General features: G+C 48.2%; 13 protein-coding genes and 1 pseudogene across 43 annotated transcripts in view; 8 read left to right on the top strand and 6 right to left on the bottom strand.

Annotated features, from left to right (window-relative positions):
- The window catches only part of LOC100837192 (junctophilin-3), a 2,419-nt gene extending 374 nt beyond the window's left edge, over nt 1-2,045 (top strand). The window contains exons 1-3 of the mRNA XM_014901608.2: nt 1-828; nt 956-1,184; nt 1,260-2,045. The exon at nt 1-828 is cut by the window's left edge and continues 374 nt beyond it. Coding sequence (XP_014757094.1) covers nt 1-828; nt 956-1,184; nt 1,260-1,424 — 1,222 coding nt within the window. The 3' untranslated portion in view covers nt 1,425-2,045. The remainder of the gene's footprint in view (nt 829-955; nt 1,185-1,259) is intronic.
- A 5,650-nt stretch (nt 2,046-7,695) lies between these two features.
- On the bottom strand, nt 7,696-9,852 carry LOC100836885 (alpha carbonic anhydrase 7). The gene is made up of 6 exons (XM_003574582.4): nt 9,610-9,852; nt 9,299-9,516; nt 8,985-9,194; nt 8,615-8,782; nt 8,320-8,373; nt 7,696-7,977 (listed from the first exon to the last, which is right to left on the bottom strand). Exons 1-6 carry the CDS (start codon nt 9,701-9,703, stop codon nt 7,891-7,893), a joined length of 831 nt encoding a protein of 276 aa, XP_003574630.1. The 5' UTR covers nt 9,704-9,852; the 3' UTR covers nt 7,696-7,890.
- Nucleotides 9,853-23,172: 13,320 nt separating this feature from the next.
- On the top strand, nt 23,173-24,592 carry LOC100835736 (transcription factor HEC2). Its single transcript, XM_003572246.3, has one exon. It carries the CDS (start codon nt 23,342-23,344, stop codon nt 24,098-24,100), a length of 759 nt encoding a protein of 252 aa, XP_003572294.1. The 5' UTR covers nt 23,173-23,341; the 3' UTR covers nt 24,101-24,592.
- A 5,511-nt stretch (nt 24,593-30,103) lies between these two features.
- LOC104583724 (NF-kappa-B-activating protein-like) lies at nt 30,104-31,472 on the top strand. The gene is given in 3 exon segments (XM_010236912.3): nt 30,104-31,090; nt 31,093-31,164; nt 31,166-31,472. Coding segments are annotated over 3 exon segments (936 nt in total). The 5' UTR covers nt 30,104-30,367; the 3' UTR covers nt 31,307-31,472.
- Nucleotides 31,473-33,021: 1,549 nt separating this feature from the next.
- LOC106866412 lies at nt 33,022-34,003 on the bottom strand (annotated as a pseudogene).
- A 4,822-nt stretch (nt 34,004-38,825) lies between these two features.
- Nucleotides 38,826-44,223, top strand: LOC100834817. 3 transcript variants are annotated; one of them, XM_014901048.2, is made up of 9 exons: nt 38,826-39,258; nt 39,852-39,939; nt 40,090-40,215; nt 40,306-41,094; nt 41,376-41,733; nt 42,638-42,719; nt 42,934-43,160; nt 43,522-43,538; nt 43,630-44,223. In XM_014901048.2, the coding sequence occupies exons 1-7, from the start codon at nt 39,112-39,114 to the stop codon at nt 43,138-43,140; spliced, it is 1,797 nt and encodes a 598-aa protein (XP_014756534.1). In that variant the 5' UTR covers nt 38,826-39,111; the 3' UTR covers nt 43,141-43,160; nt 43,522-43,538; nt 43,630-44,223. The 3 variants fall into 3 exon arrangements, with proteins under 3 accessions (XP_014756534.1, XP_024316798.1, XP_014756533.1); XM_014901047.2 differs by lacking the exon at nt 43,522-43,538 and having other exon boundaries at nt 38,828-39,258; XM_024461030.1 differs by having other exon boundaries at nt 38,827-39,258; nt 42,934-44,223.
- A 242-nt stretch (nt 44,224-44,465) lies between these two features.
- On the bottom strand, nt 44,466-50,684 carry LOC100836574 (zinc finger protein ZPR1). The gene is made up of 16 exons (XM_003574581.4): nt 50,396-50,684; nt 50,222-50,266; nt 50,094-50,134; nt 49,879-49,960; nt 49,147-49,191; nt 49,020-49,076; nt 48,865-48,924; nt 48,651-48,778; nt 47,206-47,470; nt 47,061-47,127; nt 46,766-46,836; nt 46,564-46,653; nt 46,308-46,416; nt 45,488-45,579; nt 45,041-45,146; nt 44,466-44,785 (listed from the first exon to the last, which is right to left on the bottom strand). The coding sequence occupies exons 1-16, from the start codon at nt 50,525-50,527 to the stop codon at nt 44,685-44,687; spliced, it is 1,491 nt and encodes a 496-aa protein (XP_003574629.1). The 5' UTR covers nt 50,528-50,684; the 3' UTR covers nt 44,466-44,684.
- Nucleotides 50,685-52,359: 1,675 nt separating this feature from the next.
- Nucleotides 52,360-56,137, bottom strand: LOC100835749 (protein DJ-1 homolog C). Its single transcript, XM_024462300.1, has 8 exons — nt 55,846-56,137; nt 55,537-55,737; nt 55,033-55,182; nt 54,772-54,951; nt 54,414-54,491; nt 53,721-53,921; nt 53,007-53,144; nt 52,360-52,921 (listed from the first exon to the last, which is right to left on the bottom strand). Exons 1-8 carry the CDS (start codon nt 56,038-56,040, stop codon nt 52,709-52,711), a joined length of 1,356 nt encoding a protein of 451 aa, XP_024318068.1. The 5' UTR covers nt 56,041-56,137; the 3' UTR covers nt 52,360-52,708.
- Nucleotides 56,138-58,535: 2,398 nt separating this feature from the next.
- LOC100836269 (bZIP transcription factor TRAB1) lies at nt 58,536-63,816 on the top strand. 2 transcript variants are annotated; one of them, XR_731665.3, is made up of 4 exons: nt 58,536-59,872; nt 60,089-60,196; nt 60,305-60,376; nt 60,654-60,683. XR_731665.3 is itself a non-coding variant. In NM_001317878.1 (4 exon segments), coding segments are annotated over 4 exon segments (1,062 nt in total).
- Nucleotides 63,817-65,123: 1,307 nt separating this feature from the next.
- On the top strand, nt 65,124-71,535 carry LOC100835556. Of its 28 annotated transcripts, none has more exons than XM_024461671.1 (7): nt 65,124-66,011; nt 66,119-66,318; nt 66,412-66,597; nt 66,656-66,754; nt 67,245-67,316; nt 67,572-67,640; nt 68,540-71,535. In XM_024461671.1, exon 7 carries the CDS (start codon nt 70,078-70,080, stop codon nt 71,407-71,409), a length of 1,332 nt encoding a protein of 443 aa, XP_024317439.1. In that variant the 5' UTR covers nt 65,124-66,011; nt 66,119-66,318; nt 66,412-66,597; nt 66,656-66,754; nt 67,245-67,316; nt 67,572-67,640; nt 68,540-70,077; the 3' UTR covers nt 71,410-71,535. The 28 variants fall into 28 exon arrangements, with proteins under 28 accessions (XP_024317439.1, XP_024317440.1, XP_024317443.1 ...); XM_024461672.1 differs by having other exon boundaries at nt 67,238-67,316; XM_024461669.1 differs by having other exon boundaries at nt 65,126-66,011; nt 66,694-66,754; nt 67,238-67,316.
- A 15,002-nt stretch (nt 71,536-86,537) lies between these two features.
- LOC104584234 (translation initiation factor IF-2-like) lies at nt 86,538-87,176 on the top strand. The gene is made up of 2 exons (XM_010238427.1): nt 86,538-86,765; nt 86,913-87,176. The coding sequence occupies exons 1-2, from the start codon at nt 86,538-86,540 to the stop codon at nt 87,174-87,176; spliced, it is 492 nt and encodes a 163-aa protein (XP_010236729.1).
- Nucleotides 87,177-89,423: 2,247 nt separating this feature from the next.
- LOC100833903 (protein FAR1-RELATED SEQUENCE 5) lies at nt 89,424-92,120 on the top strand. Its single transcript, XM_010238426.1, has 2 exons — nt 89,424-91,596; nt 91,936-92,120. The coding sequence occupies exons 1-2, from the start codon at nt 89,424-89,426 to the stop codon at nt 92,118-92,120; spliced, it is 2,358 nt and encodes a 785-aa protein (XP_010236728.1).
- Nucleotides 92,121-92,511: 391 nt separating this feature from the next.
- LOC112271900 lies at nt 92,512-93,714 on the bottom strand. The gene is made up of 4 exons (XM_024462124.1): nt 93,403-93,714; nt 93,196-93,296; nt 92,923-93,106; nt 92,512-92,793 (listed from the first exon to the last, which is right to left on the bottom strand). Exons 1-4 carry the CDS (start codon nt 93,406-93,408, stop codon nt 92,770-92,772), a joined length of 315 nt encoding a protein of 104 aa, XP_024317892.1. The 5' UTR covers nt 93,409-93,714; the 3' UTR covers nt 92,512-92,769.
- A 34,027-nt stretch (nt 93,715-127,741) lies between these two features.
- On the bottom strand, nt 127,742-128,671 carry LOC104584232. The gene has a single exon (XM_010238424.1). The coding sequence runs from the start codon at nt 128,669-128,671 to the stop codon at nt 127,742-127,744; it is 930 nt and encodes a 309-aa protein (XP_010236726.1).
- Nucleotides 128,672-139,257: the final 10,586 nt, after the last annotated feature.

Here is a 139,257-nt window from a genome sequence, read left to right as displayed (position 1 = left end):
CCATGGCGGCGGCGGCGGAGGGGGGGCGTCTGCTAAGCTGACGCGGACGCCGTCGTGGCTGCTCCGGTCGCCGACGCGCGGCGCGTCGTCCTTCCAGGCGTTCGACGTTGACCCGGAGCCCGACGACAAGAAGGAGCAGGCCAAGCACAGGCCCTTGCTCCGCCCGGCGCACCACCGGCTGCGGCCCCGCCCGGCCCTGTCCCTGCTGCTACTGCTGCTGCTCCTCGTCGTCTCCATCCCGCTCCTCGCGCTCGTCGTGTTCGTCCTGCGCGAGGGCGGCAGCTACCTGCTCCTCCTCCTCGCCGCCGCCGCGGGGGCCGCGCTCGCCGCCGCAGCCGCCGTCGCGGGCCTCCGCCGCCGCCGCTCCTCGCCTTTCCCCGCCTCCGTGCAGTGGTTCATCGGCGAGGGCAAGGACCAACCGGGGAGGAAGAGCAAGGTCAAGTCGGACGGGCGCGTGGTGCGGGAGGGCGTGGAGTTCTACAGCAACGGCGATTGCTACGAGGGGGAGTTCCACATGGGCCGCTGCAGCGGCAGCGGCGTCTACAACTTCTTCGGCAAGGGCAAGTACGAGGGCGACTGGGTGGACGGCAAGTACGACGGCTACGGCGTCGAGAGCTGGGCGCGCGGCAGCCGCTACCGCGGTCAGTACAGGCAGGGCCTCCGCCATGGCCACGGAGTCTACCGCTTCTACAGCGGCGACTGCTACGCCGGCGAGTGGGCCGGCGGCCAGAGCCACGGCCTTGGCGCCCAAACCTGCTCCGATGGCAGCTCCTACGCTGGCGAATTCAAGGGTGGTGTCAAGCACGGCATCGGCTGCTACCATTTCAGGTAAGCGTCATTGCTTTGCAGAATTCCCATCTTTGGATGCCCCCAACACACAAGCGCCTTCTCATATTGCAAAACATGGACTGTTTGATTGCCAATTCGAGCTCTTGCTAATAAAACTCTGTTGCAGGAATGGTGATCGATACTCGGGGGAGTACTTCGCGGACAAGATCCATGGTTTCGGTGTGTACAGCTTCGCCAATGGCCACTGTTACACGGGATCTTGGCACGAAGGGAAGAAGCAGGGGTTTGGGATGTACACGTTCCGGAATGGCGATAAGCGTTCCGGGGAGTGGGATTCTGGGACTCTCAAGAACCCATTGCCCCTCTCCGATCCAGCTGTTCAGCGTGCTGTGCTGGTATGCCCTGATTTAACTCTGCACATTGCAATATGCTTATGTCCTCCAGCAATTCTAACTGTTTCAGTGGTCTAGTCTGCTCAAAGGGCTGCAGATAACGCCTTCGACCTCCCGAGAGTAGATGACCAGGTGAAAAGGACGGTCATGGCTGCGAACAGAGCCGCAACGGCTGCTCGGGTCGCTGCGATTAAGGCAGTGCAGAACAGAATAGATGGCAAACTCTTTATCACGGATTTGTGAAACACATTCTGCTATGGCGACCTTCACTTGTAAAATTGTACATTAGACTAGTGAAGAAGGGCAAGAACTCATTGCTGAGGTTCGCGACCGGAGCAGCACAACCGCTTGCTCTGTGTCGGAGAGGTCAGTTTAAACCGGCAGCCACCAAAGGCTGTGCTGCCGCTTGTTTTCATGAAGTGGTTTGAATTGTGCTAGATTCCAGTGGTCCTCTTTCTCCTTGCAGGCTGTAAAATAGTAGATGGTCCCTTGTGAATCAATGGAGGGAGTGACCTTTCAGTGTCATTCTTGTTACATGGCCCTACTTCTCCTACCGGCGCCTCTAAGGTGTGTGTGTGTGCATTGTGCATGTACTTGTGTGGTCTCTTCAAGTCTTTCTCGTATCATTTCTCCAAATCGAAATCTGGTCGGTTTGAACCGTGGCGCCCTGTGCTGTGATTCTCCATTTGTGGTCGTAGTTGGAGTATTCTCATGATTGACTGTAATTTCTTCTGGCCCTGCAACTTTGAGTTGTATGTACGATCTTTTGCTGCTACATCTTGCTGCCTTTGATAGTCTGACCCATTGATGCATCCTCTGTATCTTTTTTCTTTTGTTGCCATTTTCAAGATGTCAATGCAATTTATATCTTTGGGCCCACCTGCAATTTCAAGTTCTTGCTTGCTGTACGTTGGGTCCAGACAGGGCTATAAATTTCTTTACGTCAGGGTTCAAGGACAAGTGCAGGTTTGAGTTACACTGTTATGATGATAAACTGATCATCCAATTGTGTTACGTGTGAGTGCATCCGTTTCGGCTGTATCCTGATAGTCATGGGTCAGAAATCTCAATAATTCCATTTATTCATTTGGCTGCTTGTTCTTGTGGAGGTTCCTTTTGTATTGCGCTAACATGGCAAATTGGCTGTCATAAATTAATACGGATAATTGCTTTTGCTGCCAAATGCCAAGATTCTGAATTCGGTATGGTGCCTTAAAATTTCATGCATAATCATAAAGCTTATCTGTTACCTGAATTACAGGTACACACGGGAGTTGAGTCAGTTCTTGTACAGAGTTTCAACCATTTCCCCGAACCATGGTTAGTCCTTACAAATTTCAAAAGAACCCGAACCCCATATCCTAAAGCCGGGTTTGGATGCATCCAGTACGAGATGTTGAGATCTGAAGGGATCCATAGACCATAGCAAATCCGGTAACTACTAACAACAGTGCTTCATTTGGTTTGGATAAGCTAGTGCCACCATTAAGATCTGGAATTTTTAAAATCTTCAGCTTGTTGGGCAGGCACTCAAATTGTTCGGATACATTGGAGGGGGCAAACATATTACTGTGTCATACAAATCGATAATCATGTGCTCTGTGTTCTGAACCTTGACCTTATAACCTCTCACGGGTAAATACTACTGCTCCCTCCTATCCATATTACTGATCGAAATATTACGTATATCTAGACGTTTTTTAAACATAGATACATCCTTATTTGGGCAAATTTGAGACAAATAATATGGATCGGAGGGAGTGGTACTCAAGAGATTTATTTTCCATGGATTTCAAGCATTTCAGCAAGGGTAACTACCAATAGGGGGGATCTAATCTATAGGCCATAGAGAACCCCGGTAACTACCAATAACAGTGCTTCATTTGGTTTGGATAAGCTAGCGTCACACCATTAAGATGGTCTCTAATTTTTTAAATCTTCAGCTTGTTGGACAGGCACTCAAGTTGTCCGGATACAATGAAGGGGGACAAATATCTTGTGTCTTGCATAACCATGTGCTGTGTGCATTTTTCCTTTTAGATAAGGGAAGATCAGTAGCCGGCGAGCATGGTAAGCTTTCCCTTTTGCTGTTCTGCTTCCTGGAAAAGATGGCCGCACCGAGATGTTGCCGACTGCCTAGCTCAGGCACCATACCCGCTGCATGAGAAGAACCACTCCAAGTGTACCAGCTCATCACCAACCTATTCCAACAATCTGCTCTATTATAGTAGGACAGGATTATAGTACTAGTACTCAGTTGTTGCAATGATTGTTCCACATAAGCTAGTATTAGGTTTGACGAGTACTTTGGTTAATCTATTTGGAAAGTTTTGTACTTTGACGTGCTAGATATCACATATAGTAAGTACTTATCTAACATGGCGACATGTCAATGGGTCCCTGGGAGCGTGACATGTGGAAAGGAGATAAGCACCGGGAGCAAAGCGAACAATGTCACCGGCTCGTCTCAAGTCTCGACATGCGCCATGCGGCTTTCGTCGATGCGTCGCTTGCCGGAACTCTCGGTTTCATATGGCGCGCTTGCTCGAGAAGCTCTGTCCGTGCGTCGATCCTGGACTCGTTCTTTATCGGCTTGTTAGTCCCTGTCTCAGTGTCGCTGCTTCTTGCATTAGCCCTGTATTCAAAGCCGTTGCTGTCGAGCCAGATTGCGACGCAGATATGGAGCCACATTAGGATTGCTGCTAGTTGGCAAGCGTGTAGTATAACTGCCTATGGTCTATGGACGTGTCGTGCCGAAAGTCACATGAATGGATTGTTGGAAACAAAATGTGCCCAATTATTTTTAATTAAAGACTGATATTTGAATAATAACTTTTTTTTCCCGGGACGATCGATAGGGGACTAGTTTTCTTGTGGCCTGCAACCCTAATGAAGGCAGTCGACCGCAGTGCTGTTCACCCTTGGCCAGCACCCAAAGCTCGATAAGTTCAAGAAAAAAAAGTTTCAACCGAATATTGCACTACTTCTAACCCCGACAATCCAACTTTTGTCCTCACATACGGAACTACAGTAGTACAAACTTTCATCCGTACCAAAATTTAAACAAACCATGGATCAACTTCACAGCCCTATAATTTAGCTCCCAAATTGATGCACTACAACTTTCAAAGAAGCACCTGTAGCTTTCGACTTACGCCTCTGAATCCTTGGAATAATTCAGCCAGGCCGATGTTGTCAAATGGCATAGATGATTTTTTGGGGGGGCGGCTTTCCTTAAAATTAACAGAGTAGTCCTATACATATGCAATGATATCAGTGCACTTTTTCTTTTCTGACCACATGATACCAGTGCACTTTTCATTAAGAAGAGTGACACCAACCAATTCGTGTTTAGCTTGTTTTATGAAGGCGTCGGGCAATTTACAATCCGGACCGGTGTGGGCTTTCGTCTGCTTCTCCGTCAAGGTCCACGGTGCGGCCCAGCCGGAAGCCATATCCTATCCGGGACGCCAGATGCCAAATTTACGACGCAGGTCGCGCCAACGGCTCGTGTCGTGTTCGCTGTGACATGGGCTGTGGCAAGTTTCGCGGGCATTCGGCCGGTCGCATAATGGGCTGGTACGCATGAGTCAGTACGTCGTCAGTACGTCCGTGGGCTTTCAGTCCATTTTTTTTTCCATACTGTTGCAATCGGTTCCTTTGTACTTCCAGTGCTGGGCTTTGGTCCAATTATAGACCGGGCCATCGTCTATCTATCTACCAGGTAAAAAAAAATGCTGGATCGATAGTAGAGACTAAGGCCACCCAGCCCACCTACACAGTTCCGTCCCTTCCAGTTCCGCTATAACTAGCGGAGTGACCCGCGCAGATTGCGTGGCTAGATTTGTATATTAAAATGATATTTATATGCATCTATAAATAATATTTCTTATTATTTGATAGATTTATTCTGTATGCAATTTAAATTTAAAAAAATGCAATTTAAATATATTGTATCTTTCAATTACTTTTTGAATATTTGATTTATTTTTTACCTAACCAAAATATATAGGTTTGCGTTGATATAGATCTTTTGAATGCATATTATATTGTGGATTAGTTGGTCATTATATGTTTTAGCAAGAGAGTAGGCCCGCGCATCGGAGTCCGATATGATTGCTCCACACTGGCGGTACGCATCCTCACCTAGTGTTGCAGCGTTAGTCGTCACCTCCGCTGCAGCGGTTCTCACCCCCTCCTGGCAGCTCCGGCCTCCCTTCGCATTAGCCCACTTAATAGTTGGTCTAAATTTTATGATGCTATTAGAGGTTTTATGATCGGTCGGGTCAAGAATTATCAATGACTAATCTGATTTTATGGAGCTATTAGAGTTTTTTATTACACGAAACGTTTCATATTACCTAAGTAGCCGGATTAAGTAAGAACGGTTATTTCATATTATTTTCTCTCTTGTCATCATGAGTTGCTACTGAAATTAAGGGTTGGACTTAGCTAATACTCCTATATGAAGTATCCATCAACCATTTTGTATCCATAAACCATTTTTCCCACATGAAGTGCTACTCATAGTTAATTATATATAAATTTTAAAAAGTTTGTTACTAGGATTTATGTGTCTCGGAAAAGATGTTGTTAATTAAAGAGCTGAATATGTTTAGTTCAGGGTAGCAGATTGTATCACTTAAATATGATTTTAGTTAAGATTTCTGTTAGAAAAAATTTAATCCGTTAGAACACGGTTTCATCTTAGACTGATATACCGGATTTTATTTTATTGGTACTCCCTCCGATTCCTAAAAAATGTCGGCCTATTTTGTACCAGGTTAGTACTAATTTTAAATGCTCATATGCATGGAATTTGTGTCAATTTTAAATACTTTACTTTCATTATTTTTGAAATTAATTAATTAGCACATAACGCGTGTGGTGAGCCTAGTCTCCTTAAATACTTTACTTTCATTATTTTTGACATTAATTAATTAGCACATAACGCGTGTAGTGAGCCTAGTCTTCGTAACATGTATGGACTCCTACGTGCAATGCATCTATCCGATCCTGATTAGAATCAGAACCTATCTATGCATGGCCAACGATGAGTGTATCGGAGTTTGAACACACCCTGTGTCCTCCAAATAAAACACGGGTTGAAAGATTTCTGGTCAGATCATATTGATTAGTTTTAGATGGATTTGATTTATTCTCAGCCATACGATAACTTTGAAACAATCTACACCATAGAATTTCTGCTACTTTAATTACATATTAGATTCTGAAAACAGTTTCAGAGATAGTGGGAACTCGACACGTTTGGTCTGTTCGAAGAATTTTAGGGTACGCGTTTGGTTCTTTCCCACTGGCATGGCTTCACATCAAATCAAACGCCTTCGTTCGCCAGAGGAAGCGCGGCTCGCCAGACTTCCACACAAGTTTTGATCAGTAGTGCTTGGTTGCCAAGCAAATACTAAGATTTTAGCAACTCATGACTTTTAACACCTTCTCAAACCCGTCTGCGTTGAAGCCAAGATCGGTGTCGGTTTGAACCCCTTCAGGCTTCAGCGCTGCGCACGTTCCATACCTCAGTTAGCGGTCTTCAACACCAAACGGTTAGTGGTCTGACACAACACGGTATTACTGTACTACATACTGAAACGAACATGAAGAGAAACTTCTGCAGAGAGACAGAGAGAGAAAGTTGCTACTACGTTTCCAACATCTTCACCTTAGCATTTCACACTGATTTTCAACTGAATTTTTTCCTCTTTTCTGTTCATATGGTTAAGACTACTCAGACGTGACGATGTCTGACTAAAAAGGTCAATCGGCGTCACTGACTACCCTAGGCAGGTCTCTCAAGCTGTCAATCATCATCCTCACCAACCCCCAAGTATCTGCAAGACTCACATTTTTCACGGAAAGTGCAGTCCACTCTTTGCTGTTTCCAGAAGCAGGGCATTCTTTCAACTGCTTTGAACAAGTTCAGGATCTGTGTTCTGTTCGTCCCAAACTGAAAAGGAGCAACTGCTGAGATGTATATGAAGAAGGGCCAGCGCCACATTGGATGCTCTTCCTGTGCATATTCTTTAAGGAGATTGAACTTTTCAGAAAGCTGAATCCATTGCCGGCGTCCATGGCACATGGCGCACATTTCTGAATGCGTGCTCTCACATTATTATCGTATCAGAGACAGTAACTGGTGAGGTTGACAGGTTGTCCCATACTCGGCCATATTCTTTGTTTAAGAGCTACAGTATAGTGAACCAGTCCTCATCCTTGAGGAAATTAATAACAAAAGTTTATGGGGACCCGGGACAAATTAAGATTCAGGGATATTCAACTTAGCCTTTCTTGTGTTGAGCTACAAGAGAGGGATTCTATCATAACTTGATAGTTAAGGAGACAGCACCAGGCCACCAACTCTATGGTCTTATTTCAGTCCTCAGCTCTCGACAATGAATAATCATATCTTGCAAAGTTCTTCATATTTTTAAGTGAGTGCCAGTTGGATGAGTAATCGAATACCTAACAATTATTAGATCGAAGATAGCTCCCAATATCAACACGGATATGAACTAGTCGTCTTCCTTTATTCATCAATCGTATAAAAGACACAGAAATGGATAGAAAGAATTACAAAAATCGTATAGCCATGTACAAATACAATATGCTATCTCATCGATCTCTCCCAGGCTGCCCCATTTGCCCAAGATCCAAACTAACAGGGAACAGACCCTGATTAATAAACTATCAGTCAATGTTTGCTCGGCTTATAAGGCCGGAACATGCTGATAACCCTGTTGTTGGTCTCCTGACGGGGCCTCGCGTTCTTCTCCATGTCCTGCACAATACAACACACACGCGGTAGAAGTAAGTCCAAGTTTCTCTTTCTGCTGACCCAGATTAGTCCAGGCCAGCTTTCACATCGCTTTGGAATTTTAGGCATGTCTTTGCCTATATATGGTTCCCAAGCTTCTTCTAGACGGCTGCGATTAGTTTACGGAACGACAACGAGTCTTGGAGAAGACTCTTTTGGCGGTCGCGTTCGGCTGAACGACATGGGTTGAATTAACCAGGAGAATGGTATTAATCGGCAAGTCGATTTCACATCGTTTTCTTGCATGGAAAGGAGCCAATGATGAACAGAAAGGAAAGGAAACCGCGGGGGGGAGAAAAGGCTTACGTCGTGGACGGCCTCCCTGAGAAGCTCCAGCTGGGCGCTGGACACGGTGCGAACCTGCAGCACCAGATCAAAATAATAAATTCAGAAACAATTCCACTCACCAACCATACTACCCAAATTCTGGACACCCAAGCCGAGCAAACGGCGAGATCATAAAGATCCTATTTCAGAATAGTAAATGAAAGATAAGATTCATGGAACGAATGAAGCTGTGCAGCTCCCTGCCAACTGCCAAGTCAGTTGAAATGAATTTATTTATCTCTGCAAGTAGCAGCAGCATGGTGGTGAGACCTACCCTCTTGACGATCGTCCAGATGACGCCTTCCGCGCAGGGCGGCGTGGTGAGGGAGCCCATGTAGCGGTAGTAGACGCTGGCCCTGCCCCTGGCGCCCCTGGGGTCTATCAACCCCACCTTCTCCTCCCTGTCTTTCTTGTCCGCTATCATCTCCAAGTAAGGCTCCAGCTGCAATGCACAACAAGATCCATGATAAAGAATATGAATTAACCACGCGCCCGTACGTGCCAGTTTATATACTGCGGCTTAATTAATTGCAAGTTGGCAAGGTGCCGAAGCCGAATGGATCAAAGGCTAAAGCAGACAAAGCAGTGGGGCATGGCCTAAAGGGTTAAAGGGTTAAAGCGAGTGGTATAGCAGTAGTACGTACTTTGTGCAGGAAGGCGTCGTGTGCGCCGACCTGGTAGAAGACGCCGATGACGGCGGCCTTGTTCTGGGCGCTCTCGTGCACCATGTGCATCTCCATGTCGTAGCGGCGGCCGTTGAGGCTGTGCTCCGAGGGCGAGTGCCAGTGCAGCTGCCGGAGGTAGTACGCCGTGCCGTTGATGCTCACGCTCCCGGCGTCCCCTTCAAACCTCACCTGCCATTCATTCAATACACGTATTATTAGCCTTTGGAACACCATCAAGCACAGTAATGAGAGAGTGCCGGCAAATGCGTAGTATATGGGGTTAAATTACTCACCATGATGTCGTGGCCGCGGTTGACGATGGAGGCCTGGGCGGGGCGGTAGGAGTGGTTGAGGTAGCCGAGACCGCGGACGAGGGAGACCCGGGGGCTGGAGAGGTCGATGGGGGACTGCATGTCGCCCTTGCCGCAAGCAGACCACTCCTCCTTGATCTCGCCCCAGTGCGCCGGCCCGTTCTCCGCGTCCAGCGAGTAGCTGAACTCCTCCTCCCGATCTGCAACAACACACATGTACACGGATGAGCATGTGCAAGGGGCCCGGAAGGAAAATGCACGGGGGGAAACAGTCGATCGAGCTCAGCTCTTACCGGTTTCTTCCTGGGCTCTGGCTGCCGGGACGGCGGCCGCGAGCAGCAGAACCGCGGCAGAGAACAAGACGAGGAGGGCCCTTGCTGGACGCATGTTGCAGATCGATCGGCTTTCGGCTCAGTTCCTGTGTTTGTCGGCACGTCTTGTGGTGGTAGTAATTGATACTATCGTCGTGGAGCTAAGCTAATAATCGATGATGAAGTTGGGTTTCGTTTCGTACTGAACCGGCGGGCACGCGGGTGGGGTATAAATAGAGACAGACAGGGGAAGAGAATGGGACGAGGGTCTGAGTCTCCTGTGTGGCGGCCGTGTGAGCTTGGAACGGTTCAAACTTTTTCAACTCTCGTTAATTAACCTGCCACGACCTTCGGGCCGCGGGTGTACAGTACTAGCACTGACGTACTACGCGGCACGACGGGGAAGTAAACTTCGGCTGCGCCTCGATCTTCTCCCACGGCACGGGAACGAAACGAAGTCCGCACCGTGCGTGCGTGCAGCCGGTGGACTCTGCAGCAGGGCGAAATAACTCGAATAATGGCGAGAGAGGACACGTCACATTTGTTCCGTTTGGGAACGGGACGGGTTTGCCAATTTGGAACGCTGCCCTGTTCGATCGATCGGGACTGTCCTTTCGATTGAGATCGGTGGCTCTTCCAACTTTCCAAGTCATCCGTCTCGTGACGGGCCATTCCCATCGGCCGTACTGGGTCTATCGCGTATTCACGTGTGGATACCCATTTTGTTTTCTCTTCTTTTTTTCTCCCAAACCATGTTTTCTTGTTCAGACGTGCAAACAAGTAGTACGTCCACAACTTGAAACCCAGCAATTTCGCAGAAACAGGCAAGCTTAATTCTCGTTGTGGACTAGCTGCAACTCCTTGCTACTGTAGCCTGTGTCGGGTGAGGACTTTCGATCGACCTGATGTTTTCAGGTGTTTGCTCGGATTGCTCCGGCAAGAACGACCCCGTATGAATATAACGCGCTTGATCTGCGAGTGTGCTGATGTACCAATATTGAAGCTTGTGACAAGTTAACAAGACATTTGGAATTTGACCAAAATTCAGCCCGGCCGGCCGTTCCGGTCCCCCGGTGCATGCATGAATGCATGATTCTTGACCATTCCAGCTCCCCGGAACATTAGTCCTCCTCACCACATTCGCCGCCCCATCTCATATACTTTTAAAATTATACAGACCCGGTACATATAGTAATTATAGATAATAGACCAATTAGGCCGAATGTTGACGCAAAGTTTAATTAACATGTTAATGCAAAGTTTAATTAACATGTTACTAAGTAGAAAGAGTTGCGCCATCTTATAAAGATTGTACACATGATTGTACATTCGACCCCACGACGAGCGTGGAGAATAGACAATAATGTGCATGTTCACTCACTTGCCACACAGTAAGGTAAGGTACGCGTGTGCGTATCTTATTTTGAGCTGAGATCATCATCACCTTACACGGTTTTGAGTTTTGATTGTCAGGATAAATTTAGTTTGAGTCTTTTTTCTACTGGAGACTAGGAAGACTCAGCGGACATGTTAATGATCTGATTAATGTTGGGGTCGGTTTCGATTTGTAACACTACTCGACCGCCTATGCACAGTTCTAGTCTTAGCATATCTCTTCCTTCACGCCATAGCCATCGACGTTCCAATCTGTTGCACTCCTTAGACGAATTCATGTGCACTGCTGTTTGGAAGAGAAGACCCTCTAAAACTATGTCCATAGAGATCCTGCAACAAAAGACCCATTAAGTTTTTGGGGAACGTCCTAATGCAATTGCTCGCTTTCGATTTACGACATCTTCATCAACACGGGGGACACACCAGCAACGGTGGTCTTCCTACACCAACACCACCGTCGGCTTTGTGTGCTACTTGTGCGAGAGCTTCACATATGTGTTACCGATCCTACCGCCATGTCTCAATTTTTGTTTCACTGTTCATGCAATCGAGATAGACGTGTTAGCCTAACGCTTGGTGCTATGTTTTTGTCTTTTGCGTGCACCACTCTGCTTTAGTTTATGCGTTATGGTTTTCTAGAATAGTCGTATATGAGAAATGTCTATATAGTCATGAATACGAGTCAACGAGAAGATAATGTTACTAAGTATTCCCTCCATTCCTAAACAATAAGATGTTCTAGTTTTTTTCCTAAGTCAAAATATCAAGTTTGACTAAAATTATCGAAAAATCTAGAAACATCTCTAACTCTAAATCAGCTTTATAAATCCGTGACCATATATATTTTCATCGTATACTTATTTGATATTGTAGATATTAGTATTTGATTTCATAAATTTGATCAAACTTTAAGAATTTTGACTTAGGACAAAGTTAGAACATCTGGGTGATTGTAGTTTTTCTTTCATTTTTGAGAACTTTTAAACGTCACAACAAACGTGAGACGTGGATGCAGGATTTGGCGGTACCATAAATTTCTGGTCTTGCGAGGATTTTATGTTTAGAGAAAACATTGCTGCTGGTTTCATTCCTTCAGAATTATTTTCGACTGCTACTTTAATCTGTACACGGCTACGTGCTTCAGCCCCCTTACCATGAAACGGTGATCTTCTTCCCGCTAGCGCTAGCGGTAGCACTAGCACTAGCACTAGGAAAAAGAAAGAACAGAGCATGGGTCGCAAGCAACTATAGCGGATGGGCACTTGAGAGAGCCGACATCGGTTATCGGGTCAAGATTGAACCTTCGGGATGTTTATATGCTTTTTAATTCCAATGTGGTAGTACTAAGTCGAAATGTTAGGTTCTGTCAAAAAAAGAAGTTGAAATGTTTAGGCACGTATATACATAAAAATCGTATAAGAACAGGCGTGGAAGTAATCATCAAAACTATGTTCGAAACGTACGCTTGGTGAACGTCGTGTTTCTGGTTTGTACAAACGTAAAAAACAAGATTATAATTAGTAAACGCGCGCTCGTGTGTGTTTTACCTTGGACATTCATTTCTTCGTAGAAAAAGTCTCAATACGGCCTGACCACTTAGCATGCTGGAAAAAACAGGACACATAATCAGCTATTTCGTTGGCGACCCGAGTACCATTTTCCTCATTGTCGTTATGTAAATTGAGGTCAAGCATTTCGCATCGTATGTTTCTTGCGTGCTAATACTGACTAGGTCATTGTGGTTGGTATCCGGCCGTTGAGATGATCGATTGATGTGGTTTCATAAGCATAAAAAAGAATGGACCAAGAAAAAAACGACAGGGACAAAATGAATCCAATCGACATCGCCACCAACCTTCCACAATAGTACGGAGTAGTTGATTGACGTCAAGCCATTGTAAGCGAGCCTGGAAGTAAAACAAGATTTCAAAGAGTAAAACCTGAAAACAAAACAAGGAAGGTTATCCAACGTGTTTGCTTGCTGTGAGCACATATTTGGGTTCATCTAGAAAAAGCACAAATTTGGGTTCTATACATCCTAAAGATGAGGACGGTTGAATTTTAGGGATTTACAGTATGCACTCCTAGACAGCTTAGCTTTCTAAACTACGTGGGATACTTAGCAAAGACACAACCGGCGCGTGTTTTGGGAGGGGCTGGGTCTGTCTCGCGGGTCATTGTGGTCTTGTGGATGCATGGTATGCTGAGGTATGTTGCCGGACCTCTGAGGCATTGTTGTTACTCTGCAATTCTGCATTCTTCTCCTCCCAAGGTCTAGGCTTAGGGAAGAACCCTAGATAATGTTCCAAGGACTTTTCTGTGGATTTCCCTCCCTTTTTTTTCCCTGTACTTAATATTTTTAAATTAGTACGATCGCTTTCGTTTACATCAGCCATAGCCCGTAGGAACTTAGCTCGTGCAAGTGCGTGCAAGGGACGTGCCAACGCCCGCAAAGTACGATTGCGCAATGTATTTGCAAACACACCGTTGTCGTGGTGGTGTCACGGCAGATGACATAGGGTGGCTTAACTTGGGGCCGATGGACAAAGGAGGAACCGGAGGAGGAAGGACGCGAAGGGAAACACGCAGAAAACACACAAGCACTCACAGATTTACCCAGGTTCGGAGCCCTCTAGTCGAGGTAAGACTCCTACTCCTGTTTTGTTGTATTAGCTGAGATAGGCAAGCTCTACAATGGCGTTCCTTGAGCTGTATTCTTGAGGAAGAAGAAGAAGGGAAAAACCCTAGATGCCTAAGTGCTCTCCTCCTCAGTGTCCTCTCCTCCTACAGAGGGGTAAAGTTCTATTTATAGGCCGTCCATGTCACACTGACATGTGGGCCGAGTCTAACGTCATCTTCCTTGGGTCCCGCCGCGCACGCGGCTCGGTTCCCTCCAGACAGTACCGTAGGGGACAAGACAACTTTACTTTTCTCTGCTAGTCTGCAACGGGTACAGCTATCATCTGCCAGCTTCCGTCATAGATTCTCTTTCGGTGCTTCTTTAGCATGGTCACCTGACATCGGTACGCAGACGCTGACTACTTTTCTGAGATGATGATGGCGCTGCTTTATTTTGCACCGCATGGTCAGGATAAGACCGTTGAGGATTGCCGAGATCAAAGTGCTCGTCCTTATCTTACAAACTCATAAAAGAAGATAACCATGCTGGCATACGCCCGGAATGACGGCTTGGCGTTAGTTCAATTTTACGATGCCGGCATAGGTAGATATGCCGGTTTTGCCTTCGTCATCTTAGTTAGGGTTGTGTCGTTATGACCCTACCCGGGGTCATCCCGACAACCGCAATCAGACCTCTATGAGAAAAATGGCATGTAATGAGATGGAAGATTTGAAGTAAAGCAATCAAGAAATATTTTAAAATGCTCCTAGAGTCTGGTGTCAGCGCAGAATTACTTAATGCAATAACTTGCAAGGACGTACGATGAGGTGATGCATGAAATTTTAATAACGTGCCGTCAAACACAAGGGTGGCAAGAAATGGAAGATCCTGAAAGTTGACCTAGGAAATAATTGCGGTTTCTTTACTATAGATCTGTAGATGTTCTGGATCAGGATAACTACTGTACGTCTATACCTCCCTCCTGTTCAGAATTTCGCGAGTGATTCAAATGGCACCTTGATTGAATGCTCCACCTGTACTGACAATGTTGCTTCCAATTTATTTAGGTTTGTCAGAAGAACAGTGATACAGATGGACTACTCTTTCGATGAAGTGCCAGACCAATTCTTATAAAATAAAAGGGTTTGAATCGGCTACTTGAATTTTTTTGATACAGGTACTTCATCTGAACTTTTTCGAAGAAAAAAGGTACTCCCTCCGATCCATATTTGTCAAAATATTACATATATCTAGACATTCTTTAGATATAAATACATTTATATTTGGACAAATTTGAGACAATTAATATGAATCGGAGGCAGTGCTTCATCTCAAGCCATGGTAATGCAATACGACCAACCAAATTGTGTTTTTCATGGCAAGGCACAGAGAAAGCCTGCATAGGATCAAGCAATAAGGAGGCATGCTGTTTCATGCTTCTATGGCTGCTCTGAGAATGATACGTCGATAAGATAAACTTGCCATTCATTCCATGTTAACTCCAGAAAACATATCAGGCTGGCGTGGCAAACTTCTGACTAATCCAGTCCAGATGAACTACTTGTTACCTTTTTCACAAAAAAGAAAAAGAAAGATGAAGTAGTTACCTAATGCTCATCAGAGCACCGCACTGGCGGATCCTGTGGACAAGGTGGTCCATGGTTCCTGGGATTTTGGATACAGCCTATATACTCTTTAATGTCATACCAAATACACACACAAAAAAAATACAGCCAAACAAGGTCTAGACGCCCAATGTCAAGCCCATGATCTTCTTTGCCTTTGTGTCCGTGAATCAAGCAGTTTGGGCCTAACGATTGCTGAGAACAAAAAATGAACAGTTTGCAGCGAGCCAGCGATCGCGACCGGCCAACTTGCAAATATGACGTGCAGATTGGAAGAACTTGCAGTCGGCTGGTTAGTCGTATAGGACGTGTCCGGCCGCCAGCAAACGTCGAACCACGACGAGTCGACGGCAGCAGCGGCGGAAATGGCAACTCCTTTTTCGGCCTTTCACTTAATCAAATCAAGATTTGCTTGTTGTTCAAACTCAAATCATTGCATAATTGTTGGTTGCAAATTATATTTGAGGTAAAAAGAATTGTTCATTGGACCATCCTTCCTCAAAATCCTAGATCCGTCACTGTGTACACGAGCTAGTGGGTGATCATACACCATATACAAATTGTAGTCAAACATGTGGCCATAAATACTCATTTCTTTCCGGATAGTGCGCAGAAGTATTCAAATGAAGATGAAAATGATAGCTCAGATAATTGCAATCGCCTTTTTTTCTCTCTCTTCGAGACAATGAACATGCTCTAGTAGCTCCACTTGGCATTTGCGCAGGGCGCAGCTCGAGCACGAAGCGGGCCGGTTTCTTTTTCTAAGAGAAAAACGGCCTGCTTGTTTTAGTCCGAAAAATTAATCGGGACGCGGCAGACACTCGGTGACCCCGAAGAGCCCAACTAAAGTGAGCCCGCAAGGTGGTCGACAGCCCAACCAGTAGGAAGGCCCAGTAGTAACTACACCAGTTTAATCGGGAATAGAAAGTCCACAGGCTCCTCTAATACAAAAAGGTCCACAGGCCTGGCAAGTGGAGAATTTAGACTGTGGAGGCCCTAGTACGCAGAGCTTCCTGATTTTTTTTTCCAAAGGCCGTCGACAGCGGGGACGATGTCCTTGTCCGGGAGTAATTATTTTTCAGTGCATTGCAACATAAAAATCGCTGTATCACATCATTACTTTTCTGATATGTTTGTACCTAAAAAATCGTTCGCTCCTTCTGTTATTCAGAACATGTAAATTTCGGCACAGTTTAAGTCAAAAGTTAAAGTTTTAAAACTGATCAATAGTACTTCGTACTTTTTTCGTTTCTAAATATTTGTCGCTGTTTTTGTGTCGAAACTTATATAAAACAGCGACAAGTATTTAGAACGGATTGGATACTATTCACTGCCTAGGAATTCATATTTACAGTTTCTGGATACCTACATTTGCGACCTGATCACATCTCAGATCGGAGCTGGTTTAACCGCCGGTCCTGCACTCCTGCGTGCGAATCTGTGGTTCGCTCGGCGCCAAGCCGAGAGATCGATGGATGGACGTACGGTACGAGTGGGGAGGCAGGCGGCCGGAGTCCGGCGAGCGGATCGTGCTGGGCAATTTGTGCGCGTACACACGCAGCAACCGACCAGCTGACCAGCGTCCTCCCCGCCGTTGACCATGTCGGCCCCGCCCCGGCCTCTCGATGGCAACCGGCCCCCGGCTACAAACGCTACCGGCTCCTCCGCTGCAGGGCCCTGCGTCCGTGCCCATGGCTGGCTAGCTAGCTAGGTAAACTCCCTTTGCTTTACTTGTATCGTATAGTACATTCTTCCGAGCTACGGAAAAGCTTATCACTAACGGTCGAAAAACAGCATCAGTAACGGTCGGGACCGTCGTTACTAACTTCGTGTTACTGATGATACCCATTATCAAAAACGGTCGCGGCGTCAGTAACGGTCGACGCGGCCGCCACTGATGTATATATACATCAGTGGCGGTCGATCCTCCCCGACCGTTACTGATGTATATATCATCAGTAACGGTCGCTTTTCCACAACGACCGACACTCATACATTTTCGGTATTTTAAAAAATAATTAAAACCACAGAAAATATACAGAATAATATATACAACACAGAAAAATACATATAAAACCGCATCACATCAAAACACATCACATCACATCATTTAAAGCATACAAATGTATATAAGCCGCATCATTTAAAGCATATAAAGAATACAAATGCATCTCACTTCACGATATTGATTACAAAGTGTCAAAATTTCATAAAGATATAATTACAAAGTGTCAAAATTTCATGGAAGCATATAAAGAATACAAATGTATCTCATTTCAAGCTTGAATCTATTGTCGTGGGTGAACCCTAGACACGACTTGTTCCACGCGTTCGAAGAAGTTACTATTAGGCTTGATAACCTCATTGTTTATGAGATGGGCGAACTCCCTTTGAATATTATAGACGACCCATTTAGGTCGGTGTCCCATTGTCATTCGGGGCCGTCAGTACTCTTCCATCGCCGCGACTGACCCCTTCCACTCAGGCTTGAACATGCTGGCATTCTCCATAAGAATGTGACAGCAGTAGTAGCCACAGAACACACTGCCGGACGGCTGTTGCTGGCAAGAGAACCTGTGGTTGTGGTGAGGCTCGTCTTTATAGCCTTTACCAGCTAGTTTTCCCATGTTTGCCACTTTCCAAGCAGTGTTAATGAGTGATTTGATGGGTTTTCAGAACCTACCTCGAACACCCTTCTTCGGAAGTAGTGAATCGAAATAATACACCGCGGACCAAGACAAACAAATGAGTATTGTCACCTAATGGTCTCTGTTTTCAAAAGAAACAAACTTTAGTATCTAAGGGTGTATAAGAAATACTGAATTAGAAAAAACAAACGGTTCCATATATAAAATTGAACTTACTCCAAATTAAGGAAGAAGAGGATGAAGTTGTCGTCCGCGTATTTCTCAAGACATGCCACCAAGTATTTAGATGACATGGTTCTTGAGGCATCCTTTTCTGGCTCAAGACTGATGTCACCGTAGTTGAACATCGCGGGGTCTAGAATTGCTACTTTTTTGACATCCAATCGCCGCAGTTCTCTTATTTGGTAGGCAGACCACAGCCTTAAGAGGTTTATATCAAGCTTTTGGCGGGTTGTTTTCTTCACCAGCTTCATCATTCAAGGGTGTGTTTGCGTCCTCCAACAATTTTTTGAACTGCGCAGACTCTGCCTCATCTTCGGGTCCTCCAGCTGGTACCGTAGGTACGGGTCATCTAGCATTTCGGCAATCTGCCACGTGGAGCTCTTTCACCTTCCACATTAGCCTCCTCATCGACCCTTTTTTCTTCCTCGGAATCATTCGTTAGATCATACCGTAGGATATCATCATCTTCGCTACCGCTACCGACATCAACCGCATCCTCCCCGTGACAAGTCCAACGAGAATAACCTTCCACAAAACCCGATGCCAGCACGTGCATCTGAACATCTTCAGGCTTAATCATGCATATGTTTCCACATTTGCGACATGGACAACACATTATCAAAAATCCTTTTCGTTCTATATCACCTTTCGTGACTCCAAAAAAGACCGTCCATTCGGTTAACCATCGAGCATTGATTCTTTCCTTGGCGTACATCCAAGAACGGTCCTTCGATCTACAACATAATACCCAAGAAAACAAACAAAACAAAATAGTTAGTCTAATCATTGACAGGAGGATTAAGGTGTTAATTAACCGGAGCTAACTAAAAATTTGAAATTAGAGACATTCCGAGAGAAATTGGAGGCCGACGAGAAAGATCGGGAGAGAGAGAGAGAGCTCGCAAGCGAGAGGGAAGTTTCGGGCGACGACGAGAAGGCCGCATTTTGGCCGGCGGCCGCGGAGCTCAAAATTTTGAAATTGGGAAACTTCGGAGAGAAATTGGAGGCCGGCGAGAGAGATCGAGAGGGAGAGATAGATCGGGAGGGAGATGGAAGCTTCGGGGTCGAGAATCGGAGCTCACCGGCCGCCGGAGCTCCAAAAATGGCCGCCCGCCGGCCACAGAGGCAGCGACGCCGGCGCGGGGGGAGGGGGGGGTGGGGGTGGGGGGAGAGAGGAGGAAGGGGGAGGATGGAGGGGCTACCTGGGGGGCTCGCCGGCGGCCATGGCGCCGTCGGGCAGCACCTTGCCGTCGCCGGAAGTGAAGGGGCCGCAGCTTCTCCGTTACGACGCGCGGCGCGACCAGTTGCGGTTCTGTTCTTCGTATTTAAATCGCGACACTCATCAGTGGCGGTCGGGAATTGGACGACCGTTACTAATAATAGGAGGTACATCAGTATTGGTCGAGTAGTTAGGGCGACCGTTACTGATGCGTGGTTCATCAGTGGCGGTCGACCGCCACTGATGTAACTCGCGAGCTATGATTGTTCATCAGTGACAGTCGCCTCTCGCGACCGCCACTGATGTATGGCTGGGCGGGAACGGACAGAGCCCGCTTTGTTCATCAGTAACGGTCGCGGCCGCGACCGACACTGATGTTGTTCATCAGTAATGGTCGCGCCGGACCCGTTATTGATGTTCCGTTGCATATAGACCGTTTTATAATAGTGTACGTTAATTACTGATTGGCACTCCAACCTTGATTTGATTATCATACTGTATCAGCATCAGGAAAGCATGTCTCTGTCGGTTTAAATGCGCGGAATGGTCGGTTGATGGAGTTAGCTTGTAGGAGTAGAAAACAATTGAATTATCTGATTGAAAGTGTTATCGGAATGAAATCCTATTGCAAATTGCTATTTTTTTCCGAATAAAATCGTGTGTTTTGAGTAATTGTGGGCTTTCGGACCTAACTTTGGGCCTGCAGCTGGGCCAGGCTTAGAACGGGCACTCCATGATCAAGTCTAATACTCATGTACAAAAATAAGTCTAGTACTCACGTATTTCCTCCGTCCAACAAAAGATGTCTCAAGTTTGTTAAATATTGGATGTATTTAGACATGACTTAGTGTACAGATGCATTCAAATTTAGTTAAAGTTGAGACATCCTTTGTTGGACGGAGGAAGTAATATAATTTGGTTCCTCTAAAAAAAACGTACTGTATTTTGGTTCCTCTAAAAAAAAGTACTCCTTCCAGCCGGAATTACTTGTCGAAATATTGCACGTATCTAGACACTTTTTATACATAGATATATCCGTAATTGGACAAATTTGAGACAAGTAATACCGATCGGAGTGAGTACTGTACTTTGGTTATGCATATTGACATTCAGGCACGAAAACCAAACATTTCTACAGACAATACTTGCAGACTAGGGATATCATGTTTGCTAGAGTCGACACTCGATGAGTCTATCTAACCATATTGCCCTTAAATAGTGGTCTAAATAGTTCTGAGAAATTCAACCGTTCTCTGGTAAAATATACTTCTTCTTTTTCTAGATATAAGATTTTACATCTTTATCTAAGTCAAACTTCTCAGAGCTTGATCAAGTTTATAAAAAATTATACAGTATTAACATTTACAACTTCAAATTAAATCCATCATGATATATATCTCTATACTTATTAGATATCGTAGATACCATTGTATTTTTCTATTGACTTGGTCAAATTTTAAGAAGTTTGACTTATGACAAAACTATAATTAAAGAAAATAAAAACGGAGGTACGTAGTAGGATATAAGCAAGCATTTTGCAAATCAATCGCTTTGGAGATGTAGGTATAAGCAACCATTTAAAAAAAATAGTGATTTCTCCTGTTCATTTATTTTGTGTTACTTTTCTCATTGTATATATAGATTAAAATTTCGATATCAATTTTTTATAACATGACAGATCGAGTTTGTTCACAATCATTGACACTACTATTTCAACTAGATATATCATGACATGCCTTAAAAATGGTAAATAGTGGACAAGGAAGTCCTTATCCGTTTTTCTAGCATTTTTCCTTTATCAAGGGTGGTTAATCCTTCGTGTCGAACCCTCGGATGCTCTCACTAGCGCCCCCCCCCCCCCCCTTCCCTTTAGAACAGGTGAGCGTTATTAATTAAGCAATGATTTTAAATTAGTCGTTAGAGATCTTCACTGTTAATTACTGCAAAAAAATTACAATGATGCATCTAATTCGTGGAAGTATTTCGGTACGTAACGGCACGCAGTAGCCTCTGACAGCTGATCTTAGCGAGTGATCTCTCATGAATAAATCCCAGCTAGCTAGTTATCTTCACGTGTGCTGTTCCAACAGTTGGTTGAGAGCAAAAACGATAGATCCAGACTTGTACCCAAGGTCCGCAAGTACGTCGACTTGATTGTTCAGGCTAGCGACAAAACGGCTAGTGTTTCAACAGTGCCTGAGATCACTTCTTATCTCTGAAAGAAATTAAATTTACTGGACTTGCTTATTTCCCCAAGAACACGACTCCTGCCTCCAGGTTTTCTTGCTCTGTTACTAATAGGCTACTTTTTTCCATCTGCTAATTAAATACTCCAGTACACAGGGATTGGGCGAAGGCTGGAATTCAGTGAGATGAAGACAATCTTCGTCTTTTGGAACATTCGGAAAGAAACACCGCAGAAGAAGTAACTCTCCAGCCCAATGAATTGACGCTAGTCAAGTCGCATATATCGAACCAGGAATCAACGAGATTGATCAAAGGAGCCTAACCCGGCATCTCGAAATAACGACTCGTCGACGGAAGGAGAAGCGGCCCGGCTGCACAGTGCCGGGTGCTATTGTCAGGACTTTGGCTTGCGAACTTTTTTTTTACTACGGAAATAACTTCCGTACGTAACGGTCAATATATATTTACACACACGCAGGTGTGTTTGTTAAGAATTCAGAGTTTATAGGTTTATTTGTCTCCTCACTCCATTGTAGTGTGTGATATGCGCCTCTCGGAAAGGTGTAACTCATGACACGGCCCGTCGGATCGGCAATGGACGGCGTTGATTAAAGGTAGTTCTACTTTGCACATGACCCTCTCCTTTTACCCATGGCATAGGTCTAAATCCAACCTTTTGACCTATGCCGTCCATTTTTTATCCATGGGCATGGGCTACATCACTAGTTTGCATGTTTTCACTGAGTTCTAATTTTCACTTGATACTTTAATTGTCCTCATAGTACTTGTAAACATTGACTATTTTTACAGTACTACCATTAAGAGCTTTGTATCTTTTCACTTAAAAGTTTTGGATGGTCTACGATTAAAAAATAAACCTTGGTGATCAAGGAGATAGCAGTGGCACGGTAAATACTATTCCTTCCGTTTCTAAATTTTTCTTATGGTTTTAGTTTAAATTTAAGAAGGGAAGGAGTACAACTTGACACACTTGCGATGTGGTGAAGCATGCACAAACCAAATTTGTTTGGCTGATTCAATAATGCAAGAAAGAAAGAAAAAGTCCAAACTCAAACCAATCCGTGCACATATTTTTATAGTCTGGCCACAACAGGAGAAAATGACAAAAATGTGAGAATGAATGAAAGTATATACAATTAGAAACTCTTCACAAAAAATATAAGTTGCACATATTTTGTTTTTAATAATCCTTGCATGAGACATAATATAGGGCGCTAAAAATCTCTAGAAAAAAGGCCTCCATGAGACATATTATATAATGACTGAGCTACCGGTCGGCAATTAGCTCTGGAAATGTGCTAGTAATTAGTAAGACATATATATTTTTTTTCTTTCAGTGAAAGATACATTCCCTATTTCCATGAGACATTATCTCGAGACGTCATTTTCGTGAAAATATAAGAAAGAGAGTGTTTATCTGAACATGCCACCTCGTAATTAAAGCCAGAGGCCCAGAAGAGAGCAGCAAGAATTGCCTCCAAAAGAAAGAAAGAAATTTAGAAAATGGAACAGATGATGTCCAGTCAAATCCGATGAAGTCTGCTGCCCTGGACCCTGCCCATCCCCTATAAATAGCGCCCCTTCACAAGTTAATCAACACAAACCCTCTCGAGTCCTCCCCTTATTACACCTGCACTCTAGCTGGCTACCTGGCTGCCGCTAGCCTGCTTGCTAACTTGCTCAGCCCCTCTTGCCCTCTCAAGAAGTCTTCAAGAAATTCGTCATCCAGAGTGCTCTCGGAGTCTCACTCACTCACCCAGAAGCCTAGCTAGCTTGGATGGACTTCGACATGCTGAACTGTAACCCGGAGGCGCAGCTGGAGCTGATGAACGCAATGCTGCAGCTGGAGCACCTCACCGCGCTCCCCGACCACCACGCCATGGCGGCGCCCGTGCCCCCGACTCCCCCTTCCCCTCCATGCACTCCAGCAGCCCCTCCTCGCCACTTCTCCTCAGCGGCCCCCGGCCACCTTATTCCCTCACTCCCAGCAGGCCCCAACAACTGCCACGGCGCCGCCTTCCACGACCCGCCGTACTCTTCCCTGCAGCTTCCGGCCGCCTACAACAACAACGCCGGGTACGCAACGCCGCATCAGCACCACCAGCAGCAGCAGAGTTCAAATCCTGCGGGTCGTACTGGGGAAGTCGTGGACGGCGCCGCCGCCGTGGGTCCGGCGGCGATGCGGGAGATGATCTTCCGGATCGCGGCGCTGCAGCCCGTGAACATCGACCCGGAAACGGTGCGGCCCCCGAAGCGGCGCAACGTGCGGATCTCGACGGACCCGCAGAGCGTGGCGGCGCGGGTGCGGCGGGAGCGGATCAGCGAGCGGATCCGGATCCTGCAGCGGCTCGTCCCGGGCGGGACCAAGATGGACACGGCCTCCATGCTGGACGAGGCCATCCACTACGTCAAGTTCCTCAAGACGCAAGTGCAGTCGCTCGAGCGCGCCGCTGCCGCCAACAACAACAACGGCAACCACCGCCCGTCGCCGGCCGGCAGCGGCGCCGCCTACCAGGGCCTGAACGGGCCGTGGTAGGTCGTTGTATATTACGACGACGTCGGCCGCATGCAAGCTTATGAGTTATGGTCCGACATGCATGCCCATGTAATGACAAGAGCACATTAATCGGCGTTTGTGTGTGCATGCTTGGAGAGTTCAAGGGGGCATGCATGCAATCGGCAATCGTACGGCCAAGAAGGCGCCCGTTGGTACTACTAGCACTACTTGTACCTGTTCAATCATGTCTGTAAATTAAGATGTACGAGTACTCACTAGCAGTTAGGTGCCCTGCTCTAGTTACTAGATGCATTCCCCTTTTTTTACTAGCTACTCCAGGTAGTAATAGTACGTACTGCATGCCCGGCCATATGCTTGTGAATGGACGGACTAGCAAATTACGCCGCTGCTCGATCGATCGATCGATCATGCACTACACATAACGCTGCACAAGCCTAGCTCGCACCACCTATATATGTGTTGTTCTGTACCACTATGAATATTCTAGCCATTTTATTCGTTGCAACATCACCTCGATCGTTCGTTTCCCAACATCGTCGTTACCATCTGGATCGAGTTTTTGTAATTGCCTTGAGAACTATCAAAAGAACGCCGTAAATTTCTAAAGCAGATCTCGAGTTTACTCGGAGTTGAGAGCTAATATGTGCGTGCACTCATATCATGCGTAGCTGCAGCAGCCTGGGCCTGGAGCAGCACAGAGAAGTGAGTGCATGGCATGCACAAACGAACCGGCTTTCAGCGCACAGAGACATGTTTATGCAGCAAGAAGCAAAAGACTATACGGCCGCGGCGATATGATTGAATAAAAACGACCGCCTGCCCTGTTGATCCTTCACTGCAAGAGACTGAGAGAGTACACTGTTCCCTCGGTCCGGGGTCCCAATATTGTTCGCAGCCCTGGCGATGCGGTCCAATATATGGAGAAGCCTGGCGACGCCTCGGCGCGCGCGGCCGCGCGCTCCTTTGCCCCGCCCTCGTCACGTCCTACGTTGCCGCACAGGACCGCCCGCTGTGCGCGCACAGAGCGCGCCCCGGCCCGCGCGAGAGCGAGCGCAGGGAATGGCCGGCTAGCTCGCGCATGCATGCAAAGCAGGAGCTGGGCGCCGGGCGCGGCGTCCCGGAGCGGGGCGAGTCGGGTCTTGCTTTCGGGTCGCCAAGCTCATTCCGGCATACGCGCGGCCGTTTCTGGCGCGGAGCCTTTGCTTGCGTGCATGTGCCCGTGTCCGGGCTGCCATGAATGCCTCGGCAGCCCGTGTCTGCCGATGTTCCCACCCCGGCCGTTCCGTGTCTAATTGAGTCAGAATTGAACCTCGAAATATGTGACCGCCTTATATTATAGAACGGAGGGAGTATTTATCAGTTCCTAAACCTTAGCGTGTATGATCTCAGGGTCACGATGTTTGGACTTTTATTTATCGATCCGGACACTTCGCATCAATTAATCTCCACCGTGGTTTTACGTACTGAGAACGGCGATGTAACGTAGTGAAGGTAAAAACAAACAGACAGCTTGCTACGATCGAAAGAAGAAAAATTAAAAGCGCCGGCCGATCGAGGATAATGTTTTGTAGCGATGAAAAGACAGAGGCCGGTACGATCAAATCAAGCCAAGGTAAATCCAAATTTCTGATACATGTGCTGCATGCATGCATCCCCGCGCGGCCATGCATGTGCCGAGGGATCGCCACCCTTTCGACAAATAGAACTTCTGAAACCGACGTCTTCCATCATATTGCGCGCGTCGCGCGCACACACACACAACGCGCTAGTTAGCTAGCTCTATCCGTCGATGCGAGTCTAGACACTCTGAAGTCTAGATGGTAGACTTTCACTGACCCCGGCCAAGCTAGCTAACTCCTTGATTAATTAACTTCACGCGATTAAAGTCTTCTCAACTTGACCGTACATGGCGCACCTCCTGTCGGCAACAACAATGACCGTACCAGCTCGCGGATACTGTATTTTTTTTTTCTTTGACTGCATGCACTAGTACTTTCTTCTAACAGAAGGAAAGAAAAATGAAAGGAAATTGAGAAATCCACGCGCCGTGAATCTGCGACCGGTGGTGCAAACATAGGATAGACATTGCCATCAGTGAGAAAGCGGGGGTTCTCGTTGTCGATCCGGCCGGCGGGTGCCCACCCACGGCGAGGCATAGCTCTATATCTCTCTCCCGTGTCCGGTCCCACGCGGGGCGCCAAGATTTGGGCGGATTCAGAGCGCTCATGTGCGTCCCTCCTGGCGCAAAAGACCGGGGAGCTAGCTCTAGAGTCGCAACAGCCTATCTCGATCCCATCTCCGGAAAAATATATATAAGAATGACCGGTCTCGCACAAGATGGTTTCCTCACTTTAATTCCCTTCCATAATTCCATTCATGATTGCTGTTTGATTGCTCGATCGTTTCTTCTTCTGCACCTCTTTTAGTTCCTGCGTTCTTTTCCTGTGTGGTACAGTCAGAAAGCAAAATTGTTGCGCAGGCAGGATGCACCAACCTTGACCACGCAAAGAAGGAGATGGAAAGATGCTGCGAATTAATCCACTTTAAAAGGTAAAAATGGCGACGAAAATACTGCTAGCCCTAAGCTCTTCCAGAAATAAGCTCGGCCATACATTTTAAAAGCGCTCGCTCATTTACCCGCAAAAAAAGAAGAATTCTTGCTCACGGGGAGTATAATTAAGAAGTCATGGTCAGTGGCGAATTGAAGCCAGAAACGTGATAAGATGTGTCTAATGGTGCAGCTATACTCGTAGATTTTTCGTCCTTATAAGCTAGAAAATCAATAGTTATCATTCTAAACATCCTTGCTAGGGCGGTACTACAGCATATGTAGCACTGGCCCTGCCTTTTCCCCTGATCATGGCTTTGTCTCAAGTCAAATTTCTTAAACTTTGACCTAATTTATAAAAGATGGAAAATCAGAAAAATCAAAATTAAAGACCGAGCATATATAACCTAGCTAGACTAGTCATGGTGAACCGCTTGGTCACGGAGACACAAACTAGCACACACCACCAAGAAAACCGTCAGATAAAGCTAGCCATCCATGATATCATCTTCATCACCCATCGCTTCATGAACTGGCGATTTTAGCTTCGAATTAACAACCATAGAAGAACCGATCACACGACACTGCACCAAGCCCACGCGATCTGAGCCACGATAGCCGGCAAGAGCGAATAAGGAGGCGGTTGCAATTTTCATGACAAGCTTCGAAGGAGAAAGTTGTAGGACTTACACCGAGCGAATAAGAGGACAATAGGTTGTCACTTGAGGCACACATCTCATGCCATCACCACCATCTTGTCGACCTACACAACATAACAGCTCCAACCTCACGACGGCATGCCGAACCGATCGCGATGCACAAAAAACCTAATAGACACACCAAGATGGCCGACGACGAAACCGATGCCCTGGCCCAACGTCGTTTGTCAGCATTGGTGCTGCTACACTAAGTGCCGCATTACGCTGCCCAACGCAACCCGGTCGACGATGGCAAATTAATCAAGCCACACGTGCAACATTCGAGGGGCCAAGTCTCCAAACCCAACGCCTTAGAGGAGAGATCGGTTTTAAAGATGCCGCCTTCATCCGATGTGGCCAGTCAAATCTATGCTTTCAACCAGAGAACGAGAACCCAAGGGCATCAAAGGTGCTATTGTCGCCGGCACCAACAATAGACCGGTGATGCCGGTGATGCTTTGGCCTGGAGCACCGTGTTTGCGGCTGCCACCGGACAGCCACTAGGTGACCAGCCACATTCATGGCATGATGGCAATGCAAGCCTTATCGAAATAATGTTTTTCTTCCAAAGGTGTGCAATATCCTGTTAAGTGAAAAAAAAATCCTGTTAACAGAAACGTGTGTGGGGATCGAACACCAGAGAGACCGGCTGAAAGTGCATGTGTGTTTTGTGGTGATCGGCCGGTGACAAAACATCGTCGGCCAAACAGGGCCTCAACATCCCTACGCAGTACATATGGCGGCCTCAGCACCGATCGCTAACAAAAACCGATGAGGACGACGCAACTGCACAGCACTACTTGCTTGCCGCGACGAGCCTTCCAACCAGGGCGCTCTCCGCGTCGATCGGGAGATCACGCGATCGATCGAGCAATTAATCCCCTGTCATGTCCAGCGTCGAGCTAGCCTACCGGTCTCCAGACAAGACCAACAGTCTGATTGGACCTGTTCGTCTCATAGGATACACGCATTTCCCGGCCGTGGCCCAGCGAGCAGACAGATCGAACGCCCCGATCGACGTTGTTGCATACTTGCATGGGGATAGCTAGCACACGTGCACGTACAGCCAAATCCCGGCACGATGCATACGCAGGAGATAAATTAAGTACCAGTACCCGCTACAACGTCTGGAACGTGCATGCCTCCCCCGGCCGCGCCGCGCGCCAGCCATCCCGTCCCGATGCACAGCGGATCGCCTGCTGACGACAGATACACTACTGAAAGCGAAGATCAGTGCTGCAGGTTGTCAGAAACATCCAATGCTTCCTTTCTCATCTCTTCTTCATCATCACTTCACCTGGCCCGGAAACCGACTTAAGAAAGAAAAATACGTCTCATGCGGCACGCCCCTCTCATGTCAGAGGAAAAACGAGAGGGTTTTCTTCGTTGACGGGACGCGCATATGCATTATGCATACACGACCGGCCAGATGGGGCTACGCTGAATTAGACGTGCGCTAGGTGAGCTGAGCCACGCCATGTGGGGATATCAGGGGCTTGTACGTACGCTCCCGGTGGGGCTTAGGCTGTGGTCTCGTTCCTGCTGCGCGGCTCTCGCGAGATCATTCTTCTGGTATACTCACGTCTCATGTCAAATAATTTTTTATTATATATATGTATCTAGACGTCTTTTAGACATTGACAGAATCAATTAATATGTGCCGGAGCGAGCAGCAGCAGACTGATCTGATTGGGGTTGCATGTATATTCGCTTGTGTCCGTGGGCGCGCCACGGCGGACGGCAAAGGCAAGGGCGTGGTGCCGATGGCCACATGGGCCGGCCGCCGATGGTTTGCGCCGAGCTACTTAAGCTTAATTTGCTCCCTCGATCGGGCGGATCAGCGGATGAGACAGCGGAGAGTTCGCGATACGACGTACGGGTCAGAGCGATTTGGACGGAATCCGCCGCGCGCCGATCTTGTGTTGTGTGTCGTGCTCAGGTTGTTAGTTTGGGATGGCCGGATGGGATGGGAACGTGGCTGCATGCTTTGCCGTGACTGTTCCGGGCGTAGCAACGGGTTACCGACCACTAGGCCGAAGATATAGGTTTTGACTCGTGTACTGCTAGCTCTGCTTAGGAGACGTCCTTGTCTTTCAGGTGTACTTGGACGGTTTGATAACCGTTTGCATTTTATTTTTATTTTTGCGAAAAAGATAACCGTTTGCATTGATGATGAGGGAACTGTTTGCGTGCAAAAATTTACTGTAACTGTGAAGAGCTGTTTGCGTGAAGTACATGTTGAAAATGTGGGGCGAAGAAGAACTCGATCCACGTGAGTCTGCAATTGGTGCGTTTGTGCATACCGGACGTTTACATAATTGTTTCACACGTGAGTCACCGTGGAAGTTGTACCAGTCTAGTTGTTTTTGCAGCGCGCATATATATATAGTCACATTTTGACACAACGTGGTCATTAACATTTTTTCTTCTAAAAACCACAACCATTTTGTATGGAGATGCTACATTATATATCACGCTCGAAACATGCATGCATGGAAGGCAGGCATTGCTCTAACCTTGCAATATGGAGCCAACTTCCGTTAATCTTGAAAATGAAGCTGTCATGATTTTCGTTCAACCGGATGTTAATATGGTTATTAATATGTCATGCCTCGTTCAAGGGATGTCGTATACTGATTTTGCACATTTATTAAGGGTGAAAAATGGACTTGTTTTTTGTGCAAAATGGCCCAACTGTCCTCGAACCGCATCGTGAAATCCGTCCCACCATTACTTCAGGCCATTTTGCAAACAAACCGATCAATCCAATACTACTCCACGTGCCACATCCCCACATCTGTCAAAAGCCCACTGGACTGCCGAAAGTGAACATGTAAGCCTAGTCTGCATAACCCAGTCTTGGGCTTGCTCCAAAAATCAGGCTGCAAGCCCAACACCACACCGTTGCGGATCCGTGAGCTGAACTGGCTCCGACTAATTCGGCCTGCCCTGCCCAATACCCCATCCATACACATCGAGACGCCGACCGCCGACCTGGGAGCCCTGTGAGACCCTGTCCCGTCCGTACCAATCTCCGCCATGCCGCCCCCGGAGACGGAGCCACGAATCTCGTCGATCGTTGGCTGCAGGGCCGCCGCCACCGCCGGCCGACGCCGCCACCGATCTCCTAGCCCCGACCGAGACCGTCACCGCCGCCATCACGAAGGTGACGGCCAGGGATTGAAGGGATCGTCCCTGGCCCGTAGGGTGTCGGATTCCAGCGAATCGGACGGTTCGAGGAGCGACGGCAGGCACCGGCGCCGCTGTAAGGAACGTGGACGCGGCAGAAGAGGCAAGGAAAGCCGGCGCCGCCATCGCGGCCGATCGCGTGGCAGCGATGATGACGACTCCGAGATCTCCTACGACTCCGTGGGTTCAGGAGACGGAAAGAGGAGGAAAAGATCAAGGAGAAGCAGTCGCAACGGCTCAAGGTCAAGGAGGAAGAAGAGCAGGGGATCAGATTCCCATGGGTCGGGTAAACCAAGTGGCGGCGCCCGCAGCAATGTCAAGACCAGCGACGAACCGAAGGAGGCGCTCGAGTTCAGGGAGATGATCGAAGAGGCGCCGCCAGGGCCGATGCCGATGCCGCAGCCCCGCGCGGAGGCGCAGATCGTCAAGTACGGCGGCGCTCTGCGGCCGGGGGAGGGCGACGCGATGGCGCAGTTCGTGCAGCAGGGGAAGAGGATCCCGCGGCGCGGCGAGGTGGGCCTGACCGCGGAGGAGATCCAGAGGTTCGAGGCGGCCGGGTACGTGATGAGCGGGAGAGCAGGCACTCGAGGATCACCGCCGTGCGCCTCCGCAAGGAGAACCAGGTGTACAGCGCCGAGGAGAAGCGCGCGCGCGCTCGCCACCTTCAACTACGAGCAGAAGGCGGCGCGGGAGAGGAAGGTCAGGGACGACCTCAGGCGCCTCGTCGACAGGGCGCTCGGCAAACTCGCCCAGACGGCGGAGCAGCACGATCCGTTCGCTGATAAGTAGGAACACGATACGCGATGCCAGTTGCAGTTTAAACTTTCTGCCCTTGCTGTCAGATATAGCACGAACTGTTTGATTGTCTTCGCTTTGTTCTTCAGCGCATTTTGCACAAAAATGTTGACATGCCTTTATGTTCCTACTTAAGTTTGGTGGGTCGATGGTCTGTAAATTCTGCGTTTATCATGTCACCCATGCGTTGGTTTGTGTCTCATACTCGCTAAGTCGTAGATGTACGTGCATTTGGGGTTGTTTTAAGTTAAACTTCGTCAACTTCGACTGTTTTTATATAGATAAAAAATACCAACATGTGTAATACGAAATCAATGCAACATGAGTCCTAATGATACTAGTTTGGTGTTGCATGTGTTTATTGATTTTCCTACAAGTCAAATTTGACAAGGTTTGACTTAAGACAACCCCAGATTATAAAAGGTTTTTTTTAAAAGAAAAGTCAATCGGTTGCCATTTGATTAGGAAGAAGAGTTCATAATTACAACCTACCCACGGGGGGCCACCTCCAACATCTCCAGGGTAAATGGAGATGGCGAGACCGCTAAGAAGGATCTCCTCATGGATCAGCCGGGCAACCTGCAGAAAGGCCAATGTTCCTAAAAATGCGCCTATTAGCATATTTAGAAATAAAGGGATTATCTTATCAGAAAATCCAGAAATAACACGCACGTGTTAGCATTTTCATCAATAACTAGCAGATTGCACAGCTAGACTTTTATTAATGATTTTTTTTATTTTATTTTTCAATAAATTCATTTTGTATGCAATTTAGATGTATTTTATTTGGAATTATTCGATGATTTTTGAAATATTGATTTTGTTATATATTTTTACCTAGCAAATATATATTCCCTCGTACCATGTTAACTGTCGCAACTTTCTCTAGATACACGTTCACTAATGTTTTTGCAATAGAGTTTTTTTTCTATTAACATCGTGTGAAGGGACGGAGTCAGAAATTCGGCATGAGGGGGGCGAGAAAAAACAAAGCCGCAAAGACTAAGTCCATATATAGAAGACATAGTCTTGATGTCCAATATAACTAGCATATCATAGAAAAGAGATTCATGTCTAAGTAGTCAAAATATAAATGCATATTGCATTTCTACTAATTTGAAGTTGGCTCTATGACCACAGCGACCGAAAGAAGGAATACATTTTTAATCTGAATTCTGAACACAGTCCGGCAAATTCTTTGGACAAACACAAATAGATAAATATAGAAGATGAAGTCGAAGTGGATTAACTTACTGCATCCTGCTTGATAAACCTCCGGCAGTAGCTTTGTTTGCCACCTTTCGATTTTGTTTTCGATCTTTAGCAGAATTGGGGATTTGGGGGTGTCGCTTGACTGCGTCTGCGCTCGCCAGTGTGGGGCGGCATCGAGTTCCACCCTCGAAGAAGTTGCAGCGGGCGCATTGATCTAAGAACTCGGCTTTAGCAGTCCAGATGGGTTAGGAGGGTCCAATCAGTATTAACCACCTGGGGGGGGGGGCAAAGCCCCCCGTGTCCCCCCTTGGCTCCATCCCTGGTCATCGGTAGCTACTGGTCTACTAGCTAGTGGGCTTAAGGGGGGCCGAAATTAAGCCCAACTTGTTTCTTAATCACATGGCTAATCAGTATTAAGCACCTAGCAGATCGGCCCCCCCACCCCCCCGCGTGCCCCTCGTGTAAGCTACATTGGCGGGTTGAAGTAGCTGTAGACACTAGAAAGTCTGCGTGATAGTTATTAGGACATGAGGGCGAAGGCAGCGATGAGCGATATGATCACCCCTGCTCCACCTGTGGTCATAGTACTTGTCTACCTCGTCCGACACCTCGGAGAGGTAACTGTCATTGAGTTTGAAGACGGCCTTGAGGCAGGCCCCGTCGCTGCCGAGCTTGTGGTCAATTATGCCAATGTCGTGCAAATACTGATAACTTCATCAGAATTTATTAGGTTATCCATGAAAATAGCATAGGAGTTAATGTCGTTCCTGGATGGAGTGGCGATGTCCGTGTGGCATTGCTCAAAGGCAATCAGGTTAAGAAATAACCTTTTTGTCCAGGCATTGATGTGGATCCGCGGATGTGCAGCACGCCCTTCTCGAAGCTTATGTCCCAAAACTTGTCTCCGTTGCTTCGCTGGCACAGGATGCCGGCCTCCCGGAGCTCCGACGCGCAGTGAACAAACTAGTACCGCCACGGGTCGGGCCACTCCTTGAACCGTGGTCTCTCCTCGGGGGCGGCTCCATCTCGGCATGGAAGAGGCTGCACTGGAACACGTAAGACAATGGAGCTTCATGTTCTGCTTGATGGACATGATGCTGTTCTCTCGAGCCTGACGGAGTCCCGGGGGTGAAGTGGCATGTCGATCAACATGAGTGGCTCAAAGAAGTGCACAACGAGGGCGGCCACGGCGCCCATGTGCAGTGCGTGGCCCTCCTAGGTCTCGAGCAGGCAGTGCAGCACAAATAGTGGAATCTGGTTCTCCAGGAGGATCAAGTTACTCCCCACAGTGAGCATCGTGCTTCGCATTGCGAATACCGGGTCATACCGTCAGTAGCCCAGCTCATGCTCGAACCCCTCCAGCGCGTCGCGAAAAAGCTCCAACATGAAAGTTCCATCGAGCATCAGGTACATGACGAATTCATCAGAAGCCATCGAGGTGATCTGCTCGTCATAGCAAGCGCAGGCCTGCTCCTCCATGGGCCGAAGCATGTCGAAATAGTCATTGCAGTCCTTGCCTGTGCGAACGAGCATGTTGTGTGTAGGGCACGCCACTTGTGCGGGTCCATCTCAGGCAACAGGTCGAGAGGGCCGGTGGATACCACCTGAGGAGAATAGGCGTGCTCGTTGCCGTCACGGAGGTACTCGGGCACACAATACACGGACTGGTGCGCCCACGGACACGCCTATTCCTCCGCGCGTGCTTGCACCAGCTTCTGTGTAAGTTGTAGCTCGTTGTATAGTTGGTTCTTCCTATTTCTGTCACGTTAATTTCGCTGACTAGCATGTCATATGTCCCAATATACAAGCATCCCCATGAAACACTATCAAACACACTCGTAACTCGTAAGGCAAGAGATGGAATTTGCTTTTTTCCCTTCCTTGTACCCCCAAGCTGTCAATTATCACTACTACAAAATACACACTCTCACTGGCTGCCCCTTATACCCCTCGACAGGTGGGAAATCTTGTAGCAACTTAACATCAATGGTGACATTTGCACCACTGATTTGGAGAGCCACATGTGAAAGTCACCGCTGCCGGCTGTTCGGTGTTGTTCATCCACTAACGGGTCACCTTTATATTCATTATTATGGACTTGGTGATGAATGAATTGATGATGTACTATATAAGCAAGGGAAATTTGCATTAAAAAACGAAACTTCATGTTACAGAGTTACAAATGCTGGTTTTTTTTAATAAACTTTAAGAAGTTTGATTTAGAATAAAGATAGAACATCTTATATTTAGAAATGGATGGAGTATTTATATTTTTGTTTTTGCTAAACAACCTGTTTATTGATAAAAGGAGAACCTTTATCTGACAGAAGGTTTGCCGTTCATTTATTCAACATGCACAGACACACAGTCTCCATGCCAATCATGGATAGCACACGTGTGCAACACAAAATTGTTGAGCTTCTACAGGTAAAATATGTGTTTTTGTTGCATTTCAGTTTCTATGGCCAAAATATTATATTAGAGAAGTTTCATTTTAGTCATCGATTATAGATATTAGATTTTCTATCCATAATTATTATCTGTATGGATAATGTCGTAAGCATTGGTTTTTATCCAGCCCAATTTTTATCTATTAGGTCCATCATCCATGGGTCTAAATGACTTTTTCGACATATTCGTTTGACACAAAACCTCTGTTATTTTGTCATGTTGTTTCTGGTGTTGTGGTTGCTTCTGGCGGCTGGTCGCAAGAGATCTTCCATTACAAATGTCTAGTTTGTGGTTGTGGTCGTGGATTTGGGTGCGGCTTTCAAGATTGGATTCCAGCTGGCATTTTCTTTGTGAGGATGCTGGTACCGTTGCCGAATGTTGGTGCGGTCATGAATTCGGCGATGATGCATCGGTGGATGTATGTTAGTTGAATGTGGATGGTAACCGTGTATTTTCATCCAATACACATACCATCTATGCCAAGTTGTTTTCTTTTCTATTTCTTTTTTCAAAATCTATCATTTTTCAGCATCAACCCATTTGCTATAATCACAAATGAGCCGTGGTTAGAGTAGTTGGTTCGGGCTTGCCTTTTTCGCTCGAGTCTCAATGTCTCAAATATAGGACAAATTATCAAGGCTGGCCTATCACTGCGGGAGATAGAGGGTTGTTTTCCTAATTCATCATAACCAAGGCTGGCCTATCACTGCGGGAGATCAATTTGAACAAAAAGACGGTGGACTTAGATTAGCGTATTCATCTCTATTAGAGACTTTTGTGGGCTGATCGTTTGGCCTTTCTCGGCCATTAAGCTTTCAGCCCTATTAGGTTAGGATTAAACGTGGCTTTTGACTTTTGGCTTCTGACTTTTGTCTTGATATTGTTAGTTGCTTTTGTAACTTAGAAACCAAAAAGTTAAACGTTAGGGAAGGCTAACCAAACAGGGACTATATATCAGCTACTACCTCCGCCAACAAAATCATAACCATAAGCAAGTCATCTTGATCAAATTTTCGGTCAAACGAAAACTAATACACTCACTATTGTTGGACGAATGTAGTATCCTGCGCAACGATGGATAGATCCCGCCATATTTTCAGATCCGCAATTTTTTATCCGTCGAACAAAATTTGTATCAATTTTTTTTGCCTACAAATCCGGCTCCTCTTTCCTCTTCTGCATCCTTTCCTTTCTTGCCTCCCGTTTCCAAGTTTGCGTACGATGCTTCTTCTATTCAACCTTAACCTTCCACCAGATGAGTAAGAGAAAGCCCCCTTCCTTGCTTATATGTGCGAGGGCTCTCCGGGCATGAAGATGGAGCCGTTGGTGGAACCTCGGTGCAAGTGCAATGTGCGCCGCAGTCTGTCAGACGCTGCCACGTGCTGCGTGCAACGACCGGAGGGAGGAGGGAGGTCGCGCTGCACGCGGTTGGATGTAGGGGCGTGGGTTTTCCTCTTTGGTTCCTGTCTTAACTGCGAAAGACGGAAAGGAGGGTGTAATAGATTTCGAATCGGTTTCTATTCCGGTTTGGCGATTGGATCAGATTGATAATAAATCTAGATCGTACAAAAACTTTTGTAAAATCTGGACCATAAAATTTCTGTTACTTTAATTAGATATTAGATTTGTGTGTGTTGGTGCAAGCTAGAAGCAAAGCGCAATATAGTGTCCCCTCCGTTACTTTTTATAAGATGTCATAAAGATGTATATTACGGCTGAAAAATTTGTGTTAATAATAGTGCAAGTAATCTTTTAGAAAAAATGAGTTTAATTCTAGAAATCATCAAAAGAGGCAAAAAAATTCTTAAAGACTACAATCCTCAGTATTTTTGTGTAAAAATCCTTTGGACAAAGAGGCTCAAGTTTTCCGGCCGCACAATTACTCTATTGGTGCCAAAAAAAGGTTCCTTCAAGTGAGGCAATGGGCCGAACTGGGCCGTCGAACCCATGGTCACATTGATTCAGTGATTTTCCATTTTATGCTTCGCAACACTCAGATCTGCGCCTCTCAAAAAACACACACACACTCAAAAAACAAAAACTTAGATCTGCATCACCCCCTGCAGGTTGCAGCGTTACTGCACATCTGGTTCTTTACCTTGACTCAAATTATGTCTTGGATTTGGTAAGGTCAACAATATCAGTCAAAAGCTAGCAGTTTTATGTCAGTTTGGTGATACGGAGCCATGCATGTCTCATGTCAAAAGCTTCAAATGATTGCTCTGCAGAAAGCTAGCGATGCGATCATACGAGACCTTTTGGCTTTTGCAGCTTTGCTCCCTCGTGATAAGAGTTCTGACACATACTTGCAGGACTACATCGTTTCTCTGAACCTGTCCATGGATTTCGGCTCGTACGAGCTTCCAGCTGCATGTCCGTTCGTATGTGCGAGTTTATACTACACGCAGTTGCGTTTTCAACAATAGAAACTGCAACTGCAACGCTTATGCATGAAAGTGTGTATAAATTTCTGCTGGATGGAGCCCAGACTAGGTAGGAGATTAACTTGCAAACCGCACATACTGAGCACATGTTGTAGTGAAACGAACCTCATCAAAACCATCTTAAGTACTGCACGAGTTATGCTACTGTATTAGTGTTACTCGCAGTTATTGTTTGTGGCTGCACCTTGGCGCAACAGTGGAGTAGGTAGGCATGGATGCAAAGAGCATGGCAAAAGATCGATCGAGCTGAGCAGAGTAGAGAGGATGGCCATGCCATGCGTCCTTATCCCTGACAGGTCGTCAACGCCGTAGCGTGGTGTATTTTTTTGGCTTCGTCTTTCGTTGCGTACTCGGTCGCCCACATGGGTGTATTTTACCGGTCCCCACGCGCATCGTGGTCTAGACAGACGTCCGGCCCTCAGTTAAGTTTTGCCACTTTGGTCACCCTCCTTTTGCTCACGTTCAGTACTGGAATATCATTGTTCAGCTAGTACTGTTTTTTTTTTGTCGTTGCGATAATTCTGAGCTGGGCTGGGTAATGTATCCAGCGGTATGCCATCCGTCTCGGCCGTCGGCATGCATGCTCGTCGGGACTCCTGGCCGGCCGGCAGACACATCTGCGTCCATCTGATCACCTATCTTCTGTGTAATGCACTAATGCCTTGGAGCCCATAACTGACACCACAGGGCGGCCCGACCGGCCGGCAGGCACACCACGGCACCACCAGGGCGCGAGGGCGTGAACCAACCGTGCCGTGGCTCGTGTGGTTGGAGCCAGAGAAGGACTGCAAGGCACGGGCTTTCCGCCGCCGCACCTTGAGCCCTTGACGCATTGCCACGCAACAGCCAGTCGATCCAGTGCACGCAGCGGGTGGCCTGGCCGCCATGTGCGTGGCGGCCTCGGGGGAATCGCCGTGTCAACTCGACCGAGATCCTTGCCCGCGCCGGCACCTGTCTCCCGAGAAAACTATAACAAAGCCCGGTTTGTCAGCTGAAGGAGTACGTCATGGCTCGATCGGCTGGTTTGGTAGTTGGATTGGATGGACGGGATAGCTACTGGCAGGTGAGCAGAGCCAACTGGCCGGGCTCGGGATTCCGGACCGTCCTGCTTCAGGTTAGCTGCCGCCTCGGCTTCAAACCCTCAATGCTGTGCTGGTCCCGTCCGTCCCTCACGTAGTACGAAAGCAAGTTTCCACCGCACGAGTAATAATTGGTCGAATAAGAGATGCTCCGGCTTTCCACAGGCCGGAGGAGCAACCTGCACGCTAGAAAAAAAAAACGCACGGAACGGGCGGCACAATGACCGGAGGCGCTGTCAGCGTGCGCAAAGTTTCAGCGGCCGCAGTAAAACCAGCCCACGTTTCAGTTTCACAGCCGCTTCTTCCTCCTCGAGATGCCCGTACGAAGCAGCCAGCCCTGCCCTGCGTGTGCTGTGGCGTGGTGACCACCACCGCGCGCGATTCATTTCCGCCACCTCCCTCCCCTCGTCCTCGTCCCCCGCCCGCATTAAACGCCACCCCACGCACGCGCTCCGCGCCATCCCCCGCACGCACCGCACCCGCCATTCTTTAATACCCCCGCCGCTCGCTCGAGCGCGCTTATTGTCGACCTCTCCAGTACTCTCCCTCCTCCTCCCTGCCGCGCCGTGCCGTTTTTCCGCTGGCACCAGCGACTGCTGGCTGCTTCGTATTGATGAGGGTTGGTGGCGACGAGGAGGCCGGGCTAGCGTCCCGCGGCGGCGTTGGCGGCGGCGGCGGCGGCGAGGGGGTGGTGATGAGGAGAGGGGCGGATGTGGCGGAGGAGGGAGGTGGTGGATGCTCGACGTCTCGCGGTGATCCGGTCAGTGATTCGGATTCCCCATTCCCGCATTGCCTTGACTCGTTTCGACTTTGCGTTAATAGTGCCGATGCAGTCGGCAAACGTAGTGCCCGAATCCTATCGGAGTCGCGTCCTTTGAAGCTTCTTCGTTAGAACTTAGGTGGAATTTGGTGATCGGGCGACCAAATGTGTCCCTTCTGTGAAGGGACTAAGAGAGGAATAACAAATTTTAGGGAGATTTTAGTAGTTTCCATGCCCCATGTCACATCTGCTCTTTGTAGACGACTGCCTTATATGAAGGCGACTTGATCCAATTCTGCTGGCTCCGGACAGATGGGGTTGTACTCGGATAAATTTGTAAGATGATAGCTAAACTATCACTGTCGCTAACGAACCAATGGAGACGACGAGGGAAGCAATGATGGTGCCTTTTCATGGCTTTGCCGGAGAATCTAGCACGAAAAGTGGAGTGTACTTTGTCGATGATGAAACGGTGGCATTTTCTGCTGCCGTGGGATTCGATTCTTTTCGCAGTGGGTTTTTGATATTGCTTACTTGCAACTTCACAGACGAGTGTTGTTTGTTTTGCTTATCCAGCACAGTGGTTAGTGCAGGCTTTGCCAAGCTTCGTGCGATTGGGTGGTGGACCGGGCACAGATCTGGAGCCTCGTGGGCTGCCCACCACCTCCTCCTCTTCCGACGGTGAGCGCAGTGTGGAGTGTGGACACGCACAGCTCACTGTTTGTCTTCTTACTGCTGTAGCCTGTAGCACTGTTGCTTGGTGGATGCTCAGTTTGGGCAGCTTGCATAACTTTACAGCTTTTAAAGTTGGAGCACTTTCATCTTCTGTAGGTTCACCAGCTTCTACAGGGTCAGGTGAGGACGACCACAACGACGGGGCACTTGGAGGGGCGAAGGGAGAGAGGTGGATACAGCGCCCCGGGCTGAACAAGAATCCAGTCCTCCGTTCTACTGGAGGTAGTAACATTCTTTAACTTGCGTTGCTGATCGATTGTCCATGTTGTACATGAGTATTAATTTCTGTTATGCTCGCATCCTGTTTGATAGAATGCCAAGCCCAGCGGCATCCATTGGGGGCTGTTCTTTTCCAAGGTAGAAAGGACCGGAAGCAGCGCCCAGTGTCGCTTGATTTTGGCTGTCCGGGTGTTGACAGATCCTCGACGCATTCCCCGGGTTTCTTTGTCAGTGGTGTGGGGGTGATGAACAAGGGATTGGGTGTGTCACCACAGAATAGATCAGGGGTGTTAACTAGCCCAGGGACACCAGGCTACAGCCGGCGTGGCACGACGGTTGTTGGGTACCAGCAGGGGTGGAGTTCTGAGAGAGTGCCCCTGCCTTCAGACGGTCACAGAAGGCATCCGGGTAGCAGTATCGCATTGCCTTACAACAATGGGAGAGTATTGCCCTCGAAATGGGAAGACGCTGAGAGGTGGATCTTCAGTCCGAATCCCAGCGATGTACCTGGGAGGACTTCAATGCTACAACCTCGACGACCAAAGTCCAAAAGTGGACCACTTGGACCTCCTGGAAGATTTGGTGCACCGTACTCGTCTGTTTCATCATCGGCTTCATTACTTGACAGCGTGGGAGTTGGAAGTCAAGCGATTAACACACCTTTCTTGTCTGGGGTCTTGTTACCAGAGCATGTTTGTGGGGGCAGTAGCCACACTGGAATTGATATAGGAGGAGCATCTGGCGAGGATAGCAGCAATGGCCGTGGTGGCAGGTCAGTGAATGGTGGCCATTCAGCTGTCTGGTCTACCGGGGTTCGCCATCTGTTGTACAGTTCAGTTCAGTCATCTCAATCATTGTCTTCTTCTGAGGAATTTAGTCAAGGTATTGATCCCTTATTCTATTAAACCCCATGTCAATCCGTGGCTAGAGTAGCTTTGATGTCTAGACTGTCGAAAATGGAATATTTTTCGAGGTTTTTCTTTGCTAAAATAAAGTACAACAGAGTTTTCCTTGAACTATACAAAAGTTTTGGATGATTCAGAATGTTGGTAGCCCTGTTAAGAATGTTATTCATCACAATACAGTGGCTTAATTTTCGCAAATTTCAGAAGGAGCTACTAACTGTTCTCCTGAAACATTTTCATTGTCTGCTGCTTTCCCAGATGAACAGGTTGAAGTTACAAAAGACTTGGCCACTAGCAATACCCCTGTAATTTCGAGGAAGGATGTGGCAACGCAAACTAGCCCTGACCTTAGCAGATCCTCTTCTCCCAACATGAGGCCCTCCTTTTCTCGTTCACTATCAGTACAACAAGTCAAGGAGCTGGAGAGCTGTTTCTCTAAGCTTGAAATCAAAGATGTAGAGATGGATGATCGAGTGACTCTGACCAGGTGGTCCAAGAAACATGTTTCACGGAGCTCTGACAAGAACTCAACAAATATCATAGAGTGGAAGAGAAAGACAATGGAATCTAAATCTTCAACCTGGGAATTAACAGAAACTGCAAAGTGTATTGCAAAGTAAGGAAATTCCTTTTATTTTAGTCCTTTTTGATAAAGTTGTCATTTCACTGACCCTTTCTAAATCATATGGAGTAACATGTACAAGACTAACTAAGTAGATATTACCCCCTAAAAAGTTAAGTAGATATTACTTTATAGAATTACTCCGTACTTCGGTTCTCTTCTACTAATATGCCATGCACCTAATAGTTTGCCTTAACTTGTCATGTTTTAATATGATATTACTAAGACTTCACTATTACAAGTTGCATCGTCCTAGAAGAACTTTCTAGTGTAAGCAAAGGAATGAGGTTAAGTTCTTCTATAACTAATTCAATGGTGCCTGAATTTTGTTTACAAGATTTAGAATGCTACTGAAGAGAGCAGAAGGTACAAGGATAATCTGTTTTTAGTGGTGCAAGGATATGTCAGCACATAGTTTCTAGAGCTATTGTGCCTATTTTAGTCATCATCAATTTTTTTCTTTAACCCACGCCTAAGTGCGCGATATCTGTATTAGAAGAGGGTATCGAGCGACGCCAGGACGAACAGACAAATAAAAAACGATAGGCCAAAAGACAAATACGCACAAAAACAACCAAAGAAAGAAAGAGAAAAATAACAAAAACACCGCAGCATAGCGAAAAACTGTACAGGCCAGCTCAGCATCATTGTCGATATACAACTATATCTTCTACTAGTTAGAACTGGGAGATGAAACACGATTGTGGCAATCTTCCAACTTACCGACCATTATGAAATATATTACTGTGCTGTAAACTTGAACTGATTCTTATCTAGGTCAATTGTCTAATGTAAGTGTTTGATAGCTAATGAGAATGAAATTTTTTTTGTCTTGTCTTACGGAAAGCTGATGGGTATTGGGTAGATTTGTCATGTCTTACATATTGTCTGTCTGAAGGATTGAGGGGGAGGAAGCAAAAATGACTGCTTGGGAGAATATGCAGAAAGCAAAAGCAGAGGCGGCAATACAGAAGCTTGTGGTATGCTTGTTTCTTTGCTTCTGGCTTTCCTTAATCATTATTTTAGTAGTTTATTTAACCATATGCATCCTGTCCTGCGCGTATCTACTTTTCCCTGTGTATCCTATTCTACTGCTCATTAGTGGAGCTATGTTTGAGAGTTACAGTTTATATGGTTCGTTCTTGATTACTGCTAGTGAGTTCGATATTTATCATTTCACACAACTTTGTTCAGATCAAACTTGAAAAGAAACGATCATACTCGCTGGAGAGGATTTTCAACACCTTCAGGTCAGCTCATAGGAAAACACAAGTGGTGGGCAGTACAACAACCGCAAATCATGACCAGCAGATCTCCAGGAGTGTCAAAAGGACATCACACCTCAGCAAGAATGGCCAAATGAGTTCGCTGAGTGGATGTTTCACTTGCCATGCTTTCTAGTGCGGTAGTTAAATAATCAAGTAAGATTTCAAAATTTATTGTTGATAGATTGCATATGATTGGCAGCAATAATTACTCAAAGTTATCTTCTTGATATGTTGTTCATAGATACGGAGTAGCATATCTTCAAGTTCATAATATGAGTCATGACCTCCAAAAGTAAACTAAAGCTGTTTGTACTTCATGCGTTAGTTTACTGGTAACAACAAGAAACAGCGATCATAGAATTTAGCAGCAAATCTGATTTTTATTATTTTGGGCTGAACCTTCATACAGACCTAGCGGTACTTTTACTCTCTTTGTTGCACTTAACCTGCATAAAATTGCAACAAATGCTTGCCAAACTTTACAAAGTGATCTGAAGTATTTCTTCTCTTACAGTTGAAATTTCTTAAGAGGTACACACACCAACTTACAGAATTAATCGATTTATAGCCATGTACCTTTGATCTATGTGTGCTTAACTCGTAAAGACTGCACTGTTTTCAGGCACTATTATTATTGAAACTAAAGGGTGGAAATCAGAGGTGAGTTTGTACAGAACTATGGACAATCGCCAAGTACGAACGGACTGGATCCTTCGAAGTTTTCAACCAATGGTCTGTCTGCAACGGGGGTCATATTCTCGCATTTCATTTGGTGTTAATTCTGCCAGGGAAACAACATAAAGTAGAAGCAGAAGGAATGCAACCCTTGTGAATGGTGATTTACTGTTATCTCAGCGCATATAGTAATAAGATCCCTTTCTGCTTATGGTCTTTGAGGTGCCTTTGGTGACTCTTTTATAAATTAGAAACTACAGAACTTCGCATGGCATTCCAGTCCGAGTGCAAGGGTTGTCACTAGAACAGTGTTTCCCGTCAAAAAACTAGAACACAGTGTTCTCTTGTGCTTAACCCCAAACGCCGTCTGGATCATGAGATGATGTATAAAGAAACCTTGCATGTTTTTATTTTATTTGGCACATCGAGCATGTTCCTACAATCCTACTGCTGTTGATAATATCAGCGATTTTATCCTTTGATAACTTTGTAACTGCCACTAAATATTTCACTCGTCTATAGGGACTGCTTGTTATACTCACGCTTGGTGATATTTATCTCTTTTACCAGTTCTTTTGGTTTACCTTTTAGCTACCGTACGATAAAGAGCGACTGTATTTACATTCTTTTGGTTCATATTTGTCAGAATCTTATTCTTTGTAGTCTCACATTTCTGCTATTTAAAGTAGATATAAAATTATTTGGTTCGACCTCTCATTTTTCTATTCTCATATTCCCAGTCTTCACACATGTGGATGAAGTAAATATACAAGCGCAACTTGGTTCACTCATAACTCATATCTTTGAAACTGATTTGCTGTAAAAACCAACACTATTTCTTGCACTAAAAGGCAGGAAAGTCGAAACGATATTTGCCATTTAATGGCACCATTGTTTGCAGAGAAGAAATAGAAGTAACAGCTATTACAACACAAGAGTATCAAAGTTCAAAGTAGATAACTGTTAGGTTAAAACATTGAGCACAAGACAAAATGATTATCATTACGTGCTCGTCGTGTTGTAAGCCATGTCCGCGGATGATGTGTCCATGTCATTCAAGCCAAGCTCCTCATTTTGCTCCCAGCTCCTCTCGTACTCCTCGACTGCAATTCAGGGATAACAATTCATTGCAAACGTCAGAATAGCAGTAATTATGCGTATTCTTCCTCCAGCTGTTAGTATGCATACACCAATTATGAGCACGGCTGGAAAAAATTATATATTCTGCAATTCACATCAAAGACTAATTGGAGGCAAGAAATGTTCACAATAACCTGTCATTTGGTTTTAAATTTAAGTGCATGGCTGCCTTAATGATGCATAATAGTGTGTATGATTTATTGATTGGACCAACTTACTTGTTAGCTGGTGGTCATCTTCTATTGAATCCGTGGCAGGGGCAACAAACGAAGCCGCCAATGCATCATCAATAATTAAAGTCCAAGGCTCTTGTAAACTTAGAAGCTGAAAATACACATATGTTAATTTTAACACATCCATAATACCTATATTGAAAAGGAACATGCCTACCCCTTTTCCACCCAAACTCCACTCAAGTTTAACATGAACCAATTGGTAAAGAGAGCGAGAAATGAGCTGGACTAGACCAATACATTCTCAACAAAAACACTATTAACATTTGCTTGCTACCAAGAAAACAAGGTCGCCATGCTTTAGCAAGACTTTGCTCAAGAACTGGCGTGTACTTTTAAAGCAAAGGCGCTGCATAATATTCTGCAGATTAAGTGGAATAGAACCCTGCTGGAGCAACAAAACATTACACAAAACAAAAAGAAATTACATACCTTTGACAATCTCTCCGTGAAACCATCCCATTTCTTCTTCTTCCATTCATGTGTGCTATCACCCAATTGGAATCCATGAACTCTCTCCAGTGCTGTAACCTCAAGATAAAAGAATTAATTCTAGTGTCCCGATATAAGTTGTCAAATCAGTTGAACAAAGAAGCTTAAAAAAGCTCACTCTAAAGAAATGGTAGACCTATCACATAAAGTGCAAAGAATAACAAAACATACATGTGAAACAAGTATTTGAATGAACACTTGCTTAATCATTCTTGGGAGATGTTGACAAAACAAAGACATGGGTGTAATCTAGTTATGGGACAAACATCGACTGTAATTTGGCTTCCAGATAATTCCATTTTATACAATAAATAAGCTATAAAGCTACACATAGAGTAACAGCCCGTTTGGCAACCATTGTTTCATTTCATTTGGTAGAAATGAAATGAAATCCAATCTTCGGTAGGATTTCATTTGGTTGAATTTGAATTCCTTGTTCAAAAATCATGTTTGTCTACCACATGGATTTGTAAAGTGACATACAATTCCAGAGAAATGATGACTTTTGGAAAGGAATTTGGGTTAGTTATAGTGCAATTCCATGGAATTTGAGATTGAATACTTGTGGCCAATTCCGTGCCACCAAACAAGTTCGTTTCTGGAATTCAAAATGAATTCCAGAATTCTAGGCCCAAATGATGGGTTCCAAACGAGCTGTAAAAGATTTGCTGGTCAGCAACCTTGTAACTTCAATTAACATGGCTCATGCAATCTATTTTGGTGTCGTAAACAGAGGGGACAGGATGTATGTTGAACTTACCCTCGCATATTTTCACAATTAAACCTTCAACAGTTGTCACCATGCCACCCAGTGTTCCACTTGACAGCTCCAAGTCAAGTTCAGGTACTTGCACCGCAGCTGAATCTGACTGAAGAAATAAAAGGTAACTCATTATCAATCAAGTTACATATCAGATATTGCAATAAACACACAAAATTGCAACGCAATTCTGAACACTCTTTTCAGTTTGCTAAATAGTGGAATGGATGGATCCTATCATGAGAAAAATTCTGACCTTTATTACATCACGACTAAGATCCTTTGCATTTTGCACACGTAGAGTAGTTTTCTTTCCTTTAGCTGGGATTTCGCCACCAGGCTTCAGCTGATTGAACGACAAGACTGAATTCAGAAGTCTGACCAAATACAACAGTGGCAAATCCAGTTCTTGGTATATATGAAAAATCCAGATATGTGTATATGACACTGAAACTGACCTCTGAGTTGCGATAACCACATACGTCACATGTTGTTGCCATAACAATCACCTCTCGAAAATATGGGATTTCTATCAAAGGTCAAGGATCTGACACGGCAGTAAATACTAGAGTATTTGCAGCATTGTTTCTCCAAGATAGTGAGATTGATCACAAAACTAAGCTAGCAAAACAGAAACACTACATATAATCTGTTCCTGAGATCGATCATCCTAATGAACAAGTGTTACATAAACACTATGAATACTCTATTGAATCCACGTGCAAATAGTGAATATTAAGGCGAAAGGGATACTTGTAGCAAAGAAACGAGTGACACACTCAGTTGCACAGGCCCCACATGTTGATGGCAAAGTATCAACCTGTCCAAGTGAATTTTGTAAGGTAATGCGGACTTAGTTGTTGATAGTTCGTTGTTACTTGTTGGGTAACTGACATACCTCTTCTGGTGCTGAATATCTACACAAAGCTGCAGTAACTTCATCAGAGTTTCCCTGAGCTATAGCACGACGACCCGCAATAGCTCCAACTGACCCATGGGGCATCCTTTGCAGCCCACCAGACTTTGCTTCCACTGTTGAAGCATCCCGAGAAGACTCTCCAGGTTCTTTGGTTGGTTCAGCAAGAAAACCAAGTGCTGCTTGTTGTTCAGATGTCCTTTCATAGAATTTCAAAGATAGCAAAGGATCTGACGAAGGTGCATGCCTGTCGATTTATGTAGATGATCAATACATGCAGAACACTTATCAACTGCCCCCTCCGTTCCAAAATGTATGGCATATAACTTTTGTTGACAGTCAAAATTTTATAGCAAAAATATCAACATATACATTGTCAAATCAAGATACTGTAAAAATATATCTCACAATGGTTCTAATGAACTTTATTTGGCATCATAGATGTTGATATTTTTGTTGTAAGGTTGGTCAAAACTTTGGAAAGTATGGCAGTCAACAAAAGTTATACGCCCTACATTTTGGAATGGAGGAAGTATAATCTTTCAGTGTGCATCATAAGGCGCCACTCAAAAGTCAAAAGTCTGGACTCAAACCATTTAGATTAGAACCCTAAAGGCCTAAACTATGGAAGCAGCCTACTTAACACCTCTCGGTTCGCTTTGCGGGTTATTTTGGCGGACTTGTGCGCCACATGTGTGGTTTTATTGATGTGGCGCTTACGTAAAAAGTCTAGAAGCAGGGAAAAATTGTAAGTGTTATAATTCCTTGACAGTTTTGTAGAATCTCATAATAAGTCTATAAGCATGCAGATTTACAGTTTGAAACATATGCAATTGAGCACTTTCCACGTCTTTCCTTTTTTTTTTAGAGATGACTGTTTTCTGAATTTTAGTTTTGGTATTTCTTTATTTCATCAGAATTCTCATTCTCTCAATTTCCCTCCACTTTTTTGTGACATCCCAATATTGTTTGAAAAATTGGATACGCAGCACGTACATCAGCCAAAACCATCTACCATGAACCGATGGGTGTGTGAACTGTTTTCTTAGATTAGGGTTGTAATGAAGCGTTTTAAGAATTCAGGGTTGAAAAGTGGACTTTTGCTATTTTGCAAGAGTACAGAGTTGAAATGTTGACCTATTTCTATTATAATCATAAGGAGTGAGGACCTAATTTTTTTAAGTACAGACATGCACTGAATGCTCAGAAATTGTAACTATGCCCTTGATCTTTTGCTGTTCTGCAAGAGTACAGAGTTGAATATGAACCTATTTCTATTGTAATCATAAAGAAAGAGGACCTAAATATTGTAAGTACAGAAACGCACTGAATGCATAGAAGTTATAACTATGCTCTTGATGTCAAACAATTCCAAAATTTGAAATATTCTAATAAAAATATTAGTACGAAAGCTACAAAATACTTACGGATTCTCAATGAAGCTGTTTCCAGAAGGATCATCAAGAATAAAGGTAAAAGCCACTTCTCCTGATCCGAGAGATTTCAATTTTACTAAGAACTTATCAATAGCTTCAGCTTTTTGGGGATCCACTTTCTGCCGGACATCCAAAAACACAATTAGTGTATTACTAGCTGGCTCAATTGTAACACAAAAACTAAGTACATAGCCCCAAGATTCACCTTTCTTTCATCTTGAAGTGCCTGCAACTCATCAACAGCTCGCATAATGCACCCTTCCACCTAATTTGTGATCCAAAATATTAAGTAAACTAGCGATCAAGAAAATATTTTGACAAAGAACATCCCCAGAATTTATATACAGAAAAGAAGCATACTGTTGAAAGTGTTCCACGTTGAGCTTCTGGAGGGATCTCAAAATCCAGTTCCGGAATCTGCATATAAGTCAAGCGTAAATACAAAAGCAGCAGTGAATGCATTAACAAGTGAATGAATCAGTGATACCTTAATAGTCGCTGAATCAGATTTCACGACCTGACGGTTCAGTATCTGTGGCAATACAGCTTGTTAGTTATAGTATAGCATTCAACCAGGATGTTTTACGTACCTGAGAAAGCACGCAACATGCATATGCACTTAATGTGAACTGAACTAACATGTGTTAGTACACTAAGTGCTAGTGCAGGTGGGAGAGGTGATCTAGTAACAGGGATACAAGCAAAAAGGAAATCTTTTGCGGTTGGGATAGAGAAGTCTGTGAGATGCAGATGGGTTTTCCAAGGTCTGCTTAGCTACGATATGCACATATTAGCAAGGTCAGATTAGCCCAACGTACAAAACAAGAACAGACCAATTCACTAGGAGAGATATACAGATATAAGAGGGATTTAAAGCTCAGTCAATCATTGTTGGCTTTTCAAAATTGTTGCCGTTTCCTCTAAAAAAATAGTTGCCATTTTCTGTTTGTAAATATATCTACTAGGGAGGATCTCTGGAGTTGTAACAACAAAATCTTGCTTGAACAAGTAAGAATAAATGTCACTAAATAGATTCCTATGTGCAGCTCAGCTTAGCCCAGCTACCACAATCTACTACTACCTCCGATCCAAAATAAGTGTCACCGTTTAGTTCAAAACCATGACACTTATTCTGGATCGGAGGGAGTATTAAAATTAGAAATATACTACTCCAGGATGTTTTATTAAATTTTGAATCGAAGGAGTACGAAAGATATACCTCGCTCTTCCCAGACGGGACTTCCAAACGGTAGCAACATCCCTTTGGCTGGAGCTGTCCAGCAAACTGAACTTCATTGTTCCTAACACATAAGCAAACCAACTTAAGACCTCATACTCCAAATGATCTCCAAATCTACCAGTTACACACTAGTGCTGCGACATGTGACTATCTGCACAAACTTTACAGTGAAGTATAAATGGACATCGTCTTACCTTTCACTACAATGAGGGCACTCAAAAGCCATCAGAACAACCTGCAGATTTAGAGAGGCAAGTTTCACGCACACCTCAAATCAGAAATAGCAGCTTTAGCCACGAACAGAGAGCGCTAAGAAGCTCACCTCCCGGAAGTGTGGAATCAGGGTCAGCAGTATCCTAGTTATGCCCTAACCACAACAAATTGCAAACATCAGTCTCTCAGGAACCGAAGAGAACTACAGAAACCAAATGGGAGGGGATGGAATCATGGAAGGGCAGGGGTGTTAGGGGCGGTATCAAAAAGTGAAGGCTCTTACGTTCTCGCCGCAGCGCATGCAGAGGGACTCGATCTCGTGGAGCGGCGTGGCGTGCGCGTCCTCGTCGCCCGCTGACTCCGCCGCGGAGCGGAGGTCCACTACCACGCGCCCTTCCTCGCCGGAGCTCGCCATGAACGCGGGAGATGGATGCGTTCTCTCCAAGGAACGGAGCTTTCAGAAGCTTCTCGCGATCTCTTTGCTTAGCTTCAGCTGGGTTTGGCTCTGGACTCTCGAGTGCTTCGCGGCGGGAGGGGAAGAAGGGACGGAACGGGAAGGGGATGGAAGAAAAGAGCGAGACCTAGGTGTCTCTGGAAACAAGTTAGCGCCTGGCGAAAATGGGCTGGGCTATGTAAAAAGGGCTGCAAGATTGCGTCTCCGGAAGTACAAAGCCCATTGGGCAAAACGATCTACAGGGCCTATAGACCGCCGAGGCCGAAACAAAACAAAAAATGCAGGTTTTCTTCACTAGATTTTCAAAACAAAACAAAAAAAATCTAAAAATGCTGAAGCGACGCAGATGCTGCTTAGTGCACCGTATGCCGGACGGACGCGCTGCTCGCTGGAACACATTTCTCATCTATCCGTCAGAGTTGAAACTTAAAGCAGTACTTGGTAAAAAAAAACTTAAAGCAGTGAGGCACAGCGCATCGCTCTTACACATTGAGAAAAGTCCAAGGTGATTTCAGATTAACAAAAAGACGAACAGAGTTTGTTAGGTGGATTGGCACTGAATCAATTTTCAGAGCCTGCAAGTTACAACCCTAAAACTCTGGAAGCCTCTGCTTTTGCATTAGATGGCTAAGCTTCATAAATGAATTTGCACAAGGCAAGGAACAACAGGAAATGTGTTCTGATCTCTTGAGTCTTGAAAGGACCCTAAAGCAGGCACATTGTAGACCAGAAATTCTCCTCTGACAAAACAAATGAAAGTCAGTTTAGCTGAAGGTGATCATCATTTCATCAGGCGAAGTCTTGTAATATAACAAGTGAACAGGTCGCAGATGGTTTGCATTACGTCAGCTCATGTACTAGAAAACAGAATAGAGTTGTTAGTGAAAATTATCAAGTACTTGGAAAGAGATGTTGCACCACTAAAATCGTCCTCAATTTACAAGTTGCGATGATAGACTTAGCAGGTTTTAGACTTAGTAGAACTAAAACCGAGTACATGAAGTGCGGTTTCAGTACTACTACGCCCGAGGAGGAGGTTAGCTTTGATGGGCAGGTAGTGCCTCAGAAGGACACCTTTCGATATTTGGGGTCGATGCTGCAAAAGGATGGGGACATCGATGAAGATGTGAACCATCGAATCAAAGCCGGATGGATGAAGTGGCGCCAAGCTTCTGGCATTCTTTGTGACAAAAGAGTGCCACAAAAGCTAAAAGGCAAGTTTTATAGGACGGCGATTCGACCCGCAATATTGTATGGCGCTGAGTGTTGGCCGACTAAAAGGCGACATGTTCAACAGTTAGGTGTGGCGGAGATGCGCATGTTGAGGTGGATGTGTGGCCACACAAGGAGGGACCGCGTCCGGAATGATGATATTCGAGACAGAGTTGGGGTAGCACCGATTGCAGAGAAGCTTGTTCAGCATCGTTTAAGATGGTTTGGGCATATCCAGCGCAGGCCTCTAAATGCTCCAGTGCATAGCGGACGGCTAAAGCGTGCTGGAAATGTCAAGAGAGGTCGGGGTAGACCAAACTTGACATGGGAGGAGTCCGTAAAGAGAGATCTGAAGGACTGGAATATCACCAAAGAACTAGCCATGAACAGGGGCTGCATGGAAGCTTGCTATCCATGTGCCAGAACCATGAGTTGGTTGCGAGTTTTTATGGGTTTCACCTCTAGCCTACCCCAACTTGTTTGGGACTAAAGGCTTTGTTGTTGTTGTTGTTGTTGTTGTTGTTGATGATAGATTATCTTTCGGTACACAAAGAAACATATGTGCTTTGTAGTCCTAATCATTCAAGAAAAAGCTCATTTGCCAGAACTAAAACGATTAATGTCTATCAACATCAAACTCAAATAGAACTTACCACTAAGCAATCCACCAGTGTCATTTATACGACAGCAGATCATGTCGAGATGATTGACCCAACTTAACCTTTCAATGCAAATTTGGTCCCTCCCAACATATATGGTGGATCATCTTAGTCCAGCAAGGCAGCAATAGAAGTATTTGGCTGTCTCCAGAAGAGTTATGGTGACCTTTTGTCTCAAGCTTAGCTGCTGCAAGATCCCAATAGGCAATAGCACAACCAAATGTATCTGCTTTCACTACATCATTACATAGTACCAGAAATATAAGGTGTTTTAGCTGTTGGGGTACTCAAAAACTAATCCAGTTGCCACAAGTTTGGCTCGTCTGTGGCCAAAGAATTTTCTAATAATAGCCAGGGAAAAATCGATCGCTGTCCCAAGCCCCTTCCCAGTAATCAAATTTCCGTCAACCACAACCTTTGATCGGTCCATAACTTGACAAGTGAGCTGATTAACTATGTCAGAGTGAGCTGTTACTGTTTTATCCTGAGTGGCAATTCCAATGTTAATATTCTATTTCAAGGAAATATGAGATATTAAGATGCGAGGAATTTTTAGTCCGAAACATCACCTGAAGAAACCCTTGCTTCTGTAAAATCAGTGGAGAAAAAGAGATTCCACCATACATCCTGCCTGCTTGCTTTTGTTCCTCGAGAAACTTCTGAAGAATTTTGGACTTCTGCAGCCGCTCAGCTCCAACAGGTCCTCCCTAGACAATTTCAATAGACAGAGAAATGATGAACAAAGAAAAGCCAAACATATCAAAAGGAACGTAGAGCATGCTAATGGACACACTTGAACACCTAAAATTCTAGCTAGTTTTCCATTGAAATTCTCGATGCTACACCTTAATACATAGTTCAGAAAAGTGAGGCAAGGAAGATGGAGACAGGACTTCAAAGTTGAACAACAGGCATCATTTATCATACAAACAAAAGTAGAAACATGACACACATGTAAGTTTAATTCTCGTTCAAACTTTTTCTGAGCTGGATCCTTTCTTCTACTAGCTTATTATATCACAATTTGGTGTACAGGTCAACTCATATGCAAGGAACAGCAAACTGAGGTTGATCATGACATGTTAGACATGCACTTCAGACTGGTCTACATTTATCAGTAATAACATGCAGGGATAACCAATTAACACAAAAGTCAGGAACTTTGTCTGTCATGCACGGATAAACTGATGCCACATACCTTACAGGAATAATAATGACGTTTTGAGTCAGGAATTCAGCATTTGTGATTGTCAAATAAAAATGTGAAACACAAAACAACTTACAGGCAGAATGATTAGATCATATTTTGACTCAAAAGCACTCAGAATGCTTTTATCAGCAACAATCTTCATCCTTTGAGATCCAACAATATTAGTAGATTTTTCAACTGATGCCAACACCACATTTATGTTTGCCCGTCTTAAAATATCCACCAACATTATGATCTCCATCTCTTCTGACCCATTTGCAATTGGAATGAGAACCTGTATCAGAAGTCAAATCACCAGAAAATCAGTGGCACGCTATAAGAAAAGTCTAACACAGCAATATCTGGTACTCCAACTGCTTCTAATACCTTCAAGGATGAATGCAGCTGGAAGTAACAAGGACTAGATAGATATATGAGTTGTGTTTTACACACATAACAGTACCATATGAACGGAATCAATAGATAGATCAACTACATATCATGCTAAAGCATATGCAAGAAAATTAAATTAATAAAACCAAGCATGCACTTTTAAATAAGCGTCAAGATATAAAAACTAAGTTAAGTACAAGAATTTTCATTGGTGCTGTCAAATTCCATTTTCTTAGAGAAATGTTTCAGTCATCCATTGTTCAGCCAAACATTGTTACACTGTTAGTTTAGTAGTACTCACGTAAGCAGGAGTCCTAGGCATTCTGGCATAAAATTCTAGGTAAGGAATACTCCAAAACATAAGATCACAACTCATCATTCAACATGAACTTACCTGGGGGTTGTGATCTAATGACCACTCGACTTCATTGACTTCTGTACATCTCTCATGATCAGCATCAATTTGTGTCATCTACGGGAAACACACAATAAAGTGTTTTCTAATCTCTCATGGTGATAGGATGTCATATAATGCAAAAGAGTTACAGTTGTCCCTTAAATAAGCATAATATATAAAGTCTGCAAATGTAGCCAACTGGAAGATAAATCGAATTGATCGAAGAAGAAACTCAGAGTAATTTGAGGTAGCAGGTACACTATTCATAAAATGTTAACAAGCGCGTGAACAAACTAAAGTTAGAAGAAAATTAGTGTTAAAAGGCAGGATAATAAAAGTAGTTTTCTTTACGAACCAAAGTACTGTTCATATCTTCAGCTGCATGAGCCCCGAATAATTGCTCGACAAATGATAAAGCAAATTGAAATGCCGTCCCTGGACCACGACTAGTCGTGAGCTCTCCTGAAACCTGAACATTTGACTCAACAGCTCGAAATGTTGGGAGATCTCCTATGAAGGACGGGTGGCTTGTGATCTCATAATGCACCAAAAAAGTAATGTCAGCTAAAAACCAGACCCTGACTGGGCAAATTTAGTCATGTAACAAAACAACCACCTTTCTCCCCCTGTGAAGACCCCACGGCATGAGAACAACAGCTGGTGCAGCACATATAGCACCATACAATCTTTTCTCCTCCGCCTGTCTAACTGTGATCCTCTGAAGGATCTTGTTGTCTCTCAACCGCACTGACCCAGGCATTCCTCCCTGAACACATCACCCCAAGAATCAACGATGAGAATTGGATAAGGCCAGTTTGTAACACGCATATAATACCCCAATTCGAAGAACGTTAAAGGTTGGCAGGGTTCGCAAGTTGCTATCAGCATGGAAAATGAGCACATACTAGAAAACACTTTAAAACGCTGGCACGCTGCAGTACTATAGACGAGATGCTCAGAAGAATGCTATGCTATCTCATAGAAAGAATGGAAATGGTCGTAATAACTTCGGCACGTATATCCAATAGGACATATCTTTGCTCCACACATATGAAAAGTACCATATACTCATATAGATATACTAGGACAGCACACAAGATGAGAGTGTGAGGTGAGTTACCGGGAGAGCCACAAGGTCGAACACCTGGTCGGCGCAAGCGGAAATGAGCTTGTCTGCGATGAGATGGGTACCACACGAGGCCTCCACCTCGAGGCCGTCCTCCACGGAGGCCAGCGTCACGTCGGCACCGGCTCGCCGGAGGACACCGGCCAGGATGACCGCCTCCATCTCCTCCGTGCCCATGGCGATGGCCACAAGAACCTTGAAAATGCAGAGTACTGTCAAAAAAAAATCTTGAAAATGCAGAGCGTAGAAACTCAGGCTCTCCTCCACGCTGTTAAAGAGGGAGGTGATGAGTGGGGACCAGACCTTCTTCCTGGTAGAGGGCGGCGATGAGACGGCCGTTGCAGCGGCGGGGAGAGTGGGGGCGACCCGCGCCACGGAGCGGAATTGCGGTGACCGCGAGTAAGGGGGGCTGCAGCTGGTTTGGAGATGCAGGGGCGACCGTATCGCCATGGCGGGAAGTGAGGTCGGGGATAGGAGAGATTTGGACGCGGAGAGCATTGTGGAGTCTGAAGATGGCCGATGGCGCGGCGAGAGGAGCAACGGCTGAAACCTGAAATGGATAATTCGTTAGGAAAATCTCTGGAGAAGTTCATTTTTACCTCCAGAACTGAACTTGTATTTACAGCCGACTTCCCTTCCACTGGTTTTGTTTGTGTAGTTTTTTAGGAACCGCAGACTAACGAGTCTAAACAAACATCTCGTTTGCAGCTACATGGAGAGAAGACAATCGAAATTCACTAAACAACAAAAGTTTTGAATTTGATGCTTCTCTTTCTGGCTCTAGCTTGTACAAATCCCACGCCGTCTTAGCTAGTGGTGTGGTGTTCTTTTGATTACAGACTAAACATGTGGAGACATGAAACGTAGAAGACGAATATTGGTTACTCTCTTTGCGTGTTTTTGCAGCCACTTTACTTGGTTCTTGTTGGGCGGGCCCAGGATTTCCAAATTGGTATTCAAAATCTCGGCAAAAAAAAACATTGACAGTCAAAAGGCATGTATTTTGCAAATATAGAAGATATAGAGCAGAAACAAGCCCTGAATGAGCATGATATAACATCATACTCCTTCCGTCTCATATTAAGTGCTGAAATATTACATGTATCTAGACGCTTTTTAGGTATAGATACATGCATATTTTGACATATTTGAGTCACTTAATTTGGAACGGAGGGAGTAGATGGAATTTAGCATAACATCCCAAATTGTTCGATATATCAAAGCACTAATTATGTAACATAAGGAGGTGGCAACATCTGGTAAATAGAGAGGATACAGAATAGCAAATATAGTAAAAAGCTTACTAGTTACTCCTACATGACAACTTTCAGATCTTTCATTTTCTGAAATTGAGTGATGATGTCCTCATCTTTAATTTTCAAGAAGAATTCCCTTTTTGATGAATGTAACTAGAGCGGAGGCGCAGAGCGGCCAGGGAGCAGAGAGTGGCAAGCTGCGAGGAGGGGCCTGGCGGCTGTCGGGCTGGCCGCATGGAGGCTGGAGGTGAGCAGCGAAGAAGGAGCGAGGAGTTGCGGAAGGGTTCGCACCGGCCGCCGCCGGCCACGAGCGTATTTTATCGATTGGGGAAAATTTCTATCTAGATAAATCATTAGGCCACTGGGCGTCGGTGGAGGGTGGAGGCAGCCTAGAACTAAGTTAGGTTGGTTTAGTTACTTCAATGGTTTTCATTTTCTTTATTTTCGTTTTTCCTTTATGTATGTGTACGACGCACACTATATGTACCTAGTTTTTTTTCGAAAATAATTGGTATCCAACTTAATACCTTTGCATAAAGGTGGGCCCACACGGCTGCAAATGCCACTGTTATCTCTAAGCCGGGCTGCCATTCGTATGCATGCATAGTAGTAAATAAATTGATCTCTTGGTTTCTAGAGACATCACCTTGTCTTTCTCGGGTCACCGGTTTTCTTCACATTTCATTACTTCTTCTTTCTACACACATTGCTCATTGCTGGCTGCTTCTCATTTTCAGTTTCTCTCTTCCATCCAATTTAAACCGAAAGAAAACAGCTAGAGATATCGATAGGTGGTTGAACACTTTGCTCAAGCCCAGGTAACTGCAAAGGAGCACGACGGAAGCATCCTCGGCGGTATTGGTGCTGGCCTCTGCGTACCAGGTCAATTGTCAACGTCAAGCGTGTGCAACGCATTGCCGCGCCGCTGTCACATAGAACCAGCTGCTTAATGCCGAGCATGCTCAATGCGAACACTATGCAGGGGTTGTGTTATACCGTCGTGCATGCGTGGTCCCTTCTTTTTTGGGTGTAGTCACGAAGCTCATTGACATAATTCATGCGGACCACATGCTAAGAGCTTTTTTTTTTTTCCAAAATACAGTCTTACGCATCAAAAAACATGAGAGGGAATGATGGGAAAATATAAGTTTTAATTTGTTTCTGGGAATCGTGTTTCAAAACTAGCATTAAATCACCATGTTTGGAGGTTAATTCAGAAGACGTCGTACTCATACATGTGCCACAACAGTACAACACCGTGGAATATTTCGCTTTGCTAACATTATACGCGAACTCTGAATTATTTATACCCCGTACCAAATTCGTGCCTGGAGCTGTTTCAGAAAACACGCATGCTCCAATGTGAAAAAAAGGCGGGAGCACGATTGCACGAAAAACAAAGAGTCACCCCATGTTACGGGATCTCCTGCCGTATCTGGTCGGTATGACATTTCCTGTCACACGGTCACCCCACGCCTTCCTCCACCCAAGCTGCGGACACTGACCGTCCGGTCCCACATCCCGATTTTGCCAAAAGGGCCCGCCTCCAAGTCACACAACCACATCGTGTGATTCCTCAGCAGGGTGCACTGCTCGCCGTGCGCGCACGCCGGCGGTAAAAAAAATGCGGCTCCATATTTTAACTGACGGCAGCGAGCCACGCCGCGCGCCGCTATTGGCCGGACCGTCGTCTCCGGTCTCTCCGCGCGCCACGTATTAACCCCAGCCCACTCCACTCCCCCACCTTCCCACCACTCCCGGATCATCTGCGCCGCCCCTGTCCTGCTCCCAGCCACAGAGCATCCGCCGGCGCCGATCGATCCCCCGTTCGCTTCACTCAGAGGATCCCGGGAGGTTGGGCCACTGGCCGCACCGGCGCCAGGAGCCGACACCTGCCCCCCCGTCGCACTGTCCCTTTCCGCTCCCCCGCCGCCGCCGCACGCACCAGCGAAGCAAATCCCAGCTCACTCGATCCACCACCCGCCCGCCCGGGCCGAGTCGAGTCGCTTGCCTTCCAATCTGGTCGTCTCGCGCATCGATCGATCGCCCCCGCGCACGCGTCCATCGCTTTGCCATCTCCGGCATCCCCAATCAACCTATATAGCTCCCCGCGAAAATCCCTCTCTCCCGGCTCTTCTTGTTCTTCGTTGCAGCAGTGGGAAGGGAGGGGGAGGTGGTGGTGGGGAGGGATGGATCTGGGGGACGGCGGGGAGTCGGAGAGGAAAGGGGCGGCGCCGCCGATGCCGCTGGCGAGGCAGGGGTCGGTGTACTCGCTGACCTTCGACGAGTTCCAGAGCACGCTCGGAGGGGCGTCCGGCGGCGGCGGGCTCGGGAAGGACTTCGGGTCCATGAACATGGACGAGCTGCTGCGGAGCATCTGGACGGCGGAGGAGAGCCAAGCGATGGCTTCGGCGTCCGCGGCCCCCGCGGGGGAGCTGCAGCGGCAGGGCTCGCTGACCCTGCCCCGCACGCTCAGCATCAAGACGGTGGACGAGGTCTGGCGGGACTTCGTGCGAGACGCGTCGCCAGGTGCGGCCGGCGGCGGGGAGCCGCTGCCTAAGCGGCAACCGACGCTCGGTGAGATGACGCTGGAGGATTTCCTTGTCAGGGCCGGGGTCGTCCGAGAGAACCCCGCTGCCGCGGCAGCGGTGGACGCAGCCGTGCCGCCGCCCCTGGCTGCGCGGCCCATTCAGGTGGTAAACAATGGCTCTATGTTCTTCGAGAACTTTGGTGGTGCCAATGGCGCCTCCGGCGCAAGTGCGATGGGGTTCGCTCCGGTGGGGATTGGGGATCCAAGTCATCCGACCATGGGAAACGGGATGATGCCTGGCGTGGCAGGGATGGGGGTTGGTGCAGTCACCGTGGGTCCGCTGGATACGTCAATGGGTCAGCTTGATTCCGTAGGCAAGGTGAATGGGGAACTGTCGTCGCCTGTGGAGCCGGTGCCTTACCCCTTTGAGGGTGTGATAAGGGGCAGGAGGAGTGGTGGGCATGTGGAGAAGGTGGTGGAGCGGCGTCAGAGGAGGATGATCAAGAACAGGGAATCTGCAGCCAGATCACGAGCTCGGAAACAGGTCACACCTTTGTCTGAATTCTTGTGTGTGTTGCATAGGCAGCTCTTTTGTGATGATAAATATTTGTACTAAAAGATAAAATACTAATCCAAATATTCGGCATGCATTCTTGCCCTTGTCATGTTGAAAACAATTGATATAGGGAATCTGCAGCTAGAACCTGTGCACAAACATGTCAAACCTATGTCCTGAATTCTTGCATATGTACATATGCAGCTGTTTTGTGGTTGCAAGAGGCTGCGCTAAAAGATAATATTCTGAATCTGATAAATCGGCATGTTGGCCTTGCCCTTGCCATGTTGATAACAATGGATATTGCCCAAGGTATTCATTGGTAAAGGAAATCTTGGCTTGCATGTTTCTTGTGAAGATTTAGCACAGGGAATGTGCTCCCTTTCTCGTTAAGATATACATTATTCTCCCATTGTGTAGGCATACACTATGGAGTTGGAAGCTGAAGTTCAGAAACTCAAGGAACAAAACGAGGAGTTGCAGAAGAAACAGGTACAATTTAGAAATCAGTATCATACCTACATGTTCAATCATTCGGAGAAAATTTCACTATATTTTGGATGGAATTATGGAACCACATCAGTTAGGAATATAAGTGTATAAAAACACCTTTCTGTGCATATCCTTCATACCAAAAGTATTTTGATTTCTAACTTAAAAAATCTTGCTCTTTCCATTTTCTTTAACCATCTATGGGTGCATATGTTTGGATACATATTATGTATATTGTTTAGAGATTTCTGATGTTGTTTATTTTCTTATTATACAGGAGGAAATGCTAGAAATGCAGAAAAACAAGGTACTTTGTTTTTCTGTCAAAATTATGTTCTTAATCTCCTATTTCATCTTCCTTATAAAAGGCCGTCCTGCTATCTTTACATGCAATAGATTTTTCTTGTTTTCTTGTAGAGAAAAACAAAATATACATACAGCCCATGATACCGTCATGGAACCTGACCGCACCTTGGACAACACCAGCCATGGCTTTCAACACGCACTCAACACACATCACCGAACAAAAACTTCCGTTGAGGACACTAGGCATTGTGATTCATTACCCATTGCCACTGACATAAATATAAACTCTGGTGGATTCTCTCAAATTAATAGGGCCACTTTAAAAGTCTAACTCAATCACGACTCTTGCTTAGAAGCTTGAGTTCGAGTTCCCTGGGAGACTATTTGATTTCATCATTTTCCTAGCCAGAAAATAAGAATCCAACAGTCTAAATAATTGAGATGGCCTGGATTAATATAGTGGCTTCATGGGAATCTCCAATTAGTAAATTTAGAAGATTCGTGGAAATTTGATATATTATGTGTAATTACATTTAGATAATACTTATTTGGAAAATGGTGACAGGTATTTTTTGTTCTTCTGGATAAGTGCTTTACCTAATTCTTTGTTTTATCTTTATTTGCTGTACATTAATTGCCTCCTTTGCTAGTTTATGTATAACAAACATCTGATTTCTAGCAAGGACGGGTAATTTAAATAAGCACCACAGGAGCCTTCTGAAACTATTTGCAGTTCTTTTGTTGAATGCTCTTGAGGTCTGGATTGTGAATGCTACTATATTTATATGCCCTGGTAGCTAGAGAAATGGTGGAAATGATGCTTAAAGTAGATACATGTACTGAAACTTTTGGAATCTTCTAAAATTTGTGGATGCAAAAGAAAGTATGCTAGCCTCCTTTGTTAGTTTATGTATCATGAACATCTAGTTTCTAACGACTGGTAATTTAAGGAGGCACCATGGAAGCCTTCTGAAACTATTTGTGGTTTTGTTGAATGCTCTTGAGGTCTGGATTGGGAATGCTACTATACTTTTAGAGCCTGGTAGCAAGAGAAATGGTGGAAATTATGCTTAAAGCAGATACATGCAATGAAACTTTTGGAATCTTCTAAATTTTGTGGCCACAAAGGAAAGTATGTTACTAATAGTACAGATGTGTTTCAATTTTTTTATCAGGAAAAGATTACTAGAAAAGTAGCTTTGTAGCCAACCAAAAGTAAAGGTATAAGACATTTGGTGAAGGTCTCTGAAGATCTCTAGAGTGTGTTACAGTTGCCACTGATAGAGTTACAGGGGTGTTGTGCAATAATTTTATTTTATAATAGTTTGATGCACAACGTGATTACCTCGTTTTTATTAGTCCTTGTAGTTCCACAAGTACTCCCTCCGATCCTAAATTCTTGTCGTTGTTTTAGTTCAAACAACGACAAGAATTTAGGATCGGAGGGAGTAGGATGGAGTACTGTTATTCTTTGAGTATTATGAACTTTTAGTTTTGCTTGGAGATAAAAAAGTATTACGGTCTATGAAATGTCCAGATTTGTAATGATCAGACTGTCCACTATTAGGCCCTAATCCTGTATGAGTCATGCCCTATCACAACATCAATGCTTGCAGTTAGGGCCTAATAGCAGACATTGTGGGCAACTGAATCCAATCCGCATGTGCATGCATGAGCGTTATCCGTCATAATTACCTATTTGTATGATTGTCCACAGCTATGGATGCATGGTTTTAAACTTTCATCATTAGTAGGTGGACCAATGTCCAACAGCAGCATTAGGGCAGCTAACATCGACAACTGATCGGATCCATACATTGGTGAATGAGAGACAAAATGCACGGAACCTGTTGCGGTGGCTGTGCTGAAAATTGCAGACAGCCTGCTGCATGCTAGATTAGGATTAAAAAAGCACCGAATTTTAGTATGTATATTAGGGATTCAGGTTTGGATAGTGTCAAATATTGTTCTATGTTTGTTACATAGTCTCACTCAAATTAATTGATGTGTACTTATAATGAGAGATTATGACTTCCTAAAAAAAGAGAGAGATTATGACAACCAGTAACCATACTTAATCATAACTGTTCCCTTTGCGTTAGTGTTTAATCAGAATAACCTGTAAAACACAATGTTTGCTTGGAACTGAATTGTGCAGCAAAGTACTGACTGAGACAAAGTGGTACAATGACCTTACTAGTACATCTTTTTTTGTGCCTGTAAATGATCTAAACAAGGTCGTAAGCTGAAGAAATCCTTACTGTCCCACTATAATAGTACGTTGCAGCTTGCACCATATGCTTCAACATGATCATTTTGTTTTTTCTGCTCATTTGGAAACATTATAGTGGTCTAATTTTGACTAGAAAATATTTACTGAAAATAATGTGTAGACTGGTCAGGTGAATACAGCATCAGTATATATTTTGTGAAAGTATTTTTTACAATATTACTCCCTCCGTTTCTAAATACTTGTCGCTGTTTTAGTGCAAAGTTTGCACTAAAACAGCGACAAGTATTTACGAACGGAGGGAGTACTATTTTACCAACAAATTTTACAAAGTAATCCTCAAAGACGGAGGGAATACTGTATAACTCTAAAGCTTATTTTGAGCAAGAATAGTTGTTGTAACTATGCAGTAAGTTCTATACAGGGAGGGACTTGAAACTGCTGCCAGACACTTGTTAGTTTTAGTGCCACAAGTTTTATAGGGGGGGCATGTATTCGGTTCTAGTTGAAAATTTCTCTTTATTGCATCATAGTTACGGAGTAGCAGGTAGCAGGTTCAGTGGCAAACCGCTCTATTGAATAAATCTATCAGAGGTTCTAAAAAAGAGTAGGTTCGGTGGCATCATGGCACATGGCATTTTGTGCTTATGCGTGCAAGCCTAGGTAATTCTTTCCAACTGCAATGGTGGAGTAGAATTTTGTAGAGTTCACTATTCTGATCCAGCAATAGCACCCGTCGTATTTTATTTCAAACTCCATAGTACATGCATGTAGCATAATTGGTTAATGTCTTGTTAGGTAACATTACCATGTGATTTTCTGCAAACAGGCCTTGGAAGTGATCAACAACCCATATGGACACAAGAAACGCTGCTTACGGAGAACACTCACAGGTCCCTGGTAAAATATTTGCCAATGATCAGCCCTTGACAAGATACAACACATTTAACCTTATGGTACCTGTACATATGTTCAGGGTCTGGAGAGCTCGTATCTGTTGTAACTTGTAACTTGATGATTAGCAGAGTGCGTGTTAGTTCCTAACTTGCCTTGTCGCTATCATTTGATTTACAGTCCGGTTTCGTTTCTATGGACCTTGCACTTGTTCTGGAGCGCTATCCAGTTTGCCGATAAATATGGCGTTTCATGGGAACATAAATGTGCAGTCGATGTTTAGTTTTAGTCTCAGATGATTGTATTTCAATTGTCCAAATTGGGGATGCTGGCCCTGAAGCCTGAAGCTCTTGGTTAATAATTTAGGTTTTAGAATGATATTGCTAGCATTGAAGACTGAAGCCTCTGCTCATTCTCCGTTCCATAGACCAAGTACTCTAGTCCGCGTATGAAACAGTACAAGATACTCAGGGTATATTGGTTTGCCTGGCCTGACCATTTTTTAGTCAGGCATGCTTCAACATAAATGCTTCGAGTCTTCAGCCCTTAATTAGTCGTATTATCTTCTTTTTTTATGGGATTTTAGTCGTATTATCTGAAGTTCTTGTCCCCTGAATTTGTCATCAACCAAACAGCTGTGATGTCTTGATGTTTCCTTTGCAGTTTGTACCCTAGAAAATACTTGAGAAATCCATCTTTGATAGCATGTTTGCAACTAAAGTTCCATGCTGTGTCTATTGCAATTGACCGGTGTACCAAACAACACAAAAGACACGTAATCATGCACTACATTTACTGCACCGGAGAAGCCCAGATCTCTGGATCATCACAAATAGAAGCATCCGTGATCACAATCAGAAAGCGATAAGAACAAAATACGTGGCACAATCACAGTAACAGCATCGGCCTCCGGGCAATACCAATGCCAGACAATGACACGCTCGAATGCGAACCCAACGAGATTAACTCACGTGCAGACAAAGTATATACTCACTCCCACCGTCCTATTTAAATGACTCAAATTTGTCCACCGTCCTATTTAAATGACTCAAATTTGTCTTAAAAACAGACGTATGTATACATTAAAATACGTTCAAATATACATGTAACATTTCGGCATTTAATATGGAAGTCACTTGATATGGAACCGAGGAAATAAGATACATAATACGGAGTATTCCGGAGCTTTCAGCTGCCATGCAAACCGCCAGGTACTGCCGTGCAAGCTTTGCTCGAAGATGACATGTTAATTATTCGCTTCGCAAAACGTCGTCCTCGCGACTCTAACATGTACTCCAATTAAAACACGAAAGGCGGACATGAACACGCCACCACACGTCGGAGAATGACTCCGCGTTTCCTCCTCGCCGGTACGAAAAGAGGAGCTCTTTCTCTGCAGACTCTTCTCTGCTCTGGTGCTAGTGTACGTGTACTGTCGTTGATGCCTGCTGTTGCTCGATGTGCTGATTCGCCATCGGAATAATCCGTGGCTTGGATAAGGCTTTTGAGGTCGCAGTAGGAAAGCTACCTCCGACGTCAGACCCCTTTGGAAACTAGGCTGTATTCTTCGATGCTCTTAGAATTTGCGTCGTTTTCCTTCGAAATCTCTACCCCTATGAAAGGGCGAAGAATCCTCCCATGCGATCGATCGGCCACGTCGACGCACAAGTCTTTTTTCGTTTCGCGTGGGCTGTGGGACTGGTTGGGCCATCGTAGTTGTCGTGTGGTGGGCTTTGCTAGCAGGTGCGTTCGCGTGTCTTCTGGAACGCTCCATCGTCGACGCCTATGCGGTTCCGGGGGTGTGTTCGAGAAGGCGCCTCATCGTGGGCGATTGGGTGCTGGCCGATGTGGTTCCGGGCACCGTGCCGCCTCCAGTTGCTAGCTCTCCGTCCTCCGGCTGCCCCGTCCGGCCGTCCCACTCCTCCGAAGCCGCGACGGCGGTGCCGCTCCCGCTCGATCAGCCGTTGCTCGCCGCGCCCCGCGGCTGCCTCATTTCCCGCGTCCCTTCGCTTATTCTCCGGTTCTCCCTCCCGCCGCTGCGCGCCGCCAATCCCCTTCGATCTGTCGTCTTGGGGTTTCTTTGTTTGTCCAGGTTCGTTCGGATTTTGGTTCTTTTTGCCTTGCTAGGCGCGGTGTGTTCGTGCCCGTCTTATTTGTTGCCCAACGCCGCTACCTCGCCATGTGCTCCTTACTCTCTTCCTGCAGGTGAGATCTCGATCCTCCTCGATTCACGGCCGTTCCGCTCGATTCGCTGTTGCACCGCATGGATGTGACCCGTCCTGTCGTTGTTGTTTTTTGGCCTAAAAAACCAGCCATGTAGTGAGCCACCAAGGTCGACATGCCGCGCGGGCGCCTGCTGCGTGGCATGGGGCCGGAGCTGGGAAAGATTGGAGGGCGGACCATCAGGCCAGGGGCGCTCGCCAGTCAAGTTCGTAGTCGCCACACGGGCGCCTCTGTCGCCAAGAAGGTGCTCGACAAGGCCACCGTCGTCAACCACCGTATGATGCACCTGGTAGCTGTCCTGCCCTTCTGTCTGCACAATCCACCTTCCCTTCAAGAACGATAGTGAGGTTTCCTCATGCTATCTCTTTGTTGGGTAAATTAGGTGCCTCTTTTGAATAAACCATGTCTAGAGAGTATCACCCCGGAGGAAGAACCCGGAGCCAACGAATTTTTACAGATTAAAACGTCGGATGGTTTGTATGCCTACAGTTGGAAGAACTACACTTCGAAGAAGGATGCTTTCCAAGATGGAAGAATATGCCAAGAGGCTACTTTCTGGATACAAAAGGTAACCTACCTTAGGTTTAATGTTGCAGTGCAGTTATTTCTGCTAATTTTTTGTGCAGCTGATCCACACTTTTGCAGTTCTCTCTGGTGTCCAAAGTTTTGTCGTGTGCTTGTTGAGGAAGCTGCTTGGAAAAGATGATATATTTCTTATCTGAACGGTATGTTTCAATCTCAGAGCTTGGATACATAGTCTAGGTTGACATGTTCCTTTGGCGGTTGTCAATGCTGGCATTGCTGGGTGTTGCTTGCCTTGCCTTGAGCTTTCCAGGTATATTTACATTGAACTAGTGTTATTTTCACATTATGTTAGTGCACTTGACGATGGTCTGGTCTACTGTCCCTAATATGGAAAAAGTTGCAGTGCTATATAATACAGTATTTGGTAGCCTTATCCATCTTTTGTTCAGTAGAAGATTTATTCCCTGAGTGTTACCCAGGCTTTAGTTTTCTTTTAATTGGCCACAAATTGTCGCTTTTCTAAAAACTTTAAAGAAATATTCTGAATACATGCTCAAAATTAGATTCGTTGATTGTCTTGTGCTTGAATTGTGTTTTTTTATTTAAGCAATGGCCTGAAAGTAATCTTTCGCTTGATGTCAATTACCCTTGAAGCAAGGTCACGAGGATCTTGATGCTGCTAGCTTGCAGGAACACGAGGAGTTTACAAAGGTGAAATATAGGGAATATGGAACTTGGGAAAAACTATGAGATAGATACCTGGTAATTCTCTCCTTTCCCACCAGAGTACAATGACTCCACAAAGCTATTTTACTGTGAGTTTTGCCTGAACTTCATGAAGTGCAAAGAACAGCTCCAGAGGCACATGGTGAGCTGCACTTATTAGTTACAGTATTGAAAACTATGTGCTTTTCATATAGGCATTGCCAACTTGTTACCTACTTACTTGACATTTTGGGTCTTCTCTTGTATACCATAAATTGTAACCAGATAGTTGATCATGTTCTATTTCTACAGAAGAAGTGTGATCTTAAGCATCCTCCAGGTGATGGAATCTACAGATGTGGAGCTTTGTCGATGTTTGAGGTAATATATGCTTGAATGACATTTTGCCAGCCTAGCATTGCTATTACCTTTTGGTGCTTTTGAGCTACCTTGAGAATGTTGTTAGAGCTGCACATGTTTGCTTACAAAATATACTGGATATATCCCCCAGTTTCCTCATCATAGGTAGAATATCAATTTCAGTTAGGTTCTAAATAGAAGCTGGCAGGATTGGTGGATGAGTTGTTTTTTGTCAATCAACACTCGTTCATTAATAAAAACATTGCTATTACAGAATATGTTCAAAGCCAGAGTGTGATATCTAGAGATGCAAACATTAACAATTTCATTTCTCAAACAATCAAATTCCAGTTTACATGCTTTATGGAAAGAGAGTAACGAATGGCAAATATGAAATATACAATCTGTTAGCATCATACAGCTAGCTGTTACCGACTTACTGTTATTTCCAATCTGGAATGGTGTATTTAGGAGTTTTATATTTGAATCATGCCGTCGCTCCCGATGTACTAGGATTTTGGCAATTGAATTGAATAGTTTGACACTGAAACTTACAGTAAGGATTCAGTTGATAGCTGTGTTTCAATGGTTTCCATATGTGAGTAGTAAATGTACTTGATTAGGTCACTAGGAGCTGAGAATATCTTGACAGTCTTTCTTCTTGAACTAAATAATTTGCGAAGCTGAAAGGCAAACTATGTGAGTTGCATGACTGGAATCATCGTTGCATTCTTTAGCATGCACCAGAATTTACTTACTTTAAAGAAACCATGGCTTCAACTAAGCAGTGAGAAGAGAGCAAGTTTTTGGTATGCATTATTACTTGTTTACTTATTTTGTTTTATAAGGAACAAGCATCATGTTTGGCTGCTAATCAAACATGCATGGTTGTAGTTCAGCTCTTTAATTTCTCCATGTAGATTGAATTCAGTGGAGTCATGGATCAAAACCTGAAGGTTTGCTTTGCAATTTGAAGGGCACAACACCTTTTTTATGCATTTTTGTCTTCATTGGAAGAAGCTCCAGGCTATGGAATCAATGAACTGGCCACACATAGTGAGCTCCTTCATGTTCATTTGAAAATGGGGAAATATTTTGAGGCCATGGTGAGGGCAGGAGACATAAAGCTCTCAAAGAGGTACGCCCCATAGGGCCCCTCTATTGCATCACATATGCCACGCTGGTGTAATTGGCTCCTTCATGTTTGTCAATTATACGACCGATAAAAAACAAAGCAAAATATATGCTTTCTATAAAGGTAGCTATTTCTGCAGGGTGTTTTGCACCAACAAGCATAATGCTGCTAATATATATCTTGGCTATTCCAGTTCTCATCTTCTGGTTGTATTGGGTTGAGATCATTGTAACCGGGGTTAATCTGTTTAGAACATGTAGGAGGGTAGTAAAAAAAACTAAAATCTCCAGGTTGATGGAAGCTTCCTTAATGTGCATGCTTCAGGGTTTAGTGTGCTATTTTAGAAAGATCTTTAAGTTCATACTTCTTAAAAGACTCGAAATCGAAGAGAATATAAGATAACAACCTAAGGAACGGCATAAAATCCTCAAACCCACACCATTCGCATGTTAGACAGTGTGGCAGCGAATCGCGATTTTTCATCTAGTTTGTACAGAATTGCCGGATCCCGAGCCGTGGGCTGCCACGGTGCTTGGGTTGGGTTTGTCGTCGAGGGTGTAATGGCAGCTGGGAGCACGGGGCTTTTTAATGGGCCGATCGAGAGCCCAGACCGAGTGTATGGCGGCACACAAGCAGCCGCGGCAGACGTACATACCCGTGCCCCTCCTCCTAACGCAGTACTACCACGTCGCATCGCCCGGGCTATAACTGTTCCTCGATGTGTTTCGTTGCCCGAATTACTCCAACACGTCCTCGTCACGTGCCGGTACGTGCCCTACCATGGTCTAGCTATTTCTCGGTTGCCTGTTATTTAATGGTTTGCCCTTAAATAACAGTCGACAGTTCCTGACCATGAGATCAAGATCCGACGGCTGGATCCAGGGAACTTCCAGCATGTATAGACTCCCTGCCTTCCGACTGTAGGCTTCCGTGGACTTTTGGGCTTTTCTGTTGTGGCTTTTTTTCCTGACATGGACTTTTTCCATCTTCTTTTTTTTTCCGGTTGGGCTCTGAACAGTATCAACTTGGCCTATGTTACACATTCGACTTGGGCTTACTTCTGTTTTTTTTCGGCTGGGTGTAAGCATGTCATCTTTTTCATTTGAAGGGTTCCCTACTCCGCCGGCGGTTCTGTCTCCGGTGATGAGTTCCTGTTGATTTCCGATCCGATTTCCCTTCTCTCTCTGTTTCTGCGGGTCGTTCGGGCTGATTAAGGGGACAACTAGCTTGTCTGCCCGGCCTTGGTGACTTGTAGATTCAGATTAGGGTTTTTAGATCGATAGTTTTTGTTATCCTTTTGGCGGTGATTCACTTCTCGGCGAGATGGCAAGTACTTCGGGCGCTTCTGGGGCTGGCAACGGAGGTATGGGTCTGGAGAGTGCTATGAAGAACCTGGTGTTGCGTGAAGGGGAGATGGATGATGTGGTGATCGGTGAAGTGGAGGCGGCGGCAATGGAAAAGGAGGCGCATTGGCTCGCTCTGGCTAGGGTCCATACCTCCAGACCGTTCAACGTTACGGCATTGTATGATACTATGAGATCAATCTGGGGTTTGGCGCAGGACTTTTATCACCGGGAGGTTGATGATAACATGTTCGTCTTCAAGTTCTTTTGTTTGGGTGATTGGAAGAAAGTGCCGAACCAGGGTCCTTGGCTGTTCCGTGGATTCACGGTGGTTCTCCACGACTATGATGGGAGATCGGACAAGTCCTTGCTCCCAATGAACTACACGGCTGTTTGGGCGCAGATTCATGGGATCCCCGATCTCTACTGCTGCCCACAGGTGGTAGATCAGCTTGCTCGCCGTATCGGTAAAGTCCAGAGTGTTGAGCTAAACCCTGTGAAGTATTATGAGGGAGATTATGTCAGGATACGTGCGAGCATTGATGTTCGAGTGCCTCCAATTAGATTTGTACCTCTCAAATTGCCAGATGAGGGGCTCTTGCTAGATGTAAAGTATGAGAAGATAGGCTTTTTATATGAGGTGTGTGGTCACTTTGGCCATAACCAGGAGGAATGTGGTGATGGTGTTCATGACGAGAGCGAGCTGCAGTATGGCAAGTGGATGGTGGCCAAGCGTCGTGTCTCGGCCACGAGTTTATCTTTCGGTGCAAGAACGCCTGTTCCCGGACGCCGGGGTGGTGGCAGAGGATTTGGAGGTAGGGGTAGAGAGTCAAGCTCGCTGAAAAGATCCTCGCAAGAGGCTGACCTTAGCACGGAGGAGGAGCTTGCTGATTCAGCTATGAGCCCAGCAAAGAATCCCGCGCCTAGCAATGGGAAGTATGTGATTAATTCGAGTGCAAAGAAGAAGCTTGACGTAGGAGGTGCGGAAGTTCCTGCGGATGCTGATAATGATGTGGCCATGTCGGAGGAAAAACATGACAGTGGGACAAACCTTGGGCTAGTCCCGCCACCACCACCACAGTACGTCAAGCCGAAGGATCATAAGCGTGTGAAGCAGGGGGGTCCCTTTCAGTGGCACAAACCGACGAGGAGATATCGGCGGCCTCCATGGAGGAGGACCGCCGGACGCAATGAGTATATTAAGCTGGAACTGTCGCGGGATTGGCAACGACGCGACAGTTCGCGAGCTTCGCACTTTGGTGCGACGGTTTGCCCCCTCGGTGCTATGTCTCCAAGAAACTCAAGTTGGTAGTACGAGGGCCCAAAACCTTGCTTTTACTTTAGGTTTTCGTAATAGCTTTGCTGTTAGTAGCTCTGGCCGGAGTGGGGGTCTTGCTGTGTACTGGAATGATGATCTTTCTATGAATTTAATTCATTATTCGCAGTATCACATAGATATGATTGTGCGTAAAGATGGTGAAGACCCGTGGAGACTCACTTGCATTTATGGTGAGGCGACTGTTAGGGAGAGACACAAGACCTGGGAGCTCCTTCGTTTTTTGCGAAGTGAGAGTTCTCTTCCTTGGACATGCATTGGTGACTTCAACGAGGTTCTTAGCCAGGACGAACATTTTGGTGTTGCTGAGAGGGATTCTGGCCAGATGATGGGCTTCCGTGAGGCGGTTGATGTGTGCGGATTATGTGATCTTGGTTTCAATGCAACAGGTGGACTTTTGAGAAAAGAGTTAGAGGTGGCACATACACACGGGTGCGCCTTGACCGTGCATTGGTGTGTACGTCATGGTGGGCTAGGTTTCCGTTCGCAGCTGTTTTTCACTTGACGGCAGCCCGATCGGATCACTGTCCTGTGCTGCTCAAGATTACAGAACCTAGGCAAGGAAGTGCTGAACGGATGGAGTGATCTTTCAGGTATGAAAAGATGTGGGAAACCCACCAGGAATTTGGCGTTTTTTTTAAGCAAAAGTGGCTCCAGTTGAATCCAAGTCTGTCTATGGCCGATCTCCATACAAAACTGAAGAAACTCTCAGTGGATTTAACTGCCTGGAATAATGAAGTTTTTGGTCAAGTCCGGAAAAAGACGCGTGAATTGTTGGCCGAGCTTGAGAGACTCCGGGGGTTGCCTGACCGTGTTGGGCCGACGGAACATGAGATTAAAATTGTTGATACTATCACAATGTGGAATCATAGAGAAGAGATTATGTGGGGGCAGAGATCGCGTGTACAGTGGCTCGCCGAGGGTGATAGCAGCACCAAGTTCTTTCACCAGCGCGCGAGTGGCAGGCGGAAGAAAAATAAAATTGTACAACTCTTGCTGCCGGACGGGTCCGTCACTCAGGACTTTTAGGTTATGTATAATCACACGGTTGAGTTCTATACTAATCTGTATACCTCGGAGGGTGTGGCAGGTATGGAGGAAGTTCTGAATACTGTACCTCGTAGAGTTTCGTCCACTATGAACCAGAGGCTGGACAGATCTTATACGGCTGAGGAAGTGAAGCATGCCCTTTTTCAAATGTTCCCGACGAAGGCTCCGGGCCCTGATGGCTTCCCGGCTCACTTCTTCCAGCGCCACTGGGACCTGTGTGGATCAGAGATTGTTGTTGCTGTTTTGAACATCCTTAATGGAACGGAGGACCCTGGCGAAGCTAACCAGACGTTACTTGTCCTTATTCCAAAAGTCCCAGGTGCTTCTTCTCTTTCTCAATTCCGGCCTATAAGCTTATGTAATGTCATTCTGAAAATTGTCTCGAAGGTCCAAGCAAATAGATTAAAGGAGATCTTGCCAGAAATTATTTCCGAAGAGCAGTCAGCTCTTGTCCCCGGCCGTCTAATCACGGACAATATTATCACTGCTTACGAGTGTCTACATTTTATGAAGAAACGCAGAGCACGGGGCTCTCAGGTCTGTGCTTTGAAACTGGATATGATGAAAGCATATGACTGTGTTGAATGGCAATATCTCCAGGCTATTATGCGCAAACTTGGCTTTAGTGACCGGTGGATTTCTTCGATTATGGAAGTTGTCACATCTGTTACTTTTTTAGTGTTATTTAATGGAGAGCGCACTACTGCTTTTCGCCCGAGTAGAGGGATCTGTCAGGGGGATCCGATCTCATCATATTTGTTTTTGTTAGCAGCTAAAGGTCTGTCTTGCCTTTTAAGGAGCAGGGGGAATTCGGAATTTTTGTCTGGCGTTGTTGTAGCACCCTCGGCACCCCCGGTCAATCACCTTTTAGTCGCAGATGACAGCTTGCTTTTCGCAAAAGCGTGTGTGGCGGGAGCTGCTGAACTGACACGAGTGATTCATCTCTATTGCCAGGCCTCGGGTCAGAGAGTAAATCTGCAGAAAAGCTCTATTTTCTTTAGTAAAGGGTGCCCTAATGATGTTCGACAAGCTATGAAGGAACTCCTGCAAGTTCCTAATGAATCTCTCGGTGCTAAGTATTTGGGTATGCCAACAGATGTGGGAAATTCCAAGAACGGTGCGTTCAAATATCTGAAAGACCGTGTGTGGGGCAAGGTTAAAGGGTGGATGGAAGAGACACTCTCCGCAGGTGGAAAGGAAGTTTTGATCAAATCTGTTGCGCAAGTAGTGCCGACATATTCCATGTCCTGTTTCAAGCCGCCAAGAGGTTTATGCAACAAGATTAATTCCATGATAAGATGTTTCTGGTGGGGGAGCAAGAATGGTAAGAGGAAAAAACATTGGGTGTCCTGGGAAACCATGACAATGCCTAAGTATATGGGAGGTTTTGGTTTTTGAGATATTGAGCTTTTTAATCTCTCTTTGCTAGCCCGTCAGGCTTGGAGATTGGTGACTAACCCAAATTCTCTAAGTGCCCGTATCCTGCGTGCTGCTTACTTTCCGACTGGATCGGTGATGCATGCTGAACTTGGACCAATGCCATTACAGATTTGGCGTGCAATTATAGAAGGTAGAGATGTTTTGAAGCTTGGTGTGATCCGCAGAATTGGTGATGGACGAACTACATCTGTTTGGGATGATAATTGGATCCCTCGTGATGAGAGAAGAACACCGTATCTTGCGTTGACAGATGATCCTCCGAGTAAGGTGGCTGAGCTGCTTGATCATAATTTTGCATGTTGGAATCAGGAAATGCTTTCTCGACACTTTTTGCCGATGGATGCTGAGGCGATCAAAGCTATTCCTTTGAGCACTATTGGTCATGGCGACTTCTGGGCATGGCATTTTGAAAAGAATGGTGTTTTTTCTGTGCGATCGTGTTATCGGATGCTTGTCACGACAAAGAAAGAATGGGAGGATTGGCTAGAGCACCGTCCGGCTTCTAGCTCTGACAAGGTAGCAAGTTCCTGGACGAGGCTATGGAAAGTGAAGGTCCCGTCCAAGGTCCGTGTCTTCACCTGGCGTTTGGCCCAGCAATCGCTGTCTACCGGAGATATTTTACATCATCGTCACATGTCAAAATCCTCGACGTGCCCTATTTGTCGATCGGCTACAGATTCCTGGAGACATTCCCTGGTTGAGTGCACTATGGCACGCTGTGTCTGGGCTTTAGCTGATGAGCAACTAGCGGAACACGTTGGTGCATCGACATGCCCTGACGCAAAGGAGTGGCTATTTCATCTTATGGAAACCGTCAGGCATGCGGAATTTGTCCAGATTCTCCTAACTCTTTGGGCCATTTGGGCCGCGAGGCGCAAGGCTGTTCGCGAAAACATTTATCAGAGCCCGGTTACCATCAATGGTTTTGTGAGCAAGCTCTTAGCTGAGCTTCAGGTGATACAGGTATCGACTCCTTCGCGCTGTCCGCCACCTTCCCCGACGGCGCCGCGATGGATCCCTCCACCTCCAGGTTTTGTTAAGCTTAATGTAGATGGTGGAGTTTCAAAGAATGCACATAAGGGAGCAACGGCGGTGGTCTGCCGCGACGCGCAACGTCTTTATCTCGGCTCTTCAGTGCGTGTCTTCGACTCCATTACAGACCCAGCTACTTTGGAGGCGCTTGCCCTAGCCAAGGATCTGCATGTACACAAAATCTGTGTTGCTTCTGATGCATCTAACGTGATCAAAGGACTCTGCGAGGGCAGCCGATGTGCTTACAGTGCTATTCTTCGTGAGATTGGGGTTAGGAGTAAGGAGTTTGAAGATTCTATCTTTGTGCATGAGAGTCGTACGTCGAATATCGACGCACATAGTTTAGTTAAGAGTAGTTTATCTCTTCAGCACGGCAGGCACGTTTGGCTTATTAAGCCCTGAAACGATGCTATTGTACCTACGTTTATTAATCAATAAAGCTCGTGTGTTACGCTAAAAAAAAGCATGTCAAGCTTACGCTAAAAAAAAAGCATGTTCCCCCCCCACAAAAAAAAAGAAAAGAAAACATAAAAAAAGGAATCTAGAAAACTTACCAGCTGTATACGTGTGAGCCACTCTAAACACATGCATAGACAAACCTATCTTTCTGTCGCTCTGTAGGAAAAGAACCATTCCCCTATCATGATAGCAAAAACAGATATGTTACTGTGCATATCTTGTAGAGATGAAATGGTTGCATCAAATGTACTTTCAGCAAAAACCGTATGTTATGGAAGAAGAATACTTCTTGAGTTGATAAAATGCGACGAAGATTGTCTTCAGTGTCCCTTGCTTGCCATTCATGCCTTATCTTACTCATCTCTTTTCCAAAAAAAAAGAGGTTCCAAACAATGGCACATTAAGTCTTTTCAGGTAATGACACATTTTAGTTGTAAAAACACATGCAAAATGATCAAAAGGGCTGCAGGTGAAAAAATGACACATTGGGAAAAATGCTTAGAATTAAGCAACTCATAAAATTCACTGCAGGGGTTTTTATTCTGCTAAAAACATAGCACCCGCATAAAAAGAGGAAAAAACATAAAAATATTAATAACTTTCAAATATTAATAACTTTCACTTTGACCCTGAGGACATCAGGTGTCATCTTCAGTTTGAGGACAATGGTGCTCCCGCTTTTGATTCCCAGAAATCTTTGTATACGAGTCCATCCATGACTGATCATCGTTTCCATGCCGCCTCTGCTTGTGAATGTGCCATGGCTTTCACCATAGTGTTTGTTGTAGAACAAAACTTCGCCCTCCCTTGGAATACCCAGCCAGAAAGTTACATCAGCAGGGATTACCTGGGCATGAGCCAAAAAACACATTTGAGAACATTTTTTTTAAAAAAAAAGCCTTTGTGCTTACGTTATGATTAGTACTACCTATTTTGTGTACATTGCGAAGATGAAAAGAAAGGCTGTAAAAAAAAGTAAGACTAACCAGGCTCCTTGCAGCAATATCAACATCAGTTATGATGTGTGCGATGTGGCACTGCCTACGAGTGTCATCTGTCTGTTTCCTAGTGTTTAGATATCTGACAATCTTGCTGACATCGTTGACAGACAGAGCATACATGTCTGTGAAGACAGTTTCATGGAGCCTGTGCCTCCTTCCAAAAATCATTGGAGGGATGGCTGTGGGCGCAGAAAAAGGGACATATATGCTTGAGAAGGATTTAAAAACTACCTCGAACCAAAAAAATCGGCTGTAAAAACACATGAGAGGTTACATACCCGGTGGGTGTGCTATTGCCTTCGTGACATTGTTTTGATCAAAAACTACTATTTTGAAAAGGCATCCAGCTGCTGCTGCAGTAAATTTGACATGATCTCCAGCCGATAGATTCATAACATGCGAGAGATCCCTCCAGTATGCACCACCCAGCAAAGTGCGCCCATTAAAGTCCTTGATGTACAAATCAAATTCATACCCTGCCTCGTGCCGTGCAATCAGAAAATTTGATGCAAAATCTTTTAACCTTTCCTCGAAGTAACATGGTACAGTCTGCACATAGCACATGCATGAGTTACATTTTTGCTAAACCTCTGCAGTACACATAACATTAAAAAAAAATCATGTACCACGATGTAGGATAAAAAAACCCTTGGTATGTGGTTGTAAAAATAAGTCCCTGAGCAATTATCTATATGCGAAAAACATACCACACATCTCTCGAACTCGCCATAAACAGTGATTGCGAAATCCCTTGCTCTCCTATCTGAATATCGGCATAAACCACCCCCGCTTGTATACCATAGACGGAAAAAGAGTGAAAAGGAAACTAAGAAAGACATGGAGATGTGTCTGCGACTCACGATTTCGTGCCTCACCGCTCTTCGTCTAAGGCAAAAAATGGGAGGGCACACACCAGAGCGCGCGAGCGCGAGAGAGACGCAGAGTGGGCGGAGACCCCCGGCGGAATAGAGAAGACGTTGATAGGAGAGCAATGAAGAGCCAGAAAAATGCATAAGAAAATGAAGAGCCCCCCCCCCCTTCAGCTTCCAAAGTTCCAACAGGGCCAAACTCCAGAAAAAAGGCCCATGTCACAAAAAGCCCTATGTTGCACAGCATAGGCCCATATCACAGAAACCCTGTTTGATCTGTGAGGCCCGTTTGGTACTCGGGCCCAGGTTTGAAAAAAAGAAGAAGGATGAAAACCAACCTATTTCTTCTCCTTCATGCTAACCCTCCCGTCGCCGTCGCAAAAAGAGAACCTCCATCAAGAAAGAACCCCACAGACCCTCGAGGAAAAACCCTTACCAACAACACCAAAAAGAAGAGATCGATCTAGGCAGAAAAAGAGAAGCGAACGAAGGGGGCAAATCTGGGCTCCGAATTGGTAAGCATTCGCCACAAAAGAACAACAAAAGAAGAGAGGGATCACGAACGAAACCCATGTTTCCCCAGCGTTCCACAATTCCTGTCCTGTAACCCTCTTCCCCAAAAATATTCGAAGCGACCTGCCTGGAGCATGGATGCACGTATGCTCGAGGGAGCTCAGCAACTGGATGCTGGATCCAGTCCCTGTGAAGGTACAGTACACACAGAACACCCCCCCTCTCCCACTCCCCGCCCCCCCCACCACCACCACCACCGAAAAAAAAAGAAACAACAAAGACATCAACAAAGTAAACTAACCAAACCATTTTTGCAGGCATATTGGATGTTTATGGGCCTTTCCTCCTTAAAAATTCTTAGGTAAAAATCTCCAGCCACACACACATAATTTAGCAGCAAAAAAGTACAGAAAAATGGAACAACAAAATTCAAGTTGGTTGATATTATTTTTGGAGGCTACTTTAATCTTTTTTCCATATGTCTTACCTCCCAGATGCCCACAACAGAATCTGTGAGCCAGATGACTGCAAAATTCACTACAGCCAAATATCAGAATCCAGATAAGGTACAAAAAAAATGTCTTGTCATTAATTAGAGTGATTTTACTATCTGATGCTCCTAAGCAAATTAATTTGTGTGTACAGAATGATGGAAATTTTCAGTCGATGCTCGGAGGACCGTATTGCCCGCCCGAATCGAGTCAGCTAGCAGTTGAAGATCTCATTGTAAGGGTTGCAAAAAATGAGATGAAATTTGTAGTTTTGAACTGTCATATACAAAAAACACATTGAGATGAAATTTTCCTGCTGATTATTTCTTACTTTTCAAAATGTTGATTTGCAGTTTAATCTCTCACAAGGGAGCAACATGACATACACACAGATGCTGCAGGGGATGGATGCCCTCGGTGATCCCGGCGTCCATATTCCACAGGTGCTCTCCTCACCCCCAGCCCCACCAACCCGATACCCACACGAAACTATGAGAATAAAAAATGCACAGTGTCAAAAAAAAATCAGTACATGCTTTGTGTGTAAAAATTGGCTAACCTTTAGAAAAAAACATTCTCATTGCATGATAATATATCTACGACAGATCCTGGCGTGTTGTTTGAGCCTATGGGTAAAGAGGTATAACTCAGTCCAGAAAAGGCAAAAAACATAGAAGCATGATGTTGTTGGTAAAAAAAAAACTAACACTTACTTTGCAGAACCAGATGTTCATGATAACTAACAGAGCGGGGGCAGCCACAGAACACCAGAAAATGCTGATGATCCAATACATACGAACCATAACATCCCATCAGATGATGAAGCAGTTTCCCTTGACACGCAATGGCCAGAGCAGTCAGGGTACAGACACCATGCACCAGAACCACCTGGCACATCAAGCATAAATTATGGTAACCAGAGCAGCACAACAAATCAGCAAGAGCGGGCGCATATGGGTGGAGACACTCCATTTGCACACAACATGGAAAAAACAGACTCGTACGCGGCTGCTGCAGGCTCGCATGATAGTTGAAAGGGAAACCTTGCCCCTGTATGAGTTTTGATGAATGATGACAACATGGTTGAGGAACTAATAAGGTACACTGAGTGTTTCAGGTTTTAGTTCCTCAGAAGAGTTGGTTTAACCAACATCGATGACCCCTAAAAATTGAAGTACAGGTACTGGCGTGAAGTATGAAGAACTCAGTGAAGAACGTGAAGCATAACATTCTTCATAGATCTTTCCGTAACTTTTTCTTCACTTGAGTATAGGAACGCCGTACTATTAAGGGGGGTTTGAAGTGTGGAGCTGGTTTAGGTGAAACCTTATTCTTCATGTTCAGCTTAGGCGAAAAACATTTTCTGTGTGTGTTTTCCGTCGGAGTGAAGAATGAAGCATTTCAGGCTTCACAGAAACTTTCGCGTGAAGTCTTCACTCTGGGTTCAAATGTGTTTGAAAATCTGTCGCTTTCGTGCTTGACTACCTAATCTAACCGTTGTGAGACGAAGTGATAAAGTGTGAGCTGAAGGCTCAAATTTACTTTATCCAACGGGTCACAACGGCTAGATCAGTCGTGGCCAAGGCTATATAAGACGACCCACCCCGAAGAATTCAGCGGTGATCCCGAGTGAGTTGTTTTGAAGAACACCTGATAAAATCCTTAGAGCTGAACTGAGCGTGAAGAAGGGGATCCCCTCTCTAGCCGAGCACTTAAAGCTTGTTACTCTTGGTGATTGGCATCACCTAGACGGCTAGGAGTCAGTGTTGAAGAGCAATCGAAGATTGTGATTTGCCATCAACCAGTCTGTGAAGGTCCGGAGATCACCTCAAGATCTACCATGAGTAACTAGGCGAGACTTCGGTCTTAGCTCAGGAGGATTGGGTGGGCTTGTGTGTCCGCGAGTCTTGTGTGACTCAGCCCCCTCAAGGGAGACGTAGGATTGTGCCAACAATCTGAACTTCGGAAACAAATCCCTGTGTCTTCAGTCTTGGTGATTTCGTTCCTCAACTTTACTTTGTGAAGTATAACTGATTCAGTGTGTTCTGTTTTCATTACTGCTACTAAACCTGTTCATCTTTCTTTCCGCTGCTCTAAAATTGTTGAAGTACTGTGACTGTCTTCAGTCTTCAGTCTTCATTTTGAAGAAAGAATTAAAACTGGTCACATTCACCCCCCCCCTCCGTGACATACTCGATCTTTCACTTGGTATCAGAGCAAGGGTTTCTTGTTTTGGTTTAACCACCTGAGGAAGAAGTATGTCTAAGGAAGGGAACTATGCTAAGCTAGTTGACTTAACTCAACACGGTGATTCCTCTGAAGTATGCCCTAAATGCAATTCTTCATTGAACAACATTCCTCAAATCACTACTTCACATGCTGTGACTCAAACTGATTTCCCTGATTCACCCTATATTGCTTCTAGCTTTACTACTATTGGTGAATCTTGCTCTGTTGTCACTAATGCTTCACCTAGTGATCTTTCACTGGCTGAAGAAAATGCTAAGTTGAAGAAGCAGATTGAGGCTGGTATCCTCAAGTGTCACCAAGGGACTAAAACCTTGAACCAGATTCTTGATCTTCAAATTCCTCGCCGACGCAAGGATGGTATCGGTTTTCAGAGGAAGTACAATGTTAATGGTGATGCTTGGCTCCCTGAGCAATATCCCCTACAAAGTTTGTCCAGGGAAGAGGGAAGTATACTGAGGTTCCTCCATTTGTGGGAAATCTGAATCCCCGTAAGGATGCTTCAAAGCGTCCCGATACTTCACGTGCCTACCCGATATTCCATGTCAATAAATCTTACATTCTGAAGATGGGTAAGGATAATAAAGTGAGAGCTAATTTCACTAGAACCATAATGCGTGGAGAACATGCAAAACCTCAAATCTGGGTGCCAAAATCTGTCATTACATTTTTCTGTAATGCCTTGTGTTCTTCAAGTTCTACTAACATGCAGGAACCCATGAAGAGATGGGTGCCTAAACGAGCCTAACTTTCTTCGTAGGCATATGCATCCGGAGGAAGAGAATGGGTCATGGACTCCGGATGTACGAATCACATGACCGGTGAGAAGAAAATGTTTAGCTCTTTAGAACTTGGTGCTCAACATCATGAGAACATCACTTTTGGTGACAATGGTAAGGGAAAGGTAATCGGTCTCGGCAAAATTGCTATTTCCAAGGAAAATGACCTGTCTATCAATGAAGTACTCCTTGTTCAATCACTTGGATATAATCTTCTATCAGTTGCTCAACTATGTGATAATGGACTAATCGTTTGCTTCATAAGACCATATGTGTATGAGGAGTCTTCACAAGACTACAGAAAAAGATAACTCTTTTGTCTTCAGAGGGCGAAGAAAGGGTAACCTCTATCTTGACTCCTCATACTCACCCCCTACGTGTCTAGTTGCAAAATCCTCACTAGGGTGGCTCTGGCATAGAAGACTCGGTCATGTGGGCATGAAGAATTTGAACAAGCTTGTCAAAGGCGACCACATCCGAGGCTTGAAGAACGTTTCCTTTGAAAAATATCGTTTATGCAGTGCGTGCCAAGTTGGGAAGCAAATCGGAGCGTCTCATTCTGTGAAAAACGTCATGTCTACTTCAAGACCTCTCGAGCTGCTTCACATGGATCTTTTTTGTCCTACAACTTACATGAGTATAGGAGGTAACTCATATGGCTTTGTGATTGTTGATGATTATTCACGTTTCACTTGGGTGTTCTTTTTGGATGATAAGAGCACAGTAGTTGAGATCTTCAAGAAGTTTGCACGAAGAGCCCAAAAATAGTTTGAAGTATCCATCAAGGGCGTGCGAAGTGACAATGGAACAGAATTCAAGAACCTTCAAATGGAAGAATTCCTCGATGAATACGGCGTGAAGCACGAGTTCTCTGCACCTCATGTTCCTCAACAAAATGGGGTGGTAGAGAGGAAGAACCGTACGTTGATCGAAATGGCCCGGACGATGCTGAACGAGTACAAGACTCCTGACCGTTTCTGGGCTGAAGCCATCAACACCGCTTGTCATGCTTCAAATCGGCTGTATCTTCATCGACTTTTGAAGAAAACTCCATACGAGCTCATCTCCAACCGCAAGCCCGATGTATCATACTTCAGAGTCTTCGGAAGCAAATGCTACATCCTCAACAAGAAGAATAGACGAGCTAAGTTTGATTCTAAGTGTGACGATGGTTTCTTCTTGGGTTATCCCTCGAATGCACATGCTTATCGAGTCTTCAACAACACTACCAAAGTTGTTGAAATTGCTAAGGATGTGTAGTTCGATGAAGCTAATGGCTCCCAAGAAGAGCAATTGCCAATGTCCGTAGATATTGAAGAAATTTCAGGAAATATCCAAAAGATGGCCATTGGTGATATTCGTCCAGAAGAAATCAAGCAAAGTGAATCCGGAAACAACAATGAAGAAGACGCTTCACAAGCTGAAGAACCTAACCAAACCGGAACTTCCACCCCAGCTGAAGAACGACCTGCTGCTTCAAATGAAGCACAACCTAGCACTGCTGGTGGTGAAGTACCTCATCCGAAGATCTGCAAAAGAATCCAGAAGGATCATCCCGTCGATCAAATTCTTGGAGACATTAGAAGAGGTACTCAAACTCGCTCACATGTTGCAAATTTTTGCGAGCACTTCTTTTTTGTGTCCTCAATTGAGCCGAAGACGACGGATGAAGCATTGTCGGATCCGGATTGGGTAATGGCTATGCATGAAGAACTGAACAACTTTAAGAGAAATGAAGTCTGGACCCTTGTGGAAAGGGCAAGACAAAATGTCATCGGCACCAAGTGGGTCTTCAGGAATAAGCAAGATGAAGACGGAATCGTTGTGAGAAACAAAGCACGATTGGTTGCACAGGGCTTCACTCAGGTTGAAGGTTTGGATTTCGGTGAAACCTATGCCCCTGTTCCACGTCTTGAATCCATTAGAATTCTTCTTGCATATGCTAATCATCATGACATAACTTTATATCAAATGGACGTGAAAAGTGCATTCTTAAATGGTAAAATTGAAGAACTTGTCTATGTTGAACAACCTCCTGGTTTTGAAGATTCAGAACATCCCAATCATGTCTATAAACTTGATAAGGCACTCTACGGCTTGAAGCAAGCACCTCGAGCCTGGTATGGATGCCTCAGAAAGTTCTTAGTCAAAAATGGTTTCAAAATTGGTAAAATTGACCCAACACTTTTTACAAAGAAATTGAATGATGATCTCTTTGTGTGTCAAATATATGTGGACGATATTGTGTTTGGTTCCACTAACCCTTATTTCAGCGAAGAATTTGGAAAGATGATGACGGAGAAGTTTGAGATGTCTATGATGGGAGAATTGAAGTTTTTCCTCGGTCTTCAAATCAAGCAAATGAAGAATGGAATCTTCATCTCTCAAACGAAGTACATTAGAGACATGCTGAAGAAATTTGGAATGGAATCTGCTAAGGAAATTGAAACTCCAATGCCCACAAACGGTCATCTAGACCTCAACACAACCGGTAAACCTGTAGATCAAAAGGTTTTTTGTTCCATGATTGGCTCATTGCTTTATCTTTGTGCATCTAGGCCAGATATCATGTTGAGTGTTTGTATGTGTGCAAGGTTTCAAGCAGATCCCAGAGACTGTCATCTTATGGCTGTGAAGAGAATCCTCAGATATTTAGTTCACACCCCATTCTTCGGTCTCTGGTATCCCAAAGGAGCTTCTTTTGATCTTGTTGGCTATTCTGACTCAGATTATGCCGGTTGCAAAGTTGACAGAAAATCCACTTCCGGCACTTGCCAATTCCTAGGAAGATCCTTAGTAAGTTTGTCTTCAAAGAAGCAGAACTTTGTTGATTTGTCGACGGCTGAAGCAGAATATGTTTCAGCAGGTAGTTGTTGTGCCCAACTTCTCTGGATGAGACAAACTCTCAAAGATTTCGGTATCTCAGTGGATGCCGTTCCTCTTCTGTGTGACAATGAGAGCGCCATAAAGATTGCCAACAATCCTGTCCAACATTCTCGCATGAAGCACATTGACATTCGACACCATTTCCTCAGAGATCATGTGTCCAAAGGAGAAATTAGCCTAAACCATGTGAGAACAGACAACAACTCGCAGATATCTTCACCAAAACACTTGACAAAATCAGATTCTGTGAGCTGAGGAGTCAATTAAACATCTTGGATTCCCGAAATGTCTCTTGAAGACTTGCATACTTGTGAATACTCTCGCATTCATGTTTACTTCACTTGCATTGTCTTCAGTTTTTCTATTCCTCAGTTTGTGCTATCTGTTCTTCGTTTTTCGTTTGTCTTCAGTAGGTTTAGAAGCCCGTTATTTGTCTCTTTCTTCAAATTCATCTGCACAGTTGTTCTTCACTGCTGTTGCCTCTTGCTGACAGATGAAAATGAAACTTAAGGACACCTTAGAACCTATCTATCTTATCTATTTCTTGTTTGTACACAAAGTCTGTTCATCTTAATTCAAGTATCATCGAAATCTTTGTCGGTGATGCAAGAATTTTCATTCTTCAAAAATGAGTTTTTGTTTTCAGCAAAACCGACAGTCGTCAAAGTTCTGAAGAATACAACTTTAACGGAATCTCCGTTTTAGCCATAGTCTTCATGAATCTTTCCGAATGGTAAAATCTTATCCCTAAGAAAATTTAAACCGTACGGGGAAATCCTAACGGTAATTTTGGGATAAAAAGATACCGGTAAGATTCTCCTTTTTCACCTCCCTATATAAGGATTTCCACCCCTCCTCGAAAAAATCACCTCAGCCCCCAAAATCCACTACTCTCGCGCTCGAAGCTCGAAGCGACCTCCTCCTCACCGCGAACGCCCGGACGCATTCTTCAAGCTCAGATCTTCAGCGCCGTCGCTGTTCTACATCGATTCAAGTAGGGAATTCCAGGCAAGCGTCGTTTTTCTTCTCTTAGATCGATTCCGCGTAGCGAACGCATCTAAAATCCTCATTTGCTGCAGTAGATTGATCGCTCTCGCCGAGTTAGGGCTTTGCGGTTAGGGTTTCGGTGATTCCTCTGTTCTTCACCAAGCTCATCCTAGGTACACTTCAAATCTTCATTAGATAAATTCTCACTCCAGTAGATCGCTATGTTTGCGTAGTTTGATGTGCTCCGTATTTCCGAAGTTCTAGCTAAACAGATCTAGATTGAAGCTTTAGTAGTTTTACAGTTTAGATCTGTGTAGTTGTCTTCGTTGAAGAACAGAGCTGTCATTCTTCACAAACGTAGTAAATCTGCTTCAACTAAAAACTTTTGTTAAAAAAACGTTTTGTTGCTGAGAAATTGTGTACTTCTTGCCTATTCTTCGTATCCTCTACTTCACAGGTGTCACCATGTCTGATTCTACCCGCTCCAGCAATGACTCTGACAGAGAAGAACGGTACCAGTTTGACTCAACGCCTGAGCCCTCACCGCCGGTTTCTCCCAGAGCAAACATTGAAGACTCAGATGAAGAAATTGAAGACCCTGTGCCTCTGAGAGTGACACCCTCTCCTGGTGTACGCCTGAAGTATGCCATCAATTCCCCACGGCCTGGTGAAGTATTGCCCAGTCGTGGAAAGAAAGTGGCGTCTAAGCCCAAGGCAGAGAAGAAGGAGAAGGTGAAGAAGTTCAAGGACGTGCCTGCTCCCACTGCTGAAGAAATCCTTGTCTTCTATTCTTCAGAAGAAGATGTGGAAGAGGAGACTAGAATGAAGAGAAAGCACCGTCTCCAGCACATAATCCGCAAGCACTCTCGTGTGTTAGCCGCTGAGATTCAGAGAAGAATGAAGGAAGCGGAGAGTGCCAACCTGTATTTTTCGGCTCCCAAGCTGGGAAAATTCAAGATTGCCCACAAGGAAGGCGGACCTCACCGTGAGGAATTCAACAGAAGAGCTCTGCAGATCATCAGAGATATCAACTACGTTGACCTCTCAAAGAAGCCCAAGTCCAAGAAGGCTTCAGACACTGAAAACAGCGATGTATTCCTGTCTGAACCTGCCGTTGAATTGCGCGGTCCTGCCAGAGCATCCAGAATCAGAGGTTCTTCACTGCCTCCTCTTGCGCCTCACAACAAGCCCAGTGAAGACACCAAAGGCAAGGACAAGGTGCTTGAGCAGAGGAAAGCCGCTGAAGACGCAGAGAAATAGTTCAAGAAGGATCTGAAGAAAGCTAGAAAAGCCTCTGCTGTTGGACCCGGCTCCTCATCCAAGGATGCTGCTGCTTCTACTGCTGCTGCCATGGCCTCTGGAGAAATTCCATATCCTTCTCAAGTTGTTCACATTGATCCAGTTCTGCTTGCTGCTTTCAATGAAGGAACGCTCCGGGATTCCCTCATGAGCCATGTTGAAGGCCTGATTGTTGCCAAGACTCGGGCTGAAGAATGGGAACAGAACCGCAGCTTGCGTGTTGCCAGGCGGTTAGGAGAAGAAGACCGTGCTGAGAAGGAACGTGTTGAGAAGGAGAAGGCAGAAGCTGCCTTGAAGGAGAAGAAAGCTGCTGAATTGCAAAAGAAGAAGGCTGAGAAGGAAGCTGAAGAGAAGAAAAGGGCTGACGTCATCGCCCTGAAGAAAGAAAAAAAACTTGCGTTGAAAACTCAAGCTGAGCTTGAGAAGAAGAAGAAGAAAGCTCTGCTCGCTGAGCAGATGAAACAAGCAGCCGAAAGCCTGAAGGCTGATAAGGCTAAGAGTGAAGCAAGGAAGAAAGCCGCCGAGAAAATGCCTGAAGTACAAGGCGGAAATGAAGAAGTTGATCGGGAGAAGACAGAATATGAGAAGACGAGGGATGCAGCTCGTGAGACTCGTCGTGAGATCGGCCTCAAGGCCAGACATGACTCAGTTGTCCCCTCTGACACTGAAGAAAGTCAGGATTTACCTTAGACCGGTCCAAAGAAGTTTACTATGACTCGTCAGGCGTCTCAGATCGCTGAAGTGAAGAAGACTGCCAAAGAGTTTGGTCTGAAGATCAAAGTTCCTGCCGGAAGAAGTTCCTTCACTTCATCATCTGTGGCAGTTTTTGTGAAGAAAGCTATTGACACACGTGTGCTAGATACATCAACAGTCAAGCTTACTTCACTTGCTGAGTAACAGGAACAAGCTGCTCCATCCCTCACAGTACTGTCTGAGCACACCGCTCAACAGGAAGAAGGAGATGAGGTGTTGGGGAAGAACCAAGAAGACATCATCCGTCCTGAGGAACCCCCCACCAGCAGCTCGTTACCTTGCACTGAATCAGTGGATACCCACACGAAACTGTGAGAATAAAAAATGCACAGTGTCAAAAAAAATCAGTACATGCTTTGTGTGTAAAAATTGGCTAACATTTAGAAAAAAACATTCTCATTGCAGGATAATATATCTACGACAGATCCTGGCTTGTTGTTTGAGCCTATGGGTAAAGAGGTATAACTCAGTCCAGAAAAAGAAAAAAACATAGAAGCATGATGTTGTTGGTAAAAAAAAAACTAACACTTACTTTACAGAACCAAATGTTCATGATAACTGACAGAGCTGGGGGCAGCCACAGAACACCAGAAAATGTTGATGATCCAATACATACGAACCATAACATCCCTTCAGATGATGAAGCAGTTTCCCTTGACACGCAATGGCCAGAGCAGTCAGGGTACAGACACCATGCACCAGAACCACCTGGCACATCAAGCATAAATTATGGTAACCAGAGCAGCACAACAAATCAGCAAGAGCGGGCGCATATGGGTGGAGACACTCCATTTGCACACAACATGGAAAGAACAGACTCGTACGCGGCTGCTGCAGGCTCGCATGATAGTTGAAAGGGAAACCTTGCCCCTGTATGAGTTTTGATGAATGATGACAACATGGTTGAGGAACTAATAAGGTACACTGAGTGTTTCAGGTTTTAGTTCCTCAGAAGAGTTGGTTTAACCAGCATCGATGACTCCTAAAAATTGAAGTACAGGTACTGGCGTGGAGTATGAAGAACTCAGTGAAGAACGTGAAGCATAACATTCTTCATAGATCTTTCCGTAACTTTTTCTTCACTTGAGTATAGGAACGCCGTACTATTAAGGGGGGTTTGAAGTGTGGAGCTGGTTTAGGTGAAACCTTATTCTTCATGTTCAGTTTAGGCGAAAACCATTTTCAGTTTGTGTTTTCCGTCGGAGTGAAGAATGAAGCATTTCACGCTTCACAGAAACTTCCGCGTGAAGTCTTCACTCTGGGTTCAAATGTGTTTGAAAATCTGTCGCTTTCGTGCTTGACTACCTAATCTAACCGTTGTGAGACGAAGTGATAAAGTGTGAGCTGGAGGCTCAAATTTACTTTATCCAACGGGTCACAACGGCTAGATCAGCCGTGGCCAAGGCTATATAAGACGACCCACCCCGAAGAATTCAGCGGTGATCCCGAGTGAGTTGTTTTGTAGAACACCTGATAAAATCCTTAGAGCTGAATTGAGCGTGAAGAAGGGGATCCCCTCTCTAGCCGAGCACTTGAAGCTTGTTACTCTTGGTGATTGGCATCACCTAGACGGCTAGGAGTCAATGTTAAAGAGCAATCGAAAATTGTGATTTGCTATCAACCAGTCTGTGAAGGTCCGGAGATCACCTCAAGATCTACCACGAGTAACTAGGCGAGACTTCGGTCTTAGCTCAGGAGGATTGGGTGGACTTGTGTGTCGGCGAGTCTTGTGTGACTTAGCCCCCTCAACGGAGACGTAGGATTGTGCCAACAATCTGAACTTCGGAAACAAATCCCTGTGTCTTCAGTCTTGGTGATTTCGTTCCTCAACTTTACTTTGTGAAATATAACTGATTCAGTGTGTTCTGTTTTCATTGCTGCTACTAAACCTGTTCATCTTTCTTTCCGCAGCTATTCTAAAATTGTTGAAGTACTGTGACTGTCTTCAGTCTTCAGTCTTCATTTTGAAGAAATGAATTAAACTAGTCACATTCACCCCCCTCTGTGACATACTTGATCTTTCAATAGTCCTAGATACGAGCGGGACCAGGACAACCAACAGCAATCAATCAGAAACAGGATACGGGGGACACGGGGAACAACACAAGGCTGAACAACAAAAAAAAAAGAATGTGACAAGAGAACACAAAAGAGAATGACCAAACAAAGGAACATACGGTTGATATGCTATCTGAGGAAGATATTGATATATTCTTGGACAATGAAGTTATTACAGAAGCAGTTACTAGCAGCCAAGAAGTAAGGGACAGTCTTGTGCCTCGGATGGGAATGCTATTTGACAGTGATAAAGAAGCTTATGAGTTTTACAACACATATGCTTCTGTGTCTGGATCATCTGCCAAAAAAGCTTCTTGTTATCATTCTAGGAAGAGGGACATTGGCAAACCAACAAGGCATACTTTCAAGTGCAACCGTTGTGGCAAAGTGTTGGATAAAGAAAAGCAGGGAGAAAAGAGAAGAGATGAACAAATTAGAAGAGCAGAGAAGAAAGTTATTCAGGGCTTGCAGCCACAAAAGAAGAGAAAGAGGAATTTACTAGAGGTAACTGATTGCAAAGCACAGATGGTTATATCCCTAAGGTCGGGCAAGTGGGAGGTCATAACCCTGGAGGTTGAGCACAACCATGAACTCAGCCCTCCAGACGAAACAAGGTTTCTCATATCGCACAAACACATGACAAATGAAGAGAAACAACTGATCCGTACATTGAACGCTGTAAAGCTCCCCACTAGGAAGATAATGGGCATCCTAGCTGTTTACAGAGGAGGGATAAAAGCGGTGCCATATAACAAGAAATACGTCAGTAACTACATGACAGCAATCAAGCAAGAAAGCAGGACTAATGACATGATGCAGGTGTCCGAGTACTTTACAAAAAGAGAATCGCTGGATCCATTGTTTTATTTTGCAATAAAATTGGATGTGAACAACACCGTAAAAAGCTTGTTCTGGGCTGACAGCAATGCAAGGCGGCTCTATGAAGCGTATGGAGACTGCGTGAGCTTTGACACAACCTACGGAACAAACAGATATAATTTGCCGTTTTCTCCGTTTGTAGGCATAACAGGACATGGCAGCAACTGCTTGTTTGGTTGTTCTATACTAGAGAACGAGACGATTGAAACCTTCAAATGGCTTTTTGAGACTTTCCTTCACCGTATGCATGGGAAGCACCCAGTGTCTATAATCACTGACCAAGATGTGGCCATGAAACAAGCTATACCTCTAGTGTTCAAGAATGTAACTCACAGGAACTGTCTATGGCACATAAAGAAAAAAGCAGAGGAGAGGTGTGCGAAAGCCTTTGCAACGAAAAGAAATCTGCATGAAGAGTTTAATGACATCCTGAACAACACACTGACAAAAGAGGAGTTTGAGGAATTGGGGCCACAGATGATTGTAAAATATGGAGTAGAGGACATAAAATACTTACAGGACATGTGGTTGGACAGACGCAGGTTTGTTCCAGTGTACTACAAGAATGTTTTTTTCCCATTCATAAACTCAACAACTAGAAGTGAGGGCACTAATGCAATATTCAAAGATAATGTTTGCTCAACATACACTGTGATAAGTCTTTTGGGTGAATATCAGACTATAGCGGAAAATATAGAAGAGAAAGAGAAAGAACTTGACCTTGTCACAAGAACAACAAACCCTTCATATATACACTGTTCAGAGATGGAAATAGTGACAGGCAAAGCATACAACAGAGCAATATTCTACAAATTCCAAAAACAGCTCAGATTCACATCAAACCTCCATGTGGATGAGGTCCAGCGCTTTGAAAAATATGAAGTCTACAAATCAAATTACTATGCAGCAATGGAATTCAGGTCGAGGAGGTATGTTGTGGCTGTGGACATGAAGAATAAAGATTTTGCGTGCTTGTGCTGCAAATTCCAGAAAGATGGCATATTGTGTGCACATATCCTGAAAGTTCTCATTCACCTTAACATCCCACGGATACCAGACAAATACATAATTCAACGTTGGAGGCCAAGAGACAGGAAAGTAGAGAGGGACAAAAGATACAATATCCCCCGAGAGTTGACATGCGGAAACAGCCAGCTCAGATACAACATACTATGTCGCTGGTACACAGATATATCATCTGAAGGCGCACAACACAATGAGGACTACTTGATGCTTGTTGAGGAAGCAAAAAGGCTGCAGGAGAAGTTGCATGCAAATGCTGCTGCGCGTGAAGGTAGAAAAGGCTCGAGTGATGAAGGTAGTGGACAAGGTAATCCAAATGCAGCAGAACCTAGTGCTGTGCCTGTTCAACCAAAGCCGCACATCCAAATAAATGATCCAACGGTTGCTACTGCTAAGGGTAGGCCAAGAGGGACTGGCAGGATGAAATCTGTGGTTGAGCGCATATTTACAAAACAACGGATCACATGTAGCCATTGCGGCTCGCATGACCACAACATAGCTACATGCACAATGCTCCATCTGGATAGGAGTGAGATCAAAAAATAGAAGAGGACCAAGGCCCCCCCCCTCCCCGTTACACATGAAAAAGGTTAGAACATAATTTCAAAAAAAAAACATATATCATTTTGGAAAACGAAAAAAACCTGCATGTGAAAAACAACATTGTGCCGGAAGAAGAAAAAAAATGCATTGTTGCTATATACAGATACAATAACTGACATGTTCCAATTTTCAGGATGTGCTCAAGGCACAAAAAAGCAAACTAGAAAAGTTCAGAAGAAAGGAGGTGGTGGCAAGCCTACCGGCAACATCGAGACGAGTCGGAACGAAGGATCAACAAGTGTCGTCACTGTTGAAGCGGCTGAGCACATTCTTCGTAGGATGGACCTGGAAGCAGCCAAAGTCGCAAGAGCAGGTTAAAAAAATGATGAAGAAGCCCATGAAAAAAAAAGTGCTATCACTCATCAAAGAGAAAAAACAAAAAGGGGGGACAGAAGAAAAGATTCAGAAGATGGGTTACTTACGTTTCCTTTTCCTAGAAAACCACTTGATCAGACAACTGAAGTGGAGTCTTCCTTTTTTCTGTTAAATTATGTCGACTGCGGATATTATGAGACTGCATGAAGAACCGAAACACCCCCCGCTCCCCTGGGTGCTATGTTTCATTTTCGTAAAAGATTAGTTATATTATATAATGGATTTGTAATGTAAGCTATTGAATATAAGGACTTGAATAATAGAACAAGAAAATACATGTGAAAACTCAAGGTCCAGAAAAAAAAACACATAAAAAACAAGATGCTCCACTGACTGTGACAATTAATATGAAGCATCAGAATTATCACGCTGCCCCTCTGAATCAGTCTGGCTAGAAAAGTTAAGCAAAGTGCTGAACCAAACGTATAGCAGTTGTGTACAGAAAAAAAGAAGAAGATTACAGAGCAAATTTTGACTGTCAAGGAATGATAAAAAAAAGTCTCGAACTAGCACTCTCTACAACTCTCGCTTGGCAATTCGCTTGTTTTTGCTTTGCACCACCCCGCACATCGCGCGCTAAGAAAAGAAGGCCTCACACTTCGATTGGTCTCTGCTGCTGTGATAAACAAAAAGGAGTAACAACATCAGCTGTGAAAAAAAAATAGAAAGATGGACGGGGGCAGCAACAAAAAAAAAAAGGAAAGATAAAAAAGCAGATAACACAGAAAAAAAGAGAAAGACATACAGCTTCGCTAAAAGTCATAACCAACTTCTTGGCTTGGTCTTCAATGTTGTCTTGCGAGAACATCAACCGATTAGCTAGCTTCACTCTGAAGTTCTGTACATCTGATCTTAACAAGACACATGGCTGCTGGCTCCCTTGCGACCAAAGTTCCATAAATTTCATAACATATATGCCGCAATCATCACTGCAGAGTAGCCGGACATCATATAACCCAGAAGAAAAGTGCTAAAAACAAAAATAAAGTTAATGAGAAAAAAATACAGAGAAACTGACCTGTTTCCTTGAGTTGGTACTTTTGGGTAGACAATATGAAAATTGCTGAAAGGTTGTTCTTTTGCACCACTCTCGTTCCAAACATCGACAAAGTTTTTGATCTTGATGAAAATAAATAGTCCCGTCAAAATGAATTGCCCCACGGAGAAAAAAAGATCATCGTTGTAATAAAAAGAAAAACACACATCAGGGGACAAAAAAAGTTACCATCATTTCCTTGATTCCGCGATGCTAATCGCTGTTTGCACTTAACAGAGAGTCCAAGAATATGAATTTCTCGTCCATCACATCAACAACGAAGAGGAACCAATGGGATTGCCACAAAGATGGGAAGCAAAGCTGTCAATAAAAAAAAGGTATCCAATCAAAGCTGTTGATTTTGGTGCGTGAAAAAAAAAGGTCTTGCAAAGTAAAAACAAAACCTGACATGAGGCATAGCAGCCAAATCTGAATTAAGGGGGCACAAAAAAGAAAAACAGGGGAAAAAGAGAAAAAAAGAAAACACGTACCAAATCTGTTAGATGAAGCGGTTTCGCGGATCCTGCTCCATCAAAAGAGTACAGAACCAAGTCCTTCATGACCTTTTTCCTCTTCTCATTTTGGTACTTCTGGAGAAAATACTCCGGTAAAAAAATCATATGATGGGCGTGCGTGGGGGTGTACCGAGCACGCGTAGTTAGGCTCAAGCAATTATGCACACACAAAAACGGACGAAGTGAAGAAAAAAGCGAAACCAAAAATGCTGGGGAAAAAAAGACACTTACGCTACTGCAGTGGAAGAAGCAATGCCTCTTTGATCTAGCTGGATGATTTTCTCTAAACAATTGGCGACAGAAAGCATTTATTACATTGCTTCCACCCAGCCTTCTTTTTGCATTGAATTGCCAAACATTTGATGTGACACCCTGACATTGTCGATATTGAATGCCAAACGGCTGTGAAAACAAACATATCAAGAAATTAGAAAAAGCAGCAGACAAAACATATCAACAAAGCATGGTACATGAAAAAAAAGGTACCAACAAAAAGGGAAAAAAAATATACTTACTGTTAATTGTTTTCATCGCTGGCTAGCCTCACCATTGCCTCGTAGTACCTCAGCTCTACTCTTGTTGGTGCTTTTGTTGCTCCTGTATCGTAGGGTGAGACCATATATTTACTTGGTTGACAAACCCTTTTTGGGTTTGCAATTTCCTTCACTGGCGAAGATCTGCTGGTACCTGTAATGTAGCGTCTCTCGTGTGATACGGCATTGTAGTGTTTGTTTGTTATGTCACCCAATACATTACACGTTTCATTGAATTTCCTTTCTCCGAGACATATGACTTCAGGTGATTTCTACGCATGAGTGTTGAAAAAAAAAGTCAAGACCAAAAAAAAAGGGCATATGAAAAAAAATAGTTAAATTTTACAAAACCAAACAATGGCATGTGAAAAAAGAGACCACATAACAAGAATGGCTTTTTACTTGTAAGTCTTGATAGTTGTCAGTGTAGTCCATCTTAAATCTTGTTTCACCAATGAACATTACATCTGGAGACTCTTGTAGTTGCAAAAGAAAAACAACATTGTATTAGTTCCCCCCAAAAGAAAACAAGAGAAAAAAATAGACAGATGAGACAAAAACCCATCAACTTACAGAGGCGGCATTGAACAAATCAGTTGGTTTTATTGGTGACATTGAATTGGGAGAGTAGTAACTGCTATAGCTTCTTGGATTTTGTGCACACTGTATATGTAATTCACTTTCATGCTCTTGTTTGCTAGAATAAATTTCAAGGCCCTGGAGTTTGTGGAAAAAAGAAGAAAAAAATGAACAAATAAGCATGAAAAATTAGGCCTCCCCACAAACGTCTTAATGAAAAAAGATAAAAAAATTCAGTAGGGCGGCATCGTACAACAGATGTTCTCTCTTTCTGATTTGCTTCGCTGCCACAGTCTTCGCTCCTGTCTTTATTATTGCTATCAAATAACCCCTGAGCGAGGACAGAAAAAAAATAGAAAGACCCATAACATTATATTCGAAAGAAAGTGATTCCTGAGCAAAAAATGAGTACAGAAGATAGTAAATAAACATCAGATGAAAAAGGACAAGCCTGTTTGCAGAAAGCAGCATTAAACTTTTTGCGTTCAGCCATGCCGACTTCTTCTTGGAAATCATGACCCACAGGCCTTCTGAGCTCGGATTCTTCGATAAAAGTGCCGTTCTCATCTAAAAACTCTGCCAACCTAAAAGTTGGCATTGATTTATCAAAAAAGACATACTTCTTATCCGCTCCTGTTTTTGGATGTGGACAACAAACAAAACAAGCAACAAAAAACAGGTTATGAGAAACGCAACAGCACGCTGGTATAAAAAAGCCCCATAGAAAAACAAGGAAGAACTGGAAATAATAATTGAGAACCAATAGCACGGGGAGTCCGTGAAAAAAAAGGCCGCTCACCTTTAGTTGTTGCGCCAGGATCACTTGCTTTGGTCTGCTCTTTAGAAAATCAGCCTGCATAATTTAGGAAAAAAAAGAGATAATGGAGAATATAAGACAGACAAAACATGGAATTAACGCGCAAAAAAATGAGAAATTAAAAAAGACAGAAAAAAAACTGTTTTCGCCCAAGGACATAACAAATTAAATTAGAAACAAAACACAAAAGCAAAATCACCTCACCTTGGTTGCTAGTGAGAAAATGGGTTTTGAGTTCACATCAGCAGATTTTGGGCCTCCCATGGAATCAAAAGCAGCGCCTGTGCTGTCTGCGGCACCAGAAAAAAGTTACTTGGCTGGGCTGCTGGCAGTGGGGGTGCGGCAGATAAATAGAATAAAAACTGAAATACCCATAAAAAATAAACAAAAACTTTAGATGAAAAACAAAGTACCCACATGATTTCCTTGCTTGAAAATGGATTACTTCATTGTTGTCGTTTTCTCTTTTCGAATTCCCTTCAGTTTCCCCTTCAGCTTCCTTGATCTCCTTACATATTTCTATCTGAGACACCATGTGAGCTAGGCTAGCACTATTTTGTGGTTTGCATATGCCGTCGTTGAAAGATTTGTTTTGATGCAACTGTTCAAGTACATTTGCTTCATGGTGATCCCCGTCTGTTTTGCTGAGTGCACACTCCAGTGTGGGCGGAATGTTGTTAACCATATTTTTTTGTAACTACACATATGAATACAGCAAACAAAAAGGTCCCTAAGAAAGCGGATTGGGATAAGGAAAAACATAACACAACAAATGATTGGGCTTTCGTCTGAAAAAAAAGTGTAAAACTGAAAAAGATGCTTTTGTTCATATACTTCTTGTGTATGAAGATCCCGGGTCCAAAAGGCATGATAACGGGTCCGCGGAGCAATCTTCCGACAAGAAGACCTTCTACCGCCATGAGACCAAGTGCGCCGGAAAGGAAGAATCATCCAAGAGTATCAACACGTTTTCGAATGCAGGAGCATCCAGAACCGATCACCCGGAGCGCTGCATCCCTAAGCCCCTCCCCGAAGGAGAACTCAAGGAAGTACGCGTCTCCCAAGAAGACGCCATGCGCACGGTGAAGATCGGGGCCGACTTCCCGAGTAAACTCGAGGAAGAACTCGTCGACCTACTTCGCAAGAATTCTGATCTCTTTGCTTGGTCGCCTTCCGACATGGGAGGAGTCCCGCGCGACGTCATGAAGCATCACCTCACCGTAAGGCCCGACAAAGCTCCCGTAAAGCAAAAACTTCGGAAACTCTCCACCGAGCGATGCGAGGTCATCAAGCGAGAAATCGCCAAACTTTCCGACGCCAGGCTAATCCAAGAAGTTTGGCACCCCGAATGGTTAGCCAATCCTGTCTTGGTGAAGAAGGCCAACGGCAAGTGGCGAATGTGTGTCGACTTTACCGACCTGAACAAGGCGTGCCCCAAGGACGACTACCCGCTCCCTCGGATCGACCAACGGGGACTCCACGGCGGGATGCGAGAGGTTGAGTTTATTGGATGCCTATTCAGGATATCACCAAGTCCACATGGCCAAGGAAGACGAGGAGAAAACCAGCTTCATCACTCCCATCGGCACCTTCTGCTATCGCAGGATGCCTTTTGGTTTCAGGAATGCCGGCGCAACTTTCCAATGCCTCATCAGCCTCATCCTCAAGTAACAATTGGGGAGGAACGCCGAAATATACGTTGATGACGCCGTCATCAAAAGTCTAATTGCAGGAACTCATCCCAAGGACCTGCGTGAAACCTTCGACAATCTCCGCAAGTACGGCGTGAAGCTAATCCGGAAAAGTGTGCATTTGGAGTTCGAGGAGGGAAACTCTTAGGCTTCCTTATCTCCCAACGGGGGATCGAGGCCAACCCGGAAAAAATTCGGGCCATCCTGGAGATGGAACCTTCTCGCTCCGTCAAAGATGTGCAACGCCTAGCGTAAAAAATGGCGGCCCTAGGACGATTCGTCGCCCGGTTAGCTGAAAAGGGTCTCCCTTTCTTCAAAGCCCTGAGGAGCCTCAACAACTTTTAGTGGACCGACGAAGCCCAAAGGGCCTTCGAAGAGCTCAAGACCTATTTGTCGACCCCTCCACTTCTCGCGAGCCCAAAACAAGGGGAGCCTTTGCTCCTATACCTCGTCGCGACCCCGGTCGCCATAAGCGCAACACTCGTGAAGGAAGAAGATGGTTCACAACGCCCGGTGTACTACGTGAGCGAAGCTTTGGGAGAAGCAAATGGTCGGTACACCCAGATCGAGAAGATCGCATACGCCCTCCTCATGGCCTCTCGAAAGCTCCGTCATTACTTCATGGGCCACACCATCATGGTGCCAACTACCTTCCCACTCAAGGAAGTCTTTGGCAACAAGAAGGCCATCGGAAGAATCGCCAAATGGGCAACGGAATTGGCGCCTTTCTCGTTGGAACTCACGGCGAGAACGGCCATAAAATCCCAAGTCCTGGCTGACTTCGTGGCCGAGTGGCATGCTCCACCAGCCTCGACCGAAGAAATCACATCCAAGACCGAGCCCCCCAAACCACATTGGATAATGAGGTTCGACGGCTCTAAGCGCCTCGATGGTGCGGGGGCTGGAGTTATACTCATCAGCCCCGAAGGAAAGATCTTGGAGTACGCCCCCATCTTGACTTCAATGCCACCAACAATATGGCAGAATAGGAGGCGCTACTTCTCGGACTTCGACTGGCCAAGGCCATGGGAGTCTGACGCCTTCTCATCCAGGGAGACTCCCAACTGGTGAGAAACCAAATGGACAAGTCATATCAATGCCTTGATGAATGAATGAAGAAATACATCGAAGAAGTTCGCAAAATGGAACGGTATTTCCTGGGCTTGGAGGTGCGACGCATTCCACGAGGAGAAAATCACCTGGCTGACAAGTTAGCCCGAACGGCCGGTTCCAAAGAACCGCTGCCACCCGTGCATTCTTCGAAGTAATTCGCGCCCCATCCATAAAAGAAGAAGCCGACGCCCTTGACGAAGCTTCAAAGACCAGCATGGTCATCTACGCTCCACCCTCTTGGATGACACCGATTATCCGTGCCTTGAAAGGCGAGGTGGACGAAGAAGCGGAAGGCCCAAGCGCCAAAACTCTGCTCGCAAAAGCCAAAATGTACGTCCTCCTCGACGGCATCCTATACAAGAAAGGAGCGGCTGCATTGCTTAAGTGCATAACTCCTGACCGAGGAGCCAAGCTCCTCCTGGAAATCCATTCAGGGATATGCGGCCACCATCTTGCGCCAAGGGCCACCACGACAAAAGCCTTACGTCAGGGATTCTATTGGCCCACCATGGTGCAAGACGCAATCACCATATTGCGGAAATGCAAAGCTTGCCAGAAAATGGCTAAGTCAATCCATGCGCCCGTGACTTCCCTGAAGAATATCCAGATAACATGGCCATTTGCACGCTAGGGAATGGACCTCCTCGGGCCTTTCCCCGCATGCAACGGGGGCTGCAAGGACCTCGTGGTGACGATTGATTGCTTCTTCAAATGGATAGAAGCAGCACCGCTTGGCAAGATCATGTCACAGGCCGTTCAAAAAAATTTCTGGGAAAACATCATATGCCGATATGGTGTCCCACGAGAGCTAACCGTGGACAACGGCAAACAGTTCGACTGTGCGGAATTCATCAAATTCTGCGAATGCCTTGAGATCAAGCTGCACTTCGCATCCGTAGCTTACCCCAAGAGCAACGGCGCATGCGAAAGGGCAAATGGACTAATCCTCCAAGGACTCCGCCGAAGGGTAGAGCACACGGTTAGCAAATCAAGGGGAGCATGGGGAGATGAACTTGCTAGCGTGGTTTGGGGCATACGCACCTCCGTAAGCCGTTCCACGGGCCGAACACCATTCTCTTTGGTGTATGGAGCCGAAGCAGTTCTTCCCGCCGAGGTCAAGTTCCGCTCACCTCGTGTCGAAAGGCTCCAAGAAGCCACCCAATTGCCTTCATCGAAAATGAAGAGCATCACAAGACGGCCGTCGATCTTGTGGAAGAAGCTCGTGACAAAGCCCTCATGAGGCATGCCGTCTATGAGCAAAGCGTCGCACGCTTCTACAACACAAGGGTGCGGAAACGAGCCTTCTCCCAAGGAGATCTCGTATTGAAAAAGAATGTCGACCCAAAGCTCCAGCGCAAACTCGACCCTAAATGGGAAGGACCATACCGCATCGCCGCAGTATTGGGAAATGGTGCGTACCACCTCGAGAATAAGAAAGGGCAAAATCTTGTCCATGCCTGGAACGGCAACAAGCTCCGGCGTTTCTACGCCTAAGAAGGACCTTCAAGGGCAATCCTTGCCGCTCCCGAAAGGAGATCATCAGCGCCCAACCGGCCTCTTCCCTACGAAACTTCGAGGGATCATAAGCGCCAACGAGGCCACGTCTACATAAGGCTTGTAAGTGCCCATCGGGCCATACCTTAAGACAAGGAAGCAAGAATAAATAAAGCAAGTTGAGGAAAAATTAAGAGTGACACGAGACACTCACACGACTCATCATCGTAAAAGAGCCGTTGCCACTGTGCCGCTCACCGAGGAACACGGAAAGGCCTCCGTTGGCCCGAGCATCCTCTAAAAATGTCCACGGACATAGGTCGCTACTAGCGACTTGTTCCTTGGTGGATCCTAGCGTGCCTTGAGGCCATCCACCAAGTAGAACCAAGTCCCCCGAGGGCCGGAAGCTCCTTAAAACGCATTTAAGGGGAACAGTAAATAAGCGAGTTATGCATGAGCTTACTTACCTCGAAGAACTATGCTACCCTTATGCGAGACGTCGCGCGTGGGCCTGCATGATAGTAACCGGGTTAAGGCTTCATAATAATCGCGGGAAAGCATACCTTCTTGAAGTCCGAAGAGGAAAAATTCCGCATGAAATTTTCCGAACGGCAGGTCGAAATGTCCGGATCACTACCGGCATATCGATAGCGACCCTCACAAGAGTACTAGGACACATGGCTCGTAACCATGGCCTAAGGCACCGAAGCCAAGTTGTATCCCAACGGCGACAGCAATTGATGACACAGAAGTGTAATCATAGCGAACGATCGCGAGCTGTATAAACTGAGGAAATATAGTACTTCATAAGAAGGAAATGTAGTACTCCGAGAAACACATGTTGGGCCAAGTTAACATTTTCGATAATGTCGACTACATGGTGAAACATGAGAAATAAATGCTGAGCTAAGTTAACATTTCCGATAATGTTGACTACATAGTGAAGCATGAAACACAACCTCTACGCCTAAAAGCCTAAACATGCTAGCCATAAGGCTAAGTCAAGTGGAGATATGCAACATCGCATAAGTAAGTAGCTGAGGTACATCACCACCTCCGAGGGCGACGAGGCTCACACCTCACCATCACCCTCCTAAAGAGCGGGCTCAAGGCAACGCACGAAGCGTCGAGCCCGAGCACGAAGAGGAGCACCCTGGTTCGCCAGAAACTTCTTTGCCCCGTGAGACATCTCACCCTCAAGCCCGATCATCCCGACACCGCCGTCCAGGACTGCCACAACCGCCGACGAAACAAGCTGAGCACCCGTACTCAGGAGGCACTTCTTCACGGTAGGCTCAATGAGCTCCACCTCGGAAGTAAGCACCCTGCTCGCCTCATCCACCGTGTGACACGGAGGAAGATCCGGTTGGGGAACACTCCTCAAGCAAGTCATTGTCTCCCGAATCTCGGTGGCCTGGGGAAGCAAAAGCGAAACCACCTCGGGACGATGATCCGGAGGAGGACGAGCGCGAGGAGCAAGCATCGGGCCGTCACCCACTGCCGCCAACTCCACCTTGAGGGAAGCAGCCTCCGCGCGGGCATGCTCCCTATCAAGGTTGGCCACCACCAAGTCCTCCTCAACTCAACAGGTCCTCGCCATCTCGTCCTTTTGGCGCTCCTCAGCAAGTCGAGCCCTGGTTTCCCCGGCCGCAAGCTCCACCGAAACGCGGGAAAGCTCAGCCTCCAAGGCCTCGTGCCAAACCCTCTCCGAAGCCAACTCACTCAAGGCAAAGGTAGACTTGGACATCTCCACGTCCAAAGCAGCAGAAAGCGCCCCCACCTTAGTCTTGATGGCAGGAAGGGCACCCACGGCCTCGACCAAACCCCTCACCTGCAAAGAAGAGGGAGTTAGCACAAAGCTAACCCAAAGGACAAAGGGAGATACGTCGCGGATGCTCACCAGCTCCAATGTCACGAAAGGGTCTCTCGCTCCATCCTCGGCCGTCGGAAGTGCTCCATCCCTCGCTTGAGTCGGGGGCTCGCCCTCAAGAACCCCGGGCTCCGCGGCCCTCGCACCTAAAAACAAGCCAAGGAGATCATGTCAAAATCATTCGGAAAAAGAATGACGTGACCAAAAGAGAAGGGCACTCGCCCGAGGTAGGAGCATCCTCCTTAGGGCGCTCGCGACCAATGGAGAACACCTGGACGCCCGCACCGCTGGCTCCGGTCGACAACTCCACCACTGAGTCGCTCCGAAGCCGAAGCCCCGTCTTGCGAGTGAAAGCCTCAACCTCGTGACTCGAAGGAGGAAGAACTTGCTCAAGTCCAATCTTCCCCTTCATGTGCAGATCCAAGGTCACCCTCAGGGGGGACCTCGACTCGCCCACGACAGGGTCCGCCGAATCCGCCGAGGCGTAGTCAAGAGAAGGAGAAGGAGTCGGGGGAGCCTTCCTCTTGCATCCGCTCGATGGACGGGGTATCTTGGGGACCGGCGCGACAAGCATCGCCAAGCCCAGCACCGCCGTTCCCGCCTTCGCGTTCCCGCAGGAGTCCCGCAGCTTGGACCCCACTGCCAACATCGACGGTGTGGCCAAGCGGGAGTAGCGATCGCTCACTCGAAGAAGGCGACAAAGCTTCGGGTCCGGTCGCACCGGCACCATCTTCCCGAAGCACCTCGCGATGATGTTGTGGCATCCCCCCTCGCTGATCTTGGTCTTGTAGTTGCGGTGCTCCGGTCCGCCATACGGACCTATCAGCTGCGCGGCCCACAACGCCGCCCTCTCCTCGGAAAGCGTCGCTGAAAAAGACAAGCCAAAATTGTTAAGTACATTCACAAGGGAAAACAATCAAAGCATGAAGGGGAGAGGGGCGCCACTCACGTGCGGTGATGAGCTGTGGAGGACGGAAAGATCGAGAGATCCCAATCTCGAACCTCGAACGGCTCCTCATCATGAAGCGTCCCGTCATCACCATCTCCTCCATGAGGTCACGAAAGCTGCTCTCGGCGGATACCTCATTGATCTTGGCCACCTTCCAGAGGTCGGCCGACCAAGGATCGCCGGGGTGAGACACCTCCCTGAGACCTCCGGCCCCAGAGTGCCGGGGGAGATCACCCGTGTGCTGAAGACGGGTCTTCGAAGCCCGAAGAAGAAACCACCAGGACTCCCACTTGACGAACAACTTCTCCGCACTCTTCCCCGACATGAGCAGGAAGTCATCCCCAAAGCCGGAGCGAAGCCTCAGGTTCAACGAACCAAAGGCGCTTAGAGCGAAGCCGTCCGGAGTGAGCAGCTCCCTCACCTCCACGGTAAAGTAGAAGAGCAGAAGCTTCATCGAAGGCTCCTCGTGAAGCGCCATCTCACACAACCACCTGACAACGTTCAACCTCACGATCGTCGACGGGTGAAGCTGGGCCAACTCGATGCCGTACGTCTCCAGGAACTCCAGCAAGAAGGGGTGAACAGGCACACACAGGCCAGCATGGAACCCATCCGAGAATGCCACGATGCATCCCGGACGCCGCCGCTGGTCGAGCCTCACCTCCTCGCCATCGGGCAGGATACCTTCCCCCTTGGGGAAGTATCCCACCTCCTCCAGCTGGGCAAGATCCTCGGGGCTCATTGACGAAGGGAGAAGGTGGTCGTGTGCCCAACCTTCGCCGTTCACCGGCGTTGTCGGAACCAAGGGAGGGCCACCACGAGGGCGGAAGGAGACCTTCTTCTTCCGCGACGGTCGGTTCGCCGCGAGCTGCGCCGCAGAAGACCCTCTCGACGGCTCACCCACCGGACGCTCGACATCGGGTCCCGCCATCTGAACTGCAAAAAGACCCGCCAAAAATTAGCAAAGTGTGGAAAAATTCCAAAATAGACAAAAAAAGGGAGGAAGCCAAGCTCCTCGGGCCAGAGACTCCGGTCCACATCGTCAAAAAAAAGAGAGAGAAGGGAGGCCCGGGCCAGTTGGGCCATCCCGCGGGCCGCAGGCCCCGCAAGCATCCAGCCAGCCCAACGCGGGAAGGGAGGGGAGGAGGCTGCCTCCTCTGCGCGCATGGTATTCGGCGCAATGCAGCTCCCGCGCCGGTGCCTACGCGCACGCCTAGCCGCGCCCTCGCTGCGACTGCGCCGCGCCCGTGGGTGCGCCACGCTCCTGTCGAGCAGCTCCCGTGCCCGTGCCCGCACGCACGCCCGGCTGCATCCCAGCCGTGCATCCCCCGCGCCTTCGCCAAGCTGCTCCCACGCCTGTGCCTACACGCACGCCTAGCCGCATCCAGGCCGTGCCCGCGTCGTGCCGTGCTTGTGCGCGCGCCGTGCGCGCGCCGCGTTCTCGCTGTGCCGTGTCCGTGCGCGTGCCGCGCACCGCACCCACACCGTGCCGTGCCCGTGCATGCGCCCTTGCCAGGCCGCGCCTGCGCCATGCCGTGCCCGTGCACGCGCCGCGCCTATGCGTGCGTGGCGCCCTCACCATGCCGTGCCCACGCCACGCCGCGCCTTCGCCAAGATGCTCCCGCACTCGCCGCGACGCGCTCGACGCGCCCGCGCCGCTTCATGCTCGCGCTGCGCCGCTTCATGCTCGCGCCGAGCCACGCCAGACGCGCGCCATGCCATGTTACCCGGAATGCTCCCAAGGAGCTCGACGAAACGCCCGGAAGCCTTGCCGGCGACCAAAGGGCACCAAAGCCTATCGCACGGAGCTCCACTCACCCTCGCACGAGCAGGAGGGGCGCGGCCGACAACGGGGGTCACCCGGAAGCACTAGGAGGCACGATCGACACCTCGCCCCGAGCGGCCTCGGACGTGCTCCAGGCCCCACGAAGGCTCAACGATGGAGAGCTTCCGCGGCAGTCCCCCAACAACCAACACAACCTCCGTCGTCGCTGTGGAATAGCTAGCGCCCCTGCGGAGCTGCCTACTACACCAAGCCCTCGAAGGAGTGCCGGATGCCGCCGAGCACGTCTTCGGCACCGGGAAAACCAAACGAGTATGGTGTGAAGCTTCACTGTGCCCAAGGGCTTCATTTTATTGGCCAGCAAGCTCCTAGATGTCCGGACCCAAGCCAATCCTCCGGCGACACATCGTTGTCCTCTCTCCAGTCCAAGGCCGACGGAAATAGCAAATGGACAAGCTCTCTTTCCAAAAAAGAAGGGGAGGAGGAAAAGGGGAGCCCCCCCGCACGGCCCTGACCAGAGCCGCAGCTCCCCACGTCACCTACGGTGACGCCGGCGAAGGGACAAAGGGGAAAAGGTGGCCGGCTTGACCGCCACCTTTCCCTGGCCGTACCGAGGTTGAAGACAACCCCAGGGCCGTCCGATCTAGGGCTAAGGGATGCCCTCACCCGTCGGATCTCCCACTTGAAACACGAACTGGTATCTGGCCAGCTGGGCAGAAGCCCAACTGTGGCCCAAAAAAGACGGCCAGTAAAAAAAAAGGAAGGTTGTGCGCCCAAAGGCGGCCCAGACTCCGGCCCACCTCACGCCCGCACACGCGCAAAGCCGGCCTGGCTGGCCCGCGCAGCCGGCTAGTTTCGCAAGTTTTGCGGGAAAACCCAGGATTTTGGGGAAATTGTCAATAAGACCCTGAAAATTTCGGGAAGGCCCGCAGGGCCCTTGGTTTTTGCAAAAAAGTCCTCCGGGACACTGGATTTCTCGCAGAGAGGCCCTAGGGTCCCGGTTTTTTTGCTAAAATACCCCCAAAACTCGATTTCTCGCAGAGAACATCGCCATGGGCATGAAATTTCCCCGCAACGCCCCCAAGGCTCCATTTCTTTGCAGGAAAATCACCAAGTACCTCTGTTTCTCATAAGGGAGCCAGCCAGGGAATTCATCAAAGACACCATCGCGAATACAAAAACAGGACTCAAGAGTCTCGCATCAGAGGTTGACCCGAAGGCATTCTCAATGCCTCCAGCTCAAGGGGGCTACTGTTGTAGTAAAATAAAACCTTTGTATGGGCCGGGCCGTAAATCCTACGTGGCGACGAGTAAGTCAACATTTACCAAGCATGAGTCAAGACGCCAACGTGGCACGGTCAATCCTACGTGGCACGGTCAATCCTACGTGGCAAAGGAAGACAAGTCAACAACTCAAACCTCTCATGCCATGGTCAAATGGTCAAATGAGCTAGAATAGGGGGCAAGAAAGGTGTGAGAGGGGGCCCTTAGTCCATGGTGGACCATGGACCAAGTCCCACTTTTGTCATGGACCCTTAGGCTATAAATAGCCCCCATGGGGCATGTATCATTCACTCTCACTTCAATAAACTCAAGGGAAGAGGGCTAGAGTGCTTCCTGTAAGGTTCGCTCTCTCGCGTCGCTCTCGACTGAAAGTCGATCGGCCTCGAGGAAGCCTTCTAGGGGACTCTAGTGTCGAGGCTCCGAGCTAACCTTGGTTGGCACGGGCTCGAAGGAGAAGAGTTTGGGTTAGAGTTCCGAGGGTATCCTAACCTCGATATTTGGAAATACGCATTCGGTCCAAGTACGAGGCGGCCCCGACGAACCTCTCGCCAAAAGGTGTCTTGGGAAGATCCGCTCGACCCAAGTCCTTGGCTAACAACCCCCTCGAAGCCTTTCCTAACATAAGATTAAGTCGCACTCGCAGGGTCGACTGAACCTATTCAAAAAATATCGACGTGTCAACTTGTCCAAGTGTACGGGGACCTTCGCTATAAGGCCAGCGTACACGCCCTACTTTTATAACCGCACTTGTGCCATCGAGCATTAGCACCCCTTATTCTAATTGTTGTCGAGAACAACAACAATAAAAAATAAAAAATAAAACATAGAAGAAGCCAATGAATGAACTGCTTACTTGTCTCGCGCCATACTTGCCGTTCTCTTGCAGGTCCATTTTGCTGAAATCCTTTATCAAAGCTGATTTCCATATATACAACCTAGGCAGGGTGCGTGGTAGTTCCAATGTGCCAAAATCCAAATTATCCAAGCTTCGTACCTACAGCCAGTACAAAAACATGAAAAAAAAACATTTAGCAGCTGCCAAAGGAAAAAAAAGGTACATCAAGAAAAAAGAAGGAAAAAAAAGAGCTTAGAACAGAAAATAGATACATATATGACTAACCGCTAGCTGATATATGCATCCTCCTAGTGTGCTTGATGACCGTAGCACCTTCATCTTGTCCTTTTGATATTTGTTGATGTACGCAAGGAGCCAATCATGAACAAGGGCGCACCATTGAAGATCCTTAATCCTCTCGATGTCAATCAATGATCCCAGTCACTTGGTGCTTGGCTTTGTGCTAGAAGTTGGACATGAAAAAGTAGCCAACGCAACAACAAGAAAACACCTAAGGAACTGGTCCCCATCGACACTTCTATTCAATATTAGATCCCTGAAGAACTTGACTGTAGGCATCTCTGTCAGTCCAAACAGAGCTAGGAATTCAATCTTCCCGAGGTCATCCAGCGGGATGGGGTGTTTACCAAGAGGGATCCCTAGAACATCGTGCACAGCTGCTATGGTCAAACTAATTTGCTTGGAATGGATGTAAATATACTCTCCTTCCACACAGGTATTGTCAGCTATGTATTGGGCAAAGAGCCTTGGAACCACACATCCGTCAAAAAACAGAAGACACCCAAACCCAGCATCCCTAACCAGCTGCTTCTTCTGCTCACAGTGCGAAAAGCTTCTGATCACTTCAAAAAAATAGCCTACGTTGCATCGGCTGGAAGCCCTTGGAACACAGTCTACAACATCTTCCATTGTAGGCTTGCTACCAAATCTGGCATGCTGAGCAGCACGCATAGGGGTCGGGGGGTAAAAAACTTTACATATAAAAAACAAGATAACCAAAAACTAGACAGATACGAACCTTCTTTTTGACTTGCCGTATCGTTTTCCTTCTTAATTTCCTCTTTACGCTCTTCATCAGCTGAAAAAAAAGAGAGGAAAAAAAAATTAAAAAACATTAGCAAAAACAAACGCTTAAACAAAGATTCGCAGGGGAAAGAAAATTTGCAGTTACACACAATCTGTTGCCCCTGTGCAACTTACTTGGGGATGCTTTTTTTAATAAATTCACAACCATGAGAAAAAAAACACCCCCAATGCAAACTTACTTGGGATGCGCGGTCCCACCAGGACAAGGAGTGAAGCGCACGGCTCGGTAAACGAGCCGACCGACGGGTAGTTACCCGTCCGATCAAAGAAAACAGTGGGTGTCCAGTCCTACCTTAGGGTTTTAGACCCCTAGTGGCGGAGGTGGCATCCATGCACACCACCAGCTCACCGGGGGGAGTTGTGTGCCTCCCTGCTGGACACTTGTAGCCCATGCACCGTGGCACTTGTGACATCCCCTTGTATATAAAAGGAGAACCCATGCCAACGGTCAAGGGGGTTCCGCATTTTCTTTGGCTCGGTTCAGTAAGTTCACTCAAGCTGGCTCGGCAGAAGCTTAGTTGGCTCCAGTAGACAGCCAGCAGAGAGCAGTGAGGAGCACCTAGCTACTGAGAGAAAGCCCGGGAGCTTGCCCGGCAATTTGCAAACATTTGATCCGCAATCAATATCAGCTCAGCCAAGCAGGACCTGGGGTTTTACACCTCCGGGTGGCCCGAACCTGGGTAAAAACGTGCGTGCATCTGTTCTTCGATTAGCGCATACCCCTAGCACTTCGTCTCGCCGGCCCCGTAGGGTCTCATCGGCCGTGCCGGCGATCACCGGGTCTCCGCCCCAGACGCCCCTACCGAACCTAAGAGGGGGACGTGGCCGCACGCCCCCCGTGTCGGAGCACCGAGTGACCACATCTGGCTCGCCAGGTAGGGGGCGCGGGAGTGGACAATGCCGGAGATCGCCGGCAGCAGAGTTTCCATCGGCATCGGCTTCGCTCTTCTTCGCCGACGAGTCTAGCCACCATGCCCCCCAAGCGGGATGGTGACTCGCGCATAGACCTGCGTGAGGCCCCAACGGCACACACGCGATCGCACGACGTGCGGCCCGAGTCGGGGGCTCAGGAGAACCCCGAGCCCTTGAGAGTGCAGCAAACGCAGCTACCTCCACCGCCTCCTCGGCCGTCGACCGACAATCGGACGAGGGGACCGGCTGCCCCCAGTGCCGGGGTCAGTCAGGCGAGCACGCACGGCGTCGCCCGGGCCAGCCAACGGGTTGAGTCGCGGCCCGAGGACGCCCCGCGGCAGCAGCACCAGGAGCACACTGCGTCACGAGCAACCCTTGGGGGTTCACACCCTGCACACCCGGAGGTGTCCAGGGCAAGGGCGGGAAGCAGCCGTTCAAGAAACCGGCTGCCCCCGTGCGAACCCCGGCTGAATCCATCATCGCCGCGCGCATCATGGTGCGGTACGAGCCGCAGCAGGGCATGCCGGCGCACGAGACGTGGGGCGAGGAGTTGGAAGCGCTTCTCGCCCTAGCCGCCCAGCAGCTGCAAGGCGAGGGCGCCCCGGTAGGCTCCGGCCACGGGTAGAACCCGGAGGGCGGAGACGCGCCACCAGCCTCACGACAGGGGGAGAACCCTCCCCCTCCTCAACGAGGCCAAGGAGACGGGGGCCCGGAGGGGTCCTCGAACTCATCGCCCACCGTTCCGGGGGGCTATGCACGTGGCATCTTGAATGCCCGCTAGCGGAGGATCTGCGCCCAGCGCCCACAGGAGCAGGAAGACGCTCCCAAGGGCCGCGAGGACGGCTGCACCACGTCCGCGCGCGAGCTGCGGCGGGTGCCGTGGCCTCGTAAGTTCCGAGCGCCCGCGCTCGATACGTACGACGGGACCGCTAACCCCAAGGATTTCCTCCTGACCTACACGTTGGGCATGCATGCCATCGGCGCCGACGACAAGGTCAGGGCAAACTGGTTCCCGATGGTTCTGAAAGGATCAGTGCGAACCTGGTTGCTCAACCTACCCGCCGGGTCCATCGCCACTTGGGCGGACCTGTGCGAGTAGTTCGTAAGCGCGTTCCAAGGCGGCTACAAGCGCTCAGGAACCATGGCGGAGCTGCACACTATCGTGCAGAAATCGGGAGAGACGGTGCGGGCCTTCGTCAACCGTTTCTCCAACCTCTCCTATTTCATCCCCGAGGTGGAGGCGGCCGCCATCATCAACACCTTCGCCATCAACGTCCGTGACCCCAAGATGCGCAAGAAGCTGAGCACGCATCAGATCCGGACGACGCAGGACCTGTACGCGCTGGCGCAGAAGTGCGCCATGGCCGAGGAAGGGCGCTTAGCGCCCGAGCTGGCAACCAAGGATGCCGCGAGCCCTGGCGAGGGCTCGCAGAAGAAGGGTTCCCGCAAGCGCAGCGGGAAACAAGTCCTTGCTACGGACTCGGGGGCTCCTGCCACGAGGCCCGTGAAGAAGGCCTCGCCGGGTGCGGGCCTGGCGGGAAGCAGGGTGACGCGCCCCGCTGCCCCATCCACAGCAACTCCACCCACGACGCGCAGAACTGTCGCGTTCTGCAGGGGATCAAGCAGCGGCGGGAGCAGCGCCGTGCCGCCGGCGCCTGCTTCAACTGCGGCGACATCAGGCATCTCTCGCGAGACTGCCCGAACAACCCCCGAGCGGGGCCAAGGCCTGCCGGCGGCGGAGCCGGCAGGGATGAACCCCAAGGGGGACGCGGCCAGCCCCGCGCTGGTCGGGAACGCCCTCCTCGGGGACGCGACAGGGCGCGCGTTGAGGAACAGCACGAGTCCGACTATACCGGCGGCGATGAACCGGGCTTCAAGGAGCCTCGTGGCGTCGCCTGCATCCATGGGGTAGCCTATGCTCTCTCATCCCGCGCCGCGGTGAAACGTCTCACCCGCGACGTGTGCGCGTTGTTGCCGGATGCGGAGCCGCAACAGCCGCTGGGGTGGTCGCACGTGCCGATCACCTTCAGCGCCGACGATCACCCAGCACGACAGCTGGGTTCGGGGGTAATACCCTTCGTCGTCTCGCCGATCATTAGCAATATGATGGTGACCAAGGTGCTGGTGGACAACGGAGCGGGGCTTAACCTCCTGTCCGCCAGGCTGGTGGAAAAGCTCCAACTGCCGGTGGAGCAGCTGAAGCCCACCGACCCATTCCGGGGGGTGAACCCCGGGATCGTGCGTCCGTTGGGACGCATCACGCTGCTGGTCACCTTCGGGTCCCGGGAAGCGTTCAGGACCGAACACATAGTGTTCGACCTGGCGCACACCCCGTTGCCTTACAACGGGATCCTTGGTCGACCGGCGCTGATTAAGTTCATGGCGGCCACGCATTGCGCCTATAGCGTGATGAAGATGCCGTCCGTCTATGGAGTTCTCTCCATCAGTTGCGACCTCAAGGACGTGGCCTGGTGCGTTGGCGAAGTCTTCTGGGCCGCTGCCACAGCCGATGCCGGCGATGAGGATGCTGTCGAGGACGACGGCTTGTCGGGTGATGCCCCGGCAACGAAGAAGGCCCGCGCTACCCCGCAAGAGCTTACCGGGGGAGGCGCAGGCTCGAGCTCGCGTCCCGGCAAGGGGCAGGGGCTCCGGGAGGAGGCCGCCAAAGTGAAGAAGCTGCCCCTCCAAGCCGGCGACAAGGGGCGCACCGTTACCGTCGGTGTGAACCTTGCCGCCGAATAGGAAAGCGCCCTCATCACCTTCCTCCGGGATAACGCCGACGTGTTCGCCTGGCAACCGTCGGACCTTCTCGGAGTCCCCAGGGAGGTGGTTGAGCATCGGCTCGCGGTGCGCCCGGATGCGCACCCCGTCAAGCAGAAGATCCGGCGGCAAGCACAAGAGCGAAAGGATTTTATCAAGCAAGAGGTGGGCAAGCTCAAGGCTGCCAGGGCAATCAGGGAAGTCTTGTACCCCACTTGGCTAGCTAACCCTGTAGTAGTGCCTAAAGCAGGGAATAAGCTTCGCATGTGTGTAGATTTCACCGATCTTAATCGCGCATACCCCAAGGATCCCTTCCCTGTACCCCGTATCGACCAGATAGTTGATTCTACCGCTGGTTGTGACTTGCTGAGTTTTCTGGATGCTTTCTCCGGCTACCAACAAATCAAGATGGCGGTCGAGCATGAGGAAAAGACAGCGTTTATCACTCCGGTTGGCTGTTATTGCTATACATGCATGCCTTTCGGGTTGAAGAACGTGGGCTCCACATTCCAGCGTGCCCTGCGCGAATGTTTGGGGCCCCAGCTTGGCCGCAACGCGGAGGCCTACATGGACGACATCGTCATCAAATCGAAGCGTGGGGACTCACTGATTGATGACCTGCGGGAGACGTTCGACAACCTCCGCAGGATCAAGCTCAAGCTGAACCCCGATAAGTGCACCTTTGGTGTCGACTCCGGGCAGCTTCTGGGTTTCTTGGTTTCACACAGGGGGATACAGGCCAACCCGACCAAGATAGAAGTCATCGAGAAGATGGAGGCCCCCCGCAAGGTGAAATATGTCCAGCGCCTCAACGGCTGTGTTGCCGCGCTGGGGCGTTTCATCTCCAGGCTGGGCGTGCGTGCCCTGCCTTTCTTCAGGGTAATGAAGAAGAAGGGTCCAGTCGACTGGACTCCCGAGGCCGAGGCGGCGTTCCAGGAACTCAAGCAGTACCTCAGGTCACCGCCCATCCTCGTCGCCCCCAAGCTGGGCGAGCCGCTGCTACTCTACCTAGCGGCGACTGACCAGGTGGTCAGCTCGGTGCTGGTTGCCGAGAGGGAGGAAGACGTCCCGGGGACTGGGGCTGCGGGGCAGGGGGCTGAGCGGCCCCCGGCAACCGCCTCAGACCCGGGGACCGCCCCTGAGTCGGCAACCTCGGCACCGCGGAAGCGGTTGATGCAGCACCCAGTGTACTTTGTTAGTACGGTGTTGCGCGACGTGCGGACAAGGTACCCGCAAGTACAGAAGGTTCTTCTGGGGATTCTCCTTGCGTCCCGCAAGCTGCGCCACTACTTCCAGGCGCACCGCGTCACGGTGGTGTCTGGGTTCTGCCTTGAGCGGGCCCTCACCAACTGTGAAGCCATCGGGAGGGTGGCCGAATGGAGGATGGAGTTGTCGGAGTTCGACCTCCACTTTGCCAACTCCAAAAACATTAAGAGCACGGCCCTGGCGGACTTCGTCGTGGAATGGACGTCCACGGGAGTAGAAGAAAGTGAGCTGGAGAACAGGCTGCCCGACAAGCTGGACGAGGACCACTGGGTCCTCTACTTCGACGGTGCATTCAGTCTTCAGGAAGCAGGCGCGGGGGCCATCATCGAGTCACCAACAGGGGACCAGTTGAGGTTCACTGTTCAACTCGACTTCGCTAACTCCACCAACAACACGGCGGAGTACGAGGGCCTGCTTGCCGGGTTGCGGGCAGCGGTCACCCTCGACATTAAGCGCCTGGTTGTTCGCGGCGATTCCCAGCTCGTGATGAACCAGGTCAACAAGGACTACGACTGCCCTCAAATGGCGTCGTACGTGGGGGAGGCCCGCAAGCTAGAACGAAAGTTCAAAGGTTTGTGCTTCGAACACGTCAAGCGGAAGGATAACTTCGCTGTTGACGAGCTGGCCAAGATGGCAGCAGAGCGCCGGAAGCCTCCGGCGGGGGTGTTCTGGAAGCAAGTGGCTCCTTCAGTCGCCCCCCAGCCGGCTGTCGGGGACGCCCCTCCGGCAACCGAAAGAACCCCTGCGGCAGTAGGGGTCCATGCCGCTGATATGGCGGCATGCGTTGGCAGGGAGATTCCCCCTTGGGCGGAAGAAATCGCCCGCTACCTGAAAGGGAAGGCTCTCCCAGAAGATGACGTCGCCGCGGAACGTGTGGCACGGCAAGCCAAGATGTACACTGTGGTAGATGGTAACCTCTACCGCAAGCGTGCGAACGGTGTCAAACTCATCTGCGTGCCGCAGGAAGAAGGGTCCGCACTGTTGGAAGACATACATCGAGGCACATGTTCACACCATGTGGCCTCTCGGGCTTTAGCCGGCAAGGCATGTCGACATGGCTTCTACTGGCCCACGGCCTTGGCTGACGCAGAGCAGCTGGTGAGGACGTGCGAAGCGTGCCAGTTCCACTCAAAGAAGAGCAACCAACCGGCGCAGGCCCTGCATGTCATTCCGTCCTCATGGTCGTTCGCGGTCTGGGGGCTCGACATCGTCGGCAAGCTACCGAGGGCGGCCGGCGGTTACAAATATTTGTTCGTGGCCATCGACAAGTTCTCCAAGTGGGTGGAGGTGGAACCAGTGCGGAAGAACTCCAACCCGTGCTGTGGTCAATCAGGACCACACCTAGTCGGGCAACGGGCGAAACTTCTTTCGCCCTTGTCTACGGGGCAAAAGCGGTGCTGCCCCTCGAGCTCAAGTACGGATCTCCCCAAGTACGCGCGTACGGCGACACCAGCCAACACGAGCGAAGGGTCGATGATCTAAACTTCATCGAAGAGCTTCGGTGTCGGGCTGCTGTGCGAGCCGCGCGCTACCAGCAGAGACTCCGTCGTTATCACGATAGGCGAGTCCGTCCCCGGGGGCTCGAGAACGGAGACCTTGTCCTGCGCCGGATACAAGGAACGAAGGCCGGGAACAAGTTGACTCCGAAATGGGAGAGCCCTTTCCGGGTAGTGCAGGTGACCAGGCCGGGGGCTGTCCGCCTGGAAACCGAAGACGGCTTGCCAGTGCCCAATAGCTGGAATATTGAGCACTTGCGCAAGTTCTACCCGTGAAGCGGCGGAGCCCGACCCTCAGGTGATGCCTCCGATGCATACCTCTCGAACTAGTGTAACCGGGCAGCCCCCGCGTGTAAACCACTAGTTAATCGTGAATAAAGATAAGTGTTTCGCCCCTAAGCTTTGGATTTGCCTTGTTTGTTCGCGTGTTCCTCTCTCTTTTGTCTTCTGCTTTAAGTGCACAAAGGTGTCTTTCCATACTTGGTTGTGAGCAGGGGGCTGTTGTGGCCTCGAAACATAAACCCGTTCTTCCCGCAGCGTGCATCACTGGACATGCAGTTGGCGGGCTTCCCGCAGGCGTGCATCACTGGAATTGCAGTTGCCCCCCCCCCCCCCCCCCCCCGCAGCTGGCACCGCACAGTCGCTGCACCTGGGAAAGGAAATGCTCACATCCAAATTTGGCATCGACCCCTTTGTGCCCGGGGGCTGGGAGGCAGGAGGGGTTTGTCTGTGTTGCTTATTTTCGTAAGTTCCGAATTTTTTTCAGCACCTCGGGCCTGGTAAGAGTCTAACCTGCAGGAAAGGGTGGAATCTTGTACACTGTGGTGCCCGTGGGCTGCCCACGGGTCGCACCATATACTGGTGCCTTGTGGTGCGGGAGGACCGCAACACAAGGGGCTCACCGCACTCCGAGGCTTCTAAGTCGGCAGGTTGCCGCCACGTGTGCCACGGTTGCCTGGTAAACATGGCGGCGGAAACTGCGCCGCGTTCGAGGGAAGGGCGCCACGGGTGCTGCGCGGGTCCGTCGCGCGCAGTGGCAAACCCCCCTCCCGCGCCTATAAAAGGCGCGCCCCAACCATGGAACGGCTCAGAGCGAAGCCGGGTCCGGGGCCGCTAAGGCGGGTGGTGCCACGGAGGCGTGGAGGTGGTGTTTCCTGTCGGCGCTTAGCGCCGGCGGGTGCGCTGCCATCGTGCCCCTGCCGCATCACCCCATCGAGCCTGCCCCGAGGGACGCCACAGAGGCACGATGGTAGTGCATGCCATCGGCGTCCTGCGCCGACGGGTGCACTGTCGTGGTGCCCCTGCTGCGCTTCCTCAAGTGGGCGGCTCCTGGGCAAGGGTCGCTGCGGAGGCACTGTGGCGGTGCATCCCATCAGTGTCCGGCGCTGACGGGGTGCATTGCCGCAGTGCCCTTACCGCCCCCCTCCATAGGACACCTCCGCAAGGAGCAGGGGTTGCTGTAGAAACTCTATGGTAGTGCATGCCATCCGTGCCTTTGAGAGAGCCTTTTTTTTCGGGTGCACTATCATAGAGGCCCGGCCGCATTCCCTTTGAGAGAGCCTTTTTTTTTCGGACGCGGGTCGTTGCGAGGACGCTGGGATGGCGTCGGTGCCGGCGCCCGCCGCCCGTTCCGGCCCATCACCGCGTCCCTGCCACGGCCCTCGAGTAGTCTTGCTCCCGAGCAACGAGGGCTCTCACATCCCTTGGGACGAGCTCCCCAGAAAAAACCAAGTCTCCCCCGGTTGCGGGGGCTGTCGCCGGGAGGCTATAACTTCCTCGCCACCCATGCACGCCATTCGGGGTAGGGCGCAGCTGGCGGCGAGGACGTTATAGCCGTCTTGCGGCCGCTCCCGGGGCGGAGTCCTCCTAAGCCAGGGTTCCTCCCTGAAAGCCAGGGTCTGTCCCTGAAGGCGAGGGTTGCCGCGTGAGCGTGGTGGTAGCATCGTCGCCGGCGGTTGCCGCTGGCGGCGATCCTGCCCCCGCGCACCTGCCGCATCCCTCAAAGATCGTTTTCCTTGGACAGGTACCCAAGGTGGGCTCCTATCGAGGCAGTGCCCCGGCTGCGCTTTACCGCCGAGCGTCACGAGGCATTGGACCGAACGGAAAAGCTAAGTGTCTGAACATGAACACTGAATTCGCTAAGAACAGAATGAAATTGAGCACTGTCTCGTTGGGTGTGACCCCAGATCCCGCGCATAGCCGGAGTGTTAAAAGGGACACTTTCGGGGGGAGTGCGCTGCCCGTGTGGCTTCTCGGGTCCGTCCCGGAGGGGCACGGCTTGGGGTAATTACCCCGCAAGTGGAGTGGCTCCCCGCTACCGCTTGGCCCCAGGTCGGCACCGCGGGTCCGTCCTGGGTCCCTGGTCTGGTCAAGGGTGAGGCGCGCGTGAATCCCCCACAACACAAGGCGAAGTACGCAAAGGCTAAAGGGGCCACCTCGCTGGACAGTGCCGGGAACGATGAACATGTTGAAAAAGTTTACTTAACTAAGAGCTGAACGCTGCTTCGCCAAGTGTGGTCCCGGAACCTGCGCGTGGCCTGGGTGTGAGGAGGACGCTTGCGGGGGGAGTGCGCTCCCCGTGTGGCTTCCGGGTCCGTCCTGGGAGGGCATGGCTGAGAGTAGTTACCCCGCAAGTGGAGTGGCTCGCCGCCTACCGCTTGACCCCAGGTCGGCACTGCGAGTCCGTCCTGGGTCCCTGGTCTGGTCAAGGGTGGAGCGTGCGAGCCCCCGGCAACACAAGGCACAACACGCAAAGGCTAAGGGAACAACCCCGCGAGCCAGACTCGGGAACAAGGGACAAAAATTGAGCAAATTAACAAGCTTGATTGACTAAGTGCTGAATGATTACATGGACTACTCAAAAGGTGATTGTTCAAACGGTGCTAAGCGCCATACTTGCAGGAAAAGCAAACAAAGCAAGATACAAAGGAAGCAACGAGCACGGCTGGGGGCTGCGGCAACTAGTTGTCGCCGTCTTCGGCCGGGGGGTCGGCGGGAAGATCTGGCTCCGGCTTCATCTGCATTCGCTCGACGACCTCGTCGACGAACTCGCGCACTGCTTGGGTGTGCGTGGGCTCGTCCTCGCTGTCGGACTAAGCGTCCAGCAGGGACTCGAAGGGAAACTCCGGGTCCCGGAGGTGAATCCGTGGGAGGATTGTCCCGGCAACCTCCCGAGCGCAGTTGGCAACTTCGTTGGCGCCGTACTTGGCGATCCAGACGTCGAGCACCCCGAGCTTCCCCACCAAGTCGGAGAAGAAGGGGATCAGCGTCGTGACATCCATCCCGTCCACCTCCACCGCCTGCAGCTCGAACTTGGGCAGCAGATCGCGCAGCGACTGGGCGATCTTCAGCAGTTTCTCCGTCTCGATCTGCCGCTGCCCGATCAGCATGCCATGATGGACTCGAGCATCGTGCGCGGCCTTCTTAGCCTTGCCGAGGTGGCCCGCCAGCTTCGCGAGCTCCGCGGCCTTGGCCGCGTTGTCCTCACCGGCCTTGGCGAGCTCCTCCCGGACGGCGGCTAGCTCGGTCTAAAGCCTGGCCGCTCTGTGCTTGACAGAGTTGAACTCGGCCTCGTGCCGAGCCGCCGCTCTCGCCGCATCCTCAGCGGCCTTGACCTGCACCTCCAGCATGATGCGGAGGCCTTGGATTTTGCCGCGGTAATTGCCGATCAAGACGCTCTTCTCATCCAGCTGGGCCTGGGCTGCCGCAACCACCTCGGCGTGTTCCTTTCTTGTCGCCTCGAGGATGGCCGACATCGAGTCGAGCTTCCCTTGGAGCTCCACGCGCTGGGCCTCCAGTTGTCGGTGGAGCTCGGCCTCCGGGACCACCGGCTCCCGGGCGTCCTCCAGGGCTTGCCGGGCCCAGCCGCGCCTCCTCTTCCGCGAGGCGCGTCTCCTCGCGCAGCCGTGACAGTTCACGCCGCTCTCCCTCCACGGCCTCCCGCACTTCGCCGAGTGGATTCTTAGCGGCGGTGTGGTGCTCCCTCACCTCGTTGAAGGAGGTGACGAAAGCCAATTGCTGGTTCCTGACAGCGTCCAGGAACCGGTGCCCCCGCTCGAAGACGCTCGGATCCCAGGTAAGGGGGTTCCAAGCGACCCCGACGAGGGTGCCGAGGTCGGTGCCGGGAAGCGCCGCCGAGGACGACGAGGCCCCTGCTGCAGATGTGGGGCTGTGCGCCGGGTCGCTAGCCTGCTCCCGAGGGCCTTGCTGTCCTCCCCCGGCAACCTCCCCTGCGCCTGCGCCCGGGGACCCTGGGGCTGGCGAAGCTTCCCTGCTCCTGGAGGGGGTTGCCCCCTGCTGGGCGGCAGGTGAGCCTGCGCCGGCCGCGCACGCGCCTACAGGCGCGTCGCCGGGCGCAGCTGTCACGGCGGTAGCGGTGCCCCCTGCTGCCGCTGAGTCCCCCGCAGTGGGACTGGATGTGCGAGCCGGTTCCGGCTCCACCTCCGCCCCCACGGCCTCGACGACCGGGTCAAGATCAACCACGGCCGCACCCGTTCCGGGCATGGGCGCGCTTGTGCCTACAACAATGAGAAGCGTGAGGATCGGCAAAGGATGGCGCCTTCGAAGGCGGACAAGAGCGACCAGGGCGGTTACCTTGTGCGGCCATTGGGCTTGCCGGGGCAGCCTCCTCCGCTTCGCCTGCACCGGCGGAAGCATCCACGAGGATTGCCGCGGGCGAGCTGCCGCCCACTACAGAAAGAAGGTATGTTCATGAGTTTGGCTAGCGAAGATTGCGATTGCAGAGGAGTGATAAAGACATACCGGTTGCCGGCCCTGCCTCTGTGGGGGCTGGGTCGTAAAAGGGGCGCGCCCGCGTCGCTGCCGACTGCTGCGGCGGTGGGGTCGGCGCGCGTCCTCTTGCTGGGTGTACCGAGCGGGGAATCGCTCCTCGCTCTCTTGCTGGTACCCGCGGGCGAGGAAGACTTCGGGGGGTTACGCCGGAGCGCGAAGCCCCGGAAGACCCCCCGAGCGGGTGGCGCCATGAGCGCCCGCGGACTCGTCGTGACCAAGAGAGCTCCGGGTGTCCACGGCGAGGCCGCCACAGCTCCGGGAACCAAACTCGCGGAGGCCCCCGTTGCGGGGGCAAAGGCCGTCGCCGGGGCGCCGGTGACCCCTGCAGGCGCGGGCGCTGCCGGTATACTGACGGGCACCCCGGGACCGGCTCCCGCCGCGGTGCTGGCGGCTGCCACCAAGATAGAGGCCGCGGTCAAGGTGCCGACGGGCGCCTCTGAAGCGGCCGCCGCCGGGAGGTTGGTGGTCGCTGCCGGGGAGGACATTGCCGTTGAGGAGGTAGCCGCGGCCGCCGCAAACGCCCTCGATCTTCTCACGATCAAGGGCGCGCTGTAGCTGCTTTCCTCATCGTCGTCCTCCACAGCGACGACCTCCGGGGACGCAACCGCCTGGCCCACCTCGTCGTCCAGCGACTGGAGGGAGGGCCAGCTGGGATCGGATCCGCCCCCACTCTCCTCGAGCACCTGCTTCTCGCGGGGTGCTTGCGGGGGAGCGTGCGGGACCCGATTGGGGGTGTCGTCCATTAACCCCCACTCGTTGCAGGGCGGGAAGGCGCCGACGATGTCGCTGAGAGCCTTGACGCCGGCATGAAGAGAGGAAACCCCTGGCGGGAACTCCGTCGATTGGAAGATCTCGCCGGAGATTCCCCTCACCCATGTCCTGAGGGTCTCCAAGTACATGCCGTCCGCCTGGAGGCGTGTCCTGTCCCCAGAACCTGTGTACATCCACGCGGGCCGAGAACGTAGCTACAACGGGGCAGTGTGCCGATGGACGAAGGTTTGTGCCACGTCCACCTCGGTGAGCCCCGCCAGCTGCAGCGCCTTGATCTTCTCCACGATGGGGGAAAAGTCAGCGTCACGGTGGTACCTATCCTGCCAGCCGTTCTGGGATACCGGCAACTCCGCCGGCGACTGGACGAACTCCTGGGGGTCCTCCACTCGGACCCAGCACCAGTCGCCCCGCCAATCTTTTTCAATCTTCTTCCCCGACCGAACGATGAACTCGGACTTCATTTGGTCGCGGGCGCGGAAGACCACCCCTGACGACATCGCCTTTGCGTTGTCAATGCGCGGGTAGAACTAGTGGCGGAAGAGCCCCACCGACGGCATCACCCCCACGAACGCCTCGCAGAGGAACTGGAAGGTGGCAAGGAGGAACAGCGAGGTGGGGTGGAGCTGCGCCACCCGCAATTGATAAGACTCCATCAGTGCGTGGAGGAACAGAGAGAAAGGCGGCACCATGCCGCAGAGGAGGAAGCGCGCGAACACCTGGAAATCGTTGTCCTGGTGCTCGGCGCCCGCCGGGAAGATCTGCGTCTCCCCGTGCTCGTTGAAGCTGGAGGCGACGGCGTGCCGGAGCTTCCCCAGCGCCTCGCCGTTATAGCCGGGGCGGAAGAAGGTGACTATGGCGTGCATCTCCCGCCTCATCTGGTCCTTGGCGGCGGCCGCTTTGATCGCCGCCTCGGTCTTGCTCGTCGCGGCCTTCTTCAAGGTTTGGACCTCCTTCCCCTTTCTGGTGGTGGGAGGCGCCATGAAAAGCGAGGGCGGAAGCTAGCAGGAGCGCAGGGATGCGAGATGCGGAAGAGGACGAAGGCGAAGGGGCAGAGTATTGTTTCCCTTTTTAGCAGCAGTGGAGGTTTTATGACGCCCGGCCGTTTGATGACGGCCGGTTCCGTACCCTACGGGTGCGCGGGGATAACTCCTAATCACTAGGAGTAATGCGCGGAGTGAAGGGGCGCGTAGAGATAAACAAAAACTTTTCCTACGCGAACTCCCAAGATCTAGCCGAGGTAGAAGGCCACGAGGATTACCACTAGACGCGCAGTTGCAGATTATCGATGCGGCGCCTTGATGCAGTGCAGTCCCTCGATCCGATCCAGCCGATCCAATCCCGCGATCGTCGAAGTGCTGAACGTACCGCACCTCTGCCGGTATCCACACGTGCGAGGAGGAGCTCCGGCGGCGGACTGCTAGGTCCGGTGCGACGGTTGAACTGAATCGGGCTAGGGTTCTCAACGCATGAGAGTGGAAAAACCGTTGCCCCTTAGGCATCCCACGCCCCTGCTTATATATCGAGTGGAAGTGGGCTCCAAGCCTTGTGGCCCATCCACCCTGCGAGTCCAACTCGCATTGTCAGCCCAATTCCAGTTCGGGTCCAACCCGACCATACTTGCTCCCGCTCTTAAGTGTGTGACCCCACAGGCTCATGGCGACTTGGACACGATTGGAGTCCGACTCACAATCGATCAATCGGTAGCGGCTCCTAGCAGAACGTGCCGACTCCCAAGTACCATCGAGTCATGACGACGTACCTTCCAATGTGACATACGTCTTAGTCCCTTTTGCCTCACGATATACCTTGTCGAACTATAGGCGATTAATCGTCATCCCTTTAATAGTTCAACTCTCTTCTCGATCTGTGATATACGATTCATCCGACTAACTCTTAGTCGATCGACCCGGTTAACAGTTAACCAAGTCGCGCATGGCCATGCTTCCCGAATCATATCACTCGAGAGGGCCCAGAGAATATCTCTCCAGTCGGAGGGGCAAAATCCCATCTTGGTTATCCACATCACACAGCTTGATTCTCGGTCAACCCGAACTCTGCCTTTATAACTGCCCTGTTACGGAACAACGTTTGACAGAACCTAAGTTGGTGATCCACAACTCGGATTGTGCGATAACCTCAGGTCTAAGGATTACATTGATTGAGACATGCAAATGACGACCTACTCGTTGCATCTCAATATGGGTCAGTCCGACTCGCTAAACTCTTTAGCCGAGTCCATGTAAGCTGGAATGACATCACCATGCCCATGACAAGTGGAACCGAGTCATCAGCCAACTTTCACATTAGTCTAGGTTATGTGTCCAGCACAACCTCAATGACTAAGGACAATTTAGTATGAACAACATGAATACATAGATCCACAATCAAATCACATATTCAATGATACATATCAGATGTTCAAACAAGGACAACTTAATAATATTTATGAATACATTGGGAATTACATCATACATGATTGCCTCTAGGGCATATTCCCAACACGGAGTGGCCTTAACTTCCCTATTTGGGGGGGAGTTAGGACGGAAATCACGCGTCCACCGCTCCGTTTGTAACGGCTCCGTACAGGGGGAGGCGAAGGGACGCGGGCACGCGACTGATCGGAGCCCACACGTCGGTTGGGGGCGTAGCCCGACAACCGACCGGGGGAAAGACTCTTCCGGGAACAGGTGATGCCGGCCATGCCCGGGGGCTACTGTCCCACCAGTAGCACCCGGGGTACCACCGCTGCGCGATGCGTGGGCCCCATTTCCGAGTTCTCGGGAAGCTTTCATCCCGGGCCGCGGCTATGGGCGGCCCGGCAAGCTACCGGCCCGGAAGGGGCTAGCGGGGCTTCGGGGAACATTCCTGCCTGGGCACCTCCCGGGAAGCTGCTTCCCGGGGGAGGTTCCCGGGTGCGGTGGGCCCGGGTGCTTCCCGGGGTCGACTTGCCGGGACTGGGGGTTCCCGGGCGCATGCCCCGGCCTCGGGCGCGGGGCCCAGTGGTCAGATCAACAGCGCCGCGTGGCGGGCGTGGGATGCGCGGTCCCACCAAGGCAAGGAATGAAGCGCACGGCTCAGTAAACGAGCCGACCGACGGGTAGTTACCCATCCGATCAAAGGAACAGTGGTTGTCTAGTCCTACCCTAGGGTTTTAGACCCCTAGTGGCGGAGGTGGCATCCATGCACACCACCAGCTCACCGGGGGGAGTTGTGTGCCTCCCCGCTGGACACTTGTAGCCCATGCACCGTGGCACTTGTGGCATCCCCTTGTATATAAAAGGAGAACCCATGCCAACGGTCAAGGGGGTTCCGCATTTTCTTTGGCTCGGTTCAGTAAGTTCACTCAAGCTGGCTCGGCAGAAGCTTAGTTGGCTCCAGTAGACAGCCAGCAGAGAGCAGTGAGGAGCACCTAGCTACTGAGAGAAAGCCCGGGAGCTTGCCCGGCAACTTGCAAACATTTGATCCGCAATCAATATCAGCTCAGACAAGCAGGACGTAGGGTTTTACACCTCCGGGTGGCCCGAACCTGGGTAAAAACGTGCGTGCATCTATTCTTGGATTAGCGCGTACCCCTAGCACTTCGTCTCGCCGGCCCCGTAGGGTCTCATCGGCCGTGCCGGCGATCACCGGGTCTCCGCCCCAGACGCCCCTACCGAACCTAAGAGGGGGACGTGGCCGCACGCCCCCGGTGTCGGAGCACCGAGTGACGACATCTGGCTCGCCAGGTAGGGGGCGCGGGAGTGGACAATGCCGGAGATCGCCGGCAGCAGAGTTTCCATCGCATTGTGCAACCGATAAAATGTGCAACTGAGTTAACAGCCAAAAACATTGCAGATAACAATGCGCAAAAAAAATATAGTTGCACTGTGGAACCGTTAAAAATGTGCAACTCAAAAAAAGGATAGAACTGAAAAAACAGCAATTGCACATAACAATTCACAGCCAAGTTGCACTGTGCAAAAAAAAAACGGATACAGTGTGCAACTGAAGCAGGGCGGAAGTTAGCTTCCACTTCTCCATACACATCAGCGTATGCAGCTTGATTACGCGCATATGCACCCCCCCCCCCCCCAACTTGCCCGCCTGCAAATCGCACAACCAAAAAAACTCTGGGACTGTTGAAACGTGCAACTCAAGAAAAAGGAAGAGGTGCAACTGAAAAAAACTGCAAAAATGCACATAACAATTCGCAGCCAAGTTGCATTGTGCAACCGATAAAATGTGCAACTCAAAAAAAAGGGTGCAACTGAAAAAAAAACTGCAAATGCAGATTACATGAGCAAACCAAAAAATAGACTTGCGATATGCAAACCGGTAAAAAATGTGCAACTCAAAAAAGGTGCAAGCTGAAAAAGGGTAAACATGCAGAGTGTGCAACCGAAAACTACACTTGCGCTGTGCAACCGGTAAAAATGTGTAACTCAAAAAAGTGCAAGCTAAAAAAGGGCCAAACTGCAATGTGTGCAACCGAAAATTACAGTTGCGCTGTGCAAAAAACCGGTTAAAAAATGTGCAACAAACATTGAAAAGTGCAGAACGCAGATACGGAAAAACGAAAAAAAAAACAGTTGCACTGTGCAACCGATAAAAAAGAAAAAATGGAAATGCGCAACCACAGAAAACTACACATTACAGTTGCGCTGTGCAAAACCAAGCAACTCGCAGTTGCACTGTGAAACCGGTGGTATGTGCAACCCAAAAAATACAGTTATGTAACTTAATTACATTCCACACGTTACACGACATCGATACAAAAAAAAGGTGCATTGCCCATAATCAGTTACAAAGAGAGAATTTCAGGTCGACAAAAACAAAAAAAAGATACAGCAGGATAATTCACACTCAAAAAAGGCATTAATCGGATAGCTCTATATATAAACACCAGTTGCGCGCGGGGAGGTTGTGTGTGTGTAGGATATACGACTTTGTTACATATTAACAGATAAGGAAATATGCGGTTCCACACGAGGGGTAACTTGATAGCTTGATAAGCAAAAAAAAATTACAATTGCATATTGATAACCGGGAAAAAAACAAAAAAGCATATTATAGCTCGATAGCACGTATATCATTTGATTATGTGTGAAAAAATAAAAAATATTAGAGAATGAACACACCACTTTCTTGAGGTCTTTAAAAAATTCCTTGTCAAATAATTCTGAGTTCTCCAGTTGGGCAAGCTGTGAGCACATGCACAACACACAAAAAAGAAAAGAGAAATGGTAAGGCATGCGCAATCCCAAAAAACCACTGATGGTCATTGACACACTTGCCTCATTTTCAGAATTGCTGTTGGTGTTTAGAATCCCTTCTGGACTATCTTCGTTACCCGGGGGGCCGGCATTCTCGCTGTCCATGTCACCTTCCATTCCCCTAAAATTTACAAGAAAACATCTATTGGTCATTGACAGACAAACAAAAACATGAAAGTGCAGAATTATATGACAGATGACAGTATGAACCACAAATAGCTGAAATGACTATTGCCTCCCCTCTCTCCTCCTATTATCGGCAAGATATCAAAAACAGAAAACACCTCCTGCAGCCATCCGATGAACATCCTCTGATGGCGCTATGTCATCTAGGAGCACACTCACTCCCGGGGCGCTCTTTTTCAAAACAGCAATACAACCACATACAGGCCATGTGTACAGGTTAAACAAAAAAAACCAAAAAATCTGGATAAACCTGATAAATCGTACTCTAAATCCGAAAATCGAAAGCCACAAACCCTAACCTCGTAGATACGCGTGGGCTTGTGAAAAAAACCACCAGAACACCCCCCCAAAAACCACCACCCAATGCCCTAGAAATCACAGATAGCGCGCATGAATGAACCGGGCAAAAAAATCCTAGCGAGTGTGGCGGGCTACACGAGAGCGAGGCCTGAGCAAAAAGGGAGAGAGGGGCAGTTCATCTCTAGGGTTTCGTTCCCCGTTCATAGAGCAGCGAGCGGGAACTCATTCCCCCCAACACCCCCCTCCACCACCCCCAGCGCCTCTCCTCCACCGCGCCACCGCACCGGTCGACCTACACAGTTAAGAATGGAGAGCTCCCCCGGGGTTGTGGGGGAAGGCGTTGAGAGCACTTAGAAATTGGGACTTACCACTCCGCGCGGCGCTGCTGGCACCGCCGGCGACGGATCGCGTCCCCTTCCCGGTTCTCCCACTCCTGCCGCGCGAAGCTATCCCCCCTCCCCCCCCCCCCCCCCCCCAGCCTATCTCCCTCCCCTTTTCTCCCAAATGCCGCTTTTGGTTGCTTCTGAGGAAGGAAAGGAGGAGATGAAAACATGTGGCGCAGGCACAGGCGCAGAATTCAAAAAAATGACAAAAAGGTCCCACTCACAGACCGAAAAAAAAGGTGTGTCCCACAAGTCAGGTGTGTCCCCACAAGTCAGGTGAAAAAAAAACCGAAAAAAGAAAAACGTCCCACAGCATCCATAAAAAAAAACGATGTACTCGTTGGGCCAAAAACATTCAAAAAAAATGAATGCAGCCGTGTATCTAGCAAAAAACACGCCCCGCGAACGTTTTAGATACAAGCCCGGCCCACGGAAAACACATAGCCCATCCCCCGACTGGGTCAAGAAAGCCCATGCGAACAGCCCAAAAGAAAAAACAGGCCGCGCGCAAAAAACAGCAACGAAACCCAACCCACTCCGGCACTCCCCCCCTCCAGCACAGATCTCCGCGTATCTTGATCGCACGGTCGGGACTTCGACCGTTTTTTAAGATACACACGAGATTTGGGCAGCTTTGCTTAGGTATCGCACGTACTCTACTTAGAACGGGAGCCAACCGTAGGGCTCACACGCGTACTGACGTACGTACGTACGGGTCGTGTGCACGTACGACCGGCAATAATATCCATCGCTAGCTAGTTCCGGTCGAATTAATTAGTTCATGCACAGTCGCTGTCCAGCGCGGGGTCGCCTTGCCGGCCGGGGGCTCAGAGTCAAGAGGAGCAAAGTAGCAAACACAACACGCCCACCGCCTTGTTGTTCCCTACGAACCGGGACATGGCGAGCCCACGCCATCTTTGCCCGGCCCCTCACGCACACCACGGTCTTTGTCACCAACAGCTTGGGAGATGAGGCAAACCCTATTATTATCCCTTCTCGGTCCCTTTCCTCCCGTCTTCCGAGTTCCGATCGAGCACCGGATTAATTGGAGCGCTTGGGCCTTCGGGGATGGAGCGATCATGGGCGATCGCTTGGTCGGGAGCGACCTGTTTCGGGGCTTCTTCTTTTGTCTGGGGGGCGCTCTAGCTGGACTGTAACCGGAGCCAACATGGCAACATCATGCTAGCTTTCAACTTGAACTTGTGTTTGGAGAACAGGGGACTGCTTTTCGGACGAGTGCGACGGTGCGGCCGAAGTGGGTGTCTATTTGGATGGACCATTTAGGTTTCGCAGATTTTTCATGTTCAGAGTTTTCTCGCAGTAACATGAACGAGTCGAGGTTCCGTGTGGAATGTTATTACAGAAAGGGACAGTGTTTCTTTGTTCAGCAAGAGAATTTGTCGCTTCTGAATATATAGTCCAAGAATCTGCTAACCCCACACCATGATTCTGCACAAGATTGGCGAATTAATCGACTCAACCCAGACAAACCGAAGTAATAATGGGACGCTCGTGGAGACGAGGGCTATCTATCGCCAGGGCGCCAAGACCGTACCAGACGTATAATTTCTTTCAAATCCATCCTACAAGCCAGCGCATGTATAATGGCTCAGCGTACGTATGACAGCTGGTTGTACATGAACATCTCACTACAGTGCGTGATCAGGCTATCAACTCAAGTGTGTTCCTGGCGTTACTTTTTTTTGACGAAACAGCCGCACCGAGGTATTTATTGCCAATAAAGGGTTGAGAGAATCAACCCGAAAGAAGTACACAAAACACAGAAAAGAAGAAACAAGAGAGGGGGAGATTCAGACTACAGCCAAAACAAACCTAAAAATCTAATGGACATCATCATCACCGGAGACCAACTCGCCAAGCCCGGCCCCCGTGCGATTCCACAAAGCCGCCTCCCCCTTGATAAGGAGCAGCACCGCCGAAGGGAGAAGTAGCTTGTGCTGGAAAGTACGGCGGTTTCTCTCCTTCCAGGTCTCCCACAGGGTGAGCGGGATAATAGAAGCAACTCCCTTCCTGCGACGTTTGCCGAGCGGTCGAGCCGCCTTAATACGATTTGTCCACCAGCAAGAAGTAGAGGTGAGAGCCGGCCAGGAAGCAGGCTGGAGGAGGGCAATCCCCAACCAAGAGGCGACCAAAGACCAAAGATGGCGCGCATACCGGCAGTCCAAGAGCAGATGAGTAGCGGATTCCTCGGTGGCGTAGCAAAAGGGACACCACTTGTCGTTGGGCATGCCCCGCAGTTGCAGGAGGTCCGAGGTTGGTATGCGACCGCGGGCAAGGAGCCAGCCAAAGAACCTGCACTTCTCGGGAGCCCATACATGCCAAACAATGCAGCTGAACGGTTTTCGTAGCAAACCCTGGAACTGAGCAGTGTATGTGCTCTTAGCAGAATATAATCCGGACGGGGTAAGGTTCCACGTGATGCTATCATTCCCCTCACACAGAGCCGGAGCATCCTCAATCCGAGAGAAGAGGAAGAGGAACTGTTGGATATTGTCGGGGTTAATGCCATGGGCAACATCATGGACCCATTTGAATTGCCAGCAAGCGTCACGAACACGGCGGTGCTTGCGACGAGCAATAAGGAACAAATCCGGCGCCAAATCCATGGGGCTCATCCCATCAAGCCAGGCATCATGCCAGAAGTCAGTGAATCGACCATCGCGAACCGTGATGGAAGTGGCGGCAGCAAACAGACATCTGTCCAGGTCGCTAAGCGAGGGAGGGATCAAGGCCCACGGCTTCTCCGGCATGGTCCATCTCTGCTACTCCCAACGAAGATGCAAAGCTCTGCCAAATTTCGCAATGTCAAGCCCGCCAAGCCCGTCGAAGCATCTAGGAGAACAGACGTCCGCCCAGCGAACGAGGCAGCTTCCTCCACCGCAGCTGAGCTCACCCTTCCAAAGCCATCCTCGGAGAAATTTCTCAATCCGAGATTGGAGCCAGCAGGGGAAATCAAAAACCGAAAGATGGAAAGTGGACATGGTAGAGAGGACAGATTTTAAGATAACAACCCGACCTCCCTTGCTAAGAAACTTGGATTTGTAGCCAGCCCGTCATTTTTCAATCTTGTCTAAAAGAGGCTGGAAGAGCACCTTCTTAGGCTTGGTAAGAGAGAGGGGCAGACCAAGGTAACTTGTGGGGAAGCTGCCCAACGACGCATTGAGGCCAGCCGAGATGGTCTCCAAGTCAATCCCAGCACAACTGATCGGAATGATCGTGCATTTGTCCGCGTTGATACGGAGGCCTGAGATGGAGGCAAAGGTGTCGAGGATAGTGACAAGGCACTGCAGGTCCTCCAGCTTGGGGTGGATGAACACCGCAACATCATCGGCATATAGAGAAGTGCGTATCTGGTTCGCCACAAAAGGAAGGTCGGAGAGGAGACCCTGCTCCGTGGCCATGTTGACAAGCCGGACGAGAGGCTCGATGGCAATGTTGAAGAGGAAAGGAGAGAGAGCATCTCCTTGCCGAAGACCACGAAGATGCCGGAAACTGAAGCCCTCCACGCCATTGCAAAGCACTCTAGAGCTGGAGGTCCGAAGCAACGAGGCAATCCAGCGAATGAATTGGGGGCCGAAGCCTCTGGCTTAGAGATTTTGCATGAGGTAGGGCCAGGAAATCGAGTCAAACGCCTCGGCGAAATCAAGCTTGATGAAGAGCATTGGGATCCTGGATTTGTGCAGCCGGCGCGCCAGGTTCTGAACGAAAAGAAAGTTGTCCTGCAGGCATTTAGACTCGATGAAAGCACTCTGGCAGCTGGAAATAAGCTCAATCATCTTAGGGGCCAGCGGGAGGGAGAGGGCCTTAGTCACTACCTTAGCAACGCAGTGAATTAAGCTGATCGGCCGGAAATCGCTAATCGAGACGGCAGCATCCTTTTTCGGGAGAAGCACAATGGTGGCCGTGTTAAGACATGATCATATCGATGATTAGCTAGCTTAACCCGTTTTAATTACCTGTAAATGGCGATCATACTAGTAGTACTAATATTAATTCGTATACTCCGTACGTACCTATCCGTAAGTGGCAGTACAGTGCTACAGCTGGCTCTCCCTGCCGGTGAGGCATCAGCGCCGGTCACTGTACGTAGGCCCGGCGGCGCTTCGGTGCATCGTATAGAAGGATTATAACACGGCGGCATGGGCATGGGCATGCACGGCGCCTTCCTCCTCCTTCCCTGGTCTCGGCGTCTAGCTCGCTCCTACGTACACTGTTCAGGATTAACGGCGCTATCCTAGCTTGATGTACGGCCAGGCGCTGTACGGATCATAGCACAGTGGTCGATCAAATCGAGCCGGAGGGGCGATTAATTTGAGACGGCGCGCTTCCTGTTCGCTGCACATTGCAATAGCCTTTTCTCAGACAGACGGCCATGCCTGCGACGGATGGCTGTGTCGGATCGGGCACTGCTGATGATACCACATCACCAACAGTCTCGGCCTCTCGGGTCCCTGGTTTGAATTATTAGACTGTTAGTCCATTGAAGCTCTGACAAATTAGGCTGGCGTCAAGTTTACTCGGAAGCCAGCCGCCAGGTACTGTCTCTGTCACTGCATGCTGGGTCCGGCCCACGTGGCGGCGGCGTGCGGGCTAGGACAGGCGCACGTGAAGGCGGCATCTTTGGCCGCAACGGTCGAGTGCACGTGCGACGGGGGAGACCTGACAACCAAGTCCCGATCGAATCTATATACGCAGCTGACGCGTGGGGCTCCCAGTGGCCGCGAACCCGCCGGCGTGTCGTTGTCTAGGCGTGAACCCCGCGGCATCACGTCTGAGGCTGCGGCTGCCGCGGCAACATCGATTTTGTGGCCGGCGGCAAAGAATTCCGGATACGCGGAAAAGGGAGTCAAAACTTCGGCACGTCGGATCGCGCGCGCCGCAGCTGCCGACTGCGTTCATTCGCCGCCACGAAGTTTTGATGCGCGCCGGAACGTCAAGTGTGGCCTGTACAGTACAGAGCGACTAATCTTTCTTTTTTTTTGAAAAGAGGCTTTTCAGCCCAGCTATATTAAAAAGCCAGAGGTCTTATGCTGGTAAAACCAGCTTACAGCATTCAGCACACACCACCAAAACACAGCACCTTCTGAAAACAAAACATTCCAGGCACACCTGACCAACCGAAGTTACAAGCAAAGAACAAAAAATCAACCCATGCCTTGCGCCTCCTTAATCGCCCTCTCCAAGAGCTTCTCAGTGATAGCAACAGTCGCCGCCTTTCTCTTATCCGGAAGCAGACACTTCCATTGCCTCAGCGGTGCCATGACTTTGAAGACCACCTGCAAAGGAGAACGGTAAACTTTTTGATTGAACACCATATCATTTCTTGTAAGCTAAAGCGTCCACGCCACTGCGGCAAATAACGACCAGAACTTATGATTCTTGACTCTCCCTTCCTGGCGCATAACCAACTCGAAAAAAATTGCACAGGAAGTCGGCATCCTACCCCAACCCAAGCAATCCCTAATAAAACTCCAGCAGTAAAAAGCAATTGGACAAGTGAAGGTCAAGTGTTGTGCAGTCTACGTCAGCCCACACAACTGACATCCTTCCTCCCCTTGCCAACCTTTGGGAACTAGTTCATCCGTCACCTGAATACGTCCCTTGACACACATCCAAGCAAAAAAAAATTCTGTTTCAGTGGGATATGAGACTTCCATAAGTCCATCACGTAAGTCCTCACTCCCAGTATTCATCATCGCACGATACATCGAACTCGTAGAGAAGATCTTCTTGGGGGTTAGCTCCCAACGGGCCTCATCCCGCCCATCCTCCAAACGGACAGGAGCTAGCACCTGAAGTAACTCCTTCCATTCCTCGGACTCCTCCTCTCCGAAGGAGCGCCTGAACGAAAGGCGCGGCCCATCATCCAGGAGCACCTCACACACCAAAGCATGTTGTTGTTCATTACAGCAGAACAGCCTTGGGAAACGCACACTCAGCGGCACCTGATCCAGCCAAATATCATGCCAAAACTAGATGCTTTTGCCATTGTGCAGATTATAGGCACTACCCACCGCGAACCATTGTTTTACTGCATGTAGCCCTTTTCAGAATCGAGAAGACAGGGTAGTATTGGACTGGAAGAAACCATTTTCTCCCATATATTTATTCCGAAGCAGGATACAACTAAGGTCATTATCTCCCCGTTCCAACTTCATAATCCACTTAACGACCAAGGTGGTGTTCCTGGTTCTGCTTTCCACAAAGCCCAAACCACCAAACTCCTTAGGCCGACAAAGAAGCTCCCACCGTACCATATCATACTTCCTTTGCGCGCTGATCCCTTCCCAAAAGAACCGCGCTCGAAGCATGTCCATTTTATAATGGATGCCTTCGTAGAGACGATAGAACCCCATGATATATGTTGGAAGGTTGTCTAAACAGGAATCAATCAGCACCTTCCTTCCTCCAAAAGAAAGGCTACCGCTCTGCCAACCCTCCAACCTCTTCTCCACCTTATCAACCACACCCTGGAATCCATCAAGCAAAATCTTCTTGGGGGACAAAGGAATGCCCAGATATTTCAATGGAAAAGTGCCAACCTGACAATTTAACCATCTCGCAATTTGCGCCTGTTCCCCCTCCTCCACACCAAGCACAAACACCTCACTCTTCTGGTAATTGATTTTCAGACCAGACATCTCCTCATAGCAATATAATAAGAACTTCACCGTGCGGATCGGCTGCAAATCACTATGAATGAAGAGCACCGTATCATCCGCATACTGCAAGTGTGAGATCCCCCCCGGGATCAAATGAGGCACCATCCCTCAAAGGTGTCCTTTGTCTCTTGCAGCTTGGATCATAGCACTCAGCGCATCCCCAACTAGATTGAAAAGAAGTGGCGAGAGAGGATCCCCCTGCCTCAAACCTTTAAAGGTCCGAAAATACTCTCCCAATTCACCATTCAGATTAATACAAACTTTTCCAGATTCCATCGCCGCTCTGACCTAGCCAATACACTGTTGGCAAAAGCCCTTCAGTCTTAGCACCTCAACCAAGAACGGCCACCGCACTTTATCGTAAGCCTTCTCGAAGTCTAGTTTCAGCACAATCCCTTGAGCTTTGCTCCTATCCAGCTCATGTAAAATCTCATGAAGTACCACTACTCCTTCGAGAATGTGTCTGCCCGGGATAAAAGCAGTTTGAACATTACTAATAATCCTAGCAGCCACTGGAGTCAGTCTCAGAGTCAGCACCTTTGTGATAATCTTGAAAATAACAGTGAGCAAACAAATGGGTCGATATTGTCGGATAACATTGGCCTCCTTAATCTTAGGGATGAGCGTGATAACTCCGTAGTTAAGACGCCCCAGGTTCAATCTCCCCTGATAGAGTTCATCCATCAACTCCTTCACTAAATCTTTCACCTCTGGCCAAAATTCCTTGTAGAACTGAACCGGGAAGCCGTTCGGGCCCGGTGCCGTGTTGGTCTTAGTCTTCTTAATCGCTCGCTCAATCTCCTCCATGGAGAATGGTTTGCACAGCTCCAAATTCTCATCTCTGCGGACACACTCGGTCTCATTCCAAATGTCAGACCCCAGTTCCCGGCCAAAGAGCTACTTGTAGTACCTTGTAATGTGTGCCTTAAGTTCCTCATTTTCCGTGATGAGGCCCTCCCCCCTTCCAACGAGATGATCACCGTTTTCCTTTTACTTCCATTAGCAACCTTATGAAAGTACCTTGTGTTGTTGTCGCCTTGCAATAACCATTGGGAAGCACCTCTGCGTTGCTAGTAAAGCTCCTCCGCCGCATAAATTTTCACCAACTGATCCTCAACTAAGTATCTTGCTCGCCAATCAAAGGCACCCCCCGGGTTTGCCTCAGCGACTTTATCCATGTCATTCAGCGTGGTCAACAACCCCTGTTTCTTACGCCGCGTCTCCCCTCTAAGATTGTTCCCCCAACCTTTCATAAACTTGCGAAGGACAGTTTGTTGCCGATGCCAAAAATCAGCAGCATTGTCCTCCCCTTTGACAGGCCACCTATTGATCACCAAGTTTTTAAAGTCAGCCTCCAGGAACCATCCCGGTTCCATCCGAAACTGGAAAACTTTGTTCTGCACTTGTTCACCCAAGTTGACCATTATAGGATTATGATCCGAGCCCACTCTAGTCAATGTGTCCGCAATCGCCCGAGGAAACAGCAACCCCTAGTTGTTGTTCATGAAAACTCTGTCCAAAATCTCCATAATAGGCTGTTCTTGTTTGTTCGTCCAAGTGAACCGACACCCAACTCGATGAAGCTTTCTGATCTGCATAAGATTGATCGCGGCATTGAACTGCACCATAGTAGTCCTATGCAGCAAGCCCCTCGACCTATCACCACTAAACCTGATCAAATTAAAATCGCCCCCTAAAACCAGGGGCACATCATTTGTCAGGACATGGTCCGAGATTTCCGCCAAAAATTCCGCTTTTCTCTCGTGCAATACTGGACCATAAACATTCATCACTTCCCATTGTAGTTTAGAGATTTTGTTCCTCACCACCATACTCAAAAAGAACTCCACCTGTGAAGCACCAATACAATCAAAAATATCATCTCGAGCAGCAATCAGAATCCCCCCCGAATGACCCACAGTCGGTTTAATCGCCCAATGATAGGAGTGGGATCCCCCAAGGGACACCAGCTCCCTGTGAGTGAACTTTGCTTTTATAGTCTCCTGTAGACAGAACACAATCACCCCTGGTTCCCGGATAATTTCCAAGATCTGACTTCGCCGTCCTGCCGTCCCCAACCCCCTAACATTCCAAAAGAGCACACTCATCGGAATCGCGCCTTGCGACCTCCCCCCTTCTTCTTCTTGGAAGAACCCTTGTTCTTCTTCGAAGATCCTTTAAATTTCTGAGGAGTTTTTATATCCAGCCCACAATCAAGTTGTTCTCCAAATTCTTTCAGAGGAGAACATCCACATGCCTCCTCTAACACGCTCTCCTGTCTCTCCAGCACAGCCCCCAGCTCCCCCGAGGGCAACCCTTGCCCCTCAGCAGATTGTTTCATCTTCTCCATTGCAGCCGTTTCTGCGGCCTTGATCTAGATCTTCTCACACGCTTCAGCGAACAACGCTTCAGCCCTCTCTTTTTCTTTAAATCGCTCTAAACATTCATCAATCTCCTCCCCCGAAGTCCCCAAAACCACCCCATAATCAACCGCAACTTCGGAAAGCACCAGATTGGAAGAAGATTGCAAAACCGTGAAATTAAAAAGCGTACCTGAGATATCATCCTGGCATTTCGCCCTCCTTTCCGCGCGTTCCAGAACCGGGACTCCATCTTTTGGTATGCGCTGACTCTGACGTGTGGCCCTCACCGGTGACTTCATCTTTGTTTTGCCTTTACCCACTTGCGTCCATCCTTTGCCTGTCGGCTCCCCAAGGTTGGACACCAGCGAAGAGTCAGCCCCCACCATCTTGTGAATATCAGTCACATTAGCTTGCTGATCAATCTCCCCAGTTTTCAGTTTCTTGCAAAGCTGCCCCTCGCCCTCTGCAATCTTGCAAGTCTGCCCAACCTTATCTGTTTTTGAGTGAACTTCGTCCAGGTCCACATCCTCCTCAGTCCAGGTCTCATCAGAAAAAGACACCTTCTCTGGATACCCAATATACTTGTGAGCCGTGAAAGAGAGCTCTTGCGATGCAGAAGCACCCTGCTCTGCCAGTTTTTCCTTTTCTTCAGTGTGTGCAGTCAAGATCAGCCGTTCAGGATCCACCAGACCACCCTCCAAAGTCGCCGCATTCTTTGGCACCTCAGAGTTGTTGCCACACTCACTCTGCTGAGACACATTTTCTTTGGATTGCCCCTCCTTGCAATGTTGCTGTGTGTCTTCACTCTCTTTCAGTGAAGGAGTATCTTTAACCTCTGTCTTCTTCTTGCCTTTATCCATTGGATCAGAGTCTGAAGCCACAGAATCACGTTCCACTTCCCACTCAATGCGGAATCCCTTGCCATTGAGGTAAACAACGTTCTTCCCATCAATGTCATCCGTCGTTGGACTAGCAACCCGCACCCGCACCGGTGCATGCACCGCACCCAGCAGAGAGTCTAGATCAATCTCCACAGGCTCCGCAATGATAAACGCCAAATCCCAAACCGCTTCCTCCGTCTTTGCCCAGGACGGAACACCAAACAGCTTCACCCACACTTCTTTCAGTGTTCCAAAGCTCTGGATTCACCATCAAACTCAGTCACCTTCGCCTGCACCGAGGTATCCGAAACAAAGCAGAATCCATTTGCAAATTTAACCAGACTGTTGCGCGATGCGACATCCGGAAACTCAACCAAGAACTTGCCCACAGCCATTTCCTTCACACGCCAGTCCCAAGTTTTCTCAAGTAACATTTGGAGTTCACGCGCAATCGCAGCCATCGAGCAAGAGCCAGTTTGGATAGTCATAATCCCCGTAGCCGTCGGCGGAGCTTTGAAGTTCTTAGGCACCTCCACCCTGAGAGCAAAGAACATTGTCCCCTCGGCTCCACTCCTGCAAATCTGAAGGCCCTGTCTCCTTCTGCGACGTGCCGGGCACTGTCCAGACAAGTGACCCGGGTTCTTGCACTCGTAGCAAACCACAGGATTAGCACAATCTTTCTGGCTATGGCCATATCCAGTACACTTATGGCAGAACAACTTCTTCTTCTCCTCATCTTGGGGACCAACCAAATTCTTCTTCCGCTCCTTGGCCTTCTCCAGCTTCTCCCGTAACTCGGCCTCACGCTTCAGATTCTGCTCAGCTTGGTTCGCCAGCATCTCCCCCTCCCGAAGAGCGCCCCGCCCCCCAGCTTCACCAGACCCACCCGCACAAGAGCCTCCCCCGTGCAAGGGGCCTTGGCGAAAGCTCTCATGAGGATGCTTCATGCGGTGGTCGAATCCCTCGTACGGTAGTAGGAACTCCCACTAGCACCGTGGTATCCGCCGCCACCACCCCCCTGATTGTCCAGCGTCCACTTGGCCGGCCTTCCATCTCGGTCACACTGCATCACAACCTCAGCAAACGAGCGTTCGTCAAGCCCCGCTTGCCGAAGCTTAATCACCTGACAGCCCGCCCCAAATCGCTTCACCTCCTCCGCCGTCGCCCGAGAAGCTGTGGAAGGAGACAGAGGAATGAGTTTTGACTTCCACCAGAAACCCGCACTCAACCCTAAATCGCCCCCAGTCTCAGATCGAACTGGGCCACCAACCGAAGTTGGGCCACCCACACTCCAAGAACCCCCCGGCCCATCATCCACATCTCCACCCCCTTGGGCCTCCACTCGGCCCACCCGACAAGAGACGTGGGCCAGAAATTTGGATAGCTCCCAATCTCTCCTCCAACTCCGGCAACCTAGGCGACAGATCTGCCGCCGCCAAACTCGGCAGGGGAAGCGCCGCCGAAGCCCCATTTCCCACCGGTACAAGCAACCCATCCCTTGATGAGCCTTGACCGGTCGCATCAGCACCAAATGAAGGGCGACCAATCCTAGCCCGAAACTCGGAAGACACCGCGAGATCTGAGAGGTCGTCAGCGATGCCGCTACCGCCACCGGCTGCGCACCCCGCACCGACCACCCCCACAGACTACCAGAAGTCACCACAATCTCGTTGTGTTCCGCAATGAGCTTGCGTCTTTTCTCACGATCTACATCTAGCACTTCCTGCTTCTCACGTCCATCCCCACCATTGATGCGCGTGGAGGAAATCTCCGACGAGAGCGGCGGGAACTCCTCCAAGCTCAACACTGGTTTTCCCCAAACCACCTCCTCCTCACGCAGCCAACCCGACACCAGCGAATTCGCCTCCTCCAATTCAAGCCCCGCAACCACCAAATCGTCCACAAGGTGTTGAAATTCCGACGAAGACTCCCGACTAACCTGTCGGCTCACCGACGCCGACCCCCTCGCGCAAGAACTCGCACCGCCAGCGTGCTGCTCCCACCAATCAGCCAGCGAAGCCCGCGCCTCCGAACACGAATAGCCAACCCACATGAGATCGCCCACCAAATCGAGGTAATCCCGAGGGGAATGCGTACCTGCATCCCGATGACCCTCCGGTAAGGACGACGAAGGTGGCAGCTCCCGTTTGTGCGAACTCGCCCCCGCAATCGTCGCCAGTGCTCGCGAATCGTCAATCCCCTCCGCGAGATTGACCTCCATTGAAGCACTCGTCTCCGCATCCTGACGCACGGACTCACCCCGATCTGCCTCCACCAGCTGCGCCCTCTCAAACTCCGCCTGCACCTCCCTGTTGAACGCCTCCTCCCTCGCCGCCACCACAAACCGGCGCGGTGACCATCCCGGCGGACCGGGCGGTGCGTGGCCTAGCTCGAGCGCGGGATTGATAGTCCGAGCAGACGTTCGCTCCGATACACAGTTCCACACCATAAATTCGTTAACAAATGTCTCCCTCGCTGCAAGTTGCACCTGCCAGTACGTACTCTATGGTACCGGTATACCCCAGTTTTAATGTTCCCTTCTGAAGCACGGTTTGCAGGGTTCACTAGCTAACCATGTCGGCCATCCGGGCCTGGCTGTATAAAAACTGCGTGCCGGAACCACCCCACGTACGCACGCACGCTGTGTTTCCTCTCTCGTCCACCAAACGCAATGAATAGCGGCAGACGCGGCCTCGTCGGGATTATTACTAGCCGCAGCACCGTGTCAGACCCCGGACGTGCGCAATGATAACGGCAATCGATGGAGGAGTTGCGTCGCTCTCGCTCGTGGCCTGGAAGGACCAGCAAAGATTCGATCGTATCGGACGCCTTCTTTCCTTCCTCCGATTACCCACACCAGCTCACACCACGAGGAGAAGCCCAGTTTAACTTTCTCCTTTGTTTACTCCGTGGATGCACGGGGCTTCGTACGGACGCCCCTCGGGTTACGACGAAGTTTTCCCTAGGATTCGAGCACGGCAAGAGCGGGGGACCCTGTCGTGCAGCGAGGAATAGAGGATGCACGCACGGCAAGGCAGTGGCTGCGCCCGCCTTTCGATAGATTCCCGGCGCTCAAGTTGGAATGATTCTAGACGTGTGGAAACTAGGGATAGATCGATGGATAGCTCGTGCAAATCCGTCCTAGGATTCTACGGTGGGAGTACGAGTACTACTATTTCGCGTCTGCCAGCTGCTCCGATTTGTATGGACGCGCGCGGGCGTTCATAGTGTGTGCCGCCAAAAATTTCGTTGTGTTTTTCGACTGTGCAGATCCATGATCCATCCATCTCGATCTACGCGAGCAAATCGGCCTCAAGCTGTCCAAGTCAAATGTCCCCTTGCATGTGTTTGCTTGTTTTGGCAAAGTGCACTGTGCACATGCTATGGCTAGCCAAATCTATCAACAGCAGAAAAATGAGCAATCCACCTA

Source organism: Brachypodium distachyon, chromosome 3, assembly GCF_000005505.3.
Source record: "Brachypodium distachyon strain Bd21 chromosome 3, Brachypodium_distachyon_v3.0, whole genome shotgun sequence".
Taxonomy (NCBI): Eukaryota; Viridiplantae; Streptophyta; class Magnoliopsida; order Poales; family Poaceae; genus Brachypodium; species Brachypodium distachyon.
This window is presented reverse-complemented; position numbering and strand designations above follow the sequence as displayed.

Excerpts from the sequence above, each read along its gene's own strand:
- LOC100835736 (XM_003572246.3), top strand. The coding sequence starts at position 23,342 with ATGGACTTCGACATGCTGAACTGTAACCCGGAGGCGCAGCTGGAGCTG.
- LOC112271900 (XM_024462124.1), bottom strand. Across the intron at positions 93,107-93,195 it reads GTACCAACTCAAGGAAACAG|TGATGATTGCGGCATATATG; the intron begins GTCAGTTTCTCT and ends GCTACTCTGCAG. Across the intron at positions 92,794-92,922 it reads TTATGACTTTTAGCGAAGCT|CAGCAGAGACCAATCGAAGT; the intron begins GTATGTCTTTCT and ends TGTTTATCACAG.
- LOC100833903 (XM_010238426.1), top strand. The coding sequence starts at position 89,424 with ATGCTATCTGAGGAAGATATTGATATATTCTTGGACAATGAAGTTATT. Across the intron at positions 91,597-91,935 it reads AACGGTTGCTACTGCTAAGG|GATGTGCTCAAGGCACAAAA; the intron begins GTAGGCCAAGAG and ends TCCAATTTTCAG.
- LOC100836885 (XM_003574582.4), bottom strand. The coding sequence starts at position 9,703 with ATGCGTCCAGCAAGGGCCCTCCTCGTCTTGTTCTCTGCCGCGGTTCTG. Across the intron at positions 9,517-9,609 it reads CAGAGCCCAGGAAGAAACCG|ATCGGGAGGAGGAGTTCAGC; the intron begins GTAAGAGCTGAG and ends GTGTTGTTGCAG. Across the intron at positions 8,374-8,614 it reads TCTGGACGATCGTCAAGAGG|GTTCGCACCGTGTCCAGCGC; the intron begins GTAGGTCTCACC and ends CTGGTGCTGCAG.
- LOC100834817 (XM_014901048.2), top strand. The coding sequence starts at position 39,112 with ATGAGGGTTGGTGGCGACGAGGAGGCCGGGCTAGCGTCCCGCGGCGGC. Across the intron at positions 39,259-39,851 it reads CGACGTCTCGCGGTGATCCG|GCTTTGCCAAGCTTCGTGCG; the intron begins GTCAGTGATTCG and ends TGGTTAGTGCAG. Across the intron at positions 40,216-40,305 it reads AGTCCTCCGTTCTACTGGAG|AATGCCAAGCCCAGCGGCAT; the intron begins GTAGTAACATTC and ends CCTGTTTGATAG.
- LOC104584232 (XM_010238424.1), bottom strand. The coding sequence starts at position 128,671 with ATGCCGGAGAAGCCGTGGGCCTTGATCCCTCCCTCGCTTAGCGACCTG.
- LOC100836574 (XM_003574581.4), bottom strand. The coding sequence starts at position 50,527 with ATGGCGAGCTCCGGCGAGGAAGGGCGCGTGGTAGTGGACCTCCGCTCC. Across the intron at positions 45,580-46,307 it reads AATTGTGAAAATATGCGAGG|CACTGGAGAGAGTTCATGGA; the intron begins GTAAGTTCAACA and ends TTGAGGTTACAG. Across the intron at positions 45,147-45,487 it reads TCACGGAGAGATTGTCAAAG|CTTCTAAGTTTACAAGAGCC; the intron begins GTATGTAATTTC and ends GTGTATTTTCAG.
- LOC100835749 (XM_024462300.1), bottom strand. The coding sequence starts at position 56,040 with ATGCTCTCCGCGTCCAAATCTCTCCTATCCCCGACCTCACTTCCCGCC. Across the intron at positions 55,738-55,845 it reads CGCCCTCTACCAGGAAGAAG|GTTCTTGTGGCCATCGCCAT; the intron begins GTCTGGTCCCCA and ends TGCATTTTCAAG. Across the intron at positions 53,145-53,720 it reads ATGATCTAATCATTCTGCCT|GGAGGACCTGTTGGAGCTGA; the intron begins GTAAGTTGTTTT and ends GAAATTGTCTAG.
- LOC100835556 (XM_024461671.1), top strand. The coding sequence starts at position 70,078 with ATGGCAAGTACTTCGGGCGCTTCTGGGGCTGGCAACGGAGGTATGGGT.
- LOC104584234 (XM_010238427.1), top strand. The coding sequence starts at position 86,538 with ATGGCCTCTGGAGAAATTCCATATCCTTCTCAAGTTGTTCACATTGAT. Across the intron at positions 86,766-86,912 it reads AACGTGTTGAGAAGGAGAAG|AAGAAGAAGAAAGCTCTGCT; the intron begins GCAGAAGCTGCC and ends GAGCTTGAGAAG.